The sequence below is a fragment of the Patella vulgata genome, chromosome 4, assembly GCF_932274485.2.
Source record: "Patella vulgata chromosome 4, xgPatVulg1.2, whole genome shotgun sequence".
In the NCBI taxonomy this organism is placed as follows: Eukaryota; Metazoa; Mollusca; class Gastropoda; family Patellidae; genus Patella; species Patella vulgata.
In genome coordinates, this window is record NC_065882.2 from 55,944,843 (window position 1) to 56,048,045 (window position 103,203).

A 103,203-nucleotide genomic window follows, 5' to 3' on the forward strand; every position below is an offset into this window, starting at 1 on the left:
ATGGATTTTTGACCTGTTTTCCTGGAACGCTTTGTTCCGCTTACATACTTCGTGCATGCCTTTATGTTTGCTGGTGGAAAGTAAAAATACTATTATCTCATCGTTCTAAAAATATTTGAACACCAGTTTAAGTGTCCTTTCTGATGCAAATACGGACGAAATGTCTTCCCATAGTAGTGTGTGTGGGACGAAACAACTACACACTGTCGAATGGAGCTTCAGGGACCGAATTTAGAAATTATGTTCATTAAATTTATTGATATTAGCAACATAAAAAAACTAGATATCAACTTGTATTAAAATATATTTTCGTCACTCCATGAATTTGTTTATATATTTTTATGGGTGATTGATGGAAATCAATACAGGGCTTAATATTCAGTGCGAACCTGCTCACTAAAAACACATGGCTGACTTTTTAGAAGTGAAAGTAAACTTTGAATTAAATTATTGAATAACACTTCTGCAGAATGGCTGACGCGTTTGGAGATGGATTATTTGACGTATTTGAGGAGAGTAAAGAAGCCAGTACAAGCAAAACGCAGAAAAAATTAAATGTTGACGAAAAAAGGTTGAAATTAGCATTTGTTGTTGATAAATATACATGAATATCCTGACTATACAGGCTATGATAATGATACATTAGATGTGTGTAGGCCACCTACTGTCTGAACCCGTGTAAATTTCAAACGGATTTCTTTGATTATGAACAAATAACTTAATTATGGTTATTAAAAACTTGCCTGTGGGTTTGAAATCACCTCTGGTTAAATAAAATCCTTTGTACAATTAAATATCCAAATAATGAATAAAAAAAAGTTCTCTCTAAGTCTAAGCCTCTTGCAAAATTGAACTCCTCACAAACTTTGACATCGAGAAATACAAAAATGGAAGCTAATTACTTCAAATATTTCACTTATCGGGCTAGATCATTTCGTACAAAAGCGTGGCAGCAGCCAGCAATGCTTGTCGATCGTAAGGGTGTGTGTCTCTTTTACAATTCAAATTTTGCATATGAATTAGCTATTACTTTTGGAACAGTAATGAGTTTAGGCGTTTAAAAAACATATATACGCTCGTAATACGCCGGTAGTCTGTTGTTTTGTTCCTGTAATTATTTGATTAGAGAGAGTTGGGTGGCCATTGGTTTGAAAGCACAACAAAAGAAAGTGGTTGGGTTTAGCTCACCCATCCATTCTATTATTATTGTTCGATTTATATAGCGCTTCATTACACGTGAAGTGTTTCTAAGCTATTGTATTTTAACACAATCTAAATAGAGGATATTGCAAAATTAATGTTCTCCAAATGTCAAATTGCTTTTATTCTTTGAAAGTATAGTTATAAGTTATTCTAGTACTACAATGAAATTAAAATTAACTAAGGTTGAAAATATTATTTGTACATAATTTTAGGGCAGAGAATCTACTTAAAAAACTTGTTACAAAACGCCCAAAAGAAGAGGAAGAAGATGAAATGGAGACCAAAAAAATTAAAAAATTTACTGATGAAATAAGGTATAATAAAAAGTATATGCTTATGCAGTGAACATACAAAGTACATTTATTCTGTTTTATACTTGATGATATGGTGTTAGTGAATTTGTCCCAAAAATTTTTTTTTATTGACATACTTGGTAGTATTCATTTTAAAGACTATTTACAAAGATTTATTTATTATGATATAGAGTGATTTGAATTGGTAAATTGTACTGTATTCTAGAAATATATGTCCCTGCCCTCCTTTCACTTATGGGAGCCACGGTGGCTGAGTGGGTAAGATGCAGACTCGCTAGTATGGAGATAGCATGTTCGATCCCTGGATTGGCCGAGGAAGTTCATCAGGATTTTCCGACATGGTTTTCCCTTGTCCGTGGTGTGTACAGAGGGCCTGACAAAGATAGCCGTCTTGTCATTCTGATGGGACAAAAAACTGAGGTGCATGTAAACGATCACTTAGTAGTTGGAATTCGCTATAAGAGTAGGCCATAGTGCCGCCGCCTGGCAAAATTTCCCTCATAACACACTGTATGGCGTATGCCCGTCTTCATTAGCCGGGTAGGAGCAGAACAGTAGGACGTTAAACCCCATTTCATTTCATTTCTGTTTGCTTTGATGTTTTTATTGTGTACACATTCATGTATGTAGTGAAACATAAAAATTTGACAATCAAAATGTATATTTTAGCTCCTTAGATTCCACACCTCGCATACAAATTCATACAGTTGAAACTGTAGAAGCTTGTTTACATGAGGTGAGAGGTTTTTTTATTAGTTGCATCAATTAAGTGTTTACCATTTTTAATATTCAGTAATAGGCAGCAAACATAATATGTGTAAGTCGAGCTTGTTAATCTTTGATTCAATGATAATCTGTGTTTTCAATTAAAATAAGTTTTTAATTTCTATGTGTTTGAAACTGACTGTTTATAGGTGTTTTTAGCAATGAATGAGCTGCCATTTTCTGTTTCCTTTACAAAATATATTATGAATGTTCATTCAACTTTTTATTGACAGGTTGCCATTCCACCAGATGCTGAATTTACACCGTTAAAACCACCACCGGACAAACCAGCAAAAGAATATCCTTTTATTCTTGATCCATTTCAAAAAGAAGCTATTTTATGTTTAGAGAATTATCAATCTGTATTAGTTTCAGCTCATACATCAGCTGGTAAAACTGTTGTTGCTGTGTAAGTAGTCTGTAAGGAATATGTTTTATTTTTTATCAAAAGTTATTGCCCTTGATTAGTGGAAATTGTTTATTTCGATAAAACTTTGCTTTAAGGGATTGCTTTGAAACTGTGTTGTCACACACGACCCGAGCAAGGTCAACTCAAATTTTACTAGATTCACAGCAGGGCTTATACAAGTAATTCTCTCCCTACTGACTTCAGTGTTAAATCCATGACTTTACTTGGCCTTTAACATTGTTTCGAACATTCCGATGATCTTAATCTTTACTAACACAAAATGCTGAACATGGTAAAATTATCTGATAAGAATCAGGAATGTGATTGATTATTATGATTATTTTCGACTTTGATTTTAGACTAGAGAGTCAACATAAATTGCCTCACATAGGCGCACACGGTAAAGAAAGAATTGCTATGAATAGACAAATTCTGAATGATTGCATTATGGTTGTAAGAGTTATTGCTCTTTTTTATAACTGTTGTTTTCTGTCATGTATATGTATAAATGTATATTTTATAGGTATGCTATAGCAATGTCTTTACGAGAAAGACAGAGAGTTATCTACACAACACCTATTAAAGCTTTAAGTAATCAGAAATACAGAGAGTTATTTGAAGAATTTCAAGATGTTGGTTTAATGACTGGTGATGTGACTATTAATCCTACAGCTAGTGTATTAGTCATGACGACAGAGGTAATAATATCATAGTATTCTAGTATAACATTGTACCACATTGTAAATTATTATTATATCACCATTTAGTTTAGAATCACGGTTTATTGTTTAATTATTACACCATGATATTTTTTGTTTGTTTATAGATTTTAAGAAGTATGTTGTATAGAGGATCAGAGATAATGAGAGAAGTAGCGTGGGTTGTGTTTGATGAAATACATTATATGAGAGACAAAGGTAGGTCATTAATATCTTTCCATCCTTGTCACACTCTCTGAAATGCAATAATCCATAACTATCGCTGTCATTCACTTATGTTCAAACAGCAACACCCTCTGTGTGTATGTAATTGGCCTTCTACTGCACTGTGCTTCATTGATTGCTTCAAACAAAAAACCTGTTTCCAATAATTTTGGTCTATACTCCTCACAGACCACACATTGCAAATTGCACTCTACAATCACATAGAATCCTAGCTTAAATCTGAACATCAGTGCCATCCTTGCATTTATGGCATATTACTGTCTAATTTGTTGATACTTTGAAAAGCAATGACTTTACTTTTAGTGAATGGATTTTGATTCATCATTAGAGCTGCTCACCTAATTTCCTGTATATTTATAAAAATGTATCAATATTGATATATATTTTTCAGAACGTGGAGTAGTATGGGAAGAAACTATTATTTTACTACCAGATAATGTACATTATGTATTTTTATCTGCTACTATACCTAATGCAAGACAGTTTGCTGAATGGATATGTCACTTACATAAACAGGTCAAATATAACTGTTAATACACCATTAATTAGCTATTATAAAATATTCACAGAGATTATGGTATAAAATAGACATTTTGCAGGATATAACTTAGCATTACGTTTGTTGTACTTAGCTATAACAATGATATGTACTTTATTAGTGATAAAATTGTACAGTGGTAAAGAAAATAAATTTAAAGATGGTTTTGAAAACTTGTGCGACAAAACTCTGTAACATTTACATTAATTTGCGTCAAATTATATTGATATAGGAAAATCCCACATGATTAATTTGTATCATGTTTATAAAGTATTTCGCTAAAAGAAAATCCCACAAAATTAATTTGCATAATATTTGTCATGTTTATATAGTATTTTGATAAAAGAAAATCCCACATAATTTATTATATAGTGTTTGTGATTGTACTATTTGATATTATTTCAGCCATGTCATGTTGTTTATACTGATTATAGACCTATTCCATTACAACATTATCTGTTTCCTGCTGGTGGTGATGGTTTACATTTAGTTGTTGATGAAACGGTAAGAATTGAATATTAATTACACATGCCAAGGATTAATCCCAGTAGACAGTTATTTAGTGTTATCTATTTTTTAAAGCTAATACATTAAAGGGAAATTATGGGGGATTAGATAAAGAGCTGACAGTTCTTGCTATATAATATTTAAAAAATATTAGAATATGTTGAAAATTTCAGTCAAATTGCCTCTCTCCGAACCGCGATATTAGGATTGAAATTTAGGCCTAGCCTCGATCATCATTACTCAAGTCAGTACGATAAAAAAGAAAGTCTCGATTGTCCATTTTGACTTTAAATCATCAATCACAAAATGCATTCAAATCTAGTAAATATCCCAGGCTAGCGATGGCATCAAGAGTTGATTATGGTCTGGACAAGTTAATTTATGTCTAATTAATAATTTAGATAACATTTCGGGCCTAAAGAAAGACCTGCATTAGCAGATTTAGCTCTTGCATAATTCATGTTTAAGCATCTTAATAATCTTAATTTTTATAAATTTTGGAATATGGGCGATATGGGGTATCATGGTAACTGTAGCCATTAATTTTGAAAATGGGATTTATATTAGCAAATCATTTTTTTGAGATAAAAAATGTACCAACATGTGTTCATGGAATCTTTGAGAAACAGTGTTCTTCTGTACTGTACACGGAACATTTGTGAAAAATGATACCTTATTTTACTTACTGTGGTCATAAAGATCTAAATCTAATAAATCTTAAAACAATCATTAGCTGTTCGAATAAATAAGGGTGGCATTATTGTTCTACAAAGAGTAAAACATATCTTGCCTCATGTATGACACCTGTTACTACTTATACTGCAAAAAAAGACCAAAGTACACATTTTCTGTGGATGCTAACAATTATTTTAAATAATATAAAGTTTATTGTATATTAAGGGTGGGTTTAGAGAAGCGAATTTTAATACGCTATGTACACATTTTCTGTGGATACTAACAATTATTTTAAATAACATAATGAAAGGTTTATTGTATTTTAAGGGTGAGTTTAGAGAAGAGAATTTTAATACAGCTATGTCCGTATTAAAGGATGCTGGTGATGCAGCTAAAGGTGATCAGAAAGGTAGAAAAGGTGGAAGTAAAGGTAAATATAACTTTTGTAGCTTGCTTTGATGGTTTGGTATAATTTGGTATTTGTCAAAATATAAAATTTTCCATTGCCATTATGATAGGAATTTGTCAGACTTGTAAATATATTATTATTTTTTCAGCTCATGAGTCAAGTTGTTTTAAGATAGTGAAGATGATAATGGAGAGAAACTTTGCTCCTGTTGTTGTGTTTAGTTTTAGTCGTAAAGAATGTGAAGCATATGGTATGAGTATGGCTAAACTAGATTTTAATACAGGTATGTTGTCAAATTCCAGTCTTGTATGATATATCTATAATTTCATAAATGTGTCTTTTTAAATGCATATTATTACTATTTTCTTGTTGCCATAGGAGCCACGGTGACTAAGTGAGTAAGACACTGGCTCGCTAGTCTGGAGGTCAGGTGTTGACAAGAAAGTTCATCAGGATTTTCCGTTGTGGTTTCCCATTGTCAGTAGTACAGGACGGGGAAGGCCTGACAGGACAGCTGTCTAGTCGTTCGGATGAGACAAAAACCGATGTTTGTGTACACAGCATGCACATGAAAGATCCCATGTCACTTGGAATTTGATATAAGAGTAGACGATAGCGCTGCCGACTGGGCAAAATTTCCCTCATTGCACACTGTATGGCGTATGCCCATCTTCATTAGCCCAGTCGGAGCAGAACAGTAAGACGTTAAACACTATATCATTTTATATTTTTCTTGTTGCCGTATGTTTTAAATAATTATATATACATGCACACCATAATCCATGAATAATCATGAAATGAAATGAGATTGAGTGTCCTACTTACTTGCACACCCAAGTCTATAAATAGAAAATACAGTAAATTAAGTATTACATAATTGTTATCATTAAAATTTGTATTTTATTTTATTGTAAACTCTACACAGATGAAGAAAAGACGTTAGTTGATGAAGTATTTAATAATGCTATAGATGCTTTATCTGATGAAGATAAAAAACTACCACAGGTATGTACAGTATATACATAACTACTTTTATTTAAATGACAGGTATTGAATGCCCTGATTTTCTTTTAGACTTATTGAAACCTTTAATTGGACCAGGAAGTGGTCCTGAAATGCTACTCATCTTTTTGTTGTTGGTCTCTTCTTAGGAGCGACGCTCTTTGAAAAAGCAAGGTCCCGCCAATTCAAGTACGGTCAACATGAAACTTGCATAAAATTTGTTCCTTGGACAATTGTGCATCAGCTGACTGACATTAATTTTGATAGACAATTCCAAGATGGTGACGTTGGCGTCCTTCTCGGTTCCTGGTCCATATAGTAATATTGCACACGTTTTGTGCAAGACATTGTCATTATACATAATGAAGAAAAAGTGTAAATCTGATGAAATATTTGAATTATAGGTTGAACATGTTTTACCATTGTTAAAGAAAGGCGTTGGTATACATCATTCTGGTTTATTACCTATTCTAAAAGAAACAATCGAAATTCTCTTTTCTGAAGGTTTGATTAAGGTAAGTAAAAGATTATTATTTCCCTAGTATCAAAATTTATAAAACAACCTCCTGTTTAAAATATATCATATCTTTTATCTGTAAATGGAACACTCGATTTCAATCTAGTTTTTAAATGCCTTCTTAGTGTAAATTGAGAATCACTTTATACTGATGTTTGTTTTCTTTTCTAAAGATCATTTATGTTTCAGGCTTTATTTGCTACTGAAACATTTGCTATGGGTTTGAACATGCCTGCCAGAACTGTGTTATTTACTAGTGCTCGGAAATTTGATGGTAAAGATTTCCGTTGGGTAACATCTGGTGAATATATTCAAATGAGTGGTAGAGCTGGTCGAAGAGGTTTAGATGAACGAGGAATTGTTATTTTGATGATTGATGAAAAAATGAGTCCTGCAGTTGGTAAAAATTTATTACGGGTATGTTGCATATTTTTAAAGTTTTAAACCCTGACCTTGGGGAAAACTTGGTGTCTACAGGAAACATAGCCAAGTAAAATTCAGTATTCTATAGCTGATATCAGAGTCACATTAATAAGAATGACAATTATCTTGCTATGAGTTGATGTGCCAAGTTTTGATAGAATGGCTATTTAAATGACCCATGTTAGGGTTTCCTAAAGATTTTTATAAAAAGTTCCATATACCTCTAATATGGGAAGTAACTTCTGACTCTTAATGTCTCTAATCCCTATTTGAGGGATTTTTAATCTCCTGCAAAGGAATGTCAGTCAAAAATGGTTCATTTCCGTTCAGTATTTACAAAGATATGATCAATTGAAAATTTGTCAACATTCTGCATCCTATGCAGACTATATAAGCAGTTTGGTCAGAACAAACCATTGTCAGCTAATATCTTTTCATGGACCTCTTTTCAATCCTATTATCTACCGTTGATATTTAATGTTTCTTAATTTAATATGGAATTATAATGATCAATGTGCATACATTTTAGCATAGATTAAACCGTGGAAAGTTTGATTTTGTCCTAAAATGTGACGATAATCAGCGACTTGAAATAAAAAATAAAATACCAACACTCGTATACTGTTCATTATAAGGCGTTTTTATCGACCACTGATTATCTAAAGGAATTTGCATTCAATCAAATTTTCATTTTTAATGTCCATCTAACTCAAATTGATTACCCTAATCAACAAATTTATTGACACCGATTTATGAAGCGATTACCACAAATCACCTCTAGGTGCGATTTGATTGGGTGATCACATGTTTTTTTTAAGTATGTCCAGCCACAAGAATTGTTTACAGCCAATCGACGCATTTAACGAACTCGCCAAAGTACTGGGAAATTGACCATTGAAATTCAAATCGAGTTGGCAAGTCGATAAAAAAGCCTATAGCTGTGTGTATTTGTCTACAAAGACAAGGCAGGAATATTTTGTAAATGTTTTTTTTCGTAATGTATGTTGTCTAGAATAAATAATGAAATTAGAATTTCATAGTTGTACTAGGACTATGAAAATATTTAAAATACTCTCTACATTTCAGGGTCTGCCAGATCCCCTCAACAGTGCTTTCCATTTAACTTACAATATGGTGTTAAATCTATTGAGAGTAGAAGAAATTAATCCAGAATATATGTTAGAAAGATCATTCTATCAGTTCCAGAATTATGCGGCTATACCAGATCTCTGTGAAAGTAGGTGCCAGTATTCACATGTTTTTGTTCCGGTATGTTTGTTTATTTTAGTTTGAAAACTGTTTACACACTTGGGCTTCACTATAACACTGATGTTGGGTATATTATCGACACCTGTGTAGACACTTATAATATTATACACTGTCGAGTACCATGGTGACACCTACCATAAACTTTTAATTTGTTTTATAGAACTCATTGATTGTCCTCGAATTGATGTTATAAAGTTATGGTTCAACCACACGATAATGGCCTAAAAGTACAGGAATGGTTTAGATAAATTCCAATTGATCAAATCTAAATTTGGAATCATTCTAGTCACAGAATTCCAACAACCAAGCTACATTTCAGCTACTAGTATTTACAAAAAAACCTGAACAACAGCTAATCCTGCTCATCACAGCACAAAAAAATCTACTCAACTGTTTTAATTTACCTCTGATAAACCGCCACCCTCACAATCCTTTCAGCTTAATAATATTGCAATGATTGATTTACATAGGACTTGTTGAAATTTGAACATTCTTTACAGGGTTGCTATGTTTTTAGTATTGTTTTTATATATATAATGTTTTATATTTTAGAGTTAAAGAAAAAAGAAAAAGAATGTAATAGTTTAGTTATAGAGAATGAAGATAATGTAGCAGCATATTATAAAATACGCCAACAGTTAGAACATCTTAGTGTAGAATTAATACACTTTATACGTCAACCTGTATATCTTCTACCTTTCTTACAACCAGGTAGATTATTAAAGGTCAGTTCAAATCCTAGTTTATATTGTCAATCAGTATTTCTGGTTCTAATGAGTCAATAGATGGATTGTGTAATATGGAATAGAGAGATAATAAACATTACTGATAAATACGACTGTTGCCAAGTAAGTTGACATCTTCCATGCATTTATAACTTATTGTTTGTTATTTTCAGGTGAAAAATAATGAAGATGAATATGGTTGGGGTGTTGTGGTTAATTTCTCCAAGAAGAAAGCAGATACGGTAATTTAGAGATAACAGAGTAGTATTTTCAAGAATTAGACACATAGATCGGATGTCTCACAACAAAAGTAAAAGTTATTCACTCAATAAGGAGAAGAGAAAAAAATAAATTGAGCTGAAATATTGGGAAATTTTTTACAAGGATTAATAGATATTCCTGGAAAACACAGTAGAATTATTTTTTTAAGACAAGTACTAACCTTCGATATGTGTGTTAATCTGTTCTAACCATTTATCATCCTAGGTTATTATTATTATCCATGGAAACAAATTTGACTTAGTTTTTGGTGTATAATTTTGTTTCCGGAGCATATCTCATAAACCGTTCAAAATATCTTTCTGAAACTTTGCACACACATCAACCTATTACAGTAGTTGTGCCTTTTGCCATTTAGGAATTTCTGGGATTGATATTTTGTGTGTTTCCATGGAAACAAAAATGACTTAGTTTTTGGTGTACAATTTGGTTTCCGGAGCATATCTCATAAACCGTTCAAGATATCTTTCTGAAACTTTGCACACACATCAACCTATTACAGTAGTTGTGCCTTTTGCTATTTAGGAATTTCTGGGATTTATATTTTTTGTGTTTCCATGGAAACAGTCAATCAGTCATTAGTTTTCAGAAATAGAGAGCAATATCTACTAAACAGGGCCCCAATATTAGGACCAGTGACACTGTTTGCGAAATCTGATACATTTTTATATTGATTACCAATAGCATAAACAAGTTATTTTTCCTTATTTCTTCCAAACAAGTGCAAGGGCGCGGGATGTTGATGACTAGTCATCTTGTTTTGTTTGTGTTTCAGTCATCTGATAAAAGAGAAAATACTGTATATATAGTTGATGTGTTACTATATATAACTAAAGATAGTGTTAAAAGTAGAGATATAACTCAAGTTAAACCATGCCCACCTACAGAAAAAGGTGAAATGCAGGTATGTTGTGTTTTCTATTTTGTGTATATATATGTTCATTAAGTTGAATGTGATGATGAACATTTTCCATTTAAATGTACCAGTGGGTATTTAACAAATGTCATGTTTTTTTTAGAAAAAGGAAAAGAGTTTTTAAATGTTTTCTCTTATCTTCAAAATCAGCAAAATACTTAATACTAGGTTTATTCATGTATTTTTTCATTAAAAAAAATTTGCAAATATTTTAAAGAATTACATCATTTAAGACAGGCATTTTTCCCATCATTTATCCCAAGATTTTGAAATAACATTTGCTTTAAAAATTTTAATTTGTTTTTGCATAATTATAATAGCGTGTCTTCTTTAAAACAGACTTACAAATATACTGATAAGAAAAATAAAAGATCTGAAAATTGATTTGTTTGAACCATGGGTTCCACTTCAGCCGTATATAGGGCTGGGTAAAGTTCAAAACCATATGAAGTTGCGAAAGATCGTTTGCTCCTGTCTAAGGAGATTTATTTGGAAAACATTAATAAAACTTGTTATATCACGTATATATACGTAAATTGATGTTGTTTATTATTAAAATAATGCAGCCGTGGTTCCGAATGAAGAAATATCGTAAATAATTATGTTAAGGGACCAAAATGAACTTGTTCCAATTCAAAACATGGCGTACGTGCGCGCGAAAATATCAATATGGCAGACGAATTCTGAAGCTTGCAAAGGGAAATAACTCTAACTTTATTTACACATCCGGGTATCTCCGATTTAGCGATATTCAACAATAATTTCTTCAATGAGAGTGAATTTATGAAAACGGCTGTTTAATAAGCAGTCACAATTTTGTTATGTGTTACATTGATACTTGATAGTAATTAAAGTGAGCGGTGTATTATGATTAACTGAAAGAAAACATTGACATTTCAGACGCAAGAAAAATAGACGAAGAGCGATAATCGATAGTAACCCACCGCTATCGATAGTGCTTTTCTGGGCCGTCCAATCGATACTATCGTATATGCCGGTCGGGACTGAGGGCTATGGAAATTGACCGTAACTAGATGTGACCCATCGGTTGTTTTGCACGCCGGAAAATAGCCTTTTTTTTTCAAAACCCAATTATTTAAACATTTCAAACATGGCTATGATCGACCTCCTCTATGTAACTATAAAATTATACGGGCAGTGCAGAATAATGCGCACATATAGAAGCCACATAATCTCGTGATTGGTGTTATAGAGTTGTATACATAGTCGTCAACAGGTTATACTGAGTGTTGTGTTGATAATTAATGATGAATGTCTGGTTTTAGAACAATAAAAGTTAATTGATATGTTGGAATCTTATCAATGGTGTGAAGCGGTCCATTCTCAGTTTATCACGTATTGTCCATGTGTCATAAGAATTTTCTAGAACAAAGCCGTTTACCGCTATTACAGTCATGCACGATGTAAATGAGATTATTATGATTTTCAAAAAAGGGCAATTGATGATATGAAGTACTGCTCTTCGAATCCAACCAACTGTTATATTAAATAAAAAACAGCATAGAAATTACGTAAATACTACAAGGTCAGATGTTTATAAGAGAGAATAAAAGCGGTTTTCAATATCACGAAACGTGACATTCGAGTGAACTAGGTGATTTTAGGCTACAATGCATGCGCCGACTGATTAAGAAAATATCTCAACCAACCACAACACCGTAAACATATTCACTGTGTTTAATTACATCACAAATCTACCCCAGTTATCGGGACTGACAACTGTGACATGACTGAATTCTGTGTCACTCAATTGCAGATCTCTCAATTGGGTGGGGGGGGTGGATGGCCGAATGGTTAGCACGCGGCGCTGTATCATAAGGTTTGTCATTGAGTCAACTGGCGGGGTTTGGATTCCCCGGTTGTACGTGACAAGGAGTAGGGTCGCCTGTCTAACCTCGTGGGTTTTCTCCGGGTCCTCAAGTTTCCTCCCACTGCTAAAGACCCCTACGCGCAAGCGAATTATAGAAATAAAATTAAAACCATATGTTAGTCCCAAAATGACCTAGTTTGTGTCGAGTGGACATTAAGCCCCATTTCTCTCTCTCTCTCTCTCAATTTGGAATGTTTCTGTCTTGATAATAATCACATGATTCTCCATTCTGTGAGAATTACAAACAAGTATAATCTTAGTGCAAAACCTCCACTACTGCCTCGCGTTTTGACTAAAATATGACACTGTAAAGATCTTCCAAGTTTAAATTCTTTTCACAGATAGCATTAGTCGTGCATCTAGAAAGAAGTTTGAATCCGCAGTTACAAGTTCTTATAAAATAACTTGTGTAATTGGATGAGATTTTTTGAGTAAATAGAATTTTATAATTATAATCACATATATAATGTTTGTTTTAGGTTGTACCAATAATGATTCATTTGATAGAAGCCATTAGTGCATTAAGAGTGTATATATCAAATGATTTACGACCACTAGATAACAGGATGAGAGTCTTCAAATCTTTAGTAGTAAGTATTATATTCTTTGAATGACATTTAATAATTGGAACATAATCGAAAACACACTTTTATGGATAGCAATTACTATGGTTTATTTCACAGCGACAGACGTTTCAACAAGGTTTCACAAGTCGTTATCAAGCATATACACAAATAGATAACGACTTGTGAAACCTTGTTGAAACGTCACTGTGAAATAAACCATAGTAATTGTTATCCATAAAAGTGTGTTTTTGATTAGTAAGTATTATATTGAAATTATTAAATCAACTATACAGACCATGGTCTGTTCTGATGGTGAAAATTTTTTAACCAATCAAATTAATAGTTCTCGATCATGTGATCTTATTTTCACCCTTTAATACTAACAATATAGGCCTGTCCTGGTATTATTGTTATAACAATGTTAAAAACCTCATATAATGTGTGGGTATGAAAGTTGCCAGTGTCACAGACCTTTATAGCAGACATGGTGGCTCAGTGAAAAAATGTGCTGGCTCTCTAATCAGTTCCTGGTATTTTACAGTGTGGTTTCCCTTGTCAGTGGTGCAGGACATAAGGCCTGGCAAGGAAGAGTTTCTAGTTATTTGTATGGTACAAAAAACCTATGGTACATGTTAGCGTGCACAGAAAACCCCCCAGACAATTAGAATTCGAAATAAGAGTAGGCCACAGCACCGCTATCCAGCAAAATTTCCCTCATAGCATACTGCATGGCATATGGTGCAGAAAAGTAGGACTTAAAACCCTATCTGTTTCCCTGACCTACGTCATAATTTTATCAGAGATTAAGTTTGACTGGATGATCAAACCAATAAAATATTCTAGCTTTGTATATGTGGGAATTGTTTAATTATTGTATTATAGGAAGTAAAGAAGAGATTTCCTGATGGTATACCGCTATTAGATCCTATAGAAGATATGGGTATTAAAGATAAAGCTCTAACAGAAATAATCAAGGTGGGTGAACTAATTTACAATCTCAAGACAATTGTCTAAAATTAAATTATAAGAAGTGATTAGTTTATGCAAGACCATTTGTGACACATATTTTGTTTACTGGCAACCCATGTTATTTATTTTTATCTATGTAAATTATTATGCAAATTATTTGTGTCATCCTGATTGAATGACCAGTAATGTTTGTGTAAAGTCATTATTCTGAAAATGACAGGGTAGTAATGACTTATAAATTTTTCTTGTAGAAAATTGAAGCATTTGAACATCGTTTATATAGTCATCCATTACATAAAGATCCCAATTTAAAACAACTTTATAATGAATATGATGTTAAAACTAAGGTAAGAATTATATTTTACACACATTTTAATTTTCATAGTCTATATTTATGCCACGTGATAATTCAAATTACACATGTCAAAATTCAGACACCCTTTGCAGATGGGGAAAATTGTTTGTCTGGCAGATAAATAACAAGAAAGCAATAAATCTTTGAATACCTTTTAAGATGTTTGAATAAGTTACATGCCCATGCACACTCCGAATTCAAGACAAGTACGAATTGAAAGGCTATCACTTACAGAACTTGAATGGCTATTAAAAATAGCATACAATTTTTTAGATATGGCGGCCATTTAGGACAGAGATCTATTCTGAAAGTAGATAGTTCTCTGTGTTTAGAATGAGAGAACCCCTGACAGTAGGAATTAAAGAGTTGACACAATTTCCCTCATAGGATACTGTATATCTGTCTTCATTAGCCCAGTTGGTACCGAAAAGTATGACTTACAACTCCTTTTCATTTCATTTCTAAATTACAAAGTATTGCATATGATCGAAGAGCTAACAATTTTTTAACAGCAGAAATAGTCACAACATATTGTCTGAAATTCAAATTAACATCAGCTATTTCAATGTTGCGACTCATAATTTTCCTATTTTTAGATTTCCAATGAAATGAAAATTTTAAAGAGTGAATTAAAGAAGAAAAGATCTCTGTTACAAATGGATGAATTAAAGAAGAGAAAACGAGTATTAAGAAGAATGGGATATGCAACAGCTTCAGATGTTATAGAAATCAAGGGTAGAGTCGCGTGTGAAATCAGCAGGTACTAATAACTCTTAAACAGCAAATTGATTTTACCCAAAATTTGTTGGATTCGATATGCTAGCTATCACTGGTTATATATATTACAGTATGACTATAAAGTACTGAGAAGTAATGCTAGATGACACAATAATTATAGTACACACATAAAGTACTGAGAAGTAATGCAAGTTCACACAATAATTACAGTACACACATTAAGAACTGAGAAGTAATGCTACAATAATTACAGTACACATGCAAAGAACTGCGTGAGAAGTGAGGTTGGAGATCACTTGTGACAATAATTATAGTACACACAAAAAGAACTGAGATGTAATGCTAGGTATCACTAGTTGCATTAATTACAGTACAGAAATAAAGAACTAAAAAGATGTTTTACAATATTGGTCAAGGGAGAAGCATGTCTATTACAGCATGCATCCAGATGTATTACACTCAAATACCTACTTCATATTGGGTCCTTTGAGAGTGAGGTGACTTTACCTGTGTATTTGTATTAAAGTTAACCAATATTAGTTTTATCATTTTGATATATGTACTTTTATCCTTTTTTTAGTGGTGATGAGTTGTTAATGACCGAGTTATTATTTAATGGTGTATTTAATGATTTAACACCTCAACAGGCCTGTTCTCTCATCAGTTGTTTTGTGTTTCAAGAAAATGCCAACCAGTTAACGAAATTATCAGAAGAATTGTCAGGTCCATTAAGAATAATGCAGGTTTGTGATCTTTGCAATTTCATTTTCAATCAATCAAGTTCTCTAATTCAAATAGCTGTGATTGTAGGGGAGAAACAATTTATATTGCTATAGTTGAAGGGGTTTCATCAATTCAAGCAAAAGTTTCAACTAATGAACTGAGCCTAAAGGGTTAGCCATGCTTTGTGCAGCTGTACTGATGTGATTGCTTTCATCTGTAACAGTACAAAGTTAGCATTAAATGTAGCCAACAGGCAATTTCTTGCTCACTGTTCAAGAATTCAGCTAAATATGAAATGATTATTTTGATATGCAGCTAAACATAAGAGGACTTAAAATAATATTTTAATATTCATAGGATACAGCTAGGACAGTGGTTCTCAACCTTTTTTTGCCAATGGCACATCTTGGAAAACATGAAATAATAGCGGCACACCTGGCTAAATATATAATGAAAAATATTTGAATTTTGCAAAATAAAAACATTGCAAGTCATAGACGGCATACAACTGTAGACACAGACTAGTCATAGGCACATATAATGACTCAAACTAAATAAAGAAAAACACAGCTATAAACTTATCAGTAGACACCAGTAAATACTCAATTTGGATCACATGTTTTTTTTGCATTTTCTTAATCTACCGTTCAAAATTTCGCGGCACATTGGTTGAGAATCACTGAGCTAGGAGAATAATAACTAGAAAAAGAAATACTTTAGCTAAATTTGAGATGATTATTTTATAATATTTTAATATTCATAGGATACAGCTATAACAATTAATAAATCAGCTAAATATGAGATGATTACTTTATAATATTTTAATGTTTATAGGATACAGCTAGAAGAATAGCTAGAATAAGTAAAGAAGCAAAGTTAGAAATAGATGAAGAAGTTTATGTTGATGGATTTAAACCTCATATGATGGATGTTGTATTTGCCTGGTGTAATGGAGTATCATTTGGTCAAGTTTGTAAAATGACAGACTGTTTTGAAGGTATGATTATTATTGTGTTTATAGCCTTAGTGAAATGTAGGATATGAGGAGATACGGATTAGAACATTTTTAATTGTATTATACTTAGAGAGTTGTAACTTGTTTTATAGGAAGTATTATTAGATGTATGAGAAGATTAGAAGAAACATTACGCCAACTATGTCAGGCTGCTAAAGCTATTGGTAATACAGAATTAGAAAATAAATTTGCTGAAGGTAAGTAAATTTCAGTTTTGATTTTTCTCATATTGCAATGTTCCAGATATCACTAGGTTTCCTTTTGATCGTGCAATTTTATCCGTAAGTGGAAGTTTATACCAAGGTCATCAGTGAAAAGGCATGACATACTATGAGATAAAGTTGGATTGCATAACTATTGATAGATTAAAATGTTAGAACAGAAGCCATCATTTAGACCAAATCATAAAGTCTGTAGTAATAAAAGCTATACAACTGTTACTCCCCACCAACAAAAATTCTACTGCTAAATTGAAGTCTTCATTGGATTTATTATTTGTATTTCAGGCATTCATAAATTAAAGAGAGATATTGTGTTTGCTGCTAGTTTATACTTATAGTCATATGTGTACATTTCGTTATCATCATTCATACTATATATATGTAAATAGCTTGTATATTTCATCATTTCATTTATCCATAAAACATAGCTTAAATCATAGCAAGATATGCTTGTATTAAATATTTTTCAGTTATTAAATATGGTACATTATATTTCCTCACCTAGTTACAAAATATAAATACAACTGCATGTAAATTCAGGTCTATATGTGTTAAATTTTGTTACTATCTCATGATATACAATCATCATTCTTACTATTTAAACTTTCATTGAGGGGAGGAAGTCATGAACTAGTGTCTCATTTCTTGTTGGATAATTCATCATCGTAATATCGGAGACCGAAATTATGTACATATTTTCTTGCATATATGATAATACACTTAGTGTCAGGTACTGCTGTAGACTCTTGTGTGAATACACAATAGAAATCAGCAAATATTGATTCTGAAAATGTTGAGGCTATATACTGGCTTGATGTGTTTTAGTCATCATATTGTGAGCAATAACTATTATACTCAATAGTCGGACAGAAAATTTACACTAAAAATACAGTTTAATAAACAGTTGCTGTTGGATTTTTTTGTATCCCAAAAATTAGGATCAGCAGCTTTATTCTCATCTGTTAAATATCATATAAAATAAGGAACTCTTAAAACATTGTTTTTGTAATTTTATTTTGAAAATAAATGTATAAAATAAATTTTCAATAATTGTATAATATACTCGACATATATTATAGATATAATTCTGCTACATGATAAATATGCTATATGATACTAGTGTAACGTACCCGACATCTTTTTTATACAACTTCTGGCCATATTAATCAGTAAAACTATTTTATATAAATTCAAATCCTGAGTTATGATTATCACACAGGTGTTAGTATCACAATGATCTAGAGAAATAAACAAGAGGTTATTGTCTACCAATACATGATAAATCCCACATATAGCTAACCAGGGATGACTGTACTCCACGTCACATGCATTGGTGACATCCCCAATATCCAAAGCTTTAGAATAGGTAGGATATATCTCACAGTTTTGATGGAGCATCTTTCAGTTGAAAATTAAAGAGGAGGCCACCTATCCTTGGTCTTTAGTTTTACAAAACATCCATGCCCATAGAAAATGGCAAAGCTTATCCACATATATTTCTAGAGTCAAAAATAAGCACTATTAAATGTAAAGACTGTTTCTGGGTCTAAAACAACATTCATTAAGAATGGGCTAGTCTGTACGAAAAAGAAAGACAAATATACATGTAGTCAATCATGCTAAGAGAGATAATGGGGGTGGTTAGAAATCAGTGTGAATTAAAATTTTGCAACTCGGAAAGAACTTGAATAATATTTAGACCAAGATGTTTTTAATTATAAGTACTTTTGATTTTGCATGGTCTTAAACTCTATGCTAGGCCTTAAAAAGATATAAATAGTATAATTTGAGCGCAATTTATCCGAAGGATGCAGTTACCTGAAGCACTTAAAAGTTTTGCCAGTTTGAAATAAGGAGCAATCTTAACATAAGCAGTTTACTATGTCAATATTAGTCAATGAAGTTACATCAATATTGAATATAATAAATGTGAAATGAAAAGATCTTTGGCTTTAGCAACAATCACACTACCATATATACACTTATGAAAAGATAAATTTGTTCCACATGGATTCACATCATATGTTTCTCAACATAGAAAGTCGTATATTTGATTATTATATTGAATATTATATTTGAAAAGTATGTACAGTGATTTATAATGAAATATGCTCTTAAATGTAATGAAAATAATAACATAGCAAGAGGGTTGCCAGGTTCCCTACTCCTAGCATGCCCACCAGCAGCAAAGTTGTCAGTGTAAGCTCAAAAATTCAATAGAGAATTATGTCCTGAATCATGTTCACACACTTCAGAAGTCAAAATGTGAATTGAAAGATAACTCTGCAAAATATGGTGTAAACTTACAGGGGTAACAACTCCAAATTGATGATCGAAATAAGGATCCACCTTATGCCTATATAAATAATCCCCTTCATAACTTTGAATGTAAACAGGGAGATAAGTGATTTAAATTTCAGTAGGGTTCCTCTTGAGGCTACGCTAAATAATTCCATGCAGTTCTAAAAAATTTCACCATTTTGTTCTCACAAATTTGAAAAGTAATCGAAGTATCATAAAAGAGAGAGAGAAATGGGGTTTAAGTCCACTCGACATAAACTAGGTCATTTTGGGACTAACATGGTACAATTTTATTTCAATAATTCTCTTGCGCGTATGGTTCTTTAGCAGTGGGAGGACCCTGGAGAAAACCCACGAGGTTGGACAGGCGCCCCTACTCCTTGTCACGTACAACCGGGGAATTGAAACCACACCAGTTGACTCAATGACAGACCTTATGATACAGCGCACACCCGCTAACCATTCGGCCATCCAAACCCCCTGTGATCATAAAGATAACCACAATAAATAACACTCAAAATTTATAATCTTAAAATCTAGACATGTGATAAGAGTATGTCTGAACAAATTTTCGGACACACCAGTAAATAGTTTGTATGTCCAATATCTCCCCTTTTCCTCCCTCCTTTCATTTTCTTTATACCCTCAGAGTGGAGTGACTCACTAAAAAATATAACGATATTACAGTAACAAGCCCCCTATTTATCACAAAATAAATTGAGATGTACACAAATATTTCTGATGGATATACATTAATATAATTCTATTTATATGCTGATATGGTGAAATATTTAATTTCCATCCAAAGCTTTCAAATATTTCTGCTCAATTACCTTTGGTACTAGCTTGTGTCTGGAATATAAAAATACTGGTTAAAAATTGATGTGTCAAGGGAGACAACTGAGTGAAAAGACTATCCTATTAATAAACCCATAATGCCATAAGTATGTAAAACTGCCAATATAAGATTTGGGAATATTCAGATCTCCAATTATAAGTTTCACTTAGAACAGTAGAAATTAGTTTGAATATAACCTTACCTTATTGGCATCAAGAACATCAAGAGAATAGGAAAGATCATTTTCATGTAGGCTATTGGAGAAAAACCAAAAATACACAGAACCAATAATTGTAATAATTGGATTCCAGTAAACATATGTATTTTTCTCTGTGGTACTCTTCTTATGTAATGATTTGGTGGGTATGCAACCTAAAAAAAAGATGAAATAGGTTTTAAAATACTACTTATTAAAGATACATTATGGGAGATTAGATAAAGAGCTAACAGTTCTCACTAATAATAGTTAAAAACTAGATAATGTAAAGGGAATTTGCTGAAAATTTCAGTCAAATTTATCAACTCTGAACCGAGATATTAGCAATTGAATTTTGGGTCTAGCCTTGAGCATCATTAATAAAGTCGGTACGACAAAAAAAATAGTCTCGATTATCCATTTTTTTATTTAATTATCAATGAGCGTTAAGCAGAAGATAGGTTTCTATTCCAGAAAATATCGCAGGCTAGCGATGACATCAAGAGTTGATTATGGTTTGGATAAGTAAATTAATGTCTAATTAAAAATTTAGATAACATTTCAGGCCTAAAGAAAGACGTGCAATTGGCAGATTTAGCTCTTGCATAATGTATGTTAAATTTTAAGAAGTAGGGGACTGAACTACCAGGTTCAAAGTTTAAATCTTTAATATTATAGCTAGAGAATGTGACCAAACATAATGCCACGATTTGCAATAACAGGAGCATCGGTACCGCTGCAATATATGTCCACATTCCTGGGGGTCGGGGCATGCACCAAAATAAATAATTGCCGTCCTTAGGCTATAAGAAATAAATATGCAAAGTTCCAAGATGATCGATTCAGAATTGTAGCCTGCAGACGATAAACACAAATATTGGGCGTGGCTTTGCCCCTGAGGGTTAGATATGGAACAATATAAATAGGTACAATCCTATGATAGATCACGCCGAATTGGATCCAAATCTTTTAATAATTGCAACCTGTAGATTATTTACAGACAAAATATAAACAAAAAGTGGGTGTGGCACCACCGAAGCAGGGTGATTCATGCACCAAAATCAATAGTTGCTGTCCTTAGGATATAAGTAATAAGTATACCAAGTTTCAAGATAATCCAGTCAGAATTGTGACCTGTAGGCAACACCTCACAAAGAAACAATGGGTGTGGTTCTGCCCCTGGGGATCGGACATTCACCAAAAACAATAGCAATCATCCTTAGGGTATAAAGAGGTATGCAAAGTTCCAAAAGGATCTGTCAAGAATTGCACCCTGTAGGCAACACACAGACACAAAAATTGGATGTGGCTCTGTACCAGGGGATTGGGCATGCACCAAAAAATAAAAGAGGTCATCCTTTGGGTATAAGTATTAAAAGTTTTCAAAAAGACAAACAGACACACAAAGAGTCATGGACATGGCTCTGCCCCTGGGGGTCGGGCATGCACCAAAAAAAATAGGGATCATCCTTAGGGTATAAGGAATATATCCGCCCATCCACACATACACACACAGGGGCGACAGCAATATACGTCCACATTATGAATGTGGATGCATAAAAAAATTAAGAATTTTGATAGGGTTCTTTCTAAGGAACAAACATTCACAGAGAAATTTCAAGAACGCATTCACAAGAAATTCTGAATGGACCAACAGATCATGGACAGTGGTAACATCCACCCTAAATATGGACATGTAAAAAAAATTCAGCGATTGATGCATCCAACTATATCTTTAATCCTTATAATGAACTAAGTACACAAATTTCATTTAAACCTATGATGAATAAATAAATTAAATGTTTACCTGTTCAGTAAATAACAGCATAATTCTATCAAAGAATTGATTACCATATAAAGCTGATATAGCTACATATAGAAATAAACCATCTAATACAGCTCTAGGTATATATGATAAAGGTTCAGGTAATAATAACACTGATAACCCTATCATTATGTGAGATATTATTCCTGTTAACCTTGTTTCACGAACATTAGCAACTCTGAAAAAAAAAACCCAACAACAACATTGCACTTCTCTATCATATCTTAATAGCCAATTTTATTCACACAGATAGAGCAATATTATAAACTAAAGATTTTGTGTCGTCTACTTTGGTAAAATCAAACTCATTCACATATATTCCAAATTTAATTTTTTGTATAATCAAGCACATCTATGTATAAATAGACCTTCGTTAATTGGGCTGGCTTATACTAAAAGATAGCACAATTACTATTACTATATTTGTCAAAGAGGAATTAAGATGACAGTGTGAAATGAATGGAAACCAATGTAAACTTAAGCTGGCCATAACTGTAGTCATAATTAATCAATTTGAAGAATTTCTGGACTCCAGTTTATTTTTTAAATAAAAGTACTTATGTGTGGTCTTAAACGCCACATTTAACCGTTATTCTTTCACGCTAAATTCTGAATATTTTAATTTTGAATAATCATTTGTAAATATTAATTATTTAAAATTCCAATAGTTGACATTCATTGTTATCTATAACATACTTTTCAATCTGCCTCTAAATTTGATGATGAGGTAATGTGCCAAACCCATTCAACAGACCCAGAAGAATAGTCATGCTTAAACAAAATAATATATTTTTCTGTTACTTACATTTGATGAACATGTCCTTGTTCAACTCGTTCTTCTATATCGGCTAGAGCTCTAACATGTAGAGGTGAATGGGGTAAAGCAGCATGAACCCAGGGAAAGGTAAATATTGACAGAAATACATTAATCAACCCGACAACAAATAAATCCCAGTGATATGCGGCTCCTTTCTTTAACCTTTATAAAATATAGAAACAAAGAGTAAAAATATTAGAACTATTTTATTACATAAGAAAGGCAGTAATAATCTTCAGTCTTGTAACTCATTTCTGAATTATACTGTATATCATTATTTAGAATTTTGTACTGTTGTAATACTTTTAGTAGAATTTTTGCTCGAGAAATAACATATTCGCATAATATGTGATATGTACTTAGAATACTTGAATCAACTTAGGGTTTAAATGACATATTGTGATATAAAAACACTTGTAGAGCCATAACATAACTGGTTCTATGTCAACAACATGTTAACAGATATCTCCTGAGAATATTCTTCAGTAAAATTCCATTCCACCATATAAGGGTGGGTTGTTGACGTCATTGGGCTCAATTAACCAATCTCTATAATTATTTACATCATATTTGACCAATTGGATAATTGAATGTCCAAAACCAGTAGATACAAAATTGGGATACTGGTGAGAATTCGCCAGGCTTCTATTAGGTTCCAGAGAGCTTACATCTGAGTTCCTAGACAGCCGCAAGGCTGGCTAGGGTAGAGAAATAGTTTTAGCTAGTATTGTTATCTATTATGCTTGTATACCTGTATTCAGCTATATATATATAAAATGTAGAAGCAAACTGTCGCATTGTTATTCCTGGTAAGACAACGTCTTAAGAAACTGTAAGAAGTAAATACACAACGTGAAGCAGAAGTAAAGACAGCTAGAGACAAATTCTAGACGATCACAAGGCTACAGAAATATGTAGTAAGAAAAGATGCATGGGTCGTATGTAGGATGTGGCGACCGGTTTTAGTACTGGGTCCGCTCTCCACGTCAGACAGAAGGCCTATGGTGCTACATATTCTATTTGGTGCTGTGCTGAAGTATCGACCTTTGGGGTAAGAAGTCACTTTAGAAGAAGAATACATATTGGAAGACGTTAAGAAGAAAAAAATATCTGTACAATCCAGCAACAGAAAAATTCTGGTGGAAAAAAAGAAATCTGGTGAAGATATTCGAAAATTTGGGTAAATACATTTTTTCTGGAAAATTAGATGTGTTAAATTTGTTCAAAGACCAAATAATATTAATTTAAATTTAAAATCTGATTAGAATCTAAATATTTGAAATTTAACTGTTAGAGAATAAAATATAATCATTCACAGGTTGAGGTTGATAGATTTATTAAACAATATAATATCACTGGTTAGGTGTGTATATTATCAGGTTAACATGACCTGTAGTAAATTTGAGTAATAAAATTTAAGTTAAAGTGAGGGTCTCTAGGGCGTAGGTTTAAAAAAAAATTGTTTTAATATAACTAAGGAATAATAATAATAAGGAAATGGAATAGGGAATAAAGTAAGGAACTAATGTTGTCTCCGGATCGCAGTGGGAAGACGGCAGATCTAAGGATGAAGTTGTGAGTGATTAACTCTAGTTTCCTAGTTGGCCGTACTTTCTACTATGATTCGTTAATTTGTGTTTTTTGTTGTTTCGTATACTATATAATTTTAAGGCCATTAGTCCAGGCCTTAGAGTTGTTGTAATTTAACTTTTGATTAAAAAGTTAGGTTATGTTAAAAATCCCATATGGTTAATCTAGGGATGTTGGTTATAGTTTTCCTGGGAAAAAACTAAAATTAAAGGCTCGTTAAATTGTGAGATTATCACAAAGTCATCAATACGAGTTTAATAGGAGGTTATAGTAAGAATACGACGCTTTTTAGAAAAGTGGAGGAATACGGTAAATTTTGTCCGTATATAATTTTATGTAATTAAATTTTTGCTTTGGAAACATAATATTAACGTTTAATACATACTGCTAATTGCTTTAAGCTGTCGACATGTACGCAATGATTAGGAATGTGTAATTTGACATGAGGTCGAATTATAATAAACAATAGTATTCATACTATAGTTAACTGTATGTGTTAACTGTATGTAGTTAACTGTATGTGTTATTAAAAGTTTGGTATGTTCTAATTGTTTTGTTTATAGAATATAGACTGGTGTTCCGAGGGAGTGAAGTGCACGTCACTTGCTTTGAACATGATTCTAAATAATGTTTATATACTACTAATAATGGAATATACTGGCCATATTTGATTGACAGTTCTATTCTAGATAAATTAAAGTCTGGTATTGTCATAGGTGTGAGCTCAGCTTGTGTCAGTGTCAGTCTGATAGGAATGTTTATAAAAAACGAAATACAATGTCATTCATATACTGGCCATATTTGATTGACAGTTCTATTCTAGATAAATTAAAGTCTGGTATTGTCATAGGTGTGAGCTCAGCTTGTGTCAGTGTCAGTCTGATAGGAATGTTTATAAAAAACGAAATACAAAATTGTAAATGATTAGGTCAAAAAGGTCACATTACTGACTGAGAAATATAAAATAATAATGGAGGAATTATAAAACACAAACGGAAATTCTAAAACAGAAAACGCAATTATAAAATTACTGATCGAGTTCAGGTCAAGAGGTTAAAGTAAGTTTGAAGAATTATAATTAAAGAGACACATCAAAGTTTTTTTAATAATTAAATAAAATTTAATTTTAATTAAGAGTAAGATTTACAAATACTTTTTCGAAATAATAATGTTAGACTAATATCAAAATAAAGATTTAGGAATTGTTAGTTCTTGGTCTTATGGCAATGACATTTTTGATTGACGGATAAAATTGTACAAACCAATCATACTTAGAAGAAAAAAAAAGACAGTTTCAACTTGACACTATGGTAGCTGAAACAGACCAATACAAATCCAAGAAGAAGAAATGGTTTACCAGTTTACCAAATTGACATTTCCTGAGACAGAATTTAAAGTGAAACCTGAACTTTATAAATAATTCGTGTTGTGTTATAGTGTTTTGAAATTAGGACACTTGAAGATTTAAAAAAGACAATTTGTGTTTTCTGTGTTTAGGCTTAGTGAATTTTCATAGGATTTTACAGTGATGAACTTTTTGGAGAACTTTTGCATGCAACTTTTGATTTTTGATTATGTGTGTCTGTGTTTTCACAGTTTTGTTATATAGTATAGTATCATTGATATTTGCCTGTTGCATGAATAATTATAGGGTTTAGCACATAGAAGTTTTAAGAGTCTCTTACCTGTTCATTTAGCATAAATCTTGCAAGTGGGGGAGGTGATATATGTTGATTTTCTAGATTTCTGCTACATTTATGAATATTTATATAATTCTACAGATGTTGGTATGGTTATTGTAAAGGATTCAAGGGATCTTTTACCCAATACCGAGCAAAAAGTCTTAAAGAAAGGGAGGAATGTAATACTTTTAGTAGAATTTTTGCTCGAGAAATAACATATTCGCATAATATGTGATATGTACTTAGAATACTTGAATCAACTTAGGGTTTAAATGACATATTGTGATATAAAAACACTTGTAGAGCCATAACATAACTGGTTCTATGTCAACAACATGTTAACAGATATCTCATGAGAATATTCTTCAGTAAAATTCCATTCCACCATATAAGGGTGGGTTGTTGACGTCATTGGGCTCAATTAACCAATCTCTATAATTATTTACATCATATTTGACCAATTGGATAATTGAATGTCCAAAACCAGTAGATACAAAATTGGGATACTGGTGAGAATTCGCCAGGCTTCTATTAGGTTCCAGAGAGCTTACATCTGAGTTCCTAGACAGCCGCGAGGCTGGCTAGGGTAGAGAAATAGTTTTAGCTAGTATTGTTATCTATTATGCTTGTATACCTGTATTCAGCTATATATATATATATATAAAATGTAGAAGCAAACTGTCGCATTGTTATTCCTGGTAAGACAACGTCTTAAGAAACTATAAGAAGTAAATACACAACGTGAAGCAGAAGTAAAGACAGCTAGAGACAAATTCTAGACGATCACAAGGCTACAGAAATATGTAGTAAGAAAAGATGCATGGGTCGTATGTAGGATGTGGCGACCGGTTTTAGTACTGGGTCCGCTCTCCACGTCAGACAGAAGGCCTATGGTGCTACACTGTTTAGATTTAGAAATTACAGTGATGATCAATTTAGTGAGAGAAATAGGGTTTAACATCCACTTGACAAAAAACAATTCATTTCGGGACTACATCTGATACAATTTCTTTCACTCGTTCCCACTCTAGTGAGAGAAATGGGGTTTAACATCCACTTGACAAAAACCAGCTCATTTCGGAATTAATATATCATACAACCTGTATAACTCGCTAGTGCGACTTCAAAATGCAATTAGTCGGCAGTCTGTACCATAAATTACAGTATTTGTATTTTTTAAAGAATAATCAGGTTTATCTGAAAGTATGGAATTTGTAATGACCAGGAAATATAGATATAGGTTCAAATTTGGCGTGGTGCCAGCATTTATCCATCCGTTGTCTTTCAAATGAACTATAATTGCTACAAAAAAACCCAACATAAACTGAGCTTGCAAAATATAACATATTTGGCCAAAACTTTCCCAATGAATGCTAAGGTATTTATAATTGTGACTGTTTTAAGTGTCTCTAATATTGTTGTGATCTAACCTGTGATTAGGGGTGTTGACTAAAGCACTAGAGATATTCTGATCCATGAAGAAGAGTAGTGAAAGACTAAAACCTAGACCGGCACTGGCTAATACAGCTCCAATTGGTAATGTATGTATTGGCGCTAGCTCAAACATAGCTTCATTAGGATTGTATTTAAATGGTTCCACTGTAATAGAAGAATAATATAAATAATTATTTAGATGCCATGGTATAGTTAGGAATTCAGAAAGGGGGAAGTGGAGTGTTAAGGAAAGAACACATCAATAAGTAATGTTTAATTAAGTCAGTTGTTTGGCGTGTCTGGTATATAAATAGTCAACGACTGAGAATCAAGTCAGGTGGGATGGGAAGTGGGGGGGGAGCATGGATCAATAGCAGCCCACTCAAACCACTAAGTATGACCCACCGGATTTAATTTCAAATCTAACAAATTGAGATTTACTTATTCCAATCTTAAATAATTGATAATAGAAATGATTTCAAACACGTGCCAAAACGTAAAATTAAATTTAAGAAATGATAAACAGTGATATGAATATTGAACTTGCTTACATTTGATATCACTAAACACATAGGAACCGATGAAAGACATAAACAAGACGGCTATAGGTAAGGCATAATCAGCTAAAATTTCTCTCTTTCCAGTATTCAGATATGGTCTGCAAAAAAGATTAGTTAAAAGTTTATTTAATAAGGTATGGTTCATAGAATCAAATATGTGAATTGTGCCTTATTTTAAAGTTTAACACAACTTCAGTTAGTTAAAAATCCAACTGAGCAAGGTATAAGTGACCTCTAGAGTGTCCACAAGCAAAAAACGTGATTCTTCATACAATCAGGGGTTATAATCCATGAAGTTACACTCAATTCATTATGAATATCAAAAGGACGGAGATGTTTGGGATATAAAGCTATATTTCGAGTTTATCAAAATCAGATAAAAATGGTGTCCTTTAGAGTGTACACAAACAAAATGTGAACAGACACACAAACTCAAAGGCACATGAAAATGTGGGTGTATAAAAATACTTGGTTTTTCTTCTCTAAAGCTCTTTTGATGTTTTGAAATACAAAATAGCACTTGTGACATGCTACTTATCTAGATCCCAAAAGATTAATTAAAATTCAAATTGGTTTGCCTGTACTATAATATTGGTGGTACTAAATTACTGATGAAGGTCCACTTCTGGTGCAGAAAGTCATTTGCTATGCAAAAATATTGCGATATTTTGCTAAAATCGTTTTATGGAACTCTCTAAATGTTAGGTTTACCCATATATTCTATTTTAAACCAAAGCCCAACAAATTATACTTACGTTTTAGTGAAATGAAATAATGTTAATCCAACCCAGACCGTTCCCAGCATTAAAAAGAGAAAGAGAATACTGTTTTCTGGTTGACAAGTTGTAATTAAGGTGTGATTAGTTACATCTACAGGCATATTAGATAGTGTACTATTGACCTCAAGTGATGAATTACAAGGTCCAGTGTGGTAATTTTTGTTAAAATCTACAAGAAAGAGTATTAGTTGGTATATGTTTAAAAGTAAAGTCTTTACAAAGACTCACCTTAAAGATACATTATGTACGATTGAGATAAAAATAATGCATCTTTAATATCATCAATTATGCCAACCGACACCATTATAAACTATCGTAGTCTGGCTACTGAAAACCGCCAGAAGACATTCACAGTTTTTGTCATAAGACAAACAGCGGATGATATACTGTATATATATATATCACAGTTTTGTCTTGTATTTTGCAACATGAAATTACACTGAATCTAATTCAATATTATAGTTTGAGTTGACCTTAACTAACAGTATGCTTTTATCACTTAATTATGAATTCCAAACTATACAACTTGCGAGTGACTATTAAGACGATATCACAGAAAATGCAATGGCTATATGATAGACAAGTCTTTCAGAACTTAAACCTTGAACCTGCAGTACGATCATACAAAGACTTTATGGCATGATCCGACAAATTAAACCTTGTAACGGAACCGACAAATTGTTATACCTTGTTATAACCAAACCGACAAATAAAACCTTGTTATAACAGAACTGAGTCACCTATGGGTACTCATACTGTAAACAAGAGCATCGCTACCGCTGCAATATATGGCCACATTCCCGCTTTGCTTGATATGGTACTTTTTAAAATGAAGAGAATGAAAATATGAAATGGCTGCAATGACTGTAATATGACAAGAGGCAAAGAAGGCAAGTCATTGGGTTTGTTTTGCCAAATTTACAGACTAAATATTAACAAAAAAGTGGGTGTGGCACTGCCCCAGGGTGTCGGGGCATGCACAAAAATTAATAGTTGTTGTCTTTACGGTAAAAGGAATAAATATACAAAGTTACAAAATGATCCATTCAGAATTGCAACCTGTAGACGATAAACACAAAAATTGGACATGACTCTGCCCCTTGGTGTTGGAAATGGAACTAATGGCTTTAATTGTTTTGAAGGTTGCAATAGTTGATTATAGATATAAATGAATATGGGATGAAACTGACAGAATTGAAATGAAATGGGGTTTGACGTCCTACTGTTCTGACAGAACAAAAATTTGTCATATTTAATGCATTTGGTTGTTGCTCACATTAATAACTTCTTATTTTACAGTATTTCTAACATGTCAATATTTGCCATCAAAAAATTACAAATTTCATAGAGTGGTTTAGGTACTTTACCATGCATGGCGTCTACAATTGCATCGGCAGAAAAAGCAAATGTAATAAAAATTGAAAATATTTCTTCTGTTGATCTGTAAAAAAAAGAAGATAATCTGAATCAATTTTAATTTAAACCTTGTATTAGTTCTGAAATGATATACTGTTGAATCAATGTATCATGGTTCAATTTTATTATGAATTATATTCCACAAATCTGACACATTTCTGGTGTAAAACGACCACATTGCACTAAAAACTCTCTCACTTGTTGACAGAATATTCCAATTCTACTGACTAGTCAATCTTAGCACATGATTCCATCTAATCTGCGAAGTTAAAACAGCAGAAGATTACTCATATGGTTTTTTCAAGCATTTTAAGTTTTTGTAATCATATCAGAAATTTTCCAACAAACTCTATAGTTTTTCCATGACAATATAAATTGGCATGAAACCAAGAAAGGAATTTATATATAAAATCTAACCTTGAAGAAAACTTCATCAATTTACTAACATCAAAAATAGCGTACACCAATAGAAAAAATGTGTTCCATATTCCTACACAGGCAAACATTGCTTCAAAATGAAGATCAAAATCCAGACATATTGTATAGATAACTGGAATATAAAATATATCTTAGGCAATAAAAATGATGAAAATTTACAGATAATTTTGAAATTGAAAGAAAATGATGCCGAAAGAAAATGATGAACTATTAATAGGTTAATTTTAAAACTGAAAGAAAATGATGAACACCTAATTCTGAAACTGAAAGAAAATGATGAACTATTTACGGCTTAAGTAAAAAACTGAAAGAAAATGAAGAGCTTTATTTTGACAATCAAAGAAAATGATTCTAAATGTCACGTACACAACATCTTATAAAAAAGGAATCAGAATGCTCAGATACAAATGTACATAAAACATTGATAGTAAATTACCAAGTGGGAGAAATTAATATATAACAGTTCAGAAAGTATTAACTTACTTTTGGTATAAAGAGCTAAAGGTGCCGTTGTTAATAAAACTATCAATGGCTGTCCACCAAATACAGCAAATATTATTCCTCCAACACTTTGAGAAAATAAAACTTTCTTTACACCTGCATCAAAATAACATAAATGGCTTGCATTAAAAGCATCTAGTTGAGAAAGTTGTCTGTAGGTCATTTTACACACCAGAAAATACAAATATCTAACTATATCACTGTAATTTCTAGTATTTTTAAATGGAATGGTGTGTGTGTGTGTGGGGGGACCATTGTACTTTTCTACACTAATGTTATGTATTCACATACATTTTATTATGTGTTGGCCTATTAAAGTGGTATGGCCTTATTAATACGAAATTGAGGTTGAGGAAAGATAACTCTCGAGTCAGGAGTTTTTGTTTTTCTTGCTGTGTCGTTGAAGCGCTCGAATAAGATGTGATTGTGATTTTGCTGTAAATAACTTATGTCTTTGTGTGGTTCTCAGAATACAATTAATGGAGATGATTTTGTGTATTAACTTGTTTGTTCTACCACCTTTGTGTTATACCCCCAAATACACAATATGGTGGAGATGCTAAAACTTGTTGCTGACTGCTGTTGAATGATAAATTTCTCAATGAAACCACGTGTTTTTTTGGTGTTGCCATTTCCTACCTTTGAAGGCCAACAATCAAGTCATCCTGTTTATAACATTGTTGAGTACCTGCCTATCGTTTGCTTGTTTCCCTACCTGTGTAAATATGTCGACCACACCGATGTACCACTATTCGTATATTAATGATTTTGAACAGACACCTGCCATGTATCCAACTTCACCAGTACCATCTCCGCTGACAACTGGGCCACCATTACTGACTCCTGTTCGCTCAACTCAACACATTGATAACCAAGTACCAATTCCCTCTAGCTTACCAACAAAACTTCATGGCATCAGTATGGTTTCAACCTTTTCCGGTGAAGAAAACCCAACATATTTTTTAGAAGAGTTTGACTCGTTTTGTTTACTTCAAGGACTCACAGATCGACAGAAACTTGCTGCTTTCCATTTACAGCTGAGAGGTCCAGCCCGTATTTGGTATTTACATTTACCTCCTGCTTTTAAACTTTCTTGGCAGTCCTTTGAGAAGGTGTTTACTTCCAAATATACAGCCCAGGTCAATTTTGCCGATTCCATAGTTTTCCACCAGCCTTTTTATTTACTAGCCAACCAGTCAATAGATCAATACCAAAGTTTTTTGATTGAGAAGCATACATTTTATTATGTGTTGACCTATTAAAGTGGTATGGCCTTATTAATACGAAATCGAGGTTGAGGAAAGATAACTCTCGAGTCAGGAGTTTTTGTTTTTCTTGCTGTGTCGTTGAAGCGCTCGAATAAGATGTGATTGTGATTTTGCTGTAAATAACTTATGTCTTTGTGTGGTTCTCAGAATACAATTAATGGAGATGATTTTGTGTATTAACTTGTTTGTTCTACCACCTTTGTGTTATACCCCCAAATACACAATACTAACAAGGCTAATTAATGTGGACATATGTGCTATGCTATCTGGGACAGCCTAGACAGCAACCTTTCCTGTGCTACTAACTGTATACATGGGAATACAGTTTTTTTTGTCCCATCCAAATGACTAGATGCTCTTGCTTGCCAGACCCATATCTTGCACCATAGTTAAGGGGAAACCATGCCTTAAAATCGAGGGAAACTTTCTTGATCAATACCAAGATCTAACCTATACTCGAGCACTATACTCACTGTGGCTTCAATTTTTTTATGTTAAAAACAGATCATTTTCATTTGTTTGAGAGACATAAGAAGAATTAGTGATATTAAACATACATTGTTCAAGAGCTAAATCTGACCATTGCAGTTCTTTCTTTATGCCTTAAATGTTATATAAACTCTTAAAGTGGCATTATGGAAGATTAGATAAAGAGCTGACAGTTCCCACTATGATAGTTTAAAAAAAATAATAATGTAAAGAAATAAGCTGAAAATTTCAGTCAAGTTACTTCACTCTGAAGCCTCAATTGTCATTATTTCCGTTGTTACGATGATAAACAGATTCAAATCTGTTGAATTGATTATGGTCTTGCCATGGGGATTTCTCGGCACTGAAATTTTCAGCATATTCCCTTTACATATTTATTTTTAACTGTCAGCCATGACTTTATATAATCTTCCATAACATCGCTTTAATATAAAAGGTGTTTTTTTTTCAGATTTAAAAGGGGCAACAGTAACAACTTAAAAATGTGAATTGAGAGTATACGTTCAGACTTGTGCAATATTTTGAAACATTCAATTTGATCTATACTGACCTATGACACCATTTGTATTATTACTATTGAGCATACCAAAAGCCACATTAGGTAAAACACAGGCAAAATATAGAAAGAGTGTGGTAGCTACTACTTTATGGGGCGTTTTCTTACCAAATATACCTAGAATCAAAACACATAAAAGTATATAACTCATACAAACAGTTAATATATGATGAAGATTTCAAAGATATTGCTTAAATTACAGTTAAAAATTTTGTTTATGTTGACCAAGCATTTTAAATTTGCAGACTTGTATTTCTAATTACTACCAATGACTTATTATTCAACAAAATAACAATGAAAGTGGATTCTGACATTGATGTGAAACACAAAATTAAATTTATCAAATCAATACTGAAGTGTTGTGGAAGTTTTAATTAAAACAATTTCAAGGTAGTAACAGTATATACAGGTCTAGGTCTACAAATTTTTTTATTAAAACTTGCTTAGAACGTTGGAACTTGCTCATTGTAATGCTGTTTTCATGTAATTGTTATTGGTTGTTTTTGTTGTACATATTTCCTGCACTGCCATATTAAAAAAAACATATCGTGGCCTACCAGTAAATATATGCCCACCAGCAGTATTTTTAAAAAAAAGTTTAAATCAAGGTCAATAAGTCTGCAAAAAAAAACTTTTCATGACTCAAATTCAATGGGATTCTTCCTCAGAACTAGTCAAACAATTCCAGCTAGTTTGAAACAAATTCTCAATTTCGATAGAGTGCTTCGTTAAGAATAGTCTAATAATCCAGGCAAGTTTCAGCGACAGGGATAGTTACTCTGTAAAAAATGATTGCAATACTCAGTACTAGCCTAACATTTCATTCTTCAAAAACACTGCCTTGTAGGGTGTTTATAATTTCAATAAGTTTCAGCCTTAGGACTAGCCAGAGAATCTAAGCAAATTTGAGAAGGGCATATAAAACTCTTGACCTTTAGAGCATTTACAAGAATAGTGATGAAAATATATACAGTACTTACAAATGTAATATAGGCTTATCAAAAACCACAGAATTGGAAAAGGTCATAGACATTACTCATAACATGAAATAATCATTATGTGCATATAACGTCTCCATTAAAAGCCATTATCTCTGATGGAAAAAAATCACTTATTTAAAACTCACCATCTTTATAATCTGATAAATAGTGAGGCAGACGTCTTTTCAAATCACCCAATAACCCTTGAAATATTGGCACTTTACTTCCTGACTACAACAAATGAATTTTTAATAAGATTTCTGTCTCAGATCTTCTATTATACATGACAGGATAACATACTAACATATAGACAAGTAGGTGCTACCATTTTTCTATTCAAATTTGTATACTGTCTCCTAGCCATGTCCTGTAAACTATTGTACTGATTTATCCTTATGATTGATAATTCATACTTTTCTCCTTGTTTTTCTAAGTGATGCCAGTAAAAGCTTACTGCCTACTTTCATTGCTAGACAATGAATTCTTTGTGTTTACTTATTCTAACAAGACAATACCTGTGATATTTATTATAATAGTAAAACAAAATGTAATGAAATGAAATGAAATGGGGTTTAACGTCCTACTGTTTTGCTCTGAACTGGGCTAATGAAGACGAGCATATGCCATACAGTGTGCTATGAGGGAAATTTTTGCCCGGACAGCGGCACTACGGCCTATTCTTATATCGAATTCCAACTGTCAAGGGATCTTTTACGTGCACGCCAATGTGTACACAGGACCTCGGTTTTTCGTCTCATCCGAATGACTAGACAGCTGTCAGGCCCTCTGTCCTGCATCACTGACAAGGGGGAACCACGCCGGAAAATCTGGATGAACTTTCTCGGCCAATGCAGGGATCGAACACCCGACCTCCAGGCTAGCGTGCCAGCCTCTTACCCGCTTAGCCACTGTGATCCCCAAAACAAAATGTGCTATCTTCTGAAAAAAATGAAACGGGTTTATTGTTTTACTTTACTGCACCCATCAGGCTAAAGCAGTATCCTATACTTTGTGGGACATTTTGACATAATAGTGGAACTACAACCTATTCTTAGTAAGATATCCAACTGTCAGGTGATCTGTAACATTTTGTCAATGATATACATGAGACCTCAATTTTTTGTCCCATCAGACCGATAATGGCCCTCCATCCTACACTATTGACAAGTTAAAACTAGACTTAAAAATCCTGATGAACTATCTTTCTCAGCCAACACCAAAATCGAACTGGTGACATCCCAGTTGATGAGCCAGCACCAAGTCCCTGACAATCACTAATAACACACAGATAAATCAAGGGACTTAGTGATCAAATATAATTTCTGGTCAAATAATACCTTCTAGATAAAATACAACTTGGTCATCACCCTAAACTATTCTAATAATAGACTTACTTCTGCTGGATCATCAAAAACTGATACAAAATTATGAGTTGATTTGCGATTTTCCGGTAAACCATGGTGTGTGATTAAGTATTTCATGCGATCTTCTAATAAATATTTCATATCTCTTTCTGTTCGCACATCTAACATTTCTTGTCTAAAATCGAGGTCCATGAACAATGTAGCAAATGTTCGACCGGTTTCCATGGGTCCTTTGGTCATTTTCTTCAAACAAAATTCAATAAATGAAAAAGTCATTGACCAAATAATTCAAAATAATTTTGGAAATGAAAATTTCAATAAATTAGCACAATCATCTAAGAGTACAATTGTTTAGAAAAGGGAAAAGTCTCCTAAATTTGGTAGATGATAAAATCAAGGTTCTAAGGTGCTTTAAAAGTTTTGACTTCATGAAAAAAATACCCCAGACATGACAAATTATCATGCACTTCTTATATTTTAAGGGAAACACTATTGATACAAAAACAAATTAAAACCTAATGTTTAAGGTAATTACTTTCTGATTGAATAGTACCTGGTACATTAAATTCAGTGATCGAAGATAAAGAACAACATTTTTATGTATAAAACAACACTTACTTCTATGGTTGGTGTTAAAATTAAAACAACAAATCTGCCTTCTTGACAATTAGCGCTTAAATTAGTTGGTTCGTATAGTTTAGCTATGGCTACATAGCGTTCTGTAATACTTGGTAGATCGCATCTAAAAAATATATATAATATACATAACGTTCTGTAATGCTAGGCAGATCATATCTAAAAATATTCAAATTAAATTGAGTCTACATTCTGACTTCTATCATTAATACTTCGCTTAGTTTTAATATATCAGTCGATATATCAGTTGGGCTGGAACTACATAGGTGCGTTTAACCATCAAGGTTTGGATGTGATTTTCCATTAGCGGATTTTGTATGGTTGCTAGTTGCTATAGGTCTAGTCTCAAATTCACAAAACTCAAGCTTAATGTAACAATGCATCATTTCTGTTTTTCGCTAAAATAACAAATTTCAGACTGATTAATCCACGATAAAATGTTCTCAGATCGATAGTTTAATATTTTTAATTAAGAAAATATAATCAAAATATCAATGGTAGATACCCACCCCCACCCTGACTTGGATTCAATCTGATTTTAAAAAAGGTCTCATCATTTCTGTTTGCTCACAACAAAATTAGGGCGGAGAGGACAGCTCAATGACATTTTAATTCAACATAACTTTTTAGACCAATATTCCAATATTGTAGTTTGAAAGAGATTCCTATTGCTGAAAATGACTTTATTCTTCTACACTGACAGGTTAGAACATATGATTGTCTGTCAGTGGTCATGGACAGCTTTGTTTAACAAATTTTCCTTGATTTCATTTGGGACGTCCAGTGGATAGTAATTAAAAAGATGAAAACTTGGCAAAATTAATCAGTACATTATTATCTGATAATAAACACTACATCTATTGACTGAGGTCAGACTAAGTTGTATGATATCATAATCTACAAAAATATCTAGATTTCCAACTGCTTGACAAATTCCGATTAAAGTTGGATGTCATTTTCATTCTGTCGTTGTAGGTCTACTACTTTCAAATCTGACATGTTTCTTTTGATTAAGATGCCATAAATTTGTAGAGAGTTATGGGAAATGAAACCCAAAGTACCATATAGGTTAAAATAGTTTAACCAAATTGAGCATGGTAGACCTTATACACATTTTTTGTGTTTCTATCATGTAGCAAATTTTAAAGTTGGACAACAAATAAAACGCTGTTTTATTTCTACAAGTCAATCAATTACACCTAGCTATCTATGTAAGAATAACAATCAATAGGTTGATAAGCTATAAATAACACACTGTCTGTGAGAACATTTCGTTGATTGAAAGTTGATTACATTACAATATAGTGTTATATCTCCCCGGTCATATATCTCAAGGATTGCATCGGATTTAACTCAGATTAAAATACACACATACGAATCTTAAAACAGGAATAAAACTTAAACCGATCATAATCTGATTGTGATCAAATTTTTCTTGTAATGGTCTGTCCTATTGGATCATGATGGTTCCTCCTCAAAACAATAACAGTTCGAAGATTGAAAATAAAATAAACTTACAATATACAGATCCATGATTGATCAAACTGTGAATCACCAGAATTATCATCAACTTGTGTACCTTGTATAGTCTGTGACAGTATAGCTCCTGTTTTAATATATAACAATACCATTAAAGGACCTAAGTCCGTAACTCAAAATCCTCCAAAATCTTCGACATCGTAAACACGAATTATTGGTCAATTTAAATCAACAATGATGATGTAAACTTACCGGGAAAAGATGAGCTTCTGATATCCGATATTTAAGATAAAATAATTTTTTTAACATTGGTACACGAATCGTGTACCATAATGCGCTTCAGCCCCAGTTGTATTGAGAGACTCGAGGGACGAGGCTAGACACATTGCACCAAATCAAATGGAGTTATGTAGACTAGAATAACTAGACTCTAGAAATTTGCACTCGATTATGATTGCTGACTTATTTCGCCGAACATAACTGATTTGAAATTGGAGTAAAAACGGAAACCATTAAATGTAAATCAGTTTATATACATTCATATTACAGTATTATATGCGTTGCGACCCACTTTTGTGAATTTCTAGGTCCCAAATGTTAGCGATTTAGCTCCTTTAATCTCAGATTTACATATGTTGTTCTGTTTCTAATTCTTCTAGTTAAGCGTGCACGCGCTGTATCATAAAGTCTGTCATTGAGTCGACTGGCGTGGTTTCGAATCCCCGGTTGTATGTGACAAGGAGTAGGGTCGCCTGTCTAACCTCGTGGGTTTTCTCCGGGTCCTCCAGTTTCCTTCCACTGCTAAAGACCCCTACGCACAAGCGAATTATTGAAATAAAATTAAAGCATATGTTAGTCCCGAAATGACCTAGTTTGTGTCGAGTGGACGTTAAACCCTATTTCTCTCTCTCTCTCTTATAGTTAGAATAAATCATTGCTATGATCTGATTTTGTAAGTGATGGGTCCATGCCTAGAGCTAGAATTAGTCAGTGATATATGTTTGAAATAATAATGGCTTTGTACATGGTTTGCATAAGTCATTGGAGCATGGTTTGAATGTCACTGGAGCATGGTTTGAATGCATTGGAGCATGGTTTGAATGTCACTGGAGTATGGTTTGAATGCATTGGAGCATGGTTTAAATGTCATTGGAGTATGGTTTGAATATGACTTTGATACATCATCTGAATAAGACCAATTGGTAATGGTTTGAATCTGTCACTGGTGTATGGTTGCAATAAGACCAATTAGTACTTGGTACAATAAGTCACTGATACATGTACATGGTTGTAGTACATGTATCATATTGCAATAATCCAACGTGAGATGCCAGAAAGCAATATCATTTACTTCTCTAAAATAAAAATAGAGATAAATGATGAATTATTAACCTGAATTACTGGTAAATATGGCATCTTTGGCAGTTTCTATGGTAAATTTTGGCCTTTTAACGGAACCTAATACTTTATCTAACATCTGTTCAATAATATCTTGTAGGCTTGCTGCGTGAACATTTAACAAGAGAACAGCATTCTCCATATATGACTGAACATCTCTTAATGCTCTCACTTCAGTGTAAAAATCTTTCACTGGCACAATCTAGAATGAAAAGTAATTAGATAGGAATTTTGATAACTACTGGTAGTTGCAGAAATAAATGTAATTTTGCAAAACGGATTTGTCAGCGGTTATGAAACGAAATGGGTTTAAGGTCATACTGTTTTGCTCCAACTGGGATAATAAAGATGGACATGGACACTACAACCTACTATTATTTCAAATCCAACTGTCAAGGGGTCTTTTATGTGCGCCAATCGATTTCTAGTAACATCCAAATGACTAAACATTGTCCCTTGCCAGACCCTCCGTCCTGCACCACTGACAAGAGGTGATAATCCCAATGAGCTTTCTAGGCCAAGACCGGGATTGAACACAGAACCTCAAGGTTAGCAAGCCAACATCTTACTCACTGATCCACCATGGCTTATCAGGGTTTATGCCTACGGGGGTGACAAGGAAAGTTGTTCTGATGGAACAAAAATCAATGGTAGATCCGTATACACAACGGGAGTTGAAAATCACTGAAGAGTTATAGGAAGGAGATAATATGGTATTTTTTCACTGATCTTGTTAGATGAAAAATAATTTGTGTGTTTTTTTCTTATTTCTAATTTAGTATGTAAATTAAAAATCTTACCACTGATTCACAATGTAATAAGTTCACATCTTCACCATCTGAAAACAAATAACAAAAAACAATTATTTATCTAGATTTATAGCATCCAGAACATCTGTTTTGATTTAACGACACATCATTTTTAGTAGTTAATTTATAAAACTGTTGCAGCTATTCTCAAGATAATTGTAAACTCCTCAAAAACAATCCTCATGACATTTTGATTTACTTGACAGCTGGAAATATTGTTTAACACCAAATCTTTTGAGATTTACAAATATATAGAAATCCATATCCAATTAATTTGAGGATCTTCTGAAATCGTAAGATATATCTATGCTCATTAGCAGACACATTAACAAGTATGAATTGTTTTATTTTTGATTTTATAGATTCTAAAGAGGCATTGAAACTTTGGCGATCTTTACTAGTATGTCAAATGATAATTTTTAACTTGTTGTGATTTAAGTTAACAGTGATGTCAATGTACTCAAATTAGATTGCATGCAAAATAAGAGACAGATCTGCTCAAGTCCTCACTTAGATCAGGCCCGTAACTAGGGGGGGATCAGGGGGGGGGGGGGGGCTTTGCCCCCCTGCAAAAAGTTTCGCCCCCCCTGTGAAAAAATTTTCAACCATAAAAAAATAGATATGCATTGTCCGTCAATATTACAGCACCCCCGAGAACACTTCCCGCCCCCCTCTTTGCTCTGAGCTAGTTACGGCCCTGACTTAGATATAGCTTTTCTAAAGGTTATAGAACATATAGTGATTTTCACTGAGGTATAGTGTTTTAAAAGGTTGTATGCATTATAGCATTTTAGTGGTTTTTACTGATGTATAGTGTTTTAATGGTTGTATGCATTGTAATGATATTCCCTGAGGCATAGTGTTTTAAAGGTTGTATGCACTGTACCATAATAATGATTTTCACTGAGGTATAGTGATGTAAATTAAGGTTGTTTGCATTATAGCTTATAGTGGTTATCACCATAGGCGTACAGGGAAATTTTTGACTGGGGGGGCGGTGGTGGTTGGTGCCCAAAAAATGTAGTTAGGTTCTTAGTATGTTACATAATAATAATAAATTTGCTGTTAAATTGGACACATTCAAGAACACAATATCTTTTATTGTACAACTTTTACAAAATACAATTGTGTGCCCAAATTTTCCCAGCATTTGGTACCCAAAATGGGGGGGGCAGCCCCCCCAGCTCGAACGCCTATGGTTATCACTGACAAGACCACTGTTTTAAGATTGTAGACATTATATGAAAGCTTGCCGATCCATACCTTCTTCAAAATTACATGTCTTGGATTATACGGCAGCAAATGAAAGAAAGGCGTTCAAAATAGTAATACTTGTGGTGATGTGAAAACACCATTTTCTTCTTCATGAATTGGTATTTTAAAATTACATTGATAGTTAAATCACTTGTAAAAAGGGATAGCTAACTTCGCCGTATGGCGTACGTGACTCATAGCATAGAGCTTCAAAGGCACTGTCTTATATGGTAAGTGATTTTCGTGCGGCACTCGAGATCGCAGAAAAGTGCCACTGTGGATGAGAATTTCTATATGGAGTCTTAAAGGACGTAAAAGATATCGCAGACAAAATGACTGTCCATTGATTTGGGGTGTTATATACTCTTACGATATGTGACATCTATGACTAGTTTATACATGCTATCAGTTGGTACATGCTGTGATTAAAATGTCCGACAATGGAGAAACCATTAGATTAAAATTATAATCACTCTTATTGGATTGATGAATAGTCCGACAAAGGGGACGCAAGAACGTCTGTTTAAGATTAGATTGATGATATGTACGATAAAGGATTAAATCAGTCAATCATGGCAGATTAAGTAGTTAATCAAATTAGGTGTATAGATGGTATAACACGATAAATACATTGATCACTTAAATACCTAATCAATCCAGCCGACTATCAATGATAATCGGGTTGAGTGGTAGTTATCACTCAGTACACTATATTAATTTTTGAATTTTGAATATTATTCACCATATCTGGTCAGAAAATTTTGAATGTTTGGAAAATAACGTCAGACATGTCTGGAATATACAGGTGAAATCCCATTACTGGTTTTCACTGAGATATGGTTGTTTTAAAGTTTACCCTAGTTTCACACTGCCATCTTTCTTTATCTTAGACAAATATACTACTAATAATTTTATCTTTTCTGTACAAGCAAGCCCATGCTTTAATAAGGTTTTTCATATACTTGGATGTGCTTGATTAAAATTACATAATATAATAAAAGGTATTTAATAGATATTTAATAATCCCTGTTACTCTTGAAAGGGAGTGTTGCCGACCTCTATTCCTAATCTATATAAATAAAATCAAAGATGTCGCCACGCTCCACCCCAAATATGTGGTAACAAATTAACAAACATAAATCTGTGAATGTTTTAGGCCATCGAATTGGGCCCTGGCAAATTTGGGACCTGGGTGAAGCCAAGTATCCTGCTGGTATAACAGTAAAGTCAACAATCTGGCTTGTTGTGCCTTTAATGTACCGGTACATGTACACTGGGAAAAGCCATCAAGAACTATAAAACATTAACCAACTTTGAGCAAGATTCCTTTTAAAACAAATTAAGCACAATATGAAACTAGCCATATTACCGGTGGCAGTGACAATAATTGGAAATGTTCTAAAGCTATTTTTGCATCAGAACTTCTAACAATGTCTCATTATTTCAAAGCAACTTTATCTTCTTTTTTCTTTTTCAAACTGAAATAGTTTTGTTTATTTCGTAGCAGAAGGTCTATATATAACCATGTTATTTCAAGTGATTCCATTCTTTAGTTGAGCTTATTTGCGGACAATAAAATCGAGGTATAAGAAAGTCTTGCATTGTTAATATTAGTCTAAAAGTTTTAATTCTACTACTGTACCATATAGATAAAGTTCTATTCTTATTAGAGTTGGCCAGTTCAAAAATAGATGATGAAAGAAGAATATATTGAAAATTTCAGTCAAATTACTTTATTCTGAACAAAGTTATCACTATTGTAACTTTTGACTAGAAATGGGAGTCAATTCTCTCTTCACCGTCTCCGAGAATAGACGATCGTTTGATTGACAGGCGTTAACTCCACCTACATAATCTTGATTATCAAGTAACGTTTTCAATGGCTGTGGTTTGAGACGAGGTTGCAATTCAATTCGTATCACATTTATTTTTACTACAAATTAAAAATAAGACTTTTAATAAATAGATAAGAATGGACCAAATCAATGAGGCATAATTATAGCTGACTTCTTGTTAGCCTGCGTGTACTCTTGTACTGTAACTGGTAGGCCTGCGTAACTCCCGAACAGTGATCCAATGGAGCTGTAATTCAACTGGGGTGATGTTAGCTGCGATGTTTATCAATTTCTATAATTTTTCTGTAAACGCAAGTGACAAAAAAGCGTAGCCTATAATACCGACATCCAAACTCTCATTTTAACAACAACTAAACAAAATATCAAGGCCGTATACATGTATATCGAACTTTCAATCAAAATTGACTGACATGCGACTTCGCTCAACAGCGGTCTCGCTTCATACAATCTATCATTTAGCCTTGATCTAAAATTATTTCCGGGAGTATGACGTCAACGTAACGGTTAATCTCCGCTAACGACGCCATTTAAAAATTTAATCAATCAACGAAATCCTGTTTAAATCCAAGCCATCTGTGGGTCTACAGAGTTGATTTTGTGCTTGTGTAAATAAAGATCTAATTTATAATTTCTATGACATCTGAAGCCTAAATAAAGACTTGCAATAATCAGATTTAGCTCTTGCATAATGTATGTTTAAGTTCCCTAATATTTAGCTAACCATTCTTGAAAAATGTGAATAGCAGTTCTGTTTGTAAAAATTGAAAAAATCTTATAATCTGTCAAAGACAGAAAAGATTTGTCTCCCTTGATAGTCATTGAAATAAATAGTCCAGAGGACCTATCAAATGTCAAAGAAAGATTTAAAACTATTACGATAGATCTCTTTGATTCGTATAAAAAACAAGCCAACAGTGAGGCTGATGTCCCCCGCCGAAATAGGAAAATAATTAGAGGACACATATAAATTTATCACAAATAAGCGGAACGGACAGACAGACAAACAGACAGACGGACGAACCCATTTTAATAGTTCCCTGCTTTCTTCGAAAGGCGGGGGACAATCAAAGTAGGAGAGTTATTGTTTTCCAAAGTCTCGACCAATCAAATTGCGTATCGCTCTGCTTACCCTGAGCAGAAAATGCTCATTATCAAACTTAGTCAAGGTATTACTGTAATGAAACTATACACCAAGTTTCATCAATCTCACTTAATTAGAACTAAAGTTATCGTGTCCCAAAGCATCAACCAATCAAATTGCTTATCTCTGCTTACCCTAAGCGGAAAATGCTCATCTTCGAACTCCATCAAGGCATTGACCTAATCAACACATACACCAAGTTTGAACATTCTAGCTCAATTAGGAAGAGAGTTATCGTGCCCCAAAGTATCAACCAATCAAATTGCTTATCTCTGCTTACCCTAAGCGGAAAATGCTTATCTTCGAACTCCATCAAGGCATTGACCTAATAAACACATACACCAAGTTTGCACATTCTAGCTCAATTAAAAGTTATCGTGTCCCAAAGCATCAACCAATCAAATTGCTTATCTCTGCTTACCCTAAGCGGAAAATGCTCATCTTCGAACTCCATCAAGGCATTGACCTAATCAACACATACACCAAGTTTGAACATTCTAGCCCAATTAGGAAGAGAGTTATCGTGTCCCAAAGCATCAACCAATCAAATTGCTTATCTCTGCTTACCCTAAGCGGAATATGCTCATCTTCGAACTCCATCAAGGCATTGACCTAATAAACTCATACACGAAGTTTGAACATTCTAGCTCAATTAGGAAGAGAGTTATTGTGTCCCAAAAAGTGTGACGGACGGACAGACGGACGGACAGACAGACAGACAGACGGACGAACCCATTTTAATAGTCCCCTGCTTTCTTCGAAAGGCGGGGGACAATAAAAGTGTTGATGTTATCAATTTTATTGTGTTCATTTGTTTTATGAAGTGACTGTTTACATATAAAGTTTTAGAGAGAGGTCATTTCGGGACTAACATATGGTTCAATTTTATTTCAATAATTGTTTGCGCATAGGGGTTTTTAGCAGTGGGAGGAAATCGGTTTGACCTAGAGAAAACCCACAGGGTTGGAAAGGTGAAACTACTCCTTGTCACATACAAGCGTGGAATCGAAACCACGCAACTTGTCTCAATGATAGACCATCCAACCCCCTTCATAAAATTTTAGGTTCACAGATAGAGACAATGTCAAAATATACCAATAGCAAGAACTAACTAAAATTAGCAAACTGACTTCCACATAATATTTAAAAATTCTACACTTTATTTTGACCTAATTATAGAAGATAAGATAAGATAAGATTTTATTGTATCTAAACACCCCATAGAGGCAGCATACAAATACGAACAAAACATTATACATAATGAATATACCGGTAATAGAATGATTTTCTATAAGGAATTGGACCATTTATATGGTTTATGTTTTCGGGACATCATGCACAGATATTATTATGAGAGACAACCTATCAGTAAAGACTAATTCAACAATTAATATTCATATGATCAGTTCCTAATTAAAATGTCATTATGTCACGTACGCTAGTGATCCTAATGGAAGGGTTGTGATAGATGTGCCATTAGGGCACTGGATTTTCAAAAAGGATATCCTGGATTTGAAAGAATTTTTGGGGGGTTTTCAAACCTGCTTCGAACTTTCTGGAGCAGGGTTTGTGGTTCAGATGGAACCTGCGTTCTCATAAAGAACCTTTGACGATATAAATTCAAAGAGAAGGGTAAATGAAAAGCCTGCTGTCTGTTCAAAACTCTCCTTTCTAAAACTGGACGCATGACTAAAGATAAAAAAACCTGCTTTGAACTTTCTGGGCAGGGTTTGTGGTTCAGATGGAACCGGTGTTCTCATAAAGAACCTTTGACGATATAAATTCAAAGAGAAGGGTAAATAAAAAGCCTGCTATATGTTCAAAACTCTCCTTTCTAAAACTGGATGCATGACCAAAGAAAAAAAAAACAGCCATAAGTTAGTCTCAAATTGATCGAAGGAAAGATATTCAACGTCAATCCTTTCCTGATATAAAAGGATTACCAGGGTTAATAATTCTATAGGACAATATGTTACTATAGATAATAACTTCTATAGTGTTATTGGGCAATATGTTTCTATAGATAATGTAAACTTCTATAGTATTATTTGTTATCTTGCTGCTTTGAGAACAATGAAATTTTCCAATCATGAAGAGGATTAATATACTTTTTCTTTGAATGATAAGTCTTATGGAGAATGACGCAGTGATGACAACTGTACAAATTTAATCAATTATCTGAGTATGACCTTAATCCCATCAAAAAAAGTAGGTGAGCGTTTTTGGGGGGTATTTCAATCAAAAATTTGAAAAGAAGAAAGAACAGGAAAAACATTTTAAAAATGTATCGGATGTATCAGATCCAGAAAAATGGAAAAAAACATGTAGAAAGAGGAAAGGTTATCATTTGTATCACAAAGGTTTCAAATAAATTTATATCTTGTTTAGATCAAAAGACAGCACAAGTTGACATTTTCAGCAAATAGTTACCTTGGAGCCCAACACTAGAAAATAAGATTACTGGTATAGTTATTAACCATGTATTTAATTAGCTGTTGTTAATTCTGTGTGTGTTTAAAGGTTAAATGATCAGATTTTATCAGAACAAAAATATAATGAGAAAAAAACGTAATACCAGATTTAATACAATTCAGATTAAATAAATCTTTTGCCAAAAAATATAATTTTCTGTTATCAGTTTAACATTTCACTTTTCTGTACTAACCGCGCTGATGAAGATGGAAAAGAACTTAAAAGGTAATTCATTCAAACAAACTGCGCTAATGAAGACGGAAAAGAACTTAAAGGCAATCATTCAAAATAACATTCGATCTTAAGAAGGGATAACTTGGTATTTGCCGAAACATTTCTGTTAACTACATCATTGACCATTAGTGTAGCCAGAAATCATGCTAGGCACTCTCCTTTATCAGAAATAACAAATGATGTGCCACCTCCCCTCAAAGGCATTCCGGTTGTGTGGTTTGGATACTGGACTCACAAACAGACTGTTCTGGGTTTAAATACCAGTACTGGCATGGGCTGAGAAAAACCATATGGATTTTTCAAAACCTGTTTCTCACTTGTTTGTGAACTCTTGACTATATAACTTTCTGTAACCCTTAAGATAAAAACCTACTCCTTGCAGTGTTTCATTTAATCAAATGTTGCATAGAAAAGGGCATTTAAGAATTGTTAAAGAAGATAGGTCCAGATGAGGTAACAGAGCTATTGGTCTTGAAAGAATTGAATCCTAGCGTAGGATGTATGTATAAACACACCACCATAAAAAGAGTGACATTAATGATTGATTTATCTATTACACTATGATATGACCAATGAAGTTTATTTAGCTCTTGACCAGAATCAATTTAACACCAGTCTAATTGATGAATTGGTGATTCTGTTCCACTACATCTTATGATTGATCGACACAGCCTCATAAATAAATTGTCCTCCAATTACAATGTTTTGTCTAAACAATGCTAGAATTGATTAGGTTGGTAAATGATTTTTTTACTTGTACACTTGCAAGTAATTAACTGTATACAGGCTAATTAGTGCTGACCTATCAGTCAATATGTCAAACACGCTCTTTGTTCTTTAACTGATAGAAAATTGGATGAATGCCATTTTGAATTATGACTATATTTATTTTCCTTCTGTAAAAATGTATTTTATCAAACTGAATAAATAAAAGTGTGACTAATATTTTTTTTTCAATGGTTTTTACAGCAATGCTGATATTGAGATGATGAAATTTTAGTGTCATGAATAACTGGTGTTGATCATGTTAGATGGACAAAATGTCTCTTGAATTCTTCTTTTCAGAAACTCAATTTGCAAGAGGACTGATATATGCCCTGCCTGTGTCCCCAGTCCATTTCCTTTTACCCTTCTCTCTGCTCCAAAAAAACCCCACGCTTATTTCACTAGATATTAAATTTAATCATACATTATTTTTAACAATCAATGTTTTTAACTTAAGTGTTTGTTCATATGCACATACATCATAATGCCCAGTGTTAGATCTTTTTGCTGGTTTACACTAGTTTTAGTAGAAATCATATACGAAGTGGGGTGGGTTTTCTGTGCAATAATAACAAGTATGTTGAGCAGGTGTCATATATAGCACGCTTCATTCGTTAACAAGTTAAACACCTCGGCCTGCGGCCTCTGGTTAAACCTGTTAACTCATGAAAGTCGTACTATAAATATAACATATTTGAGACCTGTAATAATAGTATTTTTCCATTAAAAATACTTATCGGAGCATAATGGATGAGCCTTTTAACCTCGACAAAGGCATATATCTTTAAGCACAATTTTGTCATGATTTATTCAGTAATTTCTTCAATGTTCGTTCGTAAATAGAAACTTTAATGTTTTTTGTAAGATAATTCTCTTCAAAAAGTTCAAATAATACTGAGATTAAAACTGTTCAAATGTAGAGCATATCAACAGTTTTAACTTATCAACGATTTACTGGCTTTATAAATTAACTATAAAAAGACACTTTATTCTGACTCGGAACATAAATCTTAAGCCTGCAGTGTGTTTACAAGTGTTGTTGTTCTAAAGTGGAACAGAGAGAACTACTTTTTATCTCAAATCTGCAAAAAATAACTTCTGTATTAATCTGTTTTAATGGTATTTACAATCTGATTAAAATACAGATCTATATTTCGTTTTGTTTTTTTTATACTTTCGATGGCCTACACTACATGAAGATCTAACAAGTTATAGCCATAGGTCATGTCAGGGGTCAAAAGACCGACTTATGACCCTTTTGACGTCAGACATTTGATTAACCAATCAGCATCGATGTTACTAGTGGATTACCCACAGTTCCGTGAAAAACACGCCTAAAGCTCGCCGTAACAGACCGTTTCATTGGCTTATCCCTGACACCATTCAGAACACGAGTTACATAACAACTCTTCCAGATCCAAGTGTAGTAAAGACAAGTAAAATAGTAACTATAACTGTAGTAACTATAAAAACGAAACGAAATAGGATCTGTGACAGTAAGAACCCTAGTCAGCAATAAACAGTATTCTGTCCTGTGTAATTCTATGTTGAGATCCAATTTATCTCAAACTGAGCTTGACCGTTCAAAAAAATAAATCTTATTTCTTTTGATTGTATAATTGTCGTGATCTGTTTTAATGACCTCAAGTTTCAGACATATAACATCTAGAGATCCAACAATCAACATGATAGGCAAATGAGCATCACCATAAGTATTTGAAGTTGAACAAATTTTAGATGTTTGAAATCGATTTTCTGAACTAAATAAAATATTCTGAGATGTTCGGATTTAGGGAAATTTTCTGAACACACTGAGATTTTCTGAATTTTACTGAACTTTTATTTTTATTTGGTTCTGAACTTAAACTTACTGGGAACTTACAAGTTTTTGGTAAGCAAGTTAACTAATCTCTAGATTTAATTCTACAAGACCTACAAGGCCGTAAAACTACTGTAAAAATATTATAATGCATTTCTCTCCCATCATATATGCTGTACAGGATTCACGTAATTCCTATGCTGTTTTTATTTAATATGACAGTTCGAAGAGCAGTACTTCATATCTAACTACCCTTTATTTGAAGATCATAATAATCATAGCGACTTTGTTCTAGAAAATCCTTATGACACTAGGTGATCAAATAGTGAATGACAAACAATGGACCACTTCACGCCTTTGATGAGATTCCCACATATCAATTAACTTTTATTATTCTACTACCAGACACTCATCATTAATTATCAACACAACACTTAGTATAATCTGTATACAACTCTATAACACCAATCATGAGATTATGTGGCTTCTATACATGTGCATTATTCTGTACTGGCCATACAATTTCATAGTTACATAGTGGAGGTCGATCATGGCCATGTTTAAAAATTGGATTTTGAAAAAAAGGCTATTTTCTTGGCATGCAAAATGATCTAGCTATGGTCATTTTCCATAGTCCTAGGTCTTGACCGGCATATACATGGTAGATGTTCTGAACTAATGAAGACATATAATGTATGTTCTGAATTATTATTGATGTTCTGAACTAATGCAGATATAAATTTTCTGAACTAATGCTGATATTATAGATATTTAAACTAATGTATATTTTATATATAGATATTCTAAACTTTATATGTAATATAATTTGGCACAACACTGGATTTTAAAAAAAGCATGAACAGAAATATTCTGAAACTTATCAACTATTTTCAAGTTTATTTAAACTTTTTGAGTTGCTGCGGAGATTTATCGAAATATTCAAAATTTACGTGGAAATGCAATGATTTATTGAGTGAATTTATGACAGCGTTTTAATTTTTTGAGCGACTTGTTGAACCACTCAGTGCAGATTATTTTAAATGTTCACTAAAAAAATCAAATATGTACTTAAGGGTGGGGTTAGATAATTCCAAATAAACTTTAAACATGAGGCCAACAAATGAAAAGGTCATTCATGTTTAAAAGGTTATACATAAATTGACTGGGCCAACTATATAATGGTGTCGGTTTATCAAAAATGGTGTATTCCTTTTATACTATATCAACCAAAAAATGTGCAATTACATTGAAAGGTTTCAGATTTAAACATTTAGGTTTTCAACAAAAACCGGTACACAGATACCTATGTCTGATATGAAGTTAAAAACTGAACGACATAATACCACTGGTTGTTCTATTACATTCATCAAGTCTTCAATACAAATAATCTCCAAGGCGCCACAGCTACTCAGTGAGTAAGGCGTTGGTTCACTAACCAGGAGGTCTACGGTTCGATCCGGTGTGGGCCGAGAAACTTCCTTGGGATTTTCCAGAGTGGTTACAACTTGTTAGTGAAGTAGGACTGAGGGCCTAACAAGGAACAGTGATCTAGTCCCAGGCACATAAAAGAACTTTTGACATTTGGAATTCAATTGCTCATTAGGCAAAATTTCCCTCAAAGCACTGCATATATGGAGCAGAAAAGTAGGATGTTAAAACCAATTTCATTTAATTCATTCACTAATCTCTGCAGATTGTTAAATTATCAAAAAAAACATCAATTTTCTTTTAACTTCGATCAATTTTGTCAATATCTAGAACAAACAATAATCATTCATCTATGGATCAAATATTGATAATATATTGTTAATGACAATCGTAGAAAAGGTTTATTTTTCTTTAAAACTAAGCTGATCAATCTTTCAAAAAAAAAAAAATTATGTCAAAACAGATCTTACACTTTTACAGCTTAAAAGATATAAATTGACTATTTGTAGGTCTCAGTTTGATCTGAAAAATTAACTCAGAAAAAGAACAAAAGTGGTCTTAGATTAATATTTCAGCTTTATATATAAATTTAGGGTGTAATACCTAATCTGTTTTTTTAAAAGTAAACTACTGTCATTATTACACTATAATGAACATTACATCTGGTTTTAAACAGACTGACAGCTTAATATAATCTGCATGGTGATTAAGAGAACATGTTTTAGTACAAATAAAGTTAACCTGATTTAAGGGTATCGATAATTGAATTGCTATTTTCCTTAAGATAGCTCATCATCCTATAATACTAAAATCCTTTAACAGGATATAATGTGTTTCCTGGATTATATCAAATCCGTTAGATATTTTTTCATCAAAGACTAGGTCGTCTTTAACCAGACATAGATCATCAGGAATACATTGACATTGTTACTGGAGACATATAAACCTTTGATCTTTAGCGGTTATAAAATAAGCATATAAAATCCTATGAGGTCTTATTCTTACGGATTATTATATGACATTATACAAGTCTGCAGTAAAGTTTTTTCGCAGCCACTACCATCACTGAGAGGGATGAACTAGGGTTAAGAGGGTTAGTTAATGAGGCCTCTATACTAACTTATTTTTTACTCCCAATAAAATTATGAAACTATTAAAAAAGCAAAACATTTCATAGTTACTGAAATGACAAAATGACAATTCAGATCAGATATCATTTTATTATGATTGTAACAGCTTGACACTGTTTTGACTTGTGTCATAACTTATGGTAACCTACATTGATTACTACTTCAAGTGGGTATACATAGTTGATTTTTACGATTCTTTTTCTACATTTCAGATTTCTAGAAATTGTGAATATTTTGGTATATTACTATTAATTCATTTTATTGAATTATTATATCAAATATTTCCTGAATTGATTTAATTCCATTTGTTTTAACATGAAAAATGATTTAATTCCATTTGTTTTAACATGACAAATGATTTAAATGTGAATATTCCTATATTTGTGTGAGCAGTATGACTAGTGCACATATTGAAATAATTAACAAATGGTTGATCCATTAGACAATTCGACTTTTAGAGCTTTTAAAGGATTACCAAGTCCGAGACAATCTGTGTAATGGATACCTCTTTAACAAGACAAGGTCAGTGTATATATTACTACCCCAGCCTCCCACAGTTGATATGGACATTCTTATATTTCTCATGACCTTAAACACTGAGTATAGATTTCAAGTCAATCGAATATAAACTTTAGCCTCTAGAGCGTCCACAAGCGATGACAATATACGACCACATTTCAATGTGAGCCTATAAAAAGGTACCGGTATATTAAAGAAATATAACATACCCAAACCTGGTACTTCCTCATCTATATATTCTACTTTCTTATCAGGATACTTGGCATCATCTGATGTATTACTAAGAAGTCTGGCAGCTTCTCTTGAATTGTTGTTTGGAAAATCATTTTTCGTGTGGTTACCAGAGCTATTCATAACTCTGAAAAAAACAAAAACAATAAAGACATGAACATAAGATGTAGTGACGGGTATGAGTGTATGAGGGAATTTATGTAGGCTAATAGTAGTTTCGAAGAATTCGTGTTCGTCTGGATCGATGTCTTTGGCTCGTAATTGGACTCTCACTTGAAGGAATTCCCCATCACACATTTTTATACTAATTACGACTAAAACATTCAAACACGATCAAAAACACACTTTTATGGATAACAATTACTATGGTTTATTTCACTGCGACGTTTCAACAAGGTTGAAACTGTCGCAGTGAAATAAACCATAGTAATTGTTATCCATAAAATTGTGTTTTTGATTATGTTCCAATTACTAAATGCCATTCAAAGAATATATTCAAACACGATAATCTTCTCTTAACTAGAAATATGACCATTTCTTTAATTTCTTTTTCTAGCTTTCAAAATAGCAAACAGGGATTGCAATTATGCTAATATCTGTTGAGTTGGTATTTCCATGAATTAAATTTTATTTGTCGTTTTCAAATAGCATGCAGTACAAACACTATGTCATACATTAGACACTGCTATCTGATGCGGACATATCCTGTTTCTGATCTCTCCACAGTATTCACACAACTTCATTTTACTGATTGACAGAATGAAATATAATCTTATATACTCAGCCAAATAAAAAATTTGACACTCGGGATTTTTGGGCCTAGATTTTTAATATTTGGTTTAAGGCAACTATTTTAGTGTTATGTTGTGCACAGACGACCTTGACATCAACAGAAAGCAAGAATACGTCTCGCCGAAAGTCCTTGACATTGATAACGTTCGTGATGTCACAGTACCCCCCAAAATGAAATTCACAGACTTGTACAACAATCGGAATAAAGTGTTTAGTAACGGTTGTGGCCACTTCTAGGGTCTCGTACTGCCACACAACATCTTCTCATGGATCTCAGAACATTAGTAAACACTACCCGAGGAAGACGTCGCCACTGCTCAGCAAGAGCATGTTGAAGGTCCTGCAACTTCAGTGGTGGATTCACTTGCTGACGAACACATTAACCCAGTTCGTCCCAGATGTGTTCAATAGGATTAAGGTCGGGGCTAAGCGACAGCCAATCCAGGACTTGGACACCGGCATTTCTTAAAAAATTCTGGGTAGCAATTGCTGTATGGGGTCGAGCATTGTAGTTGAAACGTTAGTCCAGGCCCATGTCTCTGCATAAACGGAAGAAGAACAGGTTGCAAAATCTGATCCCTGTACTGGACAGCATTTAAGTTCCCTTGGACAAGAACATGTGCACAAAAAAAACCACTGTCTTTGAGTAAATCTTATGTGTCTTGTGGCCCACACAAGTCGGTTACGGCGATGAAGAGGTGTCAATATTGGTCCATTATAGGGCCTCCGAGCTCGAAGACCAGCAGCCTGCAAGCGATTTCGAACAGTTTGTGCAGCTACCCTTCCACCAAACATCTCTCTACTTGTGGAGGTTGCAGTGACAAATCTGTTTCTAAGATGACATAATCGTATTGCTTGATCTTCCTGGAGTGATGTCACACGTGGCGCTCCCGCCCTTGGGTGGTCGGCAATAGTTCCAGTTTGAAGCACTCTCATTCTAAGATTAATTATTGTCTGGCGTGAACAATTAAAGGCTCTTGTAACAGTGACCACAGACTGACCAGCATTGAGCCTACCTATAGCACGTAGACGTTCTACATTTGAAAGGCGCGGCATTTTCTAACAAAGATGAAAATAACAATTTTAATTTGTTTTTCCAGTTCAAGTTACGTGTGTTTGCACATGTTTTTCAGGTTTTTCATCTTTATATGCTCAAAAGTCACGTGATCCATGTGACTTTACAATTTTATGAAATTAAAGGCTTCTTACTACTTACTATTGTTAGAAACACTTTAATATTTATTTGACTTACCAGAAAAAAAAATTTGTTGAAATTCATCAGTGTCAAGTTTTTAATTTGTCTGAGTATATATATTGCCATATCAATCAATATCATAGTTTTATCATTTGATTTTTCCTGATTATTATAAATAAATATCCTATTATTAGAGAACAATAAGGAAACAACTGCTGGTTGATATGTCTCTCAGTCAGACATCATAAATGTCAAAATAGCACAAACTACAACTCTCTCTCTCTCTCTCAAAAAAACAATATTGACCAGATTTAGGATGAGGTGTGTCATAGTTTAAAGTTATATACTTCTAGGTTCTCTTCAACTAGAAACAGTGCATAAAATAAGTTACCAATGTGCTGTGATTAACCAGAAATATGCAGTCATCATCTCCATTTTGTGTTGAAATGAAATGACATTATCAAAAACCATGTGTTACATAAAATGCATACCTTTCTACTATTTGTTTTTTAATATTTTTTCATATGATAATCTTGTACAATTGAAAGATGCGCATATCCAAGACTTAAGTAATCATTAATAGTAATCAAAACTTTCTGTGGTATTGAAACTACGCTTTTAATCCATGACAGTATGCATAATTGGTTAGAATAATCATTGAAATGAAACGGGATTTACCGTTTAACTTCCTACTTTTCTATACTAACCAAGCTAGTGAAGACAGGCATATGTCATGCAGTGTGTTATGAGATCAATGGCGCTATGGCCTATACTCTTGTTTAGAAATCTATCTTTTATATGCATGCACAGGACCTTGTTTTTTTGTCTCCTATGTATGATCTGCCAGATCTTCTGTCCTGCACCACTGACAAGAGAAACCCACATGGAAAATCCTGAGGCACGATCAAGTCCAACACCTTACTCATTGAGTCACCAGACCCAGAACATAAGATGCACGTTTTTTTTTCTTGTTTTATATCCTGACTTGGAGACAGATGTCAGACTACTGTTGGATAATATAAAGAAAAACATTTCAATATGGATTACCCAACATTTAACTGGTCAGACAGAAAATTTCTGTCATCCCATGTTCTTCGAATGTGATCCATAATTAAAAAAATTTAACCATTATTTTGATTCATTTAAATTTCTATCAATTATAATTTAAACAATGCCAAAATTTCAATCAAATAATGATTGATTGTTGAGGCATGTTTCTAGCTTCAATATACTTACATGCTTACTGAACAGTTGTTAATATCCATGTTAGAACTTAATCTACCATATATCCTATCTATGCTTTGTTTATGACAGTCAATTATGATCCTCTGCGAATCGAAAGATTCAGCATCTCTAACCTATTGAGTAGCTGCCTTATAATTCTTATTGGACATTGATTTTACACAATCTTTAATGAGTTTCACAGTTTTAACTATATAAATCCAACCAATACAAGGAAATCCATCAATTTTCTTTCATCAGTTAGATGCTATCATGGGATGTTAACAGAATGATTTGTAGAAAACCCAACATAAAGCCTCACTGGAAACTCATAATAACTAACACCACTGCCTTGATTCTCGTCATATCAGCACGATACTAAATAAGACAATTTTCTGAATGTGTCGTATGATGCTGAACAGATCAATATTAAATAAATCGCTGAAGTCTCGCCAACTTTTCAGCGCTGCATTTGCCTGAAACTATTTTAATATTGATTAATATTTGTATTAGTTACCATAAGCATATTGTATTCTCTCTTCCTTAAAAACACCTGTCATCTTACTAAATTAGCTTATACGGCACACAAATACAAAAAAAAACGTAATTAAATTAACAATCCCAAAATAAATAGAAAACACTCATTAATTACCGACACATTTATTTTTTTGTAAAGTATTGTGCAATCATTTTGTTAATCAGTCTGCATAATCTAAGCAGAAAATCAAGGTACATTGTAGGTGTTTAAGACTATAAAAAGATTGATCACTGGATTACTTAAATAATACTACCTATATTATCAACAATAATCAATATTAGTAATAGTTATACCGAATGAAATGGGGTTTAACGTCCTACTGTTTTGCTCCGAACTGGGCTAATGAAGACGGGCATACGCCATACAGTGTGCTATGAGGGAAATTTTGCCCGGACAGCGGCACTACGGCCTACTCTTATATCGAATTCCAACTGTCAAGGGATCTTTTACGTGCACGCCAATGTGTACACGGGACCTCGGTTTTTCGTCTCATCCGAATGACTAGACAGCTGTCCTTGTCAGGCCCTCCGTCCTGCATCACTGACAAGGGGAAACCACGCCGGAAAATAATAGTTATACCCTGAGTACAGCCATATCTTTAATATGGTTCACCATACCTTGATGTCCGATTGGGCATATTCTCGGTCAAACGTTTACACATCCACATGACAGAACTTTTACGGTAGATACATCCATACCAGCATCCGTGCTCCAATCAATGGTTGTGTAAGCAGGACGTTGATTGTCAAAGGAATGTATCTTTAACTAAAGCTTTGTCACAAATATGATACATCAAATAACAGTTATATTGCTCTTCTGAGTGAAAGGGTTGTACCATGAATCTGCCATGTACACAAGTCAATAGTTCCAAATCTGGAACTAAAAGCTTTCATGAGGAGCAACCAAACTTGTTTTGGAATTTGTATTTTTTCCTGAAGAAATAGGAATCAAAATTTGTAATAGTTATTGCTGTAACCGAAAAATTCAAATTAGATTGGCTTATAGCTAATTAAAGAAATAAAATTGTTTCTCCCGAAATAACCTAAACAATTCAAGCTAATGTTACCTCAATTTCTCTCTTGACCTTTTCTTAATCAAAAATCGTAATTCCATGGTCATTTCTCTTAATAAAAATTCTCAGCTAATTGAATCTATGTAATGAATTAATAAATCAATATATAATTAATGGTAAGATGAGAAATATACGGCTACTGATTGATTTGACCATGTCACACGATATCTACATATTTGATTAATATCTTATCTTATTGTTCCTAATCATTATACTTAATATTGTAAGATGAATACTTAATTTGTCTACTGACAACTAATATCAAAAAGTTCTACACTCGTAAGTAAAAATAGTAAATTTAATAGGCCTACAGACCAAAAATATTGAAAATGAATCAGTTTTTTAGCTGTAAACACAAATATGGTGCTCTCTCTGATGTCTAAATTGCGTATGCTTGATAACAGCTATTGAAATCTTATCAAAATGTCCTGGTGGATAATAGTAATATGGTATTATCATTCTTAATCCCTTATCATCCTTTCTGTAAGGTAGGTAAAAAGTAAATATAATATAGGGTAAGTAAAAAGCGGCATATGTCTATTCTTTACACCCGTCTTACTTTTAAAGCAATGATTTGAAAGCTTCTGGGCGTATTTGCTGTTGTGGGCTGGAATAGCGCTGAACCTTTAAATTTTTAATCCAAGAACGTAGAGTCTTAACTTGTCTTTGACCTTAAAATAAATGAAATGGAGTTTAACGTCTTGCTTTTCTGTACGGTACACTTGTTAATGAAGACGGGCATGCGCCATTCAGTTGGCTATGAGCGAAATTTTTCCCGAACAGAAGCACTACACCTTACTCTTTTTTGGGGGCTGCCAATAGTATACTAGGCATTTTTCATCAACAGGCCATACGGCCTGTATCACCAACAAGGGGGAACTGGGCAGGAAAATCCACAAGGAACTTTTATGCCGAACACCAGACCTCCTGGTTACTGAGCAAACACCATACCCACTGAGCCACTGCGGCATATCTTGTTTGAAGAAATGACATCCCAATCCCTTTTTTGCATATTGCGACGCTCCCGGAGAAGGCACCACAATCTCCATACATTCACCTAAGGAATCAATTGTGTGACCATAATGCACAAGTGACTGGCAAACTAGAGCTTAAAACACTATTCTGCAGATATCAACACCCATCTCTCCCTGTGACTATATTTTCCATGGTAACAAAATAACCAGCATGATGCCGTGAATGTTTTAGGCCATCGAATTTGGGCCCCGGGTGAATCACCCTTTGTCGCTGTTCTGCACCCACATATATGTGGTATCAAAGTAACCAGCATGACCCTGTGAATGTTTTTGGCCATCGAATTTGCGCCCCGAGCAAATTGGCCCTGAGTAACGATTCGTCGCTGCTCTCCAACCAGCATGATCCCATGAATGTTTTACGCCATCGAATTTGGGCCCCGGCGAATTTGGTTAAATGGCAAGTTTGTTTCAAGGGCGAATTTGGCCCTCGGTGAATTGGGCCCCTGACAAATTTTGACCCCTGGCGATTTGGGCCCCAGGCGAATTGAACCCCTGTCAAATTTCGGCCACAGGCGAAGCAGTGTATAAGGCTAGTAGGTAATAATACAGGTAATCTGTCGATGCTCTGACTAACATCCCAAATCTTGCTCTCATATTTAAAATTCATAAGAACTACGCCAATGATAAATTATATTTTTTAATTCATTACAGCAATATAGATACATTGATGAACGTGGTGGTTCAGTATCTTCGCATATTAATCATGTTATTAATTACCTATTTCTTATTTGAACTATCAATAGGTTATAGCTCATGTTTCTTGTGGGACTATGTTATTATCAACTGTGTGTAGAAATGAAACTTTCGCATCTATACGCATTTGTAAATTGTGTATGCTTGCATGACAACGGCTATTGAAATCTTGTCAAAAGGTCCTGTGTGTATAATAGTAAATATTGTATTTTTAGTTTTAAAATCCCTTATTATCCATGGTGTAAGGTAGGTAAAAACATAAATACAATTATTGATTTAAATTTTTCTGGGCATATTTGCTGTTGTAGGCTGGCACAGATGGTGGTGGTGGTGGTGGGCAACTAGCAAAGTGCGACTGAAGCTACGAGCGCTGAACCTGTAAGTTTTCACTCTAAGAAGGCATACACCCAACAGATGCACGACCATTCGCGACTGGTGATTGACAAATTTGAGCCTGAACACAACTCAGAGCGTTTGATCATCCCACACCCCATCGTCTGTTTCAACTTTCAGTGTGCTATGGCTTATTGTTTTGACTGCCAACAGTAAGATGGGTCTTTAATCTGTTGCCAATGTGGAATAACCCTTCATTCGGTCACTGATATCAAATAAAATAGTGTTGATTTTGACTAAACACCAACCATAGAACAATTCTATGAAAACTTTAATTATATTCAGTGCATGTGCAAGGGCATCCAGAAACTTCCAGAAATTACCAAGTCATTCCAATTTTCCCTGAACATGAATAGTTCTCTCCATTTTCAAAATAGACTAAAAATGACATATGGTGGTGTTAGCCCAAGATATGTTATGATTAAAATTATATAGCTTTTTCAAGACTGGCCCAGGTATGGCAAAAATGATGCCATTAGAAAAGTCAATGAATTCAAATAGATTAAGAACATTCGCAACGGATGGCATTAACAATAAGATATAGTCCCTAAGGGTCCCCCCACTTTATTGTTTACTCTATTTCCCCACTGACCCTTTTGCACTATTTTCTTAAAATTCCGTTAGCTATTTCTCTTGTGTGCACCCCCATTTTTGGAACTCGCAATATCGACTCTGCTCAAAACACTTGGCATTTTGCCATCAATTAGCCTTAGATCTCTTGTGACGTCACAATAAAGATGCTCACTGCTATTCCTTTGCAAAGAGATTTTCACATGTTCATTATTGTTCATACAACTTGAAACAGCATTACCGAAGCTTTCACACCCAGCTTAAGTTCTGGTGTAAATCCTACAACTAAAATTACAAAATAAGGTTGGACGATCTTACTCAACACCGGAAAACCAAACACTAAGTAGATCTCTTGGAAACCGCTGTGAAACAGAGCATCGATCATCTTTCCCCTCACTGTGAGGAAAGCTGTTCAAGTAATTACATCAAAAACTACGATGTAATTACTACGGTCACTGTCTCCGTATCAGCGGAGGATAAAAATAACAGATCGCCCTGTCCGATACCTTTCCCAACTATGAGTAACTGGGAGGCTTTTTGTGAAGGGGCTGATCCTTCCCTTGAACTAGAGGCCTGGCCAGTTTTTTGCACATTAAATCGCTATGATTTGGCAGAAACAAATCTCAGTAAAGAAGACTGGGTATTTTTACAACGTTTCAATCAAGAAACGCAAAAACAACTTCGTGGGCTCCTTGTGGAATTCAAGAAAGACATTCCACAAGCCACTTTTCAAATTATGTGAAATAGCAGCATAATTCTTAGCCTAACTCAAGGCAGAGAATGAAAATCAGGATGAGTTCCCAATTTATTAAGCTGTGGTACCCCTATAGTGAAAACTAATAAAAAAAATTAGTGCAAACATCCCCATAACCTTTTAGAGTTATTTAAAAGCCCTCATTAGTTTATAAAAAATTTTAAACATAAAAGTCAAAAGAGTTGGGAGCCTAGAATCTATGCAAATATGCATAATTACGACGGCAATTTCTCAGACGAACATCTTTGAACACTTTTTTTTGAATAATCGACTCCGGTCCACTTGTGGCATCACATGTGCTCCGGTCCCCACCAATAATATACAGAGGGCAACTGCACATCTTCAATCAAGCCTGCAGAATTCGAATAGAACGAAACTAGTAGCTTCCTGAGAGAAATGTGGGAAGGCTGTTCGCCTATTTACAGATTTTTTATTTCATTTTCTGAAACTTTGTTCCATAACATTTTCAACTCTTTGGCCGCCATATTGAATTTTACAAAAAACCTTCAAATTGATATTCAGTTGCCATTTTGATCCTGATTTTCAGAAACTTTTTTTGTTTTGAACCTATTCTAATTGGCAACAGTTATAAGACAGCCGGTTTTTGAATTTCGATTTTGTTTACTTTGAATTTTGTTCGACTTTTCATCTTCCATCTCATGACATAATCTTTCGATGACCCTTGAACCTTTGTATATATATGAAGACCCTGATGTCTATTGTCGCGATAACTGCCAATTAATATCCAAAATTTTGATCTTCAAGTATAACTTCCAGTTTTATTAAGAGTTCAAAATGATAGGTTTTTTCCACTTTTATTGGATGTTACTATACTCAATAATTCATGGTTTAACCTGACGTGATCTGACATACGAAACATGTCAGTACTCCTTTGGAGTTCTAGTTTATTCTAAGTTTAAACTTATATTGCCTTATGGCATCAAAACATGCACCTGTCAGCTGGTATCTCATTTATGTTGTCTATAAAATGAAACATGGATACTGTGACAGATGTCAAACAAAAATGTTGGCAAGTGTTTAAAAACATTGACATTAAAGGGCCAATCCTGATTATATTTTGAAGAATAAAACTGCTTAATTTTGTGTTAAAAGCCCTTAAAAGTTCTCTACCTTAGGGCCAAGCAAAATACTCAATATACTTAAGCCCGTCAGCCTTCATCTGGAAATGGAGACCAGTGTCCCCAGCTGTATTATGCGATTATGCGGTGTCTGGATAAAACCAGACTTTTATTTTATAAAAATAATATGTAGCTGAAGTTTACCTGTCGTTACCATGTACATCACATGTTTATTCACTGTATAGACCTCTAAAGGAATGGTAATCAATTATCAGGTCACCCAACGAAGAAGTCACCCAAAATCTTAAAAGGGTTACGTGTCCAAACAAGCAGTTTTGACGTTCACGTCCAAAGGACTCAGTTTAAATTTTGAGACAAGGTAAATATGCCATTCCTCTATATTTTGGCGCTTAAATTTCATATGCACTCGGACTTTTAATTTGAGCAGATGAAGTCACATCTAGGCGTTGACGTCTGGAAAATTATGTTGATGTATATTTACTAACAATGCTTGATAAATGCTCTAGAAACAAAACAGGACGGAAGTAAGGGGCCCATTTCATATTAATATCTTTCACTTTAACTTCATATTAGATTTCAAAATTTAAAGTCATCAGCAATAGATTTACACAAAGTTTGAAATAACTACTGCCTGGACAATCAGGGATATCTATCTACATATACATATTAAACATAAAGTGTGAAAATCATTCTACTGCCATTATTGGGACAGTGACATCTCACAACATCAGGTTTTGTCACCATGCCACAAAACATCGTTAAACACAATTTATCTGGCAATATCCCTTTAAATTAATAATAATATTACAATAAATTGACTAAATGATAAATACCTCATTTATAGCTGTGAAAATTGATTTACATTAAACACAAATATGGCTTGTTTTATACATTCAAATTATTATAACATGACTGCTACCCTTTAAAATGTTTTCTGATATAGGATACATATAATATATATACTACTAGTTTTTGTTATTCAATATGGAATTATTTCTTATCCAATCAGCCTTAGAATCATTATCTGCCGTTTTCATATCTTGGGGCACAGTTTTTTTCTTCTTTTTTTTGATAGAAACAAATTTATTTGTAAAATCTTTGTTTCTCAAATTGGACAATATAACATCTGAACATGCAGGCTAACTCATTTTGATTACCATTACTTCCTTCAAAGACTTCTATCAGAGACATTCTACAAAATCTAAAACCTTTTATTAACTATAACACGGTTCGATATAAGATAACATGTTTTTTAATAACATACATTTTATGTCATTTTGAGAATCATTCCTGAATATTGACCAAGAAAATAACCACAAAGTGATCAAGTTATTTTTGGGGTTGAAAACTAACAGAATCAAGCACAATGTAAGAATAAAAAAGTTATCCTGAAGTCCGAGGCAAGCTGGGCTTGAAATAAATAACAAAAGAAAATTTAATATTTAAAGCTGTGTTGATGGTGCCTGCCAACACGATAAGACAATTGAAAATCAGTAACAACAACTAGTTCAGATAATGGGTAAAAACTGATAAAACTATTGTAACTGTGTTCACCAGTAACATGGCTCACAAGTATTGCCATATAAAGTACAAAACTTTCACATGATCATGGTAATATCACTTAATTTGAAAATCAGATCCCAATTAGCTAGGTCGAAAAACTGTCTGCAATCAGAATAGTAGAGCATTCAAGACTCAACAAAAACAATGAAACACTATCTGAAAGTAATTGCGTATGGTCAAAAACTAGTTTTAAATGCACCTATGTTGTCCAAATTGTTTCCCTGATGTGTTTTTTCTTTTGGTTCCCCCAGCCCAATTAAAACTTGTTTTCTTCATTTTAAGCTGTAAGTGCAATCTAAGCCCAGCTTTACAGCTAACTAAATAGAATCTGATTGTTTTTCTGTATGTCCCTGCCTATTCTTCTCTCATTGTGCATTGTGTCATTTTATCTCCCCAAAAAAGAATAGATTGCAAACTATAAACTAAAGGATTTTTTTTTTTCAGTCAGTGTGATATGAGTGCATAAAAAACTTCATTTTGCTCTTCTACAAAATAGTAGATAAATGTCCCAACTCTATAAATTTACTCAGAATTTATAAATTGAGACCTGCTGACCAAAATTGATCCTAAAATAGCTCAGACTACTTACTTAAAAGTCGAAAATGGAAATCTCTTCTACACTAAATTAGGAAAGGGGAAACAGATACTTGAACACAAGATTGAATCGTGTGATTACTCTAGCTGCAAATTAATACTTAAATCTTCTCAAAAACTTCATTTATTGTGACATCTAATTATTCATTGAATTCTTTATAACTGGTCTCGGACAAAAATCAATATTTCGTGAAGTGTGACCCATAGATTGTCATCTTATGGAACAAAGGATTATTTAAGTTTGAAAACTAGGAAGAGACTTGCAGTCATAGATTATTTGTGAATTAATAACTATAAATGAAATAGAATGGGGTATAATAATAATATCCTGCTTTTCTGCCCTGACCAGGCTAATGAAGATGGTTCTGATGTACAAGTCATTTATTAAATCCAAAAAGGTGTGCGTTATACCTGCAGCATGAGAAATAGAATGTCAGTTAACTCATCCACAAGCAATTTGATGATCCCATAAATATACTAGCTGGCTGTACACAGGGAGTAGATCCAGTAAGTTGCCTTTGTAAAAATAGGCCATGTGGCAAATGAAGACGGTCCTAACAATTAGCGTTTTACCGGTAATTTTGTTAACCCTGTAATACTTAACCAAGTGATATCCCAAACTATTCTCTATAAGCATGTAATTGTAAAATACCTTTTTATAAAGAAGATCAACGATGTTAGACATCATAATCTAATCTTATCACAAAAGTTATCCATCGAATAATTTATATTCAGATTTCATATTAAGTCAATTAAATGCTGTCTAAACATTAAAATCCTAACGCCAATTAACAAACGTTACGAGTATACTTTATCAAGGAGTAAAACTTATTTATTCCATACATTTAAACTGTGTACGAGTCAAGTACTTTTAGTTGTGTACGACTTAACCATTAGTTATGAGTCAAGTATTAGTTGTAGACTAAACCATTAGTTGTGGACGACATAACCACGACTTAACCAATGGCTGTGGACGACTTTGCTTGTGGATGAGTTAACTGGCACCTGAGAAATATAGTGTTTTCTCCATATACGCCACCCATACTTTGGTTTTGGCTAATTCTAAAATAAGTCATTTTAATCCATGAATGCCAAAGGGTTAATTAAAAAAAAGGATCAACTATAAAATCATGAAAACGTAATGATAATCACTTTGGCAAAGTCCACATACTATTTGTGGATTTCAAAGATGATTGCATTTAAGATTGATGATAATATTTATACTGTACCCCAGGGCTCACGCTATTGGTCGCCAAATATGAAAGTGGTGATAAAAAATTACTTTTTTGGGTACTAGCAATTCTTTTTGAGAACTGGCGGCGGCGGCATACTATAAATTAATCAACTCGCTAATAATCTGGATCGTGTCAATGAGTAATACTAATCATTTGTCTCAGATTAATGATTAGTTGATTGATAATTGCCAATGATCTTGATCTATATAGAGTCTATCTCAAGTCATTATTTACTCCTAATAATTAATCCAAGCGGTGATTATATGATATTTTGTTTTGTCTTTAAATAAAACAAAATGGAAAAAATCAAAATGGCCGACAATTATTTTCGAAGAGAATTACATATTTTAATAGTTGAATTCCGTTTACTGTGGCTTCATACGGCATGTATAAACGGATTTATCATTTCAAATAACATTACCACCAATGGTTAGAAACCTAAGAACGAGTCCAATAGCGACGATTCTCGGGTGAGAAGATGGTCCACCATTTGTTTCATTACCGCCGCCATAATGCTCTAAAGAGAACAATTAGTTTGATTGTAAGCATCTCTTACAAATGAAAATTAAATTTCTACCAGAGATTCAGATACTGTTGCGGTACCTAAAAATAACAATAGGCCTATCATACACGCAAAACATAAATTTATAGAAATGGAATGAGATTTGATGTGTAAATACTGATAATATATTGTGCAATACGGTGTGAGAAAAGACTAAAGTCACCAAAATAAAATCTGATTTTAATAAATCATAACAAAACTGTGCTAATATGTTATGTAGAAACATTTTTGTTGTATATATCAGTAATTGTTTTATAATAGGCCTACCCGAGAAATAAAATTGTTTCATGTTGTCTTTTTTATCACACATTTTGGCAGATACAATATTCAAGTTGTCGAAAAAAAAATATGAACATTTTTCTATATAAAAATTATTATTCATTTTGGCAGAAAAAAATTGAAAGCCAGTGTGAGCCCTGCAATACTCTCATATAAAAGACAAAAGCTGCCATTTTATATTCTGCAAAAATAGTTATGTTATTGCACTTCTGACCACAATCTAAGGTGTCAACAGATATAAATGGATATCATATTTTAACCTGTTCAAAATCCACCCAATTTATCGGTCTATTGTGAAGTAGTTGAAGCTAGTTGTATGGCGGACTGATAAGGTAGATATTAATATCAAATATAACATATCTTTAATGAAATAAGATTGACCATATCTTATTGACCTTGGAACATACAAAAATGTATCAACAGAAGCTTGTGATAAATAAATTCTAATTTTTATGCTTTTAATATAAGTTTTATTTCTTCAACATTGAGATCCTAATTAATCATTAAAAAAGTCACAGAAAAGGCAAAATATCCTACAGGACACTTGAACAGATAATTCCTTGATATGTATTTTAGTCATCCCTAAAACAGTATACCTCCCAAAATACTTCAAGAAAGCCAGCCCATTTAACAAAATATTAGTACTAATGTACCCTGAACATGGCGTGGATTGGTGGCGACATAGTCTCTCCCGACTTTTTATGACCCATATTAAAAGAAACACATAGTAATAATAAGTGCAGGAGGACTGCATCTCTTTGTGCAGGTATTTATGATGATTGGTAATTTTTTTCTGTGAAAGAAAACTTCACACAACCAACTCACTGTACAAGTGAAATGTTATCACCAAAACAACCAAGGATTTCCTGATGTAAATATTAAAAAATAACATCCTGTACTTATCAGTGTCTGATCCTAGATTTCAAACAAAACTCAAAAACCAAAAAATTAATTAAAGGAGTATTTTTAATGAAAAATGCGCCTCCGTTTGAAGATTAAAGACAAGAACAAAAACCAACATTTAAAAATTTTACCAGAGGTTTACAGTCTTTTGAAAAAAAAATGAGGCATAGAATTAGAATAATATGAACAATTCTATACTACAACAAAATGAACTACGAAACAGCCAAGTACACAGCTTTTTTCTTGGGATTTTTCAATATGTTCAAATCTTTAAAGAATAAAAAGACAATTCTTGCATTTTCTAACGATAGGACCAACGATAGGATTCTTTTATCTTGAAATTTATTCTTAATGAATGATCTTACCTTAATTATTTGGTACGTCTTTTGCTATCCACACTTTGACCAGCCTATAACAAACATTGACAAGATAAACCAATACACTCAAGTCCACTAGTAAACAGATGTGGACAATCTAAAAATACAGACGACTTCACTATCGATAAACAAATAATCAAAACTAGACTCTGGATGAAGACAACTCTCTCCACATGCAGAAAAACTCCTTCTTTGAAAGTCATGTATTATTACACCAAATCACCACCAAAAATAACACGTTTGTAATTCATGCATTGGTCCTTCTTCAATGTGAACTCTTCTTTTATTATCATTCCTCATGTACTAAACAACACAAAACTCCTCCCTTTTCCTTATCAGGAGAACTTTTCGAGATTTTTGTTAAGATATGTTGATAATTACTATATCAACAGCCTCAATTACCACTTGAGTTTAACAGCTCGTAAAAACAATACATAATGTTTTCAGTTATTTAGAGACCATTAACGGCAAGAGTCCATAAGTCACTGGATCTTTTTGTGTGTTGTCAATAAAATGGCAATCAAGCCGTTAAAACGACCAGGAGAATCACTTCTTAGACGACTCTAAAGAGCCTAAATCATTATTGTGGAAACATGACAAATATACTTGAACCATTGCTAGTCTTAATTACTTTATTTGGCTTTTACTTAAATAAATATTTTGTATTTACAAACTGTGATTAACAGTATGTGCATGGACTATAAAACACTATTTAATTTTCTGCTGTATATAAAACGAATGAAACAAAATGGTGTGTAGGCTACTCTTTAACAAGTTGACTTTTAATCTAACATAGATTTTTCTCTTTGAAGGACATAATGCTGTATATGTTTACTTCTTTATTTCAGTTTAATCTATTTGTATAAAATTTATTTGAGATAAAAGGTTCAATATTTACCAAAGAAAAAAAGTTGCCCGTCAATGAAACATGCCCACCAGCAGCTAAGTCATCCAAACAGTTACTATAAGCTAAAAAAACTCATCAAAATTTCAGGATTGGAATACATTGATGTCCAATCAACACAAACTAGATCATTTTGGGACTTGCATATGGTTTTAATTATTTTTAATAATTCGCTTTCACGTAAGAGACATTAGTAGTCGGAGGAAATCAGAGAACTCAAGAGGAAAAAACACAGGGTTGGACAGGCAACCCTACTCCTTCTCACGTACAAGCTTGGGGCAGACCTGATGATCTAAAGCACATATTTTAGACCACATAGTATCAAAATGACCAAAGTATTGTGTTAGCGAGACGTTAAAAGACATTACATTTCATTTATTGCATCTATATATGCATTTAACATGAACTATCAATTTGTCAATTACATCAGAGTCGACTCTCTGATTAAATATGGAGACCTCGGAACATTATAAATTGCAATAAAAGATTATTAAGAACATGCATGTACATGGTATTTGTAAGAAAGGTACAGGTAATTATAAATAGTGCCAGATTAACCATTAAGTTACTTTATTTGAACAAATCTTGAAAAGTAACATGAATCAACATACCTACCAAGTTGGGTTGATGTCCAAAATAAATAAATTTGGCTAAGCAAAGGTGCTCCTGTCCCACCCCTATTGGGTCTAGCAATTTATTGGAATAAAACTGCAATCTGAGCAACATTCATACTAATTTATATAAAAAAAAGTCCCAAATGATTAAATTTGCTGCAGGATTGATAATATTATTGAGATACAAACATTTTGACCCGTTACGACGTTCAAAAAGTGTTCAGTGCAATGGATGACCGAATTTTTGTAACAGCCTTGCTCGCATATTTGTTGGCTCAATTATCTCTATTTGGTCTTGACTCTTTTAAAGTTTGTTTAAGTATGCAAATCCAATGACAAAATGTAAAGAAAAATCAAATTTACCTCTTTGCAGTTTTCACATAAAACTGACTTTGTAACCAAGACCATTTACTAATTTAGACATTTGTGAAAATAATGAGCACCCAATTAATAAAACAAAGATGTAATAGCTGTACCCGGTACTTCATACATTTCCAAGAAAGCAACAGACATGTTTTATGACATCTATAATTAATCATTCATGTGTCACAAAGAATGATAAATGAGTAAGACACAACAAAATACATGAACTGACAGTTACATTTTTGAAAAAAAATTGTTTTTAAATTTTTGACAGCACAACAGATTACCACAAATCTTTTCCGTTAGGTAGAGTTGTTTTAAAGGGTCAGTCCCAGTTTAACAAATGAAATGAAATGAAATGAAATGAAATGAGGTTTAACGTCCTACTGTTTTTCTCCGAACTGGGCTAATGAAGACGGGCATACACCATACAGTGTGCTATGAGGGAAATTTTGCCCGGACAGCGGCACTACGTCCTACTCTAAAATCGAATTCCAACTGTCAAGGGATCTTTTACGTGCACGCCAATGTGTACACGGGACCTCAGTTTTTTGTCCCATCCGAACGACTAGACAGCTTTCCTTGTCAGCCCCTCCGTCCTGCATTTAACAAATAAAATGCCAAAATATAGAGACATAGCCTGAAACGCTAAAAGTTTCAGCCCAAAATATTAAGCTAATCGAAAATGATTGCTAGATTTACTTAACAGGGTTATTCAACTCATTTAAGGAATTCTATTGTTCAGTTGTATGAGTGATGTGGTAATACTAATCATGATGAACATTTACTATAACTATGGCATGATTGTACTATCATGTAATCATAGCTATTCAGACAATTGTATAATTATAATTGAGACCATCACTTACATAGTTTGTAGACATGGCAATAGAGGCACTTGAGAATGGTGGGGTTTGGGTAACTTAATTATTGCCAACAAAAAAGAAAACTACTAGTTTGCATTTCTTCTAAAGTAAAGTATCATAGGACTAGGATAAAGGTTTCTATGTGTTTTCCACACTGAATTAACCAATTTCATTCACTAAAAAATATCCGGGACAAACCCTTTAATTCAGTCATTATGAGATAAATGACACCAACACAAGAACTCTACAAATAACTATGTATAATCTCGTCCAAATTTAAAGATCTGGGTTGATGACAATCTATATATACATGTACATCATATGCAGTTATCTAAAGATTATACTATTTCACAAATCTATAAACCATTTTTCCCATATATACAAGGATACAACAAAAATTAATATGAGACCTGACACAGCTGTTGATAAGTTACCATTAGGTTAAAATACACACAAATAAATCTATTGACATCTGGCTTTTCAGTCATGAAATATATGATTTATACAAATGGATAATATTACAATGAAAATAATACTGTCAGTAAACATTTTGATAATTTATATGAATTTGGAGCTACAATATCGTGGGATGCGGAACCTTTGTGTGTGTGTGTGGGGGGGGGGCGCAAATTTTTTTAAAAAAAACCCCCCAAAAACAAAAAAAAAACCCAAAAAAACCCGGTCTATGTTATTGTATAAGGTATAATACTCACTATTTATGGAAGGGTATCGCTGGATTTTCGAAAGTGAAACATTATATTGTATTTATTTTTGTTGTCCCGGAAAACCCTATAAAACACACTAGGGGGCCTATACGAAGTGCTTCTATTACAATCATAGGCGTATGAGCCAGGGGGGCAGGCGGGGCAGCTGCCCCCCTAACTTTTGGGCAAGCTGACTTTTCGGGCAGACGGGTAAAGTGAAAACAAAAATTTATTTCATCTACTTGGCAAAATAAAGTGCCCGAAATCTAATAAAACACTAATTTACACGTGCTAGAATAGCAGAAAACGCATTTGTGATGGTTAAATTTTCAAAATTTTCTCAAGGAGGGTATACCCTCGAACCCAGCGACGATTAATTGGTTGTTTGGAATTCCGGTCAGCCAGATAGACTATATTGGACCAAATTGAAGTTGCTGTATTCACAGGCTGGAATAGCAGGAAAACGCGTTTGTGGCAGTTAAATTTTCAAAATTTTTCTCCCAACGGTCCCGTCTTCGTGGACTGTAAACGATTGATTGGAATTCGAGTCAGCCACCTGAGGGGGGGGGACAACGTAAGCTCCGCTCTCTTCGCCTCTCAAGGAAGACCGGCGCTCTCTGTAAACCCGAAATTTTTTTCAGGCATATTGCGTTCTGCCCCCCCTAGTTGTCATTGAGCCCGTACGCCTATGATTACAATATCGTGAAAAAAGTTAAAATGCACCGCCATTTTGGAAAATGGCCAGTCCCGCGACTGAGAAAATACTGCACATTTTAATTCAGGAAAATATGTTGTTATTGTTACATTCTTACTAATAGTAATATCGGTAATGATAAGTCAAAATACCTCTAAGGGCAAAATAAAATGTTAAACTTCAAAAGTAATGTGCCAAATGACAAATGTCATTTGTGCTTCACGCTTTCTGCATAGAATTCTTACGCACAGCGCTATCTTTGATATTATGCAAATCTAGGGTATCACATGACTTATTAACATATACGGAAACGGCGCAGAGATCAACCTGGCACACTATATGCCAACACACTATAAAGATATTTACCACACCACTAGAGAAAATCAACCTGGCACACTATAAGAAATTTACTTAACCTTGACAAATGATCAAATTTGGATGGTACTAAACTCTATTACCATGAATACAAGAAGGGGGTGGGGTATGCAATATCAAAATACCGGTCTTAATACAAACTTCCAGATATTATGTTACATATCAGTGAAAAGCATGTTCATTTTTCTTTGTAAATATGTATATAATTTTCTGGCACCTTCGTATTTGCATACTGTGAAAAACGTTGGGTGGTAAGAAACTCTATTAAATGACAGGGGTGGAGGTATTTAAAGTATCCATACGGGTCTTAATACGATGTTCCATGTTACGTATCTCTGGTAAGCACTTTTATTGCTCTTTTCAAATAAGCAAATAATGTTCTGACGCGTTCATATTTTCATAACTTGAAAATATAGAGATAGAGTGTGTAAGAGAGAAAGGTGGGGGGGGGGGGGGGGTGATGGCAAGTATTTAAAATGTCAAAATGCGGGTCTTAATACAAAATTCCAGTTGTGTTATACATCACTGGAAAGTATGTTTCTGTGGTTCTTTGAATCTATCAGTTATTTCCTGACACATTCATGATTACGTTCTTTAGAAGAAAAAGAAAAATCCTCGTTTTGTCGAAAGAAATGTGTCACTGTGTATACCAATCAGGAGATTTTGTTGCAGTCACGGTACGGTCATCCAGCAAATTTCTTATACTATGCAAACTTGATTTCCTCTTATTGTAATAACATTATAGTGTGCCAGGTTGATCTTGGCGGCATTTCTGTATATGTTAATAAGTCACTCAAAATGCAAAAAATCACATCAAAATTTCAAAATTTTCTTGGGGCCCTAAAGCGGGCACAACACCCCATGTCTGAAGCTTCCGACACCCGTGGCACCTGCAGCAACACACTCTTGCGTTGTTATGCAATGCTTTGTTTTCGTGACTTCATCCCTCAATTGTCAGACCCCAAACTTCCGAAACCACTCCACGGCCTCTGAATATAGCTATAGTAGTCAATAGAGGTTGGTATGATACACAAGGTAGGGTATGCTTCAAACCTTTCTTGGATAAATCTGTTTAACAATTTTTGAGACTTATACAACTTTTTTTTTCTATTATGGTTCTTAGGCATGTAACAGGTTAGTGCAGATTATGCCTAGAAGACCTGAGTACTTTACACAGCTATTACACTTTACATTATTGAATTATCTGACCATTTTATGTTTAACTAGTTCATGAATAACATAAAAACTAAGTTTCTTTAAAATTATTATATTTTCTATTAAATAAATTAATATAATACTACAATACCCTGTAGTATCGCCTTAAGGTAAAGGAGTATGCTATTGATAAATAAATATAAAGGAATGGTACTTATAAGTATTGACCAATTGTTCCATTCAATCTCTTAGAAGCTTTTACAATACAGAAGAAGCCTTTATCTTGCACCATAGCAACTTCTGTACAAAACAAATTCCAGAAACTATTCTTCAGATTTTTCTATTCTATGGCTCTCAGACTAATGTTATTTAAGAAAAAACTCAATGAAATGAAATTGTAATCTGATTTTAGATTGAATAAAAAATGTAAGAACATGTATGTTAGGCAGTTTTAATATTAGTCAATGTATATAACATACTATATCAACACTCGTAAATTTTTTTACTTTATTGACTTGTGTTGATATTTTCTGATATCAAAAAAAGACTTGTAGGAGATTCTGTCTCTCTCTATTAAATATATATATATATATATATATATATATATATATATATATGGTAAAAATAGCACAGGGTAGATAACAGCTAACAGGTTATGAGACAAATACAAGATAACTAAGGATCAAATACCGAGCATGACATCATCTTCAAATTGTTAAGTCATATGAAACATTGAAGTATGTTAATCGATGCACAATTGTCCAAGGAACAACCCTGTCGGAGCTTAAGCCTTTTTTTTTTTTTGAAGAGCATCCAAAGGAAGAAGAATAACAATATGAGTAGCACAGGTCCCAAAATTTTCTCAAATTATAAAACAAATCCAAAACGTTGAATTGAGCATACAAACACTTACCTGATGAAAACAAATTAATGGTCCTAATTTTCACTTTAACAATCCTTCTGAAAAGATAAAATCCATAAAACTGAGTTATTAGAAATAGAATCACAGTTAATTAATCCTTGAAATTAGTTCTAGATTATAGATTACAATGTGAAAAATAATTTAAGTGATCAGCAGTATCTGATGTTCAAGTATACAGGTAGAAATAGACAAAATAGTATGTTCACCTTGATCAATGCCGAGTTCAGTGCGATTATGTGTTATTGATCAAAGTAACATGTGTCTACACACCACGCCAACATACACCTACCTATATACACATACAATATAGAGAGAATCTGTTGGCTACTAATAGATAAAGAGTGGTATACTCCAATTTCAATACCTGCCTGCTTACACTCACTGCCAATCTAATATTTCACACATTCATCCAAAAAACATACATACTTATTTATTTACAGCAAAATACATAAGCTAACAGAGGTTACTAACCTGCAAAAAATGATAAAAAATGTACCTTTTTGATCAATTTCAAATTTCTAATTAATTTACCAGCTAATCAATACTAAATCAGATTGGTATTGCTGAATAGAATAAATAATTGAAATGAATAGTTAATGAAGCAGTGATTGGATTCTGTACTTTAGAAATGAAATGAAATAAAACTAGAACTCCGAAGGAATACTGACATGCTTCGGTACGTCAGGTCACGCCGTGTCATGTCAACAATCAAGTTACACCATGAATTATTGAGTATAGTACTCCAATACCTATTAAAATGAAAAAACCTGCCATTTTGAACTCTTAATAAAATCGGAAGTTATACTTCAAGGCCAAACTTTTTGATAGTAATTGTTAGTAGACATTAGGGTAATCAAGGGTCATTGAAAGGTTAGGTCACCAGATAGAAGGTCAAAAGTCGAACAAAATTTAAAGTGAAACAGGAAGTAAACAAAATCAAAATTCAAAAATCGGCTCTCTAAGAACTCCTTTGGAGTTGGTTCAAAACAAAAAAGTTTTTGAAAATCGGAATCAAAATGGTGGCTGACTATCGATTTGAAGGGTTTTTGTAAAATCCAATATGGCGACTAAAGACCTCTGAAAATGAAAGATAATATCTGGGGCTAACACCACCATATGTCATTTTTGGTCTATTTTTAAAATGGAGAGAACTATTTATGTTCGGGAAAAATCAGAATTTCTCAGTAATTTCCGTAAGTTTAAGAAAGTTGTCAAAAATTTTGTTAACGTGCTAGTTGAAGGTATCATACCTCAATTACTAACAGAGATATGCCATCTTAAATATCGAAAAACTGCCGAGGAAAATTTTCGCAAATCTTTGATGCTAAAACTAATCAAATGATCATTGATGTCAATATCAGCAAGTTTAGTGTGAAAAAAACATGAATAGGTTGATGACAAAAATCCAAAGGAAATATCTCACTTCCCTCTTGTATAAATAGGCGATAAATTTTCGAGGAAAATGCAAGTGGTGTGGTCTTAGGGCAGTGATTCTCAACCAGTGTGCGCGGCACACAGGTGTGCCTCTAGATCTTCCTAAGTGTGCCATGAAAATTTGAACGGCACACTAAGAAAATTTCTCACTAAAGAAACCAGCTATTTGACTGCAAAAATATAAGTTCATAGCTGTGTTTTGCTTTATTTAGTTTGCATCATACTATGTGTCTATGACTAGTCTGTGTCTACGGTTGTGCCGTCTATAACTTGCCTTGTTTTTATTTTGTAAAATTTAAATATTTTTCATATATGTTTAGCCAGGTGTGCTGCTATTTTGTCATGTGTTCCAATTTGTGCCGTTGGCAAAAAAAGGTTGAGAGCAACTGTCTTAGGGTCTGTGTGTAGGGGGTAAAGGGTAGTGTGCCAATGTAAGGAAGTGTAGGTTCACACATACTATAATAACTAAACCAGGTTTACTGTTGTTGTTCTTAGCGTTTAACGTCCGCTTCCACCGAAGGTGATATCGCAGACAAGTTCATTTTAATGATCTTAGCGCACGCGCAGGGGTCTTTGCTGTGGGAGGAAACCCGGAGTACCCGGAGTAAACCCACGAGGTTGAGAAGGCGCCCCTATCTCCAAGCCACATACGCTCACACCTGGGATCGAAACCACAGCCGCAAGCCAGAGGTGACCGGCCAACTAGAGGTCGAAGCGTGACACTCTAGACCACTAGGCCATCCCTATGTGTTTAAACAAGCCACCACTTTCCCAGGACAATAACTTGTTTATTTGTCCCCACCTGGGTTCTGACCACATAATATTATTTAATTTGGCTTTACCAGTAAACACGTTTTATTTTAAAACTTTTAAGCATATGAACAGAAATGAAATGAAATGAAATGTGCTTTAACGTCCTACTGTTCTGCTCCTAACCTGGGCTAATGAAAACGGGCATACGCCATACAGTGTGCTATGAGGGAAATTTTGCCCGGGCAGCGGCGCTACGGCCTACTCTTATATCGAATTCCAACTGCCAAGGGATCTTTTACGTGCACGCCAATGTGTACACAGGACCTTGGTTTTTCGTCCCATCGGAACGACTAGACAGCTGTCCTTGTCAGGCCCGCATATGAACAGCATAATAGATTATAGTAGAAGGCCAAAACAGGATCATAAACAATATTTTGACATGTAGAATTCCATTTTATTTACTATAATCATGGACCTTATAAGGTTCATGCTATAATATGCTTGTAGTAATTTCTTGTACCAAGGAATAAATAGGCCTACTGCCAGCTTTCCCAATTAAAATGATATTTTATTAAGGAGCTGGTCATTTTCTAGTATTTCTCATCTGAACTCTGTTGAGAACACAATCTATCATTTGACAATCTTCTAGAGTAGGCTAAATGTTTATAATCAACCAAGCCTCTAAATTAGTCTAAAATGATTTCTCGGGACATATTCATTGTAATTAAATCTACTAAACCATGGTAGCATACATTATAATTCAAAACGTCTTGATATGCAGTTCAATTACATAGCCTAGTAAACGTCTGATTATGACTGGGCGTTTTAAAATATACATTCTTAAATGTTAATTCCGTACTGATCACATCTCCATCGCCGCGCAAAGCTGTCAAGGTCAACCGATAAAGGTCATTCAACCACGTGTTTGTAGCGCACAAACGGGGTAACCCTTGGAAGAAAACGTTGCCAGATCGAACAGCAACTTTGTCTTTATGTTGTTACTGTAATAAAATAGTGCCCCATAAAAACAGGATAGCCTATGTGACGGCTGTGGTTTGCACAAATTCTATCCTGCGGTTATTCCCTAATGTACATAATGATGTCCCGATAAACAGCATAGTCCGAAAAAAAGGAATATGTAGGCCTATCCAAACTATTTTTTTACAGTTTAAATTACCGAATCATATTAAAATCTGCTTCCACAAATGTGATATCGGAGTAACACAGCGCAATGTCAGCTATTCATCCATATACTCCGAACCAAATAATTTGAGATAAGCTTATAATATTTGAAAGGTTTTCGCGGGGGAGGGGCTTGTTCGGTGCGGGGAAATATCTCATTGAAATAGTCTTTGTTACACGTAAATGACGTAACCTATAGGTATCAATGAGTGGTCCGTGGCTAGGTCTCGGAGAGGATTTGTGAGGGATTAGCAGGGAACCCTAAAACTTTCAATTTTGTTTATCAGGTGATTAATGATTTTTTTTTTCACTATAAATCGGACAATGTGAAGAGCGATTGGTCCATTCCTGTAAGGTTTTGATGATGTAAGGGATGCGAGGGACATACATGTAGAGTTAAAAATAACTTGGTAGTTAAGAGCGTATTTTTGTTTTTAACTTATGAACAAATTGATTTGGGATATGGGAATAATATGAATTATTTGGAAATATTTTGAAAGGGCGTCATTACAAAACAGTACAGAGAGACTAATAGGAACGCATACGTACCATGGTTATGTGTCTAACATTTTGGCTGACATATGTTTTAGCGAGATGCACCTTTCCTGCATCATCACAATATCAAGGTGACATGAATACCATACTTTTCTCTGCATTATCTAACTGTAGTTTGTTAAAGGGGAAGTCCCTTAAATACTTTTGTGAACAAAACTGGTTAAGCAAAGGATAACCAAGTCCCTGAAAACCTTTATCCTACCAAAGGTTGGTCATATTTTCAGTTTCACTTGCCGAAGTTCAGTGGTAATTAAGTGATCGAATTGAAGGATGAAGTTAAGCAAGTCTATCGATCATGTCTGAACGACATTTAGCTATATCTTAGTTATAGGGAGGGTCCTGTGAAATCTGAAACTTGCCCTTTAAAGGGCGTATGGCTCTATTCTTTTGAACCTTAAAATAGTCGAAAATGGTACTAGAAGCACATATTTTAATATTAATGTAATATGAATGTATATGAAGTGATTAATATTCAATTTTTAAACAATCGCGGTATTCTTGATAAATATTATTTGCATTTGGGCTACTTTTCAACCTATCTTGATCTTTTTAATTCTATTAATGCGACCCCACCCCACTCTTAAAATGTAATACCTTATACCCCCCCCCCCTCTCTCTGCCAACAACACTGCGATTGTAAATCGTGTTTATAACCATGGGCCCTATTTTTTCTTGGGTCCTAGACAGCTGCCTACACTGCCAATGGGGTAATCCGCCTCTGTGTAGAGGCAGTTATGGTGGCTCAGTAACCAAGAGATTTCGGGTTTGATTATGTAGTCGTTCGGACGGGACAAAAACCTGTGTTCACTTTGGCGTGCACCCTAGGCAGTTTTAAATCGCTGTCAATTTCCCTCAGCACACTACACAGCGCAATCACGTCTTTATTGGTCCTGTTGATGCAGAAATGTCCCCATTTCATATTGCGAAACATTTTACGGTTTCGATATAGGGGAAATAACTCCTCTTAACTTTCATGCTCAAAATGTAGAGTTTCTATATATATAATGTATACAATTCTTCCTTTTATAACATGCCAAAAAATTATAACTGATAAAGCACCTTAACTCGGAGAGTAATGTTAACCAGCACAAATTAGACCATTAAGGAGTAACATGGTATATATCCTTTGGGTCCATGGTTTTATTGTACAATAAATAATATGATACTGGCACCTGATATTCTCACAGGTTCGAGACGTTGTTCTTTAGTATCTGTTAGTCCCGAAATGACCTAGTTTGTGTCGAGTGGACGTTATTGTACAATAATAGATAGATAGATAGATTTTATTACATAAAACACCCTTTTCGGGCAGCATGTAAATTATACATTACAGTCAGCATGCTAAATACATATAATAAAGTGGATGAACAATACATAAAAAAAAATATGATATTCTCGCAGGTTAGAGCCGTTGTTCTTTAGCATTTGTTAGTCCCGAAATTACCTAGTTTGTGTCGAGTGGACGTTAAACTCTCTCTCTCTCTTCTCTCTCTCTCAAGTATTTGTTAGACTGGTGGAGCTAAGAGCGACGGGATTAAATCCCCCCTTTTGTAAAAACTTGTTAAAATATTATTTTTGTAAAGAGATAATAGTGCATCATCTTTACAGTTTACTATCCTGGCGTTTCTTCCAAGCATGGAAATCTCACTAACCCCAAAACACTTGATATCACAAATGTCGCATAGCTCATTTGTGGAAGGCTTAATTAAAGGAGCTAAATCGCTAACATTTGGGACCTAGAAATTGACAAAAGTGGGTCGCAACGCATGTAATACTGTAATATGAATGTATATAAACTGATTTACATTCAATGGTTTCCGTTTTTACTCTAATTTCAAATCAGTTATGTTCGGCGAAATAAGCCAGCAGTCTCAAGCGAGTGCAAATTTCTAGCGTCTGGTTATTCCAGTCTACATACGCCGTTTGATTTGGTGCAATGTGTCTAGCCTCGTCCCTCGAGTCTCTTGATACAACTGGGGCTGAAGCGCATTATGGTACACGATTCGTGTACCAATGGTAAAATGTTTATTTTGTCTTAAATATTGGATATCAAAAGCCCATCTTTTTCCGGTAAGATCACAACATGAATGTTGATTTAATTTGACAAATAAATCATGTTTTCAATGTTGAAGATTTTGGATGATATTGAGTTAGAGACTTAGCTACTTTAAGTGAATTACTTCATATTTCAGTGAGTGCATCATCTTTACAGTTTACTATCCTGGCGTTTCTTCCAGGCATGGAAATCTCACTCCCCCCAAAACACTTGATATCACAAATGTCGCATAGCTCATTTGTGGAAGGCTTAGTTGACTCACTTCATATTTCAGTTTGAATTTGGAAAATTAGAAATTTAGATTTTACGCTTGATTTTGGAAATTTAGTTCTAATTATTTTGTTCGTTGTCTGTTTTGTGTGTACTTTAATTGCTGTGTTTTTTTCTTGATTTATGTAAATAATATACGTCAATGCATGTGGCTATGTAGCCTCACTAAAGCGTTATGTTCTATTAAGCTGTATCTAACATTGAATTCACTGGTAATCTCCTGGAATCCATCAATCTAATTAAAATATAGATCTATATTTCGTTTCGTTTTTTATACTTTCGATGGCCCACACTACATGTAGATCTAACAAGTTACAGTAGGGGTTCACGTTCTATGACGTCAGGTACCAAGCAAGCGACATTTGACCCTATTAGGTCAGTCATTCGATTAACCAAAAGCGACCGCCATGTATTTTTTTTATCTACTTTTGCTTTGTTTTGATTTCTATTGCCGCTAATGTCTACCCACAGTTCCGCGCAAAAAAGGCCAAACGCTCGATTCGACAGACCATTTGATTGGCTGACCCATCATTTCAAGCAGAACACGAGTTAAATAACAACGCTTCCAGATCCAAGTTTAGTAAAGACAAGTAAAATCGAAATTTTGAACTATAAAAACGAAACGAAATTGGATCTGTGTTTTAATCAGATTGGGAATCCATCGAACAAACTGAAACGGCATACGCTAGTACGAATTCACGTAAGACAAATCAATTTTATTACAGGATTCTAAATAATATTCCTTTTTATACCCGTCTACAATAATTAATATTAAAGTTAAAATATACGAAGATATAAGTAGGCTACTCTGACATTTCAGTAATACCCCCCCCCCCCCCACCAACCACCAACCACCACCTTTATAAACACTGTAAAGTCGATATCATTGCCTAAAAAAAACAAAACAAAAAAAACAACAAAACAAAACCCCCAAATATATATATATATATAATATATATATATATATATATATAAAATAAATAAAAGATTCTACTCTCAGGTAAAAGTATATAGAAAAATGAGGTTTTTAGAAAGGAAAAACTAATTTCATCTTAGCTAGCGCTTTCACCCACTACGGGGATCATCAGGCATATATATATGTGGCTCAAAGTCAAACAGAGCTAAGTCGTCATTTTATATGCATAAAGCTTATTAGTTGGTTAAAACTGGTAGTAATCAGGCTGTAGTCTTTAAACATGCATTAGGCAAGAGCTAAATCTGATTATTGCAAGTCTTAATTTAGGCTTCAGATGTTATAGAAATTATAAATTAGATCTTTATTTAAACAACAAGACCAAAATCAACTCTGTAGACCTACGGATGGCTCGGCTACAGCTCGGATTTAAATAGGATTTCACTAATTGATTAAATCAGATAAGGGGGAACCTGATGAAAATACGTCAGTTAGATCGAGGCTATATGATAGAGTGTACTTAGCGAGGCCGCTGTAAAGCGTTTCCAATTACCCCTAAGTACCACTAGAATTTCCAGTCAACAAACTCGGTCGATGGTTGGGCTAAAATTTGGGAATAGTTTGTTTGACTGAAATAAAAAACGCACTAACTCAAATATGATTACATCGTTTTTTGTCTATTTTGATTATTTTCCCCCAAGTTCAAATCCGACAGTTGAAGTCACAACTTTATTGAGATTTTCCTTCCAATAGCAATCCCCTAAACAACGTGTTGACCTCTCTTTGCGAGTAAGGTCGTCATCTAGGGACCTTAAGGGTCAACGACTGACGTCATCAACTGAAAACAATGGCCGTACTAATATAAACAACTTGAATTAAGTCTGTGTCCGATGCATAAAACTGATGACAGCATAGTTATCTAGTCGCTTCGGAATAAAAACAACCGTGTGGGGGGATTTATAGAGGAGTAGGCTACATGTTGTTATCTTAGTTACTGCCACCACTGCTTAATAAAGTCAAGCTTTACGTTTTTCCTCGTCATATTGAGCGACTGGATTATTCGACTGAATTATCTGCTTGATTTTTTTTTCGGCCGGATTATTTGACTGTTTTTTCGGCTATCCCCGGCCCTAAATACCTATTTATCAGACTACTTTTGCCCCATTAATTGAACTTGAAACTATTTGGCAGGGAAGGGAGGTGCAAACCCCGGCTGTTTTAGAGCTATGGCTATGGGTATGACTGAACTACTCGGTATTATCTTAGTTCACTGCAATTCCTGCTTATTATTGAACGGCTGTTTTTAACTTCTCATCATATAACTGTCAAAAGCACATTTTGTCAACTTGATCTGGTATGAAGACCCAACTTGATCTGGGATGTGGATTTATCGACAGTGATATTCGTCTAGTTTTATTGACTGAGATATTCGACTTGTTTTATTGACTGTGATATTCGACTGGTTTTATCATGGTATTATAAGGTCCATGGTTTTATCGACTGAGGTATTTGACTTGTTTTATCGACTTAGATATTCGACTTATTTTATAAACTGAGATATTCGACTTATTTTATCGGACTGGTTTTATCGACTGAATTATTTGACTCGTTTTATTGACTGAATTATTTGACTCGTTTTATTGACTGAGATATTTGACTGGCTTTATCGTCTGGATGAGGCCACAAGAAAATAGTTTTATTGACTGGGATATTTGACTTTTTTCGACAATAAAATCAGTCAAATAATTCAGTTGACAGAACCAGTCGAATAATTCAGTCAACAAAACCAGTCAAATAATCCAGTTGAAAAAAAAACAGTCAAATAATCTAGTCAATAAAACCAGTTGAATAATCCTGGCGAAAAAACAGTAAAATATCCCAGTCGATAAAACCAGTCGCTCAATATTAAGTACCGGTGGCAGTGAGCTAAGGTAATATAGAATAGCCCAATCATGGTCGTAGCCAGGGGCTTCACCCCCCCGCCCCTCCCAACTACTTTAAAGTCAGATTTTTCGGGCAAAAGTCTTATGATCTAGGTATTTAGTTGATACATGTACTAAACGGAGAGTAATGTTTTTGGCCCGTCATCTAAGTGAATAGAATCCTACATAGGCCTGTAGTCAGGGGCTGGGGGTATTGGACGAGTCAGGGTTTTTTTTGTGACCTCGTCAAGTCGAATATTTCAGTGTATATTTCAGTCGAAAAAAAGCAGTCGCTTGACTTGATGGTGAAGGACCATACTTTATGAATCACTAATTGGAGTGAACTAAGATAACAATAAGTAGCCTGGAGCCACGGTGGCTAAGTGAGTAAGACACTGGCTCGCTAGCCTGGAGGTTTGTTCCTGGTATTGGCCGAAAAAGTTCCTCAGGATTTTCCGGGTGGTTTCCCCCTGTCAGTGGGACAGTCGTTTGGATGGGATGAAAAACCAAGGTCCCATGTACACATTGGCATGCATGTAAAAGATCCCCTGTATGGCATATGCTGACTTTATTAGCTCAGTCAGTGCACAACAGTAGGACAATAAAGCCCATTTTATTTCATTGAGTAGCCCTTTCATGCTCATAACACAGTTCCACTTTCAGGGAATGTATCTGGTCGAGTGTGTTCTCTAAGTATCGGAAATGAATACAGATTTTTCGAATAGATCTTCAACACTTTATTTCAAGAGCAAATAAATAACAGCAACAAGTAAACAACTTATAACTTCCTATAAATTGGTCTTCCAACTGGTATATAGGTTCCCTCAGCTGGTCTCTCCAACTATAATTCATCTTACATACATTTTTCTTTTTATATAAATTAGTTACTATGAAAGTATTGACATAAACATATAATTATTGAAGGATTAAGTCATTTAAACAATAGTAAAAGAAACTTAACAGACCACCCACTTTAGTTATTTAAATCGACTGACAAATTAATTGCTGTCTGCTTTTAATGACTAACCAAGTGAACCAAGATCAATAAGTAGCCTGGAACAACAGTGGCTAAGTGAGTAAGGTGCTGGTTCGCTAGCCTGGAGGTCGCGGGTTCGTTCTCAGTATTGGCGGAGACAGTTCCTCAGGATTTTATCCAGGTGGTTTCCCTTGTCCGTAGGGCAGGACGGAGGGTGTGACAAAAACTACAGCTGTCTAGTCTTTCGGGTGGCATGAAAAACCAAGGTCCCATGTACACATTGGCGTGCATGTAAAAGATCCCTTGGCAGTTGGAATTCAATATATAAGAGTAGGCTGTAGCGCTACTGTCGGGGCAAAATTTCCCTTGTAGCACACTGTATGGCATATGCCCATCTTCATTAGCCTAGTCGGTGCACAACAGAAGGATGTTAAACCCCATTTCACTTCATTATGTAGCGGGAGTGATTAAGTGGGTAAGACGCCGGCTCGCTAGTCTGGAGGTTACATGTAGGTGTTCGATCCCTGCATTGCCCGAAAGAGTTCATCCAGATTGTCCGGTGTGATTCCCCTTTGTCAGTGATGCAGGACAGAGAGCCTGACAAGGTTAGCTGTGTAGTCATTCGGATGGGATGACAAAACGAGGTCCTGTGTACACATTGGAATAAACGTAAAAGATTCCTTGACAGGTGGAATTCGATATAAGAGTAGGCTGTAGTGCACTGTCCAGACAAAATTTCCCTCATGGCACACTGTATGACGTATGCCCGTCTTCATTAGCCCAACAGTAGGACGTTAAACTCCATTTCATTTCATATTATTAAGTAGCCCTTTCATGCTCATAACATGGTTCGACTTTCAGGGAATGTATCGCGTGGAGTGTGTTCTCTAAGTATTGGAAATGACTACAGATTCTTTGAATAGATCTTCAACACTTTATTTCAGGAGCAAATAAATAACAGCAACAAGTAAACAACTTATAACTTCCTATAAATCAGTCCTGCAACTAAGTTGGTCTCTCCAACTACTGTATAATTCATCCTACATACACTTGTCTTTTTATATAAATTAGTTACTATGAAAGTGTTGAAATAAGCATATAATTATTGAAGGATTAAGTCTTAAGCCATTTAAAACAATAGTTAAAGAAACTGAACAGATCAAACACTCTAGTTGCCAGCCTGTCATAATTTATATGGAGTGACAAATTAATTGTTGTCTGCTTCTAATGACTAACCAAGCATTAATGAATGTTAAAATATAGATTTGAAATTAAAAATAGAATTGAACAATAATAAAATAACATATGACCTATACATTAGTCATGTGTATCCACCTTAAAATTATTTCAAACAAAAACATGACCCCATGTTTTAATCATTAATACAATCAAAATCCTTATTTTTCCATTATTCAAAATAACATAATCTATAACTATTTTCACGATAATAATTTCTATTCCTGTACAAAGGATTCCTGCTGTAAGGCCTAACATGTCTAAATCTGTGATCTTGAGTCTTGACGGCTGGTGCATTTGGCACTAAAACTTGAAACATCTCGCATGGCTGCAACCTTTATCATGGCAATTGGCAGGATGACACCATTAACACAAGGTTATTAAAAAAAAGATACATCGTTAGTATCCAGAACATTTTGAACACCCGCATCCTTTTTACTGGAGGTCACAGAAACCTGTACTTTTTGGACACCCTTCTTTGCAAAAAATTCCAGCTGTCGCTGTCTATCCCTTTGTTTTTGGACAAAAGAACGATATTTCTTTTCCGGACTGGGTAATTAATTTTCTGAGAAGTCCCTTTTAAAGCCCATTTAAACCCTTGTTGGAGACTCCAAGACACTGATAGTTGATCAAGATTTCTTATTGCTGCTACTGCTGCTGAAGGAAGAATAAAGTTGATATCCATGCCTTCTTCTTCAATATATTATGTACAATTTGACTAGCAGGGAATGTAGCTCTTCAACGTGTGTTCTCTTAGGATCAGAAATGAATACAGATTCTTGGACTGGATCTTCAACACTTTATTTCAGGAGCAAATAGTGCCTACATAACAGCAACAATTAAACAACTTATAACTTCCTATAAATCGGATCCCCAATTACATGTAGTATATAGGTTTCCTAGGTCTTTCCAAGTAATGATTCATCTTACATAAATCTGACATTTTAACGTGGCCTCGTCCAGACGATAAAATCCCACACATATCTCAGTCGATAAAATCAGTCAAATACTTCAGTCGATGAAACCAGTCGGAAAAACAGCCCAACAGCGAACCAAGATAATATTGAGTAGCTCAATGTTCGTTGCCATAGCTGTAGGAGCCGAGGGCTTGGGCGGGGTTTGGTCCTCACCCGTCGCAGGAGATAACTGTACTTAAGTAGATACTAATATTGTCGGCCCCCACCTCGAAACGTATAGTCCCTATATATGACCATAGAAACGGGGTGTTGGTGGAATGGGAGGGGCCCTGTGCGTGGGAGCGAAAATACTAGTATCTAAAGTACATGTATCACTTAAGACTTGAAACTAGTTGAGAAGCCCCCCGGCCCCTACCCAATGCCGCCGGATCCTTCAGTTATGGCTACGAGCATGATTTGCTAATGAAGACGGGCCTACGCCATACACTGTGCTATGAGGGAAATTTTGCCCGGACAGCGGCACTACGGCCTACTCTTATATCGAATTCCATCTGTCAAGGGATCTTTTACGTCCACGCCAATGTATACACGGGACCTCGGTTTTTCGTCCCACCCGAAAGACTAGACAGCTGTCCTTGTCTGCCTCGAAAAGAATAGAGTCCCTATATATGATATGAACGTAGAAAGGGGATGCGATGGGGGGGGGGTGAGGTATTTGACATTTTCATGTGGCCTCGTCCAGTCGATAAAATCAGTCAGTTAGTTCAGTTGAATAATCCAGTCGAATAAACCAGTCGAATAATTCAGTCGAAAAGTTCAGTCGAATAATCCAGTCGAATAATTCAGTCGATGAAACAAGTCGCTCAATATTAAGCAGCGGTGGCAGTGGGCTAAGATAATATAGTAGCAAATCATGCTCGTAGCCATAGCTGAAGGAGCCGGGGGCATGGGGTAGGGACCGGGGGGCTTCCCAACTACTTTCAAGAAATGAATTGGGGTTTTAACGTCCTACTGTTCTGCTTGGAACTGGGCTAATGAAGACGGGCATACGCCATACACTGTGCGATGAGGGAAATTTTGCCCGGACAGCGGCACTACGGCATACTCTTTTATCGAATTCCATCTGTCAAGGGATCTTTTACGTCCACGCCAATGTATACACGGGACCTCGGTTTTTCGTCCCATCCGAAAGACTAGACAGCTGTCCGTGTCCGCCTCGAAAAGAATAGAGTCCCTATATAATGATATGAACGAAGAAAGGGGATGGGGTGGGGCGGGGGGGGGGGGGAGGTATTTGACATTTTCATGTGGCCTCATCCAGTCGATAAAATCAGTCAGTTAGTTCAGTCGAATAAACCAGTCGAAAAGTTCAGTCGAATACTTCAGTCGAATACTTCAGTCGAATAAACAAGTCGCTCAATATTAAGCAGCGGTGGCAGCGGGCTAAGATAATTAGTAGCAAATCATGCTCGTAGCCATAGCTGAAGGAGCCGGGGGCATGGGGTAGGGACCGGGGGGGCTTCCCAACTAGTTTCAAGAAATGAAAAGAAATGAAATGGGGTTTTAACGTCATACTGTTCTGCTTGGAACTGGGCTAATGAAGACGGGCATACGCCCCCCCCGGTCCCTACCCCATGCCCCCGGCTCCTTCAGCTATGTCTACGAGCATGATTTGCTACTATATTATCTTAGCCCGCTGCCACCGCTGCTTAATATTGAGCGACTTGTTTATTCGACTGAATTATTCGACTGGTTTATTCGACTGGATTATTCGACTGAACTAACTGACTGATTTTATCGACTGGACGAGGCCACATGTAAATGTCAAATACCTCATCCCCCCCCCCCCCCCGCCCCACCCCACCCCCTTTCTTCGTTCATATCATATATAGGGACTCTATTCTTTTCGAGGCGGACAAGGACAGCTGTCTAGTCTTTCGGATGGGACGAAAAACCGAGGTCCCGTGTATACATTGGCGTGGACGTAAAAGATCCTTTGACAGATGGAATTCGATATAAGAGTAGGCCGTAGTGCCGCTGTCCGGGCAAAATTTCCCTCATAGCACAGTGTATGGCGTGTGCCCGTCTTCATTAGCCCAGTTCCAAGCAGAACAGTAGGACGTTAAAACCCCATTTCATTTCTTTTCATTTCTTGAAACTAGTTGGGAAGCCCCCCGGTCCCTACCCCATGCCCCCTGCTCCTTCAGCTATGGCTCTGAGCATGATTTGCTACTAATTATCTTAGCCCGCTGCCACCGCTGCTTAATATTGAGCGACTTGTTTATTCGACTGAATTATTCGACTGAAGTATTCGACTGAACTTTTCGACTGGTTTATTCGACTGGTTTATTCGACTGGATTATTCGACTGAACTAACTGGCTGATTTTATCGACTGGACGACGCCACATGAAAATGTCAAATATATCATACCGACACGCCCCATACCGACACGCCCCCCCCACCCCCGCCCCATCGCATCCCCTTTCCACGTTCATATCATATATATTGACTCTATTCTTTTCGAGGCGGACAAGGACAGCTGTCTAGTCGTTCGGACGGGACGAGCATTGAACTAACTGATTGAAGTTATCGACTGAACTAACTGACTGATTTTATCGACTGGACGATGCCACATGATAATGTCAAATACCTCATCCCCATACGCCCCCCCTAACCCAACATATCATATATAGGGACTCTATTCTTTTGGAGGTGGACAAGGACAGATGTCTAGTCGTTCGGATGGGACGAAAAACCGAGGTCCCGTGTACACATTGGCGTGCACTTAAAAGATGGGGGCATATGGGGATGAGGGAAAAAGTAAAGCATGACTTTATTAAGCCGCGGTGGCAATAACTAAGATAACACCTTAAAGTTTTAATTTGAACAATCAAATTTGAACATGAGGGGACGTAAAAAAAACCAAAAACAATGATAAAAGATATTGGAATTAGTGCGTTTTTTCTTTAACTTATACTGATTACAAACGATTCCAAAATTTTAATAAGCCATCGACCGGTTTATTCGACTGACTATTTGATTTGGACTTAGGGTCGACTCAGCGTTTCCGTATGCCATTGAAAACTTTACTTGATAATCGAGATATGTAGGTGGAGTTAACGCCTGTCAATCAAACCTTCAGCGAAGGTGAAGACACATTTCGCTACCATTTCTAGGCAAATATTACAACGATGATAACTATGTTCAGAATAAAGTAATTTGACTGAATTTTTCAATATATTCTTCTTTCATCATCTACTTTTGAACTGTAATAGCAAGAATGGCCAACTCTCTATAAATATCTCCCATAATGTATCTTTAAGTAGGTGTTACATTATGTCACTAAGGTGTTAAATCGTGACTATTGAATGATATTCACCACTATTAGCCAGGTTTGTGTATTCGATAGATGTGATGGGTATTATAAAAAGTCACGCTTCTACACAAGTAGTAACATATATTTTACAGCTAGTTGCACACATGGCCCTGCTAATTATTGACTACTGTATAATGTCTAACTACATGTAATTTATATATATAAATACTAAACATTAGTTAACAGTAATGATAACTTTTGAGATTTAAAGATACATTATGGGAGATAAGATAAAGAAATGGCAGTTCTCGCTATAATAGTTAAAAACTAGATAGTGTAAAGGTAATTTGCTGAAAATTTCAGTCAAATTGATCCACTATGAGTCGAGAAAAAGCGGGTGAAATTTTTGCATAGTCTCGGTCATCATTACTAAAATCATTAATATAAACAGCATAGTCTCGATTATCCACTTTTTCTGATTTAATTATCAACGGCCGTTAGCGGCATATAGGAATCAAATCCAGCCAACATCGAAGGCTAGCCTTGACATCGAGAGTTTATTATGGTCTGGATAAGTTAATTAATGTCTAATTGATAATTTAGATAACATTTCAGGCCTAAAGAAAGACTTGTAATAAGCAGATTTTGCTCTTGCATAATGCATGTTTAATGACTAGGTTCCTTAAGTCAATGTTATCAAGTCAACAGTGATACTAATGGCGTGATTTTACATGGCCACTATCAGCCACCATAGTTTTTATTTAGGACTCAGTGCTGTAATGTTAACGCTACATTCAGTTTCGGTTTATCGAGAATTAATGCAACGGTTAACCAGCCATTTATTCAACAATATGTGAATATGGCGCTTTTCATGGAAGGAAGACACGGTCGAACATGTTTCTTAATGACAGGAAATGAGGCCCCTCCTGCAATGGCGGTTGTGTTTTGATTGATTAACTTCAGAATTAAGCTATACTGTGTGTGAAGACATTTATTGTTGGACCCTTCGCTACCCTTTTATAGGTGAATTAGTGTTATGAGTGTTACAAACCTTTCCGTTACGGATGTAGATGCAGAGGTAGAAAGTGGCGGAGATGAAAAGGAGATTATTGAAACACAGCGTGAGGCCCCGGAAACTTTGCTACAGGATGTAAGAAAACTTATTGAAGAAATACGAAAGAACGAAACTGATCCAGTGAAGAGTTTCTTTTCCTTGCATAAGCTACGACAGATGTACTATCAGAAAAAGACATGGCATTATCGCAGAGCAATTGGAAATGTGTTAGCCGATTGTGGATATTCTGTCTGTACAGTAAACATGATGACGAGTCTGTCTGATCGAGGATATTTCCCTGAAGGATTAAGAAATCTAACAAGTCCAACCCTAGCGAAGACAAGTCGACATGTAATGGATAACGCTTGGAATTATTCTGACGCCAGTGACGAATTCGCTCATGATTTAGCCAAAGCTAATCTGATACACGTGCTCCTTGAGAATCTGAAAAAGTTTCCGAATAAGAATCCAGAAAAAAATACCAATCAATATTATCTCATAAGAGCAACCTTGTCTATCATGTGCAACATTGCTCGAAGACCCAAGAACAAGGAATCTTTTAAAAAATACAATGCCACGAAAATTGTTTTTGAGTTTAAGTTTTCCAATGACAATTACCTAAAAGTTCTTGCACTGTGTACCTTGGCTTTCATCGTTGATGCGAAAGAAGCACAAAAAGTAACTGAAGATCCTGACGCGATCCGTACCATTATCCACTGGATGAACATTGCTATAATGAATGACGAATTTCATCGGCTTAAGGAAGGATTCACTGCTGCGGAACTTGCTTATGCTTTGGACAAACTGGCTGTAGATGGAAACGCCGAAAGAATAATCGAAGGGAAAGCACTGAAAGCTTTTTTCAGAATGCTGAACAGTGCAGATATTAAACAACAGATTAATGCCGCAAAATGTGTGTGGACTTTAGCCTTTAAAAAGGAGGCCAGAAAACAGATTAGAGAATACAAAGAACTCGTTTCCACGCTACAACGACTTGAGAAAGAAGAGACAAATAGAGAGCTACTGCAGAATGTTAAAGGGGCGCTGTGGGTATTGTTTGATAAGGGAGAAGAAGAGCATCCCAATGCTATAGATCCGTCAAAACCTAGACACCTCTTTATAAGTTACTGTTGGGATGATCAAGAAACCGTTAGGAGAATTTGGCAGAATTTAACGGAGACCGGTTACAATGTTTGGATAGATATCGATCGAATGTCTGGGGATATTTTGGATGCAATGTCTTCAGCTGTAGAAAATTCAGCCGTAGTCATCATCTGCGTCTCGGAAGGTTATAAACAAAGCCAGTGTTGTCACACGGAAGCAGGTTATGCCTATAAACGAAAGAAGGGATTTATACCTTTATACATGCAAAATCCCTACCACCCAGACGGATGGTTGGGAGCGGTCATTGGCACCAGATTATACTTTGATTTTAGTGGAGAGAGTGAAGTTGAATTTGAAGACAGTTTTACAAAACTTCTTAGAGAATTAAGTAAACAAGGAATCCTTCAGAGCACCGCTAATTCCCCCGTTACTCCAGAAATACCGAAAGAACATAGTAGTGAAAATCATGCACTACTAGGGTTGTCACATCGACCCAGCTCTACGGTTGGATTGCATCCAGAATCTACTCCTTCTTCACCATCTGAATCGTTGGATAGGCAAGTAATCACTAGCACCCGGGGTATCTCACCGACACCGAAATTAGACATCACTAATAATAGCATACCCGTTCAAGCAACCCTATCACCTCCAGTATCCCACGCTATTGTTGCATCTCCCTCAATCACGGCATCAATTGTCTCGAGAACGTCGAATTCAATCATGGTTATTCCCCCTCCTGGTCCACCAGAATTGTTCAACAACATGAAGAAAGCAGACGTTCGCGAATGGCTAAGCGCAAATGGGTTGGAAAAAGATATCCAAAGCTTTAAGCACATAGACGGTAAACTGTTATGGCAACTTAAGTGCATCAAAATAGAAGCTCCGGCATTCTTTTACAAAATGCTACAGGATAAATTTGAATTAGACCCTGTAGCAATTTTAAAATTTAGATATGCCATAGAAAAGCTAGAGTAACTTAAGTGCATCAAAATAGAAACTCCGACGTTCTTTTACAAAATGCTACAAGATAAATTTAAATTTGAATAAGGCACTGTCGCAATTTTAAAATTTAGGCATGCTTTAGAAAATATAGAGGAAGAGAATAATGTAAATATTAATGTACAAAATAAAACTTTGGATCGACCACCATGCGATAACATAAAAAGCATTTTTGAGGAGGGAGGACTCATTATATATTTCGTTTTTAGTAAATAGTACATGTAGATTGTGTTTGTGTGTTATATTTAATTCTAAATGATTAACCATATACTTACACTGTAAGACAGGCTTCTTGGCCTAATTTTCAACCCTTTGAAAAAAAAGTTTTTATTATTATTATTATTATTATTATTACAGTAGGCCTAGTGATAACAACGGTGCATTTTCTTTGAGGTTTGCTTTTGACAGATCTATGTTTATTTCACATTTGTAAAAACAAGTATTCCATCAAATAAAATCGAAGAGATCTAGTCATGTTACATTATATTTTTTATAATCACATTGTGATTAATGACATTTCGTCCTCGGTATACCCTCGCTCTACCATCGCCTCGTTGCAACAGGAACCTAACTGTTCTCCAGCGTTGCTGTGGCCCTGTGTGTCTGAACCCATCGAAGCCGGATTTGACTGTGTCGGCGTATTTCAAAAGAACAGCTCTAACGGGAAGTCTGGCTCGTAATACGATTTCACGTAGGCGTCTATGCCTGTCTGGTCTGAGATGTAATACGTTAGACTCGCTCCTACGACACTCGATTCTTTGCAGACTTGCGAAGTCAGAATAGCGCAGTGACGTCACTCGGCAAACCTCGGCAGATTCCGGTACCCTACAATGCGTAGAATCTGTCGAGGTTTGCCGAATGGCAGTGACGTATGAACCAGTCAGACGTCATTTAGAGCAGGTTATCCAGTCTAGTCTGAGATCCTACGCCATTGACGTCGTAACCGGATCTGACGATCCATGGAGGGCAGGTGGGGTCCACATTATAGATCAGTGGTGGGGTCACTCATGTTTAGCCTGAGCTTGGGCGGTCACGTGTTGAATTTCGCTGTCGGTACCTGTAAGTGTAGGTAGCGAGCGGTCAGAAGAAATATAATAATTATGGTCATTTTCATTAATTAGTTTGTTCTATTTACATGTAGGCCCTACCTAAGCATAAAATGATAATATGTAACAGGCCTTGCCTGAGTAGAGCGAAGCTGATGTGATTGTTGTCAAATAAAACCTTCATAATAAAGTTTCCCCAATTGAAAAAAGGTGTGAGGATTTTCATTGACGTCAAAATTATCTGACGTCATTTATTCGACGCGTCATAGAAATATTTCTTAGAGACCCAAAATCTCGCTTGGGCGAGATTTGGTAAGCTGACATGCGCATTGACAGACATGCGCATTGCCTGTTTTCCCCAGTGTATCCGGTTCCTGTCTGAATTTTTTTTTAATCAACAGTCTGTGGGTGACATTTTCAATTACGCTCCTGTGTTACCGGAAAAGAGCTTTGCTCAAGCACCGCGCTTCGCGCGATGCTTTAGAGCTTCGCTCTATAATAATATGATGATTCGTGTGTGACAACTTTATAATTTTATTAGTGTGATTGTTATTAATATGTAACAGGCCTTGCCTGAGTAGAGCGAAGCTGATGTGATTGTTGTCAAATAAAACCTTCATAATAAAGTTTCCCCAATTGAAAAAAGAACAAAAAGGTGTGAGGATTTTCATTGACGTCAAAATTATCTGACGTCATTTATTCGACGCGTCATAGAAATATTTCTTAGAGACCCAAAATCTCGCTTGGGCGAGATTTGGTAAGTTGACATGCGCTGACATGCGCATTGACAGACATGCGCATTGCCTGTTTTCCCCAGTGTATCCGGTTCCTGTCTGAATTTTTTTTTAATCAACAGTCTGTGGGTGACATTTTCAATTACGCTCCTGTGTTACCGGAAAAGAGCTTTGCTCAAGCACCGCGCTTCGCGCGATGCTTTAGAGCTTCGCTCTATATTATATTCAGTTGTGATTTTGTTAATATTATTAGTTTTTCTCTTCTAGTTCTATATTCAAATTTAATATTATTAGTTTTTCTCTTCTAGTTCTATATTCAAATTTTATTGTTAACTGCTTTAACTTCTACTATAACGGGCAAAATGTAAGACAGGCCTCCTGGCCTAATTTCAACCGTTTGAAAATAATATAAAATTATTATTATCCCAAAGGCGAGAAATGGTAGGCCTACTCTGGGAAACATTCAGCAGCCTGGCTACATCTGTCTGGTATCCACTTGGCTCGTTGAGTGTTTACATTAGATAACAAACCTTATCTCTCAACCCTCCGTGTTTCGAGATAAGAAATGGTGCTGTTAACTTCAACGTAGCACATGCGGGAGCGATTCGCACCCGGCATTTGTAAACAAAATTGACAATATTTTTAATCAAAACAACGATTGATTATTGTTATTTATAATATTTCTGCCACACCCAACTACAATTAAGCATATAATCCTACCTGAAACTGGTACAAATCCCTCTTTTTAAATCAAAGCGACAGTAGATTGCTTTTTCCGACATTTTAAATTTACGTCTGTAACACTATAAAGGCGGGGCCTCGTGTGCAATAGCAAATCAAAGTACTAATCTGATCAGAGTTGCGCAGTAGTAATACGCCGTAATTATGAACCTCCGAATCAATTTTGATAAAAACAACGCTTGATTTACTTTACAAAGTGGCTATTGTTACGACGAGTTTGAGCCAAGTTTAGAACGAATTCCAAAATGGCTGTCAATCTCCCCTACACCAGCTTTGAAAAAGGAGCAGTATTTTCAACGTTTTCAGACGTTCTAAAGGCAGCAATTCAGAGATGGGGAGGGTTAGGGTTAGGACTATTTTTACGACTATTCAGTTTTTAACTTCGCCGATGGAGGACTGTGAAAGCATCGTCGTAACAATAGCCTGGGGACTATTTTTACGACTCGTCGTAACAATAGCTACTGCCTTTACTTTATTGCCAATATTTTCTGATAAATGAATGTTGTTTCACTAGATTGGACTGCGTATGTGTAACAAGTACTAATAGTATAAAATTAACTTATTTTTAAGATGGTACATGCATTAATAAAGAAATTGAGTTTGCCATTTGGAACTAAAGGCATCCAATCGTAGCTAAAAACAAGCACATCAGTATATCTCACTCTCAACGTTTTTAGTTACGTTCTCGTAGCTATGTTTACATATGCAACTACTACTGATTTTGAAACCGAGAACCCCGGGATTTTAACGGCCTTATTTAGATTTGAGTTTCATGCAAATTTAAAAGGTTTGCGAACTTGTTAAACTCGTGTCTTCAAAAAGTATGACCAGTCAGCAGTCACAATTACTGAATTAGTGACCCTACATTTAAAACCAATATTTAACAATGAATTTCTTTCATCCTTACATAATGACATTAATATGAAAAACAACTTACAAGTAAGATTATGGAAAGATCCCGTTCAATTTCAAATAAATAAAATATTAAAAAATGGGCTATTCGTTTGTTTCTTCGTTTTTTTGAAGCAAAAGAGTATGACCTGGTGTATTCAACATTAACTGGATGATATTGATACGTGTATTTTAAAACTTGTAATAGATATCTGATACGGACTAGCGTGGTTTCGAATCCCCGGTTGTACGTGACAAGGAGTAGGGTCGCCTGTCCAACCTCGTGGGTTTTCTCCGGGTCCTCCGGTTTCCTCCCACTGCTAAAGACCCCTACGCGCAAGCGAATTATTGAAATAAAATTAAAAACCATATGTTAGTCCCGAAATGACCTAGTTTGTGTCGAGTGGACGTTAAACCCCATTTCTTTCTCTCTCTCTGATACGGACTATAATTAGTATAATCCCCAAGCAGGTCGTGAGTGAATCGCTTCGATCATTATTCATTAGATTGAACGCACAACACATGACAAGGCGTTCACGAACATACGGAAGCTAAACAGGAGCGTGTCATTTCTGTATTTTTATACGCCCACATTTTCATGTGGACGTATATTGTCGTCGCCCCTGTCCGTCCGGACGTCCGTTCACAATTGTTTGTAAACAGTCTACAGGTCACAATTTTTATCCGATTTCAACGAAACTTGAAATATAGGTTTATCACCCTAAGATCTCGGTTCCTTTCGATATTGGCATGTATCGGACTGTAACTTCATGGATTATGGCCCCTGATTGTACGAAAAACCACGTTTTTAGCTTGTGAACACTGTAGATGTCACAATTTTTATCCGATTTTGTTTAAACTTGAAATGTATGTTTATAACCCAAAGATCTCGGTTCCTGTCGATATTCGCGCATATCGGAACGTAACTTCCTGAAATATGGCCCCTGATTGTACGAAAAATCGCGTTTTTAGCTTGTGGACCCCTATAGAGGCCATAATTTTTATCCGATTAAAAAAAACGTATTATTATATCACCGTTACACCCTAAGGACGGCTAAATTCGAATTTCGTGAAAATCAGCTCAAAACTGACAGACAAAATGGCCGCCCTTCGTTCTCAAATAGCGTAAAAATATGGTATATCAAGGTTGTGGACTCTATAGAGGTCACAATTTTAATCCTATTTTGACGAAACTTGAAATGTAAGTTTATAACCCAAAGACGGTTCCTTTCGATATTTGCGCATATCGAATTGTAATTTCCTGAATTATGGCCCTTGATTGTTCTCTATCCATCTCTCGAAAATGTGGGCGTATCCTGCCTGGTAGCCGCTGTTTTTTTTTATACTATAGTGATTTTAGGAAAGATTGCAATGACGTCACGCTACTTCATCCGGGCAACTTCCAGTAGTACAGAGATTCTGGTAGGTAGTGGGGGCATTTTTGCAAGAAGATTTGAAAACTTTTGTCACTCTTAAGTGATATTGTTGGCTTCCTGACTTGGTTAGCTAGCTTTTAGGCTTTGTTTCAGCTATGGACTCTAAATTTTAATTATGGTCACAAATTAGTGCTAATTAATTAGCTTTTAAGTAGCATTAGTACTGCATTTCATGCTCTTAAGCAGTCATTTTGTGCAGTGAAACTCATAGAAATGGTGTTAGAAAGAAAAATAATCCCGGGCAAGACAATTTAATCAAATCCACTCAAACGTCATTATGTGACCTAAAATTTGACCTTTGACACCTTTGAACCACTCTTAAGCAAGGTTTGTTCAACTTTTGTCGCTCTTAAGTGATATTTTTGGTTTCCTGACTTGGTTAGCTAGCTTTTAGGCTTTGTTTCAGTTATGGACGGTCAGTTAATTACGGTCATTCGTTAGTGACCTTTGTCACCTTTGAACGAATCTTAAGCAAGGTTTGTTCAACTTTTGTCGCTCTTAAGTGATATTTTTGGTTTCATAACTTGGTTAAGCAGTGGACACACTAGCCCAATGATTCGGCCGAATCTATCGGCGTCGAAATTCGCCTAGTGTGTCCACTGTCATTCGGCCGAATGATTCGCCCGAATCAAACAGGTTTGATATATTCGGCCGAATTATATTCGCCTGGTGTGTCCGCGTCGTCGAAGCATTCGGCCGAATATAGAATTCGTTAGCCAATCATCACACATATCGAGAAGTCACGTGATAGATTGAAGACATAGACGCCGCCATGTTTAATCATGTGACGTGAAAGGAGATGCAATCGACAGGTTGAATCGGGCGAAGCATTCGGCTAGTGTGTCCACCCATTCGGCCGAATAAAATTCGGCGCCGATTGATTCGGCTAATGTGTCCACTGCTTTAGCTACCTTTTAGGCTTTGTTTCAGTTATGGACTCTAAATTTTAATTACGGTCACTAATTAGTGCTAATTAATTAAGCTCTTAAGTAGCATTAGCACAACATTGTATGCTCTTAAGTCATGCATTCTGTTTCTTAGTGTTAAGTGTGAAACGCTTGCAAAAAAATTGTAGATGGACATTGAATTTTAACTCCCACTAATATGGGAGGGTTAGGGGCAGTGCTCCCAGGTATATGCACAGGTTACAAAACTTAATACTTGGCTTTCCAAAATGATCTAGGGGTAAAATATGTGTTGTAGACCTCAAACCTTTTGGACTCAATATTTTGATTAAATCTCACTGGGTTCCCGGGTTATTAGCAGTGGTCCCAAATGTCGTTTATGTTGAGTCCCAAATGACGTGATACCCAATCAATCACAATCACAACTCACTCAGTAGAATTGGTTAAATAATCAACCCCAGATTAAATACTTTTTCAATCGTTTTTAAAATTGCTTTCACAATAACTATCACCAATCAATTGTCGTCAATAATCACAACCACTTGTTCGATAATCAACATCAGATTTTAGAAAAGGCAGGTAATCGTTTATTATTTCAATTTCTTTCAACAACATATAGATTTATTTTGATTTCTTTCAATTCATTTCAACAACATAGGAAAAGGTACGAATCAATTTAAGGTACAAATCATGGGTAATTGGCTGATTAGGACCGTGGCTGATTGGAACCTGGCTGACTGGGACCAGATTTGTGGCTGACTGGGACCAGATTTGTGGCTGATTGGGACCAGATTCTTGGCTGACTGGGACCAGATTTATGGCTGATCTGGACCACGACAAGGCTCATTCGGACCATTACTGAAAAGACGCGAGTATTTAAAATATGTTTGCATATTTTTGATAATAAGACAACTATGACAATAAATAGTGTAATTAGTCACAAATAATAGTGTAATTAGTGAATGACGGCTTCAATACAAATGAGCTAAATCACAGAGAAGATGCTTCACACTCTTGGCAGATTGGGACCAGATCCTTGGCTGATTGGGACCATGATCAGACCAATGACCTAGAAATTGACACAAGTGGGTCGGAACTCATATAATACTGTAATATGAATGTATATAAACTGATATACATTCAATGGTTTCCGTTTTTACTCTAATTTCAAATCAGTTATGTTCCGCGAAATAAGCCAGCAGTCTCAATCGAATGCAAATTCCAGTCTACATACGCCGTTTGGTTTGGTGCAATATGTCTAGCCTCGTTCCTCGAGTCTCTTGCTAGAACTGGGGCTGAAACGCATTATGGTACACGATTCGTGTACCAATGGTAAAATGTTTATTTTGTCTTAAATATTGGATATCAGAAGACCATCTTTTTCCGGTAAGATCACAGCATCAATGTTGATTTAAATTGACAAATAATTTGTGTTTTCAATGTTGAAGATTTTGGATGATATTGAGTTAGAGACTTAGCTACTTTAAATATGTTTGCATGACAATAAATACACTACCCAGTATAGCCAAATTGTAACCCAATATCAAATAGCCTCATATCAGTATAATTACTGCAACGAATGCGATATTTTGTAATGAGTGAAGTTGAAAAAATGACAGACAAATTGTTCTTTGTATAATATTTTAATTAGTAAATATCATTTTATTTCATATAACGAGACATTTGGTGGCGATTCAATTCCTTTATAAACCAATATTTTATTATTTAGTAGTAGCCGAGACAGAGACATTCCTGATCTAGACAAGTGTTGAATGCAATACACTAAATTGGTTGACAAGTGTGTAAAATTTTCTTAGTAATATACACATTAATCAAAGTTATTATTATTTTTTTTAAACAATATTTTATTCACAGGATACCGAAACAAGCCAAAGGCTTATATAAATCGGCTTCCCAAAAGCAAGATACATAAATGATATAAACATATATGAAATAATTATCAGTATACATGTATAGAAGTATTATGTACATATATAAGATTATAGGAAGAATATAATCAAGTTTTAGCTAGCATCAGGACCAATTTAATTAAATCACACTTTATAGTATAAAACTCCGGTAGCAATATACAAGACCCTAATCACACCATTTATTGTTAATATGGTGAGAATTAAATAAATCAAATTTAAAACTAATATGGGTAGTCTTCCTAATGCCTGGGTACGTTTTCAAAAAATATATTTATTCTTTCTGGATAATCTAACCCAACGTCTCGAGAGCAGGTGTCTATTCTATTGGTCTCTCCTTGGGAGTGACTCAAACTCATAGAGGCGTATTGTATATATTGTCAATGTATACACCTCCATGCTCAAACCATAGAACCAGTATACCAATCTGGACTCCGACTAGTAATTAATTATGATGGACGAATATTATTTCTTTAATTTTTTTCTCCACTCTTCCTCCATTTTTGGGTCGACTTCTTTATCTAGAATTGGAGATAGGGGATCAAATTTGCAATTTTTCATAGCAGTTTGGGGTAATACTGCACACTGATCAGCAGTGAATTTTCGCTAGGCCGCTAGAATCACTGATAAGGATGACATCGATGCGACTTAATGAGTCCCAAATATTAACTTTTTTCTTCCATCAAATTAAATTCAAAAACATTTTTTTCATTTATTAGAAAAATAAATAAAGACGTTTGAATTGTTTGTAGGTAAAAATCATTTCCTATTTAGTGTAAATGGGTATTAAAATAAGTAAAATTCACCATTTAGCCCGTTCGTTAGTTTGTTTCTAAAGTTTTACGTCCACTTTTAGCCCGAATCAGTAACATCTTTTGTAAAAAATGATTGACGCCGTGTGATGTGACGTCACGTGTCGAAACAGTCATCTGTAACAGAGATATTAAAAGATCTCTGTGACACAGAAATGAAATGAAATGGGGTTTAACGTCCTACTGTTTTGCTCCTAAACTGGGCTAATGAAGACAGGCATATGCCATACAGTGTGCTATGAGGGAAATTTTGCCCGGGCAGCGGCGCTACGACCTACTCTTAAATCGAATTCCAACTGCCAAGGGATCTTTTACGTGCATGCCAATTTGTACACGGGACCCCGGTTTTTCGTCACATCCGAACGACTAGACAGCTGACCTTGTCAGGCCCTCCGCCCTGCACCACTGACAAGGGGAAACAACGCCGGAAAATCTGGGTGAACTTTCTCGGCCAATGCAGGCGCAGATTGGTAATACTGATGATATTACAGTGGAGGGATAGGGGGTGTAAAGTGTCTTTCTGCAGAGCAATCATTGTGTCAGAAGTGAGATTTTCACCCCAGTCAACATGAAATCCCTGTAGCAAAAAATCTAAACGGTCAACCCCCTATGATGAGGATATTGCCAAATGTGGTCCCCATTGTGCCTATAAAGATTGGAATCAATGGAATGTTGAGCAAAAAGCCACAGCCTGTGATGTTGCCATTTAACATTGAAGCCAATGGGCAAAATAAATAATAACTAGTCTGAGCCCATCTCCCAAACAGAGTTGTCTTCCCTTGCAGTTCTCACGAATGCTGGATAGCGAGACTTGTGTGGAGAATGCTAGTAAAATAGTATACTAGTTCTATGCTAAAAATGAACAATTATTTCAAATGTAAGAGCAATATAAACCTTCCAATTGGCTTTATAAAATGAACCTTTCCGCACCACATTGTAAATACCCCTCCTACAGACAACAATATAGTTCAC

General features: G+C 34.7%; 3 protein-coding genes across 7 annotated transcripts; 2 read left to right on the top strand and 1 right to left on the bottom strand.

Annotated features, from left to right (window-relative positions):
- Positions 1-394: 394 nt before the first annotated feature.
- Positions 395-18,379, top strand: LOC126818450 (exosome RNA helicase MTR4). The gene is made up of 25 exons (XM_050545867.2): positions 395-571; positions 1,416-1,517; positions 2,187-2,253; positions 2,516-2,691; positions 3,215-3,389; positions 3,518-3,608; positions 4,027-4,151; positions 4,579-4,677; positions 5,683-5,785; positions 5,913-6,047; positions 6,690-6,769; positions 7,171-7,281; positions 7,473-7,700; positions 8,793-8,943; positions 9,528-9,700; positions 9,874-9,942; positions 10,755-10,883; positions 13,266-13,376; positions 14,235-14,327; positions 14,573-14,668; positions 15,273-15,436; positions 15,995-16,157; positions 16,972-17,134; positions 17,245-17,349; positions 17,659-18,379. The coding sequence occupies exons 1-25, from the start codon at positions 471-473 to the stop codon at positions 17,709-17,711; spliced, it is 3,063 nt and encodes a 1,020-aa protein (XP_050401824.2). The 5' UTR covers positions 395-470; the 3' UTR covers positions 17,712-18,379.
- Positions 18,380-18,443: 64 nt separating this feature from the next.
- LOC126818452 (solute carrier family 4 member 11) lies at positions 18,444-75,064 on the bottom strand. 5 transcript variants are annotated; one of them, XM_056100174.1, is made up of 19 exons: positions 75,042-75,064; positions 53,557-53,705; positions 40,721-40,758; positions 39,915-40,122; positions 38,562-38,649; positions 37,026-37,149; positions 36,438-36,650; positions 35,190-35,274; positions 34,058-34,180; positions 31,733-31,846; positions 31,229-31,361; positions 30,763-30,836; positions 29,372-29,564; positions 28,608-28,714; positions 28,053-28,221; positions 23,339-23,512; positions 22,516-22,711; positions 20,715-20,884; positions 18,444-20,526 (listed from the first exon to the last, which is right to left on the bottom strand). In XM_056100174.1, exons 2-19 carry the CDS (start codon positions 53,699-53,701, stop codon positions 20,466-20,468), a joined length of 2,415 nt encoding a protein of 804 aa, XP_055956149.1. In that variant the 5' UTR covers positions 53,702-53,705; positions 75,042-75,064; the 3' UTR covers positions 18,444-20,465. The 5 variants fall into 5 exon arrangements, with proteins under 5 accessions (XP_055956149.1, XP_050401830.1, XP_050401828.1 ...); XM_050545873.2 differs by lacking the exon at positions 75,042-75,064 and adding an exon at positions 70,335-70,407; XM_050545871.2 differs by lacking the exon at positions 75,042-75,064 and adding an exon at positions 68,442-68,967.
- A 16,314-nt stretch (positions 75,065-91,378) lies between these two features.
- On the top strand, positions 91,379-94,208 carry LOC126817674 (uncharacterized). The gene has a single exon (XM_050544783.2). It carries the CDS (start codon positions 91,618-91,620, stop codon positions 93,712-93,714), a length of 2,097 nt encoding a protein of 698 aa, XP_050400740.2. The 5' UTR covers positions 91,379-91,617; the 3' UTR covers positions 93,715-94,208.
- The last annotated feature ends 8,995 nt before the right edge of the window (positions 94,209-103,203 follow it).

Coding starts and splice junctions, on each gene's coding strand:
- LOC126818452 (XM_056100174.1), bottom strand. CDS start 53,701: ATGAATAGCTCTGGTAACCACACGAAAAATGATTTTCCAAACAACAAT. Junction 40,123..40,720: donor TATTACATTGTGAATCAGTG/GTAAGATTTTTA, acceptor TTTTCATTCTAG/ATTGTGCCAGTGAAAGATTT. Junction 20,885..22,515: donor TGCTGTTATTTACTGAACAG/GTAAACATTTAA, acceptor TCTTTTTTTTAG/GTTGCATACCCACCAAATCA.
- LOC126818450 (XM_050545867.2), top strand. CDS start 471: ATGGCTGACGCGTTTGGAGATGGATTATTTGACGTATTTGAGGAGAGT. Junction 3,609..4,026: donor ACATTATATGAGAGACAAAG/GTAGGTCATTAA, acceptor TATATTTTTCAG/AACGTGGAGTAGTATGGGAA. Junction 5,786..5,912: donor TAGAAAAGGTGGAAGTAAAG/GTAAATATAACT, acceptor TTATTTTTTCAG/CTCATGAGTCAAGTTGTTTT.
- LOC126817674 (XM_050544783.2), top strand. CDS start 91,618: ATGAGTGTTACAAACCTTTCCGTTACGGATGTAGATGCAGAGGTAGAA.